At 56.9% G+C, this 106,613-nt stretch overlaps 4 protein-coding genes across 13 annotated transcripts; 2 read left to right on the top strand and 2 right to left on the bottom strand.

Moving 5' to 3' along the window:
- Positions 1-1,722: 1,722 nt before the first annotated feature.
- On the bottom strand, positions 1,723-18,085 carry SYT3 (synaptotagmin 3). Of its 6 annotated transcripts, none has more exons than XM_058708395.1 (11): positions 17,809-18,085; positions 16,902-17,032; positions 15,244-15,409; positions 11,648-12,173; positions 8,737-9,124; positions 8,290-8,508; positions 6,052-6,172; positions 5,168-5,339; positions 4,928-5,060; positions 2,449-2,517; positions 1,723-2,237 (listed from the first exon to the last, which is right to left on the bottom strand). In XM_058708395.1, exons 3-10 carry the CDS (start codon positions 15,392-15,394, stop codon positions 2,452-2,454), a joined length of 1,776 nt encoding a protein of 591 aa, XP_058564378.1. In that variant the 5' UTR covers positions 15,395-15,409; positions 16,902-17,032; positions 17,809-18,085; the 3' UTR covers positions 1,723-2,237; positions 2,449-2,451. The 6 variants fall into 6 exon arrangements, with proteins under 6 accessions (XP_058564378.1, XP_058564380.1, XP_058564381.1 ...); XM_058708397.1 differs by having other exon boundaries at positions 15,244-15,414; positions 17,809-17,974; XM_058708398.1 differs by lacking the exon at positions 17,809-18,085 and adding an exon at positions 17,676-17,762 and having other exon boundaries at positions 15,244-15,414.
- A 6,453-nt stretch (positions 18,086-24,538) lies between these two features.
- On the top strand, positions 24,539-32,989 carry C17H19orf81 (chromosome 17 C19orf81 homolog). Its single transcript, XM_058708439.1, has 5 exons — positions 24,539-25,030; positions 29,966-30,038; positions 30,144-30,264; positions 31,799-31,938; positions 32,794-32,989. Exons 1-5 carry the CDS (start codon positions 24,808-24,810, stop codon positions 32,987-32,989), a joined length of 753 nt encoding a protein of 250 aa, XP_058564422.1. The 5' UTR covers positions 24,539-24,807.
- On the bottom strand, positions 28,693-88,856 carry SHANK1 (SH3 and multiple ankyrin repeat domains 1). Of its 5 annotated transcripts, XM_058708293.1 has the most exons (26): positions 79,390-79,804; positions 76,511-76,808; positions 76,104-76,307; positions 75,505-75,576; positions 74,319-74,427; positions 74,076-74,227; positions 72,091-72,258; positions 71,543-71,659; positions 67,307-67,384; positions 67,010-67,076; positions 66,443-66,773; positions 65,347-65,540; positions 61,968-62,081; positions 61,713-61,788; positions 61,246-61,275; positions 53,461-53,543; positions 53,126-53,250; positions 52,421-52,556; positions 52,061-52,141; positions 51,487-51,510; positions 51,210-51,278; positions 50,661-50,779; positions 43,532-43,628; positions 38,510-41,636; positions 37,007-37,087; positions 36,437-36,599 (listed from the first exon to the last, which is right to left on the bottom strand). In XM_058708293.1, the coding sequence occupies exons 2-25, from the start codon at positions 76,763-76,765 to the stop codon at positions 37,042-37,044; spliced, it is 5,874 nt and encodes a 1,957-aa protein (XP_058564276.1). In that variant the 5' UTR covers positions 76,766-76,808; positions 79,390-79,804; the 3' UTR covers positions 36,437-36,599; positions 37,007-37,041. The 5 variants fall into 5 exon arrangements, with proteins under 5 accessions (XP_058564273.1, XP_058564272.1, XP_058564275.1 ...); XM_058708290.1 differs by lacking the exons at positions 37,007-37,087; positions 79,390-79,804 and adding an exon at positions 88,836-88,856 and having other exon boundaries at positions 28,693-36,599; XM_058708289.1 differs by lacking the exon at positions 37,007-37,087 and having other exon boundaries at positions 28,693-36,599; positions 79,390-79,803.
- On the top strand, positions 83,270-85,674 carry CLEC11A (C-type lectin domain containing 11A). The gene is made up of 4 exons (XM_058708459.1): positions 83,270-83,628; positions 83,858-84,047; positions 84,359-84,550; positions 84,988-85,674. The coding sequence occupies exons 1-4, from the start codon at positions 83,482-83,484 to the stop codon at positions 85,431-85,433; spliced, it is 975 nt and encodes a 324-aa protein (XP_058564442.1). The 5' UTR covers positions 83,270-83,481; the 3' UTR covers positions 85,434-85,674.
- Positions 88,857-106,613: the final 17,757 nt, after the last annotated feature.

Below are 106,613 nucleotides of genomic sequence, written 5' to 3'. Positions count from 1 at the left end.
CATTTATTAGGGTTTGAGAAGTGCTGCTCACTCCTTGAGAGAAGAGAGTAAAATGTAGCCCTAGCTGGAGTTCAATGAAAAAAAAAAAAAATCAGTGCTGTATGTTCTCTAAAAAGCGGAGAGAGGGGGGCACCTGGGTGGCTCTCTCGGTTAAGCGTCTGACTGTGGATCTCAGCTTGGATCATGATCTCACGGTTCATGAGTTCAAGCCCCAATGTCAGGCTCTGCACTGATGGTACAGAGCCTGCGTGGGACTCTCTCTCTCTCTCTCTCTCTGCCCCTCCCCTGCTCATGCTCAAGTGCTCTCGCTCTTTCTCAAAACCAGTGATTAAACTGGAAGAAGAAAAAAAAAAAAAAAAGAAACTTATGACTTCAGGGGATGAGTTCCCAGCTGGGCAGGAAGGGATGAGGTCCTGAGGGGGTCCTGAGCCAATCCCAGCAAGGTGGGGAGGGGAGGGGGCCTCAGTCATGGGAGAGGGTGCCAACAGGAAGCTTGCCAGCTGGATTCGTGACTGGTCTGAAGTGGCCATCCAAGGCCCTAACAGGACCAGTCAGAATACTGTTCCTCAATGGTACGGAAGCAGAGAGAGAGAGAGAGAGAGAGAGAGAGAGAGAGAGAGGGAAACCAATTTTGTCTCCTCTGAAATGATCTTCTGAGGGCGATTGCAGTAGGTCCCGTTAATTTCCTGCCCAACGATCACTCCCCTCTCCGTGCTGCCTTGCTGGCAAAACCCACACAGATGGGTTTCCCAGGCTGCTTTGCAACCCGGGGTGGCCACTGCTCCCGGTTCTGGCAAATGAAAAATAAGGAGAACCTGTCTAGGGACCAACACACAAGGGGAGGGCCCTGCCACACTTCCCGCTTTATTTATTTTTTATTTTTATTTTTTAAAGTTTATTTATTTTGAGAGAGACAGAGACAGCACAAGTGGGGGATGGGGCAGAGGGAGGGAGAGAAAAAGAATCCCAAGCAGACTCCGTGCTGCCAGCGCAGAGCCCAGTGTGGGGCTTGAACTCACGAACCATGAGATCACGACCTGAGCCGAAACCAGGAGTTGGATGCTTAACGGACTGAGCCACCCAGGCGCCCCCCCACATTTCCTGTTTTGGATGCCACCGTGTGAGAACGTAATGCAAGGTACTGCCGTGGTCTGTATTCACGAAGGGAAGGCAAAACGAATCTCAGAGATGTCAACCCTGTGCCTGACGTTGCTGAGCAGCTGAACTAACACCGGGCCTGCGTGTCTTTGAAAGGTTTGTTATGTGAGCAAAAGAAATTTCTATCTTTTCAGCTCTTTCTGGTGGAATTCTGTTTTATGCAGCTGAAGCCATCACAACAGATACAGCATTATAAGCTTGGAGCTCCAAATGGCTCCAAGCTTATTACTATTGCAAAGGCTTGCCTGAGAATGAGTTCATAAGGAGCAATGCAGAGTCACTTGAACACCTTGATCTGACCATGCCTGAAGTCCTTCTGTATGCTCAGACTCACCATGTACAAAGAGCTTTCAGTTCTGCCTGTGGCTTATGGTAGTTTGGGTTGCGTTTTGTGTCTTACAATCATAAGGGTCATGGCATACGTAACATTTACAAACTAAGGCTCCAAAGAGACCAATTTAGTTGCCATAGGTCACTCGGCCAGTGAATAAAACTTTGGTCTGAACCCAGAGCCAGGATGTTCCAACCCAGCTTCCCGGTCCCAGAGAGGACAGGAGCCCCAGGTGGAGTGAGACCCACGGTGTGTGTTTATTCCGGTGTTGGTAGCAGCAGCAGTGGGGGGATCGGCCAGACGCAGGGTGTGTTGAACAGAAAGGGTAGACACAGGTGTGTGTGTGTGTCTGGGGGAATACGGAGGATCGGTCTGTTGACATTCACAGCAAGAACAAGGGTCAGGACGCCAAGTCTTGGACAAACAGCAAAGAGACAGACAGAAAGACGAAGGGTTTGGGGGGCTGGGGTCCCCCAGACATGCATGGCCCCTTGCCTGGAAGAGGAGCCCTGGGGAAGGGAAGACAGACACAGTGGAGACTGAATGCCCCCCCCCCAACCCTGAAACAGGGAGCTGGGCCCGCCTGCCTCCCACCCTCGCGCCTCGCGGGGTAGAAGGATGGGTGGGCCCAGGCGGCCCCGCACCACGCAGCTCGGACGTTATGGCTTCGAGGAGATGAATTCACAGTCCGGGCAGGAAGGGATGGGGTCCTGAGGGGGCCTGGTCCGATCCTGGGCCTAGGCCAGACCTGCAGGACCGGACAGGGAGGAGATGTCAGTGACAGCAGAGAGCAGGCCCGTGACCTGCTGTAGCTCCATCAACACTCCCAGGGACTCAGGAATCCTGGCCCATTGTCCCTCCGTCATCTGGCCCAGGATTCCAGGTTCCCAGCCCCTCCTCCCTCGGACCCAGGAGTCCGGGACTCCAACCTCCGTCCTCCCCTGGTCTGGGTTCCTTACCCCTCACTCTGAGTTCTCTTTCTCTGACAATCCTTTGCTGCCTTTTGTGAAGCTGGACAAAGTCTTTTCCTGAAATGAGGAAATCCAGAAGGTTCAGATATGGGGGAGAGAGGCAAGACAATCACTAATAAGCAACACAATAAGACATCAAACCTCCCTTTTCACTCAACTCGCCTCAGAGAAGCTGAGACCCTGTCTTGGAGCCTCTGGGGAGCCAGGGAGGGCTGTGGGCCGAGAAGGGGCAGAGTCAGTGGGGGGGGGGGGGGGGGTAGAAAGACCCTCTGGGGCCAGGCACTATGGTGCGCCACTAGCTGAAAGTCGGGGTCAGGACCTCACTCAGCCCGGATTGCACCCCTCTCTGTGCTCCCAGCATTGCCCAGCATGAGCACAGCACACAGAAGCTTCTGGAGAAGTTGGTGAAACGAGCAAGTAAACTAGGGGAAGAGTGAGCGGTGGAAGGAGAAAGGAGCTACGATCTGTCCCTCTAAATAGAGCCATGGTCTTTTCAAAACTCAGGCTTGAGCCCTGGGCTCTGCTGCTTAAAATCCCTCCTCACCCCTCAAAGAAAAGTCCAAAGCTAGGCTACAGTCAGGCCCAGGAGGAGTCCGTCCACCCTGGGTGCAAACTTTCAGCCGTGCCCAAACTCAGCAATCAAGGGAACTACTCTTGCAATGCGATATTTTGAAAAATCAAGATTAACCCAAGAAAAAAAAAAAATCCACGATGTGCAAAATATCAAATTAAAAATTTTTTTTTAATGTTTATTTATTTTTGAGAGAGAGAGACAGAGACAGAGTGTGAGCGGGGGAAGGGCAGGGAGAGAAGGAGACAGAATCTGAAGCAGGCTCCAGGCTCTGGGCTGTCAGCACAGAGCCCGACGCAGGGCTCGAACCCACGAACCGTGAGATCATGACCTGAGCCGAAGTCGGACACTTAACCGACTGAGCCACCCAGATGCCCCCAAAATATCGTATTTAAAAAAATTTTTTTTCAACGTTTTTTATTTATTTTTGGGACAGAGAGAAACAGAGCATGAACGGGGGAGGGGCAGAGAGAGAGGGAGACACAGAATCGGAAACAGGCTCCAGGCTCCGAGCCATCAGCCCAGAGCCCGACGCGGGGCTCGAACTCACGGACCGTGAGATCGTGACCTGGCTGAAGTCGGAGGCTTAACCGACTGCGCCACCCAGGCGCCCCCAAAAAAATATCGTATTTTAAACAGAGGCCGGTCTTGTGTCATATTAGAGACTGAGACGAAAGGAAAAATAAGCAGCCTTCTTTTTACATCTTTTTTATGGTTAATTTTTTTCCCCAGAAAGTTAAAATAGTTTTTAGAATGTCGAAAACAATGAAGAGGAAGTATACTGCAATGCACATCGCTTTATTATTATTATTTTTTAGTTTATTTATTTTGGAGAGAGAGAAAGCGTGAGTGGGGGAGGGGAAGAGAAAGAGGGAAAGAGAGAGAATCCCAAGCAGGCTCCAGGCACAGGGCTTGAACCCGTGAACCGTGAGATCAAGACCTGAGCTGAAGTCAGATGCTTAACTGACTGAGCCACCCAGGCACCCCAAGACTTTATTTTCTTCTTAAGAAAAAATTTGTGGGGCATCTGGGTAGCTCAGTCGGTTAAGTCTGACTCTTGATTTCAGCTCAGGTCACTATCTCAGGGTCCTGAGATCGAGCCCTGTAGCTGGCTCCACGCTGCACATGAAGCCTGCCTAAGATTCTCTTTCTCCCCCGCCTCATCTCTCTCAAAAATAAATAAAATTAATTAAAGAAAAAAAAAAGAAAGAAAAAGTTGTTGATCCCCACCCAGCACACCACAATCCACTGACTTTCAACTACAGCCTGTTTAAAACAAACTGAACCAAAACCGAGCCCCCCAAAAACCCAACCCAGCTCCCTCACTCAGTTTTTCCCTTTTATTTTGGACTTAGTATCATGGGAAATAATAGTAACAGTAGCTGACCATTTGCTGAGCCCTCAAGGAGAGGCAGACACTGAATCCTGCATTAACTCACTGAATCCCCCTATCTGTCCTAACTTTAGATGCTATTAACAACCCCAGGGGTGCCTGGGTGGCTCAGTCAGTTAAGCATTCGACTCTCATTTTTGGCTGAGGTCATGATCTCCTGGTTAGTTGAGTTCGAGCCCCTCCTCCGGCTCTGTGCTCAGAGCTCAGAGCCTGCTTGGGATTCTCTCTCTCTCTCTCTCTCTGCCCCTCCCCTGCTCATGTTCACTCTTTCTCAAAAAGAAATAAATAAACTTAAAAAAATTTATAAACAATAACAACAACCTCATTTCTCAGTAGAATTACCTGAGACACAGAGAGGTCAAGTGACTTGCCCTAAATCACACAGCTAAAGTTGGTAGAGCAGGGATTCCAACCTAGGTGGTCTAGAGTCCAACCTAGGCCGGAATGACTAGATGAGTGCATGAATGGCGTCCCGAGTGTCACTGGGAGGCCGCCCAGCTCACCTCCACCAGCTGGTGCCAGTGTTCCACGGGCTTGCGGGGGTTGGCCAGCATCTCCGCCCAGTGCTCGCGGCCGTGGGGGTCGGCGGCGTCCGGGCCCACGCGGCACACACCGATCACCTCGTTGTGCCCGATGCTGGGGGAGGGGGGGCGGGGGGGGGCGTTGAGCACTTCGGGAGGGAGGGGGCGGGCTCGGTCCCATCCCCTGGCCTCCCGCCCCCCGGCCCGGGCCATGACCCTCACCAATCATAGTCTACCACCGCGATGCTGAGCCCCACGCTCTCCACGCTCTCCGGGGCCACATCGAACACGAGCGCCTCGTTGTACGTGGGGTTCAGCGTGTTTTTCTTGATAGAGGTTTTCCGCTTCTTCAGACGCCGCCCCTCGCTGATCAGAGAGGCCTTCACGTAGGGGTCTGGGGGTGGGCATGGAGAGCCCTGAACCGACTCGACCTCCTCCCTCAGACCCCAGTCCAACCCATGGGTCTGGGTCCCCATTGCCGTCCTCCCTCAGACACAGAAGTCTAGGCCCCCAGCCCCTCATCCCTCAGACCCAGGAGTCCTCACCCCCAGCCCTTCCTCCCTCAGACCCAGGAGTCCTGCCCCCAACCCCTCCTCCCTCAGACCCAGAAGTCTGGGCCCCCAGACCCCTCTTCCCTCAGACTCAGGAATCCTAGCCCCCAACCCCTCCTCCCTCAGACCCAGGAGTCCTGCCCCCAGCCCCTCCTTCCTCAAACCCAGAAGTCTGGGTCCCCAGACCCCTCCTCCCTCAGACCCAGAAATCTAGGCCCCCAGCCCCTCCTCCCTTAGACCTGGGAGTCCAGGCCACCAGCCCCTCCTCCCTCGGACCCAGGAGTCCTGTGCCCAACCCCTCCTCCCTCAGACCCAGAAGTCTGAGCCCCCAGCCCCTCCTCCCTCAGACCCAGGAGTCTAGGCCCCCAGCCCTTCATCCCTCAGACCCAGGAGTCCAGGCCCCCAGCCCCTCCTACCTCAGACCCAGGAATCCAGAACCCCGGCTCCTCCTCCCTCAGACCCAGGAGGCCTCACCCCCAGCCCCTCCTCCCTCAGACCCAGGAGCCCGGGCCCCCAGATGCTCCTCCATTAGGTCCCAGCACCTCACGAACCCACCTGAGAAGCCAGTGAGGTCCATCGCTTTGAGGTTAGAGGCTTTGATGATGGTCACGGTGAGGCGCCCGGCGGTGGGGAGGTAGCAGAGTGAGAAGTTGAGCTCCCCGAGATCTGCCTTTTCCTGCAGTTGGGGAAAGGGGTTCAGCCGTGCCCTGCCTCAGTCTCCCCTGTCTCTGCCTCACGTTCTCTCCCATCTGGAACCTCCAGCTCTCCTCCCTGACATCCAGGACTCAGGTTGCCCACCCACTTCACAATCTGACTCTGCGAAACCTGGTAACTCCTTGGTCGCAGCTGCCTGCCACCAGCGAAGCTGGTTTGTTCTGCAGGGAGGATGGGAAGAGGCACGAGTGCAGGGAGGGAGCAGGAGAGAGAGGGAGGGAGAGAGAGAGAGCACGCACGCACAGTGAAATGTAGGCTGTGACAAGGACCAAGGCACTGAGAGCTATAGCTTGAAAGGCAGACCCAAAGAGTCCTAAAGCAAGAAAACCCAGAGAGGGGGCATAGAGACTCAGAGAGAGAAAGAGAGAGAGACAGACAGACATACAGACAGACAACAAGCGAGACGTCAGAAAGAAGAATACAGAGACCGGGAGGAGAGGGAGACAGAGACCCAGAGGAGAGAGACAGAGTCCGGGTTGGTGGGGGGGGGGGGTGGTGCCAGAGCCCCCAAGGGGCAGGAGATCCCAAGAAATGGGTATAGAGACTTGGTGGAGGGTATGGAGAGCTGGACAGAGTGAAAGAGACCCAGAATGAGGTGGGGAGAAGGGCAAAGGCCCAGAGAGAGAGACAGAGAGGGAGAGAGAGAGACAGAAACCTACCCAGAATGAGGGACAGAGATCCAAACAGTGTGTCAGACACTGAGAAGTCAGTCTTAGGGAGGGCAGGGGACACACCAGCCCTAAGTGAGGCCACAGAGGAGACAGAGACTCGCACACCCCACACAGACCTGGAACGGGGGCTGAGTTGGCCCCAGGGCCCAGGACCCGCCCTGCCCTGTCCTTCGGCGTCATCTGGGCCCCTGGCCTCCCTACCACACTGATGAGGCCCAGGTCCCTGGACCCCCCACTCCCTGCCCTTGACAGCTAACTGTGACCACCTAGACCTGGAGCCCCCGAGGACTGTGTGGGGTCCCCGGGGCCTGATCCTGAAACGAAAAAAGCCAACTGTTTAAGGAATGAAGGCACAAATAAATGAATGAAGGCCTCTGGTGATAATGAGCGGGGAGGAAAGAAGAAATGACAGACACAAGGAGACAAGGTGGAGGCAGGAGGAAGGGGACTGTAGGAAGAGCTGCGGGCACCCAATTAACTGTGTCATCATGCAGATGGTGAAACTGAGGCTCAGAGGAGGGCAGGGCCTCGAGTGTGGCCATCATCTGGACAAAGCTAGGACAGGGCTCACACCCAGTGCACACACAGCTGCCCCACATCGGCAGACAGCTGGAACGTTGTAACATGCACAGATCAGACCCGAGAGGGCCTAGGAATTGGGGGTTTGAGGCTTGGGGGTGCAGAAGGGGTCAGGACACCCAACGAGCATGTTGGAGTGACTGGATGGACAGAGGAAGTCGGCCAGTAGCGGGGGGTCGGTGCTGGGCGTTGTGGACCCTACAATCTGGTTGCCGGAGGAACTGGGGGTGTGGGGATACTGGGGACCCAGGTATGTCTGAGGCCTGGGGGGATGAGGCTACCAGGATTCAGGCGGAGACCAGAGGATGAGTTTAGATCTGGAGGTCATGGGTTTGAAACATAAAATGTTCAGAGATCAGAGGGGCTGGGGTTTCAGGAAGCCTGGGAACTGGAAAGCCAGGAGGTTGGAAGGTGAAGGAAGTCAAAAAAATACAAGCTGGGAATTCCGGGGTCAGGACGGTGGAAGGTCAGGAATTTCGAGTCAGAGGGCAAACGTCGTAGGGATCACACCATGAAGTTATGAGGAGGTGGTTGGTGGGTGTCTGTTACAATTTTCCCAGTTGTTACCATCAGATGTCAAAGGGGGAGTCAGAAGTTGGGAGGTCTGGGGTCCAGGCATGACCTCAGCATTTGATGGGGGGGGGGAGGATGGGGGTCCATGATATCAACCTCTACACTTTGCTTGCATGCTTGCAATATTTCGCAATAAAATAAATTTCAAAAGAAAAGCCTGGGTCAAGAAGTTAGAGGGTTATGAAGTCCAAGGGCAGAGAGATTGAAAACTGAGGGGTCCTGGGTCCCCAGGAAGAGGGATGCAGGGGCCACTGACCGAGCCGCCCTCCACGATGTCCCTCCATAGTGGGCGGTCGGGGGGCTGCTCAGCCAGTTCCAGGAGGTTGTCCAGCACCACTTGGCCGATCAGGTCGTGCCGTGAGAAGCGGTCGAAGTCATAGACGCTGAAGTGCAGTTTGCGCTGGGCCAGCTCGGCCAGGGGCACCGAGAACTGGAATGTCTCATTGAATACAGGGTTCAGAGTCTTCCTGTGCACCTGCAGGGGGTGGGGGAGGGGGACACCACACCCATCAGCCACTTGCAAAGGACCCAGGAGTCCAGACCCCCAAACCCCTCCTCTCTCAGACCCAGGAGTCCAGCCCCCAGCCCCTCCTCCCTCGGACCCGGGAGTCCAGACCCCCAGCCCTTCTTCCCTCAACCTCAGGAGCCAGACCCCCTCCCCCTCCTCCGTGGGACCCGGATGTCCAGGCCCCTCGCTCCGGACCTTGGTCTGGAACTTTTTCTTGCGGTCCGGCAGCAGGTAGATCTTGACGTAGGGGTCTGAGAAGCCATTGGAGTCCTTGGCCGGGAGGTCCAAGGCCTGCAGGATCCGCACCACCAGCTGGTCGGAGCCATAGAGGTACCGCAGGGCAAAACTGATGCGGCCGCAGGGCGCCCCCCCTCCGGCCTCTCCCGAGCCCGCGGCCCCGCCACCGCGCCGGCCACCGGGTCCAGTCCCCTGGTACAGCTCAGGCTTGATCTGCCCGATGAGTTTGGCTTTTTCCTCACCGCCTGGCAAGGGTAAGGGTAGGGCAGGCGGCCGCTCCTCACTGCCAGGGTCCGGTTGAGGGGTCAGGGTCTGCTGGGTGAGGGGCCGGGGTAGGGCCGGGTACCTGTGGGGGGTGGGGAAGACCAAGGTGGGGCCACTGACAAAGGTGGGGATCTTTGACAGCATCTAAAGACCCGGGAGACTCCTCCCTGCCTCTTCCCCCAACACTGCATCTGGGTGGCCACAGATCCCACCCTGGTTCACTATGACCTCGAGCCAGCCACTTGTGCTCTTTGAGCCTCAGTTTCTCCACCTGTGTTGGGGGGGGGGTGCGGGGTATCCCGGTCTCTAAACTAGCTCCAGCTAACATCTGCTTATGCACCGGCTTCCAGAAGCCTTCCCCTGACCTCAAGTGCATGACCCAGAATAACCTCTCTGGACTCCAGAGGCCCCACACAGCCCAGACCTCCTGAACCTTCTTCAAGTCTCCCCAACCTGCCTTAGCCCCAGGATCACATTTCCCACCTGACCACCGCTCCACCTGGCCTGTCCTTTCTCTCTCAAGTCCCTTCTCCACCGTTCCTAGTGTCGATGGGAAATTCTGGAAGCCCAGAGCTCCCCTCTCGGGCCCCTCTGGGCCTCTTCTCCCCTTCACACACACACACACACACACACACACACACACACACACACGCTTTCCCTGGACAGGCTCATCTGCGTCCCAGGTTTTCACACCCATCAACAGCCTTTTGTCTGCTAAATGTGTCTCCTGGGCTCCAGCCCAGTCCCGCTCCAGCCTCGGCCTCCCACCAGACCCTGCACGCCCTTCCCTGCTGGGCTCAGCGCCTTCTCCCAGACCCGCTCCTCCTCCCGGGTCCCCGCTCCTCCTCCCGGGTCTCCGTGCTCCACTGAGATCTGTAGGCCAGACGCAGGAGCCATCCTCGCCTCCCCCCAACCCCCTAAAGCCCGCCCCTCCCCTCTCCCGAACTCCCCCGTCCCCGTCCCCGTGGCCCCGGCTCATCTGCGCTGTCCCGCGTGGACCATCACCCCCGAGGTGAAGTCCGCGTGACAGGGCCCCTAGCGACGGGCAGCCCCAGATGTGCTGAGAGGCAGGCCTGGGGTGGGGGGGAGCGGGAGGCTCCAGCCTTGGAAAGGGATGTGGGGGTGGGGGTGGGGGCTCCAGCTACAGATCCCCCGCCACTCCTTGCTCCCGGGGTGACTTTGAGCAGGTCACTGACACCCTCTGAGCCTCAGTGTCTCCATGTATGTAATGGGGGAGGGGCTTCCCCAGAGACCCCAAACTACATCTCCCATGAGCCCCTGGGCCCCTGGCCAGGTCCTGGGATTAGAACACCTTCTCCCATTACTGTCTGGGGCCAAAGATGATCCTTCTGAAGGCAGTTTCCCTGGACACTGCCCCAGAGGCCTTACACTCAACAAGATCCAGATGAGCTCAAGGTCTCCCTCACACCCACTCCTCTTCCTAGATCCTCTGATCTGACACCCACCCAATCACCAGGCCAGGATGGGTGCTGTTAGCACCTGTCCCCACCCCTCCTACCCCACAGCCATCCGCCCCGAGTCTCATCTCTCCTGCCCCCTGACCTTGCCCTTTCCTCCCCGTGCCCACAATCTCAGCTCAACCTCCTCCTCTCCTGCCTGGACTACTGGCCTCCAGTCTGTCCCTCTAGTCCACCCTTATGTGGCCCCAGAGAGGTCTTTCTACACCCCAACTGGCCCTGCCCCTCCTGCTCACAGGACAGAGTCCCCACCCCTCAGCCAGGCGTTCGAGGCCCCCCGAATGCCCTGTGTGGTCTGGCCCCACCCACAGCCACAGCCACATCTCCTCGGCTTCCTTTTCGCACATGTACTCGCAGGCCATAGTGACTGCTGGCAGTTCCCACAATGCACTGTGACCTCCTTCCTCTCTAGCCTTTGCACTGGCCGCTCTCTCCTCCTGGAATGCCCGGCTCACACCCCTACCTCTGGGTAGGTGCCTGGCTAACTCTTCCTCACTCTGTAGGTCTCAGCCATCTCTGGAAGGCCCCAGCCCCCTCCCAGACGGGATCAGCGACTCCTTGGACTCCCACAGCTAAAGTGGCCCCCTAAGCCACTTTCCTGCAGCACTGGCCCGGCTGGGCTGGGCTGGCCTCTCTGGGGACCCACTTGCCCCGGACTGTACGTGGCATGACGGCAGGGTCTGGCTGCCACGCTCACTTCTGTTTTTCCAACACCCAGCTCAGGTCTAGTTCATATTAGGTGCTCAGTGACATGCTCAGACGGATAGCGATCAGACGGATCCCAAGTCCCACCACCAATCCTGGCTTAGGGTGAAAGACACGAGTCGCTTTGTGTCTCAGGGCCTCGGGGGTCTAATCTTCATTCTGCAGTCCTGTGCTCGCTGAATCTGAGAGTCCAGGTCTCTAGGCTCCCCCTCCCTCAGACCCTGGAGTCGGGGCCCTAGCCTCTTCTCTCCCTGGGACCCAGGAGTCTACGCCCCCCAGCCCCTTCCTGCCCCAGGACTCAGGACTCTGGACCTCTAGGCCTCTGGGCCTCTTGCAGGGCTCAGGAGAACCGTATCTGGGGAAGAGACACAGAGGAGGAACAGAAGTTCCGAGTGGACCCCCAGCCCAGTAGCCTGTCTCACCTGGTGGTGGGTGCCAGGCTTGTGACCTGCTGATGCGACTGGGCACTGGGCAGGCCCCCACCACTGGGGGGCAGCAGGAGCAGCCCAGAGCCCGCACCTCCCTCAGAGGGCAGTTCAGGAGATGTCTGGCTCGGTTTGACCCCAGCGGCCACTGCAGCTGCCGCAGCCTCTGGATACGAGTCCATGTCCAAGTACGAGGGCTCAGGGGGGTCAGAGCCCCCTAGGCTGCCTGGCTCCAGCAGCTCAGCGAAGGGCGGATGGTGGGCGGTGTGGGCGTGGTGGTGTGGACCCCCCAGCAGAGGATGGCCACCCAGGCCGGCCCCCAGGTGGGGCCCGCCACCGCCCACCAGGCCTGCCAGCCCGACCCCAGGGCCTAGGTCTTTGCGCAGGGGGCCCCCGCCCACCGCTGAGCCTCCCTTGTCCCGCCAGGGCACCCAGCACAATTTCCAGGACACGAAGAGGGAGACGCCCAGAAGGACAATGCCACAGAATGTCACGATGACCGACAGCAGGCTCACGGAGATGTCTGGAGAGAGTGAGGACAAAGGTCAGGGGTCAGGGTGGGGTCAGAGCTTATCCTCCCACTGCTGTCCCCAAAGAGCTAACCTTTAGCATTCGCCATGCATTGTCCTAGGCACCTGACGTCCGTTTACTTCAACTCCCCGGCCCCACAGGCTGGGTATCTCTATATAACCGTTTTAAAGATGAGGAAACCGAGGCACAGAGAGGTGGAGCGACTTGAATAACGCTGCGCAAGCAGTCAAGGACAGATCTGGGATTTGAAAGCGCGGTCTGTCCTCGGAGCTGATTCTGAATCACTAGCCCGTGCTGCCTCTCCAGAAGAGGACACACCCAACGTCCCCCCAAATGCTCGGAGATGACCAAGGAGAGAGGAGCCGGCGTAACTCCTCCCACGACAAGAGTTCAAATCTGTGTTTGCCGCGTGGCCCCGGGAGCATATCTTAAGCACTCTGAGCCCCACGTTCCCCGTTTGCCAAATAGGAAGTCCTGCCTCTTACGGTGGAGGTAAAAGGGACCCATCGCTGAGATGTCTACTGAGTGGTTACTATGTCCCAGACGCCTAAGTGCTATATTGGCATTGGTTTACTCGTGCCTGACAGGCACCCTGGGAGCTTGGCAACCTTATTAACACCTGCTTTCCACAAAAGGAAACTGAGGTCAATGGACCCAAAGTCTCCTGTGCAGAGTCCCCACAGGTCAGCGCTGGAGTCAGACCTTGACCCCGGAGCGCCTGGCTCCAGAGCTGTCACGCTTCACTATTTCCCAAGAAATGGTATTTGGGACGCGGGTTATTATTCGACTGACAAATATTGTTACGTTTGGTGATACCGCTGCCGCCGTGTGTAAGCCAGCATCAGCAGCCGCCACGGCTAACGCCTTGCAAATGCTTCCTGTGTGCTGATGTGCCTTTCAGAGAAACCCAGGGAACAGCCTAGTTCTCGAGCCAGAGGTTCCTGGGTCATTCAGGAAGTGGTGCCAGGAGTAGGGCTCCTCCAGGGAACGTGAATCTGTTTTGGGATTGACTCCTGGGTCTCAGCGAGGGAGAACACAGGGGTATTTCGTGCACCGTGCGGACTCTAGATTATGGCGGGTGGGGAGAAGCTATTGGCTAAGCTATTGGCAGCGAGGACAGCTGAGTGGACTGGCTGTGTCCTGTCCCTGCAGGGGACGCCGGGTGGTGAGGGGATGCCCTCCCGTCCCGAACTGACCAGGGCATCTAAGTCAGCAGTCTGTGGTGTGAATCCGCACGGCGCTGCGATCGATCCCATTTTACAGACGAGGACGAGGAGGCTCTGAGAGACAGGAAGTGACCCTGTGGGGCCATACGACTGGCGATGGCCAAACTCTGAAATTCCTACTCCCCTCCGCCCTTTAGGGTGTTCCTTTCCAAGTGACCAACATCTGCTTAGAGTTCTGGGAACCTGCTAAAAACCAAAGCAAGGGCTTGCCAGCCTCCTGAGCCCGGGAAGAATGGAGGAAAGGGGGCCGTTTGGGAGGACAAGGTGGAGACGAGGAGAGAAGAAACGAAGAGCTGCTTGCCTCTACCATTAGCCTGACCCAGACCCTCTCCAAGTCAAAACATCGATCCTCTAAACTCTGACAGATTTCTCACTTCTGTCCGCCTGGTCTGGGGAGCCATTTGGGCTTGGCAAGGTGATGTACCTGTGCAGTAAAAGATCAACCTTGCCCAAGGAAATGTTTGGCCCTGGATCGGCTCCTGGGAAGGAACTGCTAAGTCCTTGAACTTCCTCCCTGAAAGTGTTTTTGTTTACCTGTGGAACCATGGGCCCTGCCACATGGTCCGCAGCGTGATTGACGCTGGGGGACTAGGACGTGCCGTATCAGCTCGGCCCCTGGAGGGGCCGGAGGTGAAGGTCAGCCACACGGGCGGTCAGCCACGTCTACGTGACCGAGACTGGAAGCTCACGCCTGGTCTCTCCTGGACCCTACTCTCTGTGTCTTTCCCTTCGCAGAATTTCATCCCTATCCTTTTGCCGGATAAAGCGTACCCAGGAGTAGAACAGCATTTCTGTGAGTCCTTCTAGGGAATCATAGAAACAGAGGGTGGGCTTGGGGACCCCCAAATTGCCACAGTGTACTAGACTTCCTGGGGTCAAATCTGGCTCTTCTGCTTACAGGCTGTGAGACTCTGAGCACAAACTGGCAGCTCTCTGGACCTCATTCCTCATCACTGTCCCTGGACATCTGGCGCGCGAGGCGTCGAGCTCCGCCCTGCACTCGGCAAGTGTGGCTCTAGGTATAACTTCTACACGCATGCTTCCTCAGGGTCCCTCAGGGCCACTCATGATATTTCCTGGTGTTCAGAACCCTGCCGCTTCCTAGCTGGGTGACCTTGGGCAAGTCACTTCACCCTTCTGAGTCTCCCCTCCGCCATCGAAAATGAGGATTCTGTGTACCGCAAAGGGGCGTTGTGGGTGGTTGATGAACAATGCAAAGGACCTTGCGTACTGCCTGGGACACGGTCGGTGCTCAGTAAGTACATCCCGGCATTTATTGAATGACCACTGTGTGCCCAGCTTGTTCTAAGCGCTTCACATGTGTTACATCACTTGAGTCACTCAGCCGCCCCATGAGGTAGTCACTTTTATTATCCCCATTTTCAGGAGGAAACGGAGGCACAGAAAAAGAGCTACTTGCCTAAAGCCATCCATTAGTAAGTAGCCGGGGGTGGGGCATGGGGGGGGGGGGTGGGGAGTGGGATTTGAATGCAGGCAAGTCAGACAGGCTGACTCAAAAGCCTGAGCTTTTAAGTACTATGCAAGATACACAACAGATATGTGAAAGGGACATGTATGTGGCTGGGGTGGGGGGCAGTGGGCAGGAGGCTCACAGGACCAAACACAAAAAGGTCAGGAATCAAATGGCCCACCTAGTTCCTTCTCCTTAGATCAAAGGTGTGGGGACCAGCAGCAAGCAGGATGGAGGCAAGACCCTAAGAGGGACTGGCCAGGGCCGCATAGAGAACAGAAAGCTGAACGAGTCTGCTCTGAATCTCTGAAAATATTGACTGTAGCAGAGACAGGGGGCTGGCCGAGACAGCTGGGGGTGCTGACCTGCATCTGGGCCCCGGGGATAGCCTCGAATTCGCAGGTCGTTGAACTCCTGGCACCTGTCACTGGTGTCGGCATCTCGGACCCGCGCACAGAGGTCCGAGACCAGGATGAGTGCCCGCCGGCAGAGGTCATCCTCGTAGTCTCCTGACATGGTGGCCGGTGGGTTCTGTGCTTGGAAGGGGCCGGACGAGGGTGCAGATGAGAGATGAGATTGAGAGAGGGATGGATAAAGGATAAAAAGGGAAAGAGAGAAAGGGAAGGACAGATGAGGGGACAGAGATTGGGGCCAGGTGGATCAGGGGAGGTGGATTGGGGAGGGATAGACGATGAGAAAGAAATCCGGGGCCGATAGACAGGACTGAAATTCGGGGTGCAGGCAAGAAGACAGTAACGGATTGGACAACCAAGGGGGCAGAGATCAGCGTGAATGGACAGGAGGAAAGAGAACAGGGACAAATGGACAAGGAGGAAGAGACTAGGGAGGCCAGTCAAGGGGCAGAGATTAAGGACAGATAAAGAGACAGAGATTAGGGGTGCCCAGACAAAGGGACAGAATTTAGGCGTGGGCAGACGAGGGGACAGCCATTCTTCGTTCATGCATTCGACGAATATTCATTGAGCACCAACTACATGCCAGGCACTGTGCCAGATGCTGCAGAGCCAGCAGAGCACGCGCCCCACACAGTCCCCGACTTCCTGGTGTTACAATCCAGTGAGAGGAGACAGGGAGTAAGCAAGTCAACAAACACCACATAAACAAACAAGACGTGCTCACACCGTGAGAAGTGCTCTAAAAGAAACAGAGGAAATATCACAAAGGGACTAGGAAGTGGGCAGCTGGGGGGTTCTCTGTGGCCACCGGCAGTGGGTGGTGGGGCTGGCGTGGGGTAAAGCATCCAGAGCAGCAGGAACAGCATGAGCAGGGGCCTGGCCGGTTCAAGGAACGAGAAACAGGCCAGGTCCAGGTAGAAAGGGACAAGACCGAGAGAAAGGGAGGGTTGGGGTTAGAGAGAGAAGAGATGGTTGTGTGCGGTGGCGGCTGGGGTGGGATGGGAGGTGCAGGATGCAGAGATAGGGACCAAGTTGAGGGAGGGAGAGAGAAGGGGAAGGGAGACAGAGATAATGGGAAGGGCAAACTGGGGCCCAGAACGGAGGGACAGATGCACAGACACAGGGAAAGTCAAGGACTGCGATTTGGGATGGACCAGCCATAAAGAATGGACTAGTGTGTAATTTATGGGAGTGCAAGAGATGGGCGGACAGAGGGACAGTTAGAAGCGCCAGGACAGAAATATCTTTGAAAGAGAAACAGTGGTTGGCAGAACGGATGGGGTGCAGGAATAAAGGACAGACTGACAGGCGATGGCCAGAGATCACAGATGGGCGAGGATACAAAGGAGGGCTGGGCAGACAGACATGGGTGCAGAAGGAAGGTTGGATGGGGGTGGGGGCATAAGAGACAGGGGACCGGGAGAAAGAGGTGCATGTGGGGCGAAGGGGAATTCGCCACACATGGTCTGGAGGCAGACATCAGAGATGGGCTGGAAGGAGAGTGCAGGGGGAAATTAGGGACGGGCAGACCAGAGCTCACGGATGGACAGGTGTCGTGGGGGTGTTGCAGAAGGCCAGGACTCCGAGACAGACATGGTCAGACTCACCTGCGCTTATCCCTGCCGTGTTCTGGGTGGCAGCCGAGGCGGCGGCTGGCGGCAGCCCATGGGGGTTGTAGGGCGGACAAGGGGCTGCGGACCCGTCCCCACGCGCCAGGTGGTGGGAGGAGGAGCCGGATCTGGGGGCCGTGGCCAGGAGAAAAAGCTCAGTTCGAGCCTCACGTCTCGTCCTCCTCGGACCGGCTGCTCGACCCCAGGCGACCCCCGGGAGGTCCAGCCACCCCCTCCCACCTCCGGGGCCCCAGCTCCCGTTGAGCTTAGAGACTACAATTCCCGACAGGCCTCGCGCTACCGCGGCTAAAGACTTCACAGACCCGGCGCTGTATGGGCTGCTGGGAATTGAAGTCCTTCATGCTTCTCCCGGCTGCAGAGAGGATGGGAATTTTTTTCGGAGGTGGGGGGGGGGGGGGTGGGTATGAGATGCCGGGGTCCCAAGGCGCTGCAGGGGGGAGGAATGATGTCCTGGACCCCGAGAGGCCGCGGAGTCCTAAGTCCTCAAGGGCCATGGAGTGGGTAAGCGATCCCCACCTCCGGAGGATCGGTGGGTGAGGTTGGGGTACACCTGGGTGTTTCGGGACCCCCCTTTCTAGGGCCACGTGCCCCTCCCCCGGGGCGGCCAGCAAGCGCTGCGGCACCCGCACTCGCGGGGAGGAGATCCGCGCGCCTCTGCACCTACCCCCGCCCCTACGCGCTGGGGCCTCCCCCCAGGATCGGCCTGGGGCGGGGGCTGGGGCAGGGGGGAGGGGGGAGGAGCGGACTCACCCGGAGCCGCCGCCGCCGCCGCCGCCGCCGCAGCCCCGCGCGCCCGCCGCGGTGCCCGCTCGACTCCTCCCCCCGCCCCTGGCGCAGGTCCGCGGCTCCTCCCCTTGCACCCCCTCCTTCCTCCCCTCCGAACCTGCGGCTTGAGAGCAGAAATCGCGCGGCCGCAGCGAGGAAGGAGGGAGGTTTCCCAGGACCGAGGCGTCCGAGACCCAGCTCTCTTACACAGCGGAAGATCCAGCTGTCTGGGATCGTGACCCTCTGCGCCCCAGGATCTAGGGGTCCAGGCCCCCCAGCCCCTCTTCTCTCAGCTGGAAAAATCTGGGACCCCAGTCACTTCTCCCAGAACCCAGGGTAATGACTTCCCACGCCCCCTCCATTCTCAGATCCAGGAATCCACTCCTCCCCTGGCCCTTCCTTCACAGGACCCGGGACTTGGAGTCCTCCCATCTGGGGAGTTCTGGAGGCTGGCGGTGGGAGGGGAGGCGGAGCCTCAGAGTTAGCGGGTGTGGAGAATCTCAGCCCGGTGTGAGGTCCTAGCAGGGACCTGGGTTTGGATCCCTGCCTGGGCCGGCTCCTGCCTTTGTGCCCTCGCGCTCTTTTCTCTGAGGTCGTTTCCTCATCACAAAAAAATACAGAGACAATAAAACTGTCCCCTAAGGGATCCAGACGTTTGAAAAAACCAGGCAACGTAGATAAAGCCTTGGCACCGAATAGGTGATGAATCTTGCTCAAAAGCACCAAGTAATTGTTACTGCCATATTAATAGCGGTTAATGATAATTGCCACTGCGACTGAGCTAAGTGCTTTGAAAGCGCTTCCTTGTTTAATCTTCACTGGCCCTGTTAGGTGGGTGCAATTATGCTATCCCCATTTCACAGAGGAGGAAACTGAGGTCCGTAGAGGTTTAAATCCCTTGGAGAAGGTCCAGAGCCACATAGTCACAGGCAGCAGCCGGCAGGGGTGGCTGGGATGAGCCACAGGCTTCCTTAGTGCTGCCTCCCCTACTCCCAGTGACACTCATAGAAATATAATCTCTTGGGTAAAAAAATATTTTGGGGGCTTCCAGGTGGCTCAGTCGTTGAGCGTCTGACTTGGGCTCAGGTTATGTTCTCAGAGTTTGTGGTTCCAGCTTTCACATTGTGGGCTGTGCTGACAGGGCGGAGCCTGCTTCTGATCCTGTCTCTCCCTCTCTCTGCCCCTCCTGCGAGCTCTCTCTCTGTCTCTGTCTCTCTCTCTGTGTCTCTCTCTCTCTCTCGTTCAAAAATAAATGAATTAACTTAAAAAAAGAGGGGCAAATTTTCCAATTCTGCTCAGCCTTGTTTAAAAAACATTTTTCTTCTTCTGCCAAGGCAACTCTAAGACAAGTTCCCTAGAGCCTTCCTTTAACTAGATCCCACCCCCTCCCCACCTATTGCTACCTATGTATACATTTGCAGTTACTGTCACCCTGTAGAATCCCCCAGGAGTGCCTCCCTGGTGCACCTTGAATCCTATCCTCGGTGCTTCTTCGTTCTCCCCGATAGACCTGCATTTGCACCCAGGGAAGCTGGCATAGGGGCGCATGCCCAGATGTGTGCACACAGACCCCACATGGCAGTCCATGAGCCCACTCACAACTAGACCTTCGCACCCAGCTGGCCTGCCCAGAGTCCACAGGCAGCCCTGTTCTGGAAGAGATACACAGAAGGAAGTGTGCAGCAATGCATACACCCAGAGATGTCTACACACGTGGGCTTGCCAGACTTCTGGGACACGTTTCCAGAGAGACATCGACTCATAGACTGGCAGCTGTGGTGTCCCGGTTGTGCCTGTGGTTTGGGACATGGCAGGGCCAGGGTTCAAATCCAAGTTCTGCTCTCAATATTGCCTGTGAATTGCTTATATTCTCAGTGCCTCAGTTTCCCCATCTGTAAACGAGGGTAGTTTTTAAAAAACCCAGATTCCACGTCATTAAGTTATTTTGAGGATTAAATTCAATTCACATGAGATGCTAAAAAAAAAAAAAAACGGGGGGCACCTGGGTGGCTCAGTCGGTTAAGCGTCCGACTTCTGCTCAGGTCATGATCTCGTGGTCCGTGAGTTTGAGCCCCGCATCGGGCTCTGTGCTGACAGCTCAGAGCCTGGAGCCTGTTTCGAATTCTGTGTCTCCCTCTCTCTCTGCCCCTCCCCTGTTCATGTTCTGTCTCTCTCTGTCTCAAAAATAAATAAATGTTAAAAAAAAATTAAAAAAAAACAAATAAAAAAAAGGTTCCTGTTTAGTATTGTCATAATTAATACTTATATGCATTTGCTCATATACTTTTTATTTCTTTATTTTTTACCTATTTATTTTATTTATTTATTTTTAATTATTTTTGTAAATATGAAACTTACTGTCAAATTGGTTTCCATACAACACCCAGTGCTCATCCCAACTTTTTTTTACCTTTTTAATGTTTATTTTTGAGAGGCAGAGAGTGAGTGGAGGAGGGGCAGAGAGAGAGGGAGACACAGAATCCAGAACAGGCTCCAGGCTCCGAGCTGTCAGCACAGAGCCCGACACGGGGCTTGAACTCACGGACCGTGAGATCATGACCCTGAGCTTAAGTTGGATGCTTACCCGACTGAGCCACCCAGGCGCTCCTCTTTAATTCTTTAAAGTAAACTCTACACCCAGCACGGGGCTTGCTACTCATGTGGCAGAGATCAAGAGTCACATGCTCTCCCAACTGAGCCACCCAGGCACCCCTTACATTCTTTATAACTGCATTTGACAAGCGAGGAAATTGAGGCTCAGAGAAGGGAAATGCCCTGCCTGAGGTCACACAGCTGGGAAGTGTCAGTATTGAGATTCAAAACCCACGTGGGTCTGAATCTAGACCCTCGCCCTCCACCATGACGCCACTACGATGTTTGCATCCAGGAAGTGTGAGGACCTTGCCTGTTGTAGCCCCTGGGAGTGTGGAATTGCACAGAGTGCTGGACAGGGAACCGGGAGACAGAGTCCTCCGTGTTCATTTAATCCCATCCACGCAGCCATTTGTGAAACACTTACTGTGCCAGACCCTGCTCTAGGCACCAGGGATCCAGCTAGGAGCAAAGCACACAAAACCCCCAGCCTTGGGAAGGCCCAGGGTCTAGTGGAGGAGACAGATAATCACCAGAGAACTATCTGTATGTATTCGAGTCAATGTGTGTCCAAGAAGGAGGTCATGGAAGGCCTCCCCGAGGAAGTGACCAAGTGACTTTTTTTTGTTTGTTTGTTTTTTAATATATGAAATTTACTGTCAAATTGGTTTTCATACAACACCCAGTGCTCATCCCAAAAGGTGCCCTCCTCAATACCCATCCCCCACCCTCCCCTCCCTCCCACCCCCATCAACCCTCAGTTCTCAGTTTTTAAGAGTCTCTTATGCTTTGGCTCTCTCCCACTCTAACCTCTTTTTTTTTTTTTCCTTCCCCTCCCCCATGGGTTTCTGTTAAGTTTCTCAGGATCCACATAAGAGTGAAACCATATGGTATCTGTCTTTCTCTGTATGCCTTATTTCACCAAGTGACGTTTGAACTGAGCTCTGAAGGGTGAGTAGGTATACACCGGGTGAAGATGGGGAAGAGATGGGGAAATACTCCAGTGGGCAGGACCGTCCCATGCAGGGTCCCGGGCAGGAGGGAGTTTGGCTCACGGAGGACTGCCAAACACCTAAGCTCTAGGAGGCGGGTAGCACTTTCTTTTGTTTATTGTCGCATCCCTCCTGCTTGACACGTTGTCTGGCACACCGTAAGCAGCCAATAAATATTGACTGTTTGAATGGAGGAGTGAACAAGTTCAAGAGCAAGTACAGGAATGTATGTGTGGACGGACGGACGGACGGACGGACAGACGGACGGATGGATGAGTGGTGGGCTGGAGGATGCATCTATGTGGGTGGGTGGATGAAATGATAGTTGGATGGGTGAATGAATGATTCAACGGATGGATGGATGGGTGGATGGATGAGTCAACGGATGAATTTGTATCAATCCCTACGGATTCACACACAAATGTTCCCAGAGACACGCACACATGTGTGTAAACAAAGGTTCACCTCTTCTCCTGGTGCTGACCCCGGAGAGGACAAACACGGAGAAGTTGGCCACGCTGGCCAGGGCCTGTATGGATGAGGACGCAGGGAGGCAAACCCTCTGACCAGGGCTACAGACGGGCCCCACCCCCACTGCGGCACTGACATAATTTCTGGAATAGGAAGAAAATGCCGATTCAGGGATTTTTGTCCCAGGCTGGGAGCCAGGCCAGGGAGTGGGACAGGAGTAGCCCAAGAAGGACGAGGTGAGTGGTAGAGGGAGGCATGTGCGGCTAAGACAGACAAAGGGGACAGAGAGATAGAGAGATAACAGAGAAGCAGAGATAGGGCAATGGAGACAGAGACAGAGACACTCAGAAAGCTGCAGAGACGCAGAGAATAAGAGATGAACGCAGAAAGAGACACACGACGTAGAAATTCAAATTCAGACACAGGGCGAGATGAGGCAGGGTTCCAGAGACAAAAGAGGGAGAGAGAGACAGAGAGAGACAGAGAAATGGAGACACAGGGAGACGGAAACATACAGACCCAGATGCTCGAGGGGAGAGAGACAGAAACAGAGACACAGACATGGAATGACACCCAAAGAGGGCAGAAAGAGAGCTTCAGAAGAGGCAGCTAAAACTAGGCTCAGAGAGGGCAAGGCATTTGCCCAAGGTTGCACAGTCTGGACGTAGCATTTGACGCTGGGTCTGTTTGACTCGAGTCCATTCCATGTTCTCTTCTTCACCCTATGTCGCCTCATGAGGACCAAAAGGCACACAGGCAAGTGGGGTTGAGACTGCTGAGCATGGGTCACAGCGATAGGAACAGTCATTCATTTACCCACTCAACGCATCCCAGCTGGGGTGACACTGGAGAGTCAGAGATAAATTAGGAGCTTCTGGTCTACCAGGATAGGTAGACCCCGCTCTGGAGTGACAGGGAAGAACATTCCAGGCAGAAGGCACGGGAGGTGGAGAGTGAAAACAGGACCAAGGCGGGAAGGATTGGAGAGTGTTTGGAGGGGTGAGGTGGGAGAGGAGGGTGGGACCAGACGGTGCAGATCTCACATGCTCATTGTCTGGGGGCACTGGGGAGCCATGGGAGGGCTGCAAGCTGGGGAGGGGCAGGTCAGCTCAGGGAGCAGAAAGACCCGTGTGGAACCCTTTGGGAAGGAATGAGGAGGGGGAGGGCAAGGGTCCAGGCAGGAGAAGACGAAGCCTGCGGGTCAGAACCGTGGGAATGGAGAGGAGAGGAAGCAAGAGAGAGAGTCCGCAGGCAGGAGAGCTAGAGCTCGAGGGGCTGTGGGGGATTTTGTGCCTGTTGTCATGGGAATGAAAGATGTCTCCTGTCCTATAGGGATGGGGCTGGCTGCCAGAAATGGAGAAAGACAGCCTGATGGGAGATAAAGACATCAGGGTGACTAAAGGGAGTCAGGGCCACAGAGGAACGGGAACTGAGTCTCTTTAAGCGAGGATTGTTTTCTTTTTTAATTTTTTAAAATGTTTATTCATTTTTTGAGAGAGAGAGAGAGAGAGAGAGAGAGCATGTGCGGGGGAGGGGAAGAGAGAGAGGGAGACACAGAATCTGAAGCAGGCTCCAGGCTCTGAGCTGTCAGCACAGAGCCTGACGCAGGGTTCGAACCCATGAAGTGTGAGATGATGATCTGACCCAAAGTTGAATGCTTCACCGACAGAGCCACCCAGGCGCCCCTAAGTGAGGAATGTTTTAACTGGCAATGACAGAGACTCAAAGGACTTCAGCATAACAGGGAATTAATTGAGTGGATGACAGCTTCAGCCATGGCTGGATCCAGGTTTCCCAATCACCATCATCAGGAATCTGTCTGCATCTTTGGTTTCTGCTTTCCTCGCCAGGCACGTTCTCTCCCCGTAAGGTGATGTGATAGCCCCCGGCAGCTCCAACCTCGACTCTGACCAGCCTGGCAACCGTGCTGGAAAAAGAAAGATCCTCTTGTATCCAGCAAAAGTCCAGGGGTTGACTCTGCATTCTAGATTGATTTTTAAGCTCGCCCCTGAAGAAATCACTGAGAAAATCAAGGTGCCACTAGGCTAGAAAGCAGAGAATCTATGCGTATCAGGCAGGAATAATGGGCATTCAAGGCAGAGACCATCTGGGAGTGGAGAGCAGAGGACTAGAGATACAGGTAACAGAGACAGAGATGGAAGGACAGACGGCATAACTAAGCAAGCCCAGTCTCTTCTCTCACAGTTCCTGCTGAGACCTCTGCAGACTGAGAAGAAAGAGTTGCCTTAGGGACACCTGCTTGGCACAGCCCTTTTACTCCTGCACTCAGGCGCAGGCGCCCCCCCCCCCAGACCGTTCTCCTCTGGATCCAGGAATCCAGGCTCTCTTTCCTTCCTCCCTTAGACCCAGAGGTCCAGGCCCCCCGACCCCCTGCTCCTTTTTCCCTCCCAGCCAGGAGATGGAACCTCCAGCCCCTCCCCCTCCCTCTGGAGGTACCATGGCAACCAGGTGCCCTGACCAGCTTTCCCCCCACCCCATATAGAATCCCATTTCTGTTTGAATCTGGCCTGTGTCTAACCAGTTCCTGCGTGAGACAGGGATGAGCGGAGGGCAAGTGGGACCAGAAAAGGGATGACAGAGGGCAGGGGAGCCAGTTATGAGAGAAGAGAGATGGATAAAGGAGGCTGGGGAGAGGTGGGGAGAGAGGTAGGGAAACAGAGAGGCAGGCTTGGGGAGAGGCAGACTCTGAAGAGGGCCGGAGGGCTGGGGAGATGGTGGGGAAACTAGCCGAGGAGTCCAGGGGGATGGAGGGAGAGAGGGGGAGAGAAGTGGGCGGGAAGAGGGCAGGGAAATCAAGGGAAAGAGTGGAGGAGAGGTGGGGAGAGATCAGGGGGAAGAGATGGGGAGAGAGTAAAAGCGGGAGGGTGGTGGAGACATGGGGAGAGAAAGAGGACCGGGGAGGGAGAGAGGCGGGGAGAGGCAGAGTCCCAAGGAGATCTGGAGAGACAGAGGAAGACACGGGAAAGTGGCAGAGAAGGAACTGGGGCACACAGCATTTGGAACTCGTTGGGTTCCCAGAGGTTAGGGGAATCCACATTCCTATGTGGTCTCAGCCTTCCAGTTCTTCCATGGTTTTCCCCCGGGGCTTCAAAGAGAAGAAGGAGGAGGCGGCCGTGGAGAGAAGGAGCTGGAGAGGGTGGGCGAGTCAGGGTTCTTCTCCCCATCCTCCTGAGACATCCCTCACCCGCCTTCCCAGGATGCTGCAAGAGGTGGAGACCCTGTGCTCCTCCACCACCGGCAACCCCAGCATGCACAGGGAGGCAGGTACTGAGCCTTGTGAGTGCGTGGGTGGGGGGGGGGGCGGGCAGGGTGGATTTCCTTCGTCCGTGCACTGTGTGGTAACATTGGCTTGCAGTGTGGCCTTAAGCGAATCACTGGCCTACCAGAGAGCCATCCCAGACTCCGATGTTGACCACATTCCTGGGTGGCACCCTTTGGCCCTTAGATCATATGTCTCATGAACCTTTGCGGTTCCCGGGCCGATGGTCTGGACCCAGAACTACATTTCCCATGAGCCTCTGGGGCCTTAACAACTCTTCTGAGGCTGTGGTCTCCCTAGGTGCTCTGCCCTGGTCCCTCACGCTCCCCTTTTCTCCCTCACTGAGCTCAGCAGCTAACCCCAAAGCCGCTCCTCCTCCGTCCTGCCCACCTTCAGTGGTCCCACTGCCAACATGGCCAGTGGGCTAGACCCCAGGTACTGCCCACCCCCACTTCCGCCCACAGCCTTTGGTCCCCAGCCCCATCTTCCTGCCCGCTCCCGTTGCCCTGTCTCCCTGCCTTTCCATCCCCACAGCCCCAACTCAGGTCTTGTCCTCTTCGTCTTTCCCTATCTAACTCCCGGTCTCCGGTTTCTCTCCTCAAGCCCATCCCCCATTTGGCTTCTGGGGGGTCATCTGACTGCCAGCACTGACCCTGTCCCTCCTCTGCTCACACCCCCCCTTCCTTCTCCAACACTTCTGGGATGGAGTCCCAGCCCTTCAGCCTCAGACCCTGGGTGGTGGGCCACAAGCTGACAACTTCAGGCTCGTGCTCCAGGGCTCCCTACTTGCCCCCTACACACGTCATTCACTCATTCATTCATTCATTCATTCATTCACTCAATCAATATGTATTGGGGATGCATTTGGCTAGCATGTAATAAAAATTGGACTTAGTGTAGAAGAAAGAATAGGAGAGCCACCATCACTCAAAAGGAAGCCTGGAAGTGGGGTGGGGTTTGGGTCTGGTAGAGTCAGCAGCTCAATGATGTCATTGAGAACCCAGCTTTTATTTCCCTATGTTTTAGTCCAGGATGTATCTCCCTTGCACACCAGCCTGCTTACCTCATGGCCACGAAATGGCTGCCACAGCTCCAGGCATCACTTGCAGAGGGTTGTTCGTCTTAAAAGCCCCCACATGATCCCTCCTCACGTCTTTTTGGTCAGCACTCAGTCACCCACTCACTTTGTCTCGACCCCTGGCAAAAAAATTATCATGATTATTTTAGTCAGCGGTCCTCAACTCTGGCCCTACATAAGGTGGGAGGATTTAAAACCAAAACATCTATACCCAAACCCGCGTCAGATCCAACTTAACCAGAATCTCTAGGACTTGGGTCCTTGCACCCATAGTTTTTGAATGCTTGCCAGGTGATTGCAACAAACAGTAAGAGTTGCAAGGCATTGGTTCAAACTGGATGGGATGCCTTCGGAGAAGGGAGAGTGGGGAGCCTCCCCTGAGCTGCATGGACGAGGGATGGACACTTCTCAAACGGGAGGGAAGAAGAATGGGAATGGCTGAGTGGGTGTCTTTTTAGTGTCTTTGAAGGCCTGTTTTCCTTTGGAGATCCCTGCCCCACATCATCTCTAATCGGGACTGAGGCATCGGCCTGACAAATATAATTTATGTTTGGCTCCAGAAAAGTTGAGTGGAACTGAGTTGACGAGTTGGCCAGTTTTGTAGATCAATATTTGTTCATTTCAGCTTTGTGGCTTTCTTGGTGGTACTTTGGGACGAGTGACACTTTTTAACTTACCAGGTTGGCATCAGCCGACAGAAAGCCGGTGGCAGGATGCCTGGGTGGTTCAGTCAGTGAAGCGTCTGACTCTTGATTTCAGCTCAGGTCATGATCTCACGGTTTGTGAGATGGAGTCCCACGTAGAGCTCTGTGCTGACACGTAGAGCCTGCTTGGGATTCTCTCTCTCTCTCTCTCTCTCTCTCTCTCTCTCTCTCTGGCTCTCTGCCCCTCCCCCACTCACACTCTCTCTGTCTCTCTCAAAATAAATAAATGAAAGAGAGAAAGAAAGAAAGAAAGCCAGCCCGTGGGTCCCAAGCGCTTTGCAATAAATGCTTCTTAGCTTGGGGCTGAAGAGAAGTCTGAGAAGTTCCTGCGGATGGCCATATTCTCTTGTGCTTAAAGACCTTAGTCCCTGGTGGTCCTCTGCATAGACATCTTTTTCCTGCCATTTCTTTATTTGGCAAGCTCCTCCTTATCCCCAGGTCTTACTGTAGACATTACCTCCTCCGGGAAGCCTCCCCTGATTGCCCCTAGACTGGGCTTCCCTTTCACCTTGTGACACCGCCGCTGTAGCTCGTATTGCCCTTTGCACTGACTGCTTCCTCCACCAGACTGGGACCTTTTGGAGGGTAGAGCACATTGTCTAGATGAGAGTGGAGGACAGACAGCAGACTGGGGAGACTGAGAACACAGGGTCTGGATCCAGACGCCTGGATTTTTATCCTGATTCTATCACTTACGGCTGCGTGACCTTGGGCAGGTCACGTAATCTTTCTACGCCTCCGTTTCATCAGAAAGTAGTCGTGAGGATGCAGCGGAAAACACTTTTGAAAGTGGTTGGCTTTTTATTTTAAAGTAAGCTCTACGCCCAATGTGGGGCTTGCACTCAAAACCCCGAGATCAAGAATTGCCATGCTTTCCCGACTGAACCAGCCAGGTGCCCTGAGTGCTTGGCTTTTTAAAAGGGATTGTAAACATATATGGGGCGCCTGGCTGGCTCAGTTGGTTAGGCGCCCGACTCTTGGTTGCGGCTCCGGTCATGATCTCACGGTTCACGAGTTCAAGCCCCACATCAGGCTCTGTGCTGACAGCGCAGAGCCTGCTTGGGATTCTCTTTCTCTCCCTGTCTCTCACTCTGCCCTTCCCCTGCTCTCTCTCTCTCTCTCTCTCTCTCTCTCTCTCTGTCTCTCAAAATAAATACATAAAATAAAAATAAATAAATAAAAAGGCCTGTAAACATAGAGCTATTATTGTTATTCCATGGATGGATCTGTAGGGATCGCGGTGTTGGAGGGGTGTAGGGGAGGCCAGTATAGCTTGGAGAAGGCAACAGGGGTTACCGCATGCAGGGCCCGCGCTTCTCAAAGGGGATCTTGCTAAAATGCAGATTCTGATCCCATAGGTCTGGGGTGGACCCCACAATGCTGCGTCTCAAACAAGGTGCGGCTCCCCAGATCACGCACTGAGGCGCAAGTCCCTGCCTCGGGGAGGACTTTATTCTGAAGGCGAGAGAAAGCCGCTGGTGGTTTGTGAGCGAGGGGCGCGGAGATGGAAAGATCGTCCCAGCTGCCCTGCGCAAACAGATGGGAAGGTGGAGGATGGGGACCAGAGAAGGGGATTTCCGATGGTACAAGCTGAGCTATGTCAACACCCCGAAAGGCAAAGACCGCCAGGAGCATAGCTGTGACATAGCCGTGTGCTGGAGACAGCCTGTCCCTGCTCGCAAGAGCCGATTGTTAAGGTTTGCAAGCTGGTTGTTAAAACCGCGGGGAGCATGAAATTGGTCATGGTGGGTATATTGACAGCGTGAAAACTGGCAAATGCTACAATCTGTGTGTGTGTGAGAGAGACAGAGAGACGACAGAGAGACAGAGAGACAGAGAGACAGGGAGCGTGACATTAATGAAACATTTGAGAGCGAGAAAGAGATTAATTAAACATTTACCAGCACACCACTGAGTTTATTGGCTTGTACCGAGGGAGTCCCTAACACACGGAATGCCCTAGGAGGGGCTGTTAGGTTAGGTGACTTTGGGAGCCCTCGGGGGAGCAGGCTTGGGATGCTGGCAGGAAGTGGAGGCAAGTCTGTGACGCAGGAGGAATGAACCGCGCTAACACCGTGGGCGGGAACGAAGCAGCATCAGCTCTAAACCAAGCGGAGGCACTTTGGTCATTTTGTGGTTCGGGCGGTGTTCATGTTCTGTCGTGTTGAGACGAGGCTCCGGAGTGGCCTTATTTTTATCTCGGCCCGCCCTGGTCACAGAGAGGCCTCGGCTGACGTTGGTGCTCCGTGAAATTGTTTATGGCCGGCAGGAGCGTGATCAGCGTCACGACCTGCTCTCTGTTCGGCTGCCCCAACAAAGAGACACCCCCAAACGCAATGGCGTTAAGACGAGAGCGCGACAGGGGATCAGGCGGTCCGGCTTGCTGGGACATCCCAGCCGCATGAGATGACGCGGGGACCCGGGTTCCCGCCGCATTGTTGCTCTAGCCTCGCGGAAGCTGGCTCGTCGCCACGGTCACGCTTCCGTCCGAGGGAAGGGGCAGCGAGTCCAACAAATGAGCCCAAAGTTGCACCCCTCCCTCCCCCAACACCGTCGGCGAGAACTCGCTCGCATGGCCACACGCGGCCGCAAGGGATGCTGGGAACTGATGTCTCTAGTTGGGCGGCTGTGTGCCGGGGAAAACCCGAAGACTGCAGAGGAAGGGGAAAACGGATTATGGGGGACAACTAGCGGTTGGCCACAAGAGAGACCAGTTAGTCGAGGGAGGGGTCGTCTAGAAGGGCCGATCGGCGGCTGTTGTCGGTCTGGTTGGCCTCAGGAGGCCGGTTCTGAGACGGTGAGAAAACCACACACGGGTTGAAATGGTGTTGGGGGTGCTGCGGAATGGGAAGCAAAACCGGGCGAGTCCCTCCCTCCCTCTTCCTCCTGCCTTGCAGCCCCTCTCTAGCGCCCCCTGTGGGCAGAGCCTAACGGGAACCCAGCAGTCGGAGCAGAGCAGGGGTTGGTAGAGTCCCCGCCCCGGGATCACGGACGGAGTGGATGCAGTGGGGCGTTGGGAGCTGAGAGTCAATAAATAGCCCGGTAACTGGCATAAGAGCCATTCGGGAATGGTACAGACAACACTCGGGGAAGCCCGCTGAAGCCGAATAACGTCTGAGGGGTGCGCAGGGCGGCTGACACCCGGTCTCCATCCCCAGGAGCCCTCCTTGTGGACATGGAGACCCTAGAGGAGACGCAGACTCGGAGCCTGGGCAGGCCTGTCAGATCCTCGTGAGTGGCCCCTGGTCTCATGACTTCTGATCTCAGCCCCCCTGGGGGGCGATGACAGCCCCCTCCCTGACCGCCGAGGTCCCTGCCCGCTCGCTCTCTCCCCAGGAAGCAGTACCTGCGTCAGGTCATTGCAGAATACGAGGCGCTGGACCGAGAGCTACCATGCCTCCGGAGGTTTCCCACACCGCCCGCTGCCCAGCCTCTCTGTCTGTGCATGGAGACCTCGGTGAGTGGCCCCCTGCCCCTGGGACCCCAGACCCCCAGTCTCTGCACAGCTTGGGTGGGACGATAGAAAGGGAGCAGGCTCAGAAATGAGGTGGGCAGGGCTTCAATCTAGGCTCTGCAGCTGGCCAGCTGTGGGCTCGGCACAGGACAGGTCGCTAAAAATTGGTTATGAATTTGTCAAAGGGTCAGACGTCACATTTGTCACTGATGACCTGGGAGGGGCAGAGAGAGCGGGAGAACAAGGGGCAGAGAAGGGCTGAGGCTGAAAGGCAGGTGTCCCAGGGGCACCTGGGTGACTCGGTTGGTTAAGTGTCCGACTTCTGCTCAGGTCACGATCTCACGGTTTGTGAGTTCGAGCCCCGCGTTGGGCTCTATGCTGACAGCTCAGAGCCTGGAGCCTGCTTCAGATTCTGTGTCTCCCTCTCTCTCTGCTTCTCCCCTGCTCACGCTCTGCCTCTCTCTCACTCTCTCAAAAATAAACATTAAAAATTTAAATTAAAAAAAAAAAAAACAAAAACAAAGGAAGGCCAGTGACCTGCTAATCGATCCTATGCAATTCTGTTAAGTTTGCAAATACAGCAGAGACTCAAGATGAAACCCATGTCTTGGGCAGATTCGGTGAACCGGTCATTCCTGGTACAAATCCTTTGGCAATCGCTGCCATCGGTCAGCAGAGGTATCTGTTAGGTTCTCGCTCAAAAGTTACCCGAGAAGAGCTGACCTTAATGGGACGCTTCCCGTGTTTCAGGCACTGGTCTCAGACGCACTCCCTCAGGTGATCTGTGTGACTTTACCCCAACACAGAGATTGTTGTCCTTGTTCTAGGAGCTCATTCCGAGCCCATCCCTCCTCTTCTTTGTGGCTTTGGACAGGGGACCCCGCCTCCTCCTCACATACATGGCACAGCTTGCCTTCCTGGAGGTGACCGATGTCATGATGTCACCCTATTTTCTCAGCAATTTTATATGTTCTGATGATGGGATATCACCTTCTGGATGGTAATCTCACGCTAAAAATGTGGTTAGTGATCAATACGTTTCCGAATGACAAGTCAAACCCCCTATGACCCTTACTGTTATTATTATTATTTTTTGCAACCGGACATTCCTTAAAATGCTGATAGGAACATAAACGGAAACGTGTACAACTTAAATCCTTGCGGGATCTTTAAGAGCCGCTAAAAGTCTGTCATCCAATGCAGGTTGCTGGAAAAGTTTTTGGTAGATTGGTAAAGTTGACCAAATTGGCGAATTATTTAAGCCAACTGCTCATTGACTACTGGCAAATCCGCCTGGTGAGAACTGATATTTTTGGAGAATGACCTAGAATGACAGTTGATGCTTTTCTACCTGAGAGATACCTGTTCTCCCGGGTCTGACTAGAGCGATAGGCTCCCGAGATAGAGTGTGAAGCTTGCCTCTCAAATGTCACCTGGGATTCTGGCAGCTTCTACAGGTGGGTCTAAGGTGGGGGCTTCCGGAACCTTGCTGCCCACGAGCGTCACATGCTGAGGCGCTCTCTCCTGACTCCTCCAGCCAGAGGAGGACTTTACCCATCTGGAGGTGCTGGAGGCTCTGGAGGCCGAGTTACCCGGAGCCATGGAGAGCGGGCGCGTGACCAGTATCCGTTTTGAAAATACGAACGTCATCTGTGGGACGGCGGGGTGCCGGGACAGGTGAGTTTGTGGCGGATCCCAGGCTGGGAGCGACCGGGAAGGGCCTGGCGGCGGGGAGCAGGTTGCGCCGCCTGGAGTGGAGGAGGTGAGGGGTGTGGCCTAGGGAGGTGGAGGGAGGGGCGGAGCCAGAGCCAAGGCGCCGAGTCCCACTCGGGGCCGGGAAGGGAAGGAGAGCCGGACTGAGTGTGGAAGCACCGGATTTGGGTCCGGCTGGTGGTGAAAGTGCGGGACGACGGGGCAGAGTGTGAGAACCGGGAAGGGGCGGAGCCGAGAGTGAGCGCAGGGCGGGGGCAGGGCCAGGTGAGATCAGAGAGCAGGCGGGATCTGGAGTGAGGAAATGGACTTCGAGGGACCCAGGTGGTGACCTGGACGGATAAAACCGAAGCGTGGGGTCGGAGCCTGGGAAGGCGGCTATGAGGGGGCGGAGCCTGGGCCGAGCACATTGGAAGAGTGGGGCCAGGAGGGATCGGGTGGGCAAGGGACCTGGAGGGTCGGGTTGGGGGCGGGACCGGGAGACACCTAAATCTGGGGACGCGCCTGAGACTCACTGAGGGGGCGGGACCGGACAAAGAAAGGGACGGGCCCTGGAGCGGCGGTTCGAAAAGACGGGGAGCCTCGACAGACGACGACCAGGGGACAGAATTAGATTGAGAGAAGACGGGACCTAGAACGACCCGTGCGAGGGTCGAAGTCCGGGTGGACCTCGGCGAGAGGTCAGGGCTGCCGAGGGGTTTCGGGACAGAGTGACGGGATGAGGAACCCGAGTGGGTAAACGAACAGGGACCAGGCAGGGACCACCAGCGATTCCCTTCGGTCTCCGCCCCGTCCCTGTCCTCTTGGCCCCACCCCTCGCAGGTGGCTCATCACGGTCGCGGACTTCCAGACTCGCTCGCGTCTGCTGCGCTGCGGCCTCCGCCTCCGCGGGCTCGGGCACCCGCTGGTGCGCCACGACGAGCTGCTGCTGGCCGATTACCGCCTGCACCTGCGCCGCTCCCTGGTCCGGCGGCGCATGCTCGAGGCCCTGGGGGCGGAGCCGACCGCGGAAGTCTAACGCTCGGGGGGCGGGCCCCGGCTGCGCTCGCACGCCGCCCGGCTGGCTCGGGCTACCCACCCGGAACCCTCGAGGGTAGGGGGCGTTGCCTCCCCAGGAAGGAGGCGGGGCCGGCTCGAGGGGGGTGGATACTGTGAGTTTAATTATAAAGAATGACCTGGTACAAAAGCCATTTCTCTCTGCAAAATCTTGGTGGGGAGTCAGGGCGAGGGAGGTGATGGGGGGGGGGGGTAGGGATGAACCCCCGTAGTATAATCCCGCCTCCCTCATCTTCCCCCAGTCCCTGCGAACGGACGCCTGGGTCCCGATCCCTTGAGGGATGAACTGAGAGGCTCGCGAGAGGGAAGACCCGGGTGGGCGCCGGGGGCTTTCAACCCATGCCAATCCCTGTCTCAGCGAGAACCTGACGTCCTCATCCTCCCCCCTCCTTTCTTCTTCTCCCACCCCCCTTGGAAGACAATTCTCGGGCTTTTATTTCAGGTTTTTTTTCTGGATTTTTGTTGTTGTTGTTGTTGTTGTGTGTGTGTGTTCTAGGGTTTTTTTTTTTTTTTTGTATTTTGTATTTTCATTATTGTTCCTCTTTTTGCTTTATCCTCTCCACCCCGCGCTGCCCCATCCAGTCCCTTCCCCACCCCCCACCCCGACCTCTCCTCCCCCCCTCCCCACCCCCTACACCCTCCCCAACCCCGCGGCACCCATCCAGAATGAACAAGCCCTTGATAGACGGGCGCCGCGCAGGCCCCCTGCGGACGGGGGGCATCCGACAAGGGGGAGGGGGCGGGTAGGGGTCCAGCGCGACCTCTGCCCCCCTCCTTGCCATCCCTCCCCCCTCCCACGACCCTCCCACATGGTTCCCCGCAGATCCCTGACGTGGTGAGGGGAGAGGGCTGCAAGCACCCTCCCCCCATGGACGGAGCGCCCCCCCCTGGGGGGGTAGGGGGCAGCAGAGGGGGAATGGGCTTGGGGAAAGGAGGGGGAGCTCCCTTCTTTGGCAGCTGAACATGGGGGGGGGGACCTGAGGGCGATGCCCTCCCCCCTTTACCCACAGTAGGAGAGGGGGCTTCTCAGGGGAAGGGGTGGCTTAAAGTTCCCAAGCCCCAGGAATAAAGGGAGTGGGGGTGGGGGAGCGTGCAGGAAGGAACAGCCATGCTGGAGGGAGAGGGAGTTTCTCTGAGAGAAAGAAAGGTTGGGGGGGGGGGGTCTTCGTGCAAAATGGATGGAGAGATGGTCCAGGAAGAACTAGGAAGAGCGAGACGAGAGAGGGTGTACAAGAAGTCACAGACTGGAGCAGGGAGAAGAGGAAGAATGGAGGCCACAGTGAGCAACAAGGGGGCTTGCCTAGGGTCTTCTCTGGCCAGAAGGAGAAAGGAGTGTGGAGAGGGAAGAAAACAGGCAGGGTCAGAAGGTCTGCACGAGCTGTTCCTCCACAGGAACAAGAAGTAAGGATGCTCGGAAAAGCGGGGATAGCTCAGCCCCAGAGTGTGTGGACGGAGACACGTGTGCAGAAGGAGAGAGGTGGTAGGGTTCCCCCGGGGAGATGGAAAAAGTCACCCAGGAGCCGGCGAGGACAAGCAGACATTCGAGAATGAGTGTGCAGCAAAGCCACGGCGTGCAGGAACATTGTCAGAGGAAGGACCCGGCTTCGCGAGAGCAGTGAGAGAGCTGCAGAGGCTGTGTGCAAGAGTGAGGGTGGGAGAAAGTGCACAAAAGAGAATGAAGCAGGACAGAGATCTGGAAAAGAAGGGTGCAAGGGAACGGGGCGGGGGGCGGGGGCTGGCTGGCGAAGAGGAAGGGAATGAGCATTTGAAAGACAAGCAGTTCGGGGGGGGGGGGGGGGGAGGTGTACGAGATGTGCAAGAAATGACAGTGTGAGAAGGGGGGGGGGCAGGGAGGTGCAGGGGAGTGTCCCTGCAACAGGGACAGGCAGGTGGAGTAGAAACGTGGGGGTTCAAGAAGGGGCTAATGCTTAAACAGAATGGATGGAAGCGTGTCAGGAAAAGTGCACGGGACAGCAAGTGTGCAAAAGCTGAACAAAGGCAGGTGTGCTCCGGAGAATAAGTATGCGTGCACAGAGTGTGGGAGGGGGTGGGGGAAGGGGTGTCCCAAGTGTGTCTGCAGCAAGGGTTTAGAGATTTTCAGAAGTGAGGTGTGCACGGGAGGGCACCAAGGACAAGAGTCTGAGAGAGTAAAGGTACGGAATGTGGCAGAAGAGAAGAAATGCAATGTGGGCTAGGGAAAGCGGGGGGGGGGAGGGGGGGGTCGGTGTTTGAGCGCTGAGAGGGCCTCGCGAGCCGGAAGCGAAGGCGGAGTGTGCAAGACAGCGAGAGGGCAAATTTGTGCAAAATTGTAGCCCGGGGAGAAGAGAGAGGCAAGCAGGCGTGCAAAGGGGCGTGCAAGAGGCCGGGGTGGGGGGCTGCTGTGTGTGTGTGCTGGGGAGGGGGGAGGGTGGGGAGAGCCCAGGGGCCTGGAGGGGGGGGGAAGGGTTGTTAGAGGAGCGGCAGGTGGTGGAATCTGAGGGCACCCCCTTCCCCTGCGGCCGGGGGACAAACCCCATCCAATCAGGCTCAGGGCTGACCCCCTATGGCTCTGTCTGTTCCCCCTCCCCAGAACCGACCCTTCCCTCCTTCTCCATCCCCCTCTGCGATTTCCTCCATCACCACCCCCCCTGCTCCCTGCTTCACACACAGTCTTGTGTCAGCTGCCCCCTCCTGTGAGGTGCAAATGTCTGGCCGGGGATCTGGCCAACCGGTGACCTCCGGCCTTGGGAGACGAGGGCAGGGCGCAGTTCTAGCAGAGTCCCTGGCCCAGGGGAGATAATGACGGTCAGGGGTCAGAGGTTAAGAGGCCAGTAGGCTCAAGGGTTCTGTGGACGGGCTGGTCCGTCCAGGCCAGCCATCACCTCTCCAGGAAAAATTTGAGAGCCCGGTCGATGTTCATGCGGTGGCCCACCCTGGTCACGCCCAGATCGACGTAATCTTCCTTGGTCAAGGCGGGCAGATGGGAGCCATCGATCTCGTGGTCCAGGAACTGTGCTCGGTGCTCAGCCAAGCCCAGCCACTCGAGCCAATCAGCCACGTCGAACTTGGTCCAGAACCCCAGAGGTTTAGCGCCGAAGGGCTTGTCCGGGGGCAGCGAAAGCAGGCGGGTTGGTGAGAGGGAGCGGGAGGCCCCTGACAAGGCTCCACCAAGCCCCCCGGACATCCCGGGGTGTGGTGGCACAAAGACGGGGGCGAAAGGGTCAGCGGAGCCTCCTGCCCCTCCGGTTGGGGAGCCACGGATGTCAAAGAGGCCCGGGTACAAGGGTCCAGAAGGCAGGATGGGCAGGGACGAGGGCCTGGGCGCAGGGCTGACCTTGTGCTCCGAGGCGGGCAGCAGTGAGGGGCTGGGGGCCCGGCGGAGCAGAGGCGGCCGCATCTCGAACTCCACGCCCTGGAGGTGGCGGGTGGACGTGGAGGAGGAGGCTGAGGGTGACGTGGCCCCCGGAGCTGCAGCGGCGGAAGGGGAGACCCCAGTTCCCGTGGGGAGTGGCGGCAGAGGTGGTTTGGGCCAGTTCTGAAACAGGCTGCTGACGGGTTTGGAGAGGAGCGAGGGCTGGGAGTCTTCGGAGAGTCTGGAATGTGACAAGGGGGCGGGGGGGGGGGGGAGGCAGGGGGTTTGGAGGGCAGTGGCGGGGTGAGAAAGAGGCAGGGGTCAAGACACAGGGGAGAGAAGAAGAGACACCGGAGCCAGGGCGGAGAGATGGGAAGAGATAGAAGGGGCGACGGGGGCAAGACAGATGGCAGGACAGAAGTGAAGGGAGAGAAGAACGAGAGGTCAGGGAGAGGGTGACAGTCAAGAGAGATGAAAGAAAAAGAGACATTAAGTGCTAATAATAATAATCGCCACCACTCACTGATGCTCACGTGTGCCAGGCATTGTTCCAAGTGCTTTACAGGTCGCATCTCAGTTTATTCCCCAGGACAACCCTGATGCATGTTACTATTATTATCAACAGCACAGAGAGGTTAAGCCACTTGCCTAAGGACACACAGCCAGGAAGTGGCAGAGCCCGGTTATATGGCACCAAAGTCTGAGCTCTTAACCACTACTCTATACTGCCTTTTGGGGGTATGGCCAGTCACAGCAGAGTGGAAGACAGGGAGACGGTGAGAGGGGAACAAAAAGAAGGTGAGCGTTCAGGGGAGAGAGATGGAAGGGGACAGGGGACAGAGAAAGGGGGGGAGAGATGAGGAGAGGGAGATGAAAGAGAGAAGAAACAAGGGGAGAAAAAGGTTCCCCTCATCCCTTTCGCTCCCTTCGGGGACAGTCCTGCCTCAGCGCCTTTGAACTGGCCTAGCTCACTTTCCCCCAGGTGGCCATGTGATCTGCTCCCTCCCGTCCTCTAGTTTCTGTTCTTCTAGCTGGTTATTTGAGAGGCCTTCTCTAACCATCCCCCATCCCTGCCTCCTGAAACTACAAGCTCCCTGAGGGCCGGGCTCCACCTGTCTTGTCCACTGTGGGGTCCCCGTCACCCAGAAGGGCACCCAGCACATAGCAGGTGATAGTCAGTGAGGCGCCTGTCGACTAAATAGAGCGTCCTCTCCTCTACCCGGAATACTTAAAAAGAATCAACAGGTTGCCTTGGGATCTCAAAGGCCTGGTAAAACCACATTCAACTATCGCCAAAAGGGCATCGGACCCTCCAAGTTCGAGTGAGCTTTGCAGATGGACAAGGGCAAGGGTTGGATTAAGAAACCTCTCGTCACTCTCTCCGTGGGCCCGGTTCAGGAATGTGACTCCACTTTCCCTAAGACTAGGAGCTCCTAGGGACGAACTGAGCTCATTAGTTCGAACGAGCTCGAACTCAGCGGTGATCCTAGCTAAGCTAGCTGCCTTGGGAAACTTGCGCACCATCCCGCAGTTGTCCAGTTTTACTCGCTGGGCTCTGGTGAGAGGCCCCTCCCCTCCCCCCTCTCGTGTTCTAACCACAGCCCACAAGCAATCGTCTCAAAAACCCTTTTAGGTGGGTACTCTCCCGTCCCCCTTCTACGGAGGGGTGGACGCCTTTGCCTAAGGTCACGCAGTTGGGAGTCGGGGGCTGAGACCCAAGCCCAAGAAGCCCGGCTCCAGGGCCACACTCCAAACACGCTGCCCCCTAAAAGCATCTCATCTTGAGCCGCGCCGGGTTCAAGGGACTCCAAGACTTCAGGGACTGTCAGAACTGACAACCCACCATGAAAACGAGACATCGGCAAGTCGTGCTCTGGTCTCTTTTGTCAGTAACTTTTTTTGTTCCTCATGGGACGTGGGTTGCCACGGTGATGGGAAGAGACCACAAAAGCTCCTGAGATAAAGTAGCTGTGAAAGCATGCTTCTCTGGGGACAGACTTCGACAAGCCAGCCTGGTTTCTGTGTTCTCTCTGCCACCTAGGACCCTCAAAGGACACAGCTAGGGGGAAGGGAGACCCTGCTGCCCACAGCATCGGCCCCTCTGGCCTCCGTCACCAACCAGCAGCCCCCCCCCCCCGCCCCCCTGCTCACCTCTGCCGCTGCAGGGAAGAGGTCCTCTCGGGGACGTAGCTGGCTCCCCCGTGGTGGCTGTCCCCGCTTCCCCCGCTGCCTCCCCGGGCCCAGGGCAGAGCGCCACCAGCTGCCGAGGAGCCCCCAAATTGCTGAAGCTTGGAGCTGAGTTCACTGATGATGCTGGCTTTTACTGTGGCCAAGGCTGAGGCCTGAGGCTGGGCCAAGGGCCCGGGCAGGGGTGGTGGCGGTGGGCCCGGGCCCTCCTCCCAGGGCAGCAGCTTCCGAGGCAGAGAGGAGGCTGATGGCAAGGGCACCGGTGGGCCTTCTGGCTCTATAGCCACCGGACCCCCGGCCATACCCGCCGATGAGGGTCCTGTGCAACCGCTCAGGGCCAGCAGCCCATCCGTTCCAGCCCCCGTCACGGAGACCGTGGGGCTGGTGGGAGTGACAGGGTCCCGGAGTCCCCCACTAGGGCCGGGCCGCAGGCCTCCGCTGGTCCCCAGAGCCCGGCCCCGGAGCTTGGAAGGAGTCATGAGCTGCGGGGGGTACGGTGGCCCGGGAGCACCACTCCCCCCGAAGGCCTGGCCGTCCAGGTAGGCCACATACGTGTCCAGGAGCTCCGGCCCACTGGCCACACCGGCCCCGCCGCCGCCGCCGCCGCCGCCTCCGGCGCTGCCACCGCCTTCGGCAGAAAGGCTGCTCAGTGTGGACGCGCTGCTGATGGTCTCCAGCGGGTGGTCACTGCTGCTCCGACTGTCCACCTCCTCGATACCAGAATCCGTGCCAGGCGGCGGGTCGGGGCCAGGCTGTGGGGCCGGGGGAGCAGGGGCGGCCGGGGCCGGCGGGCCTGGCGGAGGGGGGTCCCCGGGAGCCACGGGGGCCCCCTGGGTCAGTGTGGCCACCTCACTGTCATAGGAAGTCAGGCTGGACGCCGTGGAGTCCAGGGTGGGAGGCGCGGCGGCCACGGCGGGCGGCGGCACGGGGGGCAACGGGGTGGTTGGGGTGGGGGGGTCCGGCAGCGGGTGGGGAGGCCCGGGTGTGAGCGGCGACTCTGGCTTCTCGAAGCTGTTGGAGAACTCCAGAGGCGGGGGCAGCGGTTCCACAAAGAGGAATTCGCCGTCTTCCACGTCCACCGAGGGAGCGGGGGGCGGCAGGACCAGCAGGGGGAGCCCGTTCTCTTCGCCGCCCCGCGGGGAGGTGGGCGAGGGCGGTACGGACCGGCGCGGGCTGGGAGGCGGAACCCCCGGCCCGTCCTCCGAGGGGGGCCCCCTTCCGCCCGCGCCGCCGGCTCTGGGCTGGCAGTTCTCGAGGAACCGCACGTGGAGGGGCAGCCGTTCCGGCTCCTCGGGGGCCCCCGACCTCCACGCCTTGCTCACCCCGGGGTGCGGGGCCGGGGGCTCGGGCCCCAGCTGCAGGAGGAGGGGCCCGACCCCGGGAGCTGTGGGGGGCAAGCGGTGCAGCAAGGAGCGTCGGGCCGCTGGAGGGCTGGCCGGAAGGGACTTCTCCTGGCTGCCCAGCCCTGCCCGGTACCCCAGCTCCCGGCGGGCGGGGTCCGGCGGTGAGGCCCCCCAGAGACGCAGCACGGGCTCGTGGTGGGCGTGGGGCGAGTGGTGGTGCGGGGTGGGCGGCGGCGCCTCGTAGCGGGGCGATGGGGGCCTTGGAGGGGGCTGGGGGGGCCCGCCGCCCTCCGAGGACTCCTTCAGCGCCCGCTCCCGGGCGGCCAGGGCCAGCCCGAGCGGGGAGGCTGGGTCCAGGGCCTTGCCGGTCAGCGGGTGGACCAGGGGTCGGGGCGGCAGGAAGCTGGTGAAGGCGCTGCTGCCCCCGCTGCCCGCGTAGGCTCGGCCCCCGGCCCCGTAGCCCCCGTACCCGACGCCGCTCCCCGCGCCCGCGGACTCCAGCCGGAGGTAGGGCTCGGCCGAGAACATGCCCTCGTCGATGGATTTGGAGTGGCGCAGCCGGGGGCCCGGGGGCGCCCCGGGGCCCAGCCCGCCGTCGCCGCCGTCCTCGTCCCCCGCGTCGGTGGAGAGGAAGAGCGTGGACCGCCGGCGGGCTTCGTTCTGCCAGCCGCCTTCCCTCCGCGCCGCGCCCACCAGGGCCGCTCCGAACTGGCTGGTGAAGTCGAGGGTGGCCGGGCCGCTGGGCGAGCCGGGGGTGGGCACCGGCGAGGGCGACGGCGGCACCGGCGACATGGCCGGGGCGGGGCTGGGCGCCGAGGAGCCCCCGCCGCCGCCGCCGCCGCCGCCGCCGCCGCCCGCGGCCTCGGGCTGGGTCGGGGGCTCCGCCTCGGTGCTGCTGCCCTGGCTGCTTCGGCCGCTGCTACTGGTGGACGGAGCCTTGATGATGATGGTGGGGATGGGGATGGAGCTCTTCTCTGAGGGCGCGGCCGCGGCGGGCGGCGGCTGCGGGGACGCCGGGGACGTGGGCGAGGGGGCGGGCGGGAGGCCGCCGCCCTTCTGGGGCTCGCCTTCGACCTTGGTCTGCTTGACCAGGGGCCCCTTGCGCCCGCGGCCCGAGCGCGCTGGCACGTACATGGCCGCGCTGGCCGCCCGGGGGGCCAGCTGGAAGTAGCGCAGGGCCGGGGCCTGGGAGGAGCCGACGCCCCCGCCCCCGCCGCCGTGGTGCGACGGGGGCGGGGCCCCCGGGGTGGGGCCGGGCCCGCCACCCCGCCAGCCGCGCAGGCTGGGCCGGGGCCCCAGGGCCAGTCGGGGTGGGGGGTCGTCGGGAGAGCCGCCCGTCTCCATCTCCGGGGGATGAGGGGGGTGGGCGTGGTGGTGGTGAGGCGGGGGGGGCGGGGCGTGATGGTGGTGGTGGGGGGGGGGCGGGTGGTGGTGGGCGGGGGGCGGGGGCCCGCTGTGGTACAGGCTCTTCTCACGGCCCCCTACACGCGTGTCGGGGGGGGAGGGCCCATCGAAGGACGCGGGGGAAGAGGCGGGGAGGGGGCCACCCGAACTGGGGTTGAAGGGCCCTCCTCTGGGGGAGGGGGTGAGGCGGCCAGAGGAGGAGGGGGCCGGAGGTGTGCTGTAGGGGGGCTCCGGCGGGGACGTGGTGGGCGGCGGAGGGATGTCCTCCGAGCCGGGCACAGACAGGCTGCGGCTGAACTTCATGGCTGGGGGTGCCAGGTAGGGTCTGTCATCTTCTGCAGCCCCTGGGAAGACACAAGGGACCCAGGAGGGTGGGGGGAGGGGGTCACAGGGCTACCAAAACTGCAGTCGCAGTGTTAGCGAAACCATTAAGAAGGAGAAAAAGAATGATGATAAGTACGACGACCCTTAGCAAGCCTACGCTGAGGACCTCACGCAAGGATTAGTCCAGAGCTTCCCCAGGTGCGACAAACGCGCTCGACCACACAGGTTGCGCGCGCACGACAGCAACCGGCAGAGGGAGCGAGGGGGGCGGGGCGGGGCGAAATTCAGCCGAACTTCCGCCCCGTGCCAGGAGGGGGCGCCTTTTTCTAACGCGCACGGAGGCACGTCAAGCGCCAGGGGTGGCTGGGGGTGAGCAAAAGTGGCTGGAGGCGAGGGGGAGAGAGGTGCCATGTCCGCGCGCGTCGCCGGAGGTTTCTTTTCATGGAGACGCAGAAAGGAAATGCCATCAGCACATCAAACCCGCGATTTCACAGACGGAACGACTTAGGCTGAGGCTAACGTTTAGGAGGCAGAGCCGCCTTAGAGGTAAGCAGTGCTGGGTGGATTTAGAGGGAGTCGAGATTAGGTACATGATGGGACACAAACGCAAGACTCGCACGGGTGGACTGTGGACGCTGGAAGGAGGAGAAAAGCTAGACCCGGTTAGCAAAAGGCCTCAGAGTGGATGGGGAGAGCAAAGACTTTTGCCTACTCATCACTGCCAGGGCTCAGGCTTTGACCGTGTCCTCACCTCTGACTACTCTCTCTCCCTTGGGGTCACCTCGAGCCGCGTCCTGCATCACTCACTCCGTCTCTGCTGAAGACGCCTGTGTCTGTCCTGGGGCTCAGTCCTCTCCCCTGAGCTCCAGGCTCCTCTATCCAAATGCCACATCTACTCGGACGTCCCGCTGGCATCTGAGACTTAGCAGGCCCCCAACTGTACCCCTGATCTCTTCTGACCCCATAGTCTCCCCCATCGGAGCAAATGGTGGCTCAATCCTACCTCAGGACCTTTGTCCCGGCCCTTCCCACTACCTGGAATGCCCTACTGCCTTATACCCACATGGCTCTCCCCTTCATTTCCATGTCTTAAAGATTTTTTTAAATGTTTATTTAATTTAGAGGGAGGGAGTGAGGGGGGCAGAGAGAGGAGGAACGAGGATCCGAAGAAGGCTCCGCGCTGTCAGCACGGAGCCTGATGCGGGGCTCCAACTCACGAACCGTGAAATCGTGATGTGAGCTGAAGTCGGATGCTCAACCGACCGAGCCACCCAGGCGCCTTCATTTCCATGCTTTGGCTCAAACCTGCCTCCCAGAACTCCTGACTTCTCTTATTCTGCTGTTCCTCCCCGCCCCCCAGAGAACTTAACACTGTGAACATACTATATCATTGTCTTGTTTCTTAACCTTATAAGGCAATATCTGTCTTCCCCTGCTGGAAGGAAAACTCCACGAGGACGGGACCTTTTGGTCTGTTTTGTTCACTGCCATGTATCACCAGCAGTCTAGGACATATGGTAGGGGGTCAATAAATATTTGTAGAACGGATGGATGGATGGATGGATGAAGTCAGATATGAGAAGACACCAGGGTCTGTGGTGGGGGCTTCAACCCACTGCGTCCAGGCGGGAACAATAAGGTGCCCATTTTCTAGAGGAAGAACCCAAGGCCCAGAGAGGTGAAGCCCCCTGCCCCAGGTCACACAGCTAGGAGGGACAAAAGCCAGGATCCAAACGCAGATTTGCGCAAACAACAAAGCCTGAGCTCTTTGCCCAACTCAACGGAACTGCGGTCACGTGCGGAAGTAGGAAAGAACATTTCAAAGCCCCATTCATTTCTCCCGTAAACTGTCACCCTCCCCAGCCTCCCCCTCCCCTGCTGGCATCCAGTATACCCCCGCTTCTGCGTGACATACCGATAGATTTTTGCCGGAGCATAAGCCCGGGTCCTGGAGGCAGGTAAGAAGGACGTTCATAACTTGGCTGGGAGCGGTGGTGCGGATCGAAGCTTGACTTCGGGGTCGCGGTCGGGGAGGAAAGACAACAGAGAAGGATGAGTCTGGGTGTGAAGTCTCATGGCTTCACCGCACAGCCAGCCCCCATACCTTCTCCAGGCCTCTGCAGGAAGGGTGAGAGGCGTCGAGGAGGCAAAAGGGAATTCTGGCGAAGGGAAGGGTTTCTGAGTTTGGGCAGCGGGGACAAAGAAAGGAAAAGAAAGCAGATTCTCAGTCCACCCAGATCACCAGTCTGGGTCTTTTCTCCATTCCTGCTGTCAGCCCCTCCCCAAGTCCAAGTCCCCACCGTTCCTTGCCTACATGGGCCGCAGTAGCTTCTTTTGTCATCCTGCTGCCACCCGTGTCCCCACCGCCTCTTTCTGTTCTGCTTTCCATGCAAGAGGCAGAGGGATCTTTCAAAAAGAAATCCAGGTCATGTCATCGCCTTGCTTAAAATCCTACAGCAGCCCCCCGCCCCACCATCAGTTAGGAGGGGATCGGAATCCCCCACTCTGGTCTACAGGGCCGTCTGTGGTAGACGCTGTTGGTGTGCACCCAGATCCTCCTGGCTGAGGTGCCGTGACCATCCCCGGCTGCTGTGTCACCTGCCTGGGCTCTCAGCTGCTGCCCCTCGCTCTGAAATATGGCCCTCCTCCAAAGGAGCTGGTGAGCCCAAGTAGTCACGTCCCCCTAGCTCTGGGAGCGGCCTGCAGCCAAGGACTGGCTGACATGGAGGTCCAAGGTAGGCCTGACTCCCTGTGCCATGCACGCTCCAAAGCTCTGGTAGAAGTCGGGCTGAAGGGGACTCCAGCGGGGACCGGGTTTGCTGACCTCCACAGCCCATCCTGCCTCCCTCACTCCCTCGCAATTTTCCCCTTAGGATGCTGGAGGTGCAGAAATCCCTATGTCAGGCTTCGACTGTGGGAGACCCAGGTACCCAGGACACTCTGGCCCCACCTGCATCTCCTGCCTCCTTAACTCCGGTCCCACCGTGGCCACCCGGCCTGCCCCTCCAATGGCCCAAAGCCCATCCCCGCTTTAGAACCCTTGCAAGACCTGGGTTTTTGTCTCTGCCACGGTTTCCTCCTCATCGCCACACGTTCCTTTCCATCTTCACGTTCTCCACTCAAACGTCCCTCCCAGTCCCTGTCCACTGCGTCTCCCTGTCCTGTTGTCCTTCTGGCGCTTATCCTCGTCTGAAAGGATTTGTTTACTTGCTTACTTTCCGTCTCCCTGCCTAGAATGTCAGCTCCCAGAAGGACCACAGGTACAGAAGCCGGGGCCCAGGATACCTTCAGGGAAAATAGTTCAATTTCCTTTAAAATCAGAGGTTGGAGAGGGGATGAATAGAATCCAGCCTGGATGATAATATTCATCTTTGCACCAAGACAACCAGACAATACAGATTTTAAGGCTTTTTGTTGGAGGGGGAGGAGCTCGTGAAGGCAAAAATGCCCAAGACCCATGGAAGTCCTAACAGCCTGTTAGGGTAGCAACTTTGTTGGTCTTGTTCACTTTTGGGTCCCCAGTCCCAAACAGGACCTGATGTTCTACAAGCCTGTGTCACATGAAGAGTAACTAAATGACAATGAGCCAGCATCAAGCGCTGACTCCCTTCCTTCCGCCGGGTGACCCCATATGTCTCTCTTCTCTGGCTTTGAGACCAGAAGTGCAGAAAAAGGAAACCCTTTTTGGATGAAGTCCCTACCCTCACCTCCCATCGCACTCCCTCCAGCCCCCTTCCTCTAAGTACTCCCCCCCCTACCTTTCCTGTGCCTCCGCATATGCTGTTCCCTCTGCCTGAAACATCCTTTCCCCCTGCTCCGCTTGGGGAAACTTGTCATCCTCGTCCCCACCCTGGCCTGGCCTCTCCCTTCCTCTAAACCTACATTGCCCAATACAGTAGCCACCGCCCTTTTGGATGTAAATTTTAATTAATTAAAATAACTTATAATTAAACAGTCCTTTCTTCCATTCATGCTGGTCATTTCAAAGGATCCATCGTCACACATGGCTGATGGCTGCCATATGGGACAGCACAGAGGTAGGACAGTTCCTTCAACACAGAAAGCTCTAGACCTTAATAGGGTGTGCCTAAGCTACCCTCTCACTGTGCTCACCACTCCGGATTGAAACTATCTACCTCTGTGTTTCATTCATTCATTCATTCATTCATTCCAGAGGTATTTATTGAGCACCTGATCCATGCCAGGGGGGAGGTGTGCCATGGAGGAGAGGGGGACTGTAATTTAAAACAGGGCAGGGGTGCCTCGGTTAAGCGTCCGACTCTTGATTTTGGATCAGGTCATGATCTCGTGGTTCGTGGGTTCAAGCCCTGCATCGGGCTCTGCGCTGACAGCACGGAGCCTGCTTGGGATTCTTTCTCTCCCTCTCTCTCTGCCCCTTCCCCCCCCTCTCTCTCTTTCTCTCTCTCAAAATAAACAAACTTAAAAAAAATGAGATAAAGTACTGCAGTCAAGGAAGGACTTTCTGTGAAGATGTAATTTGAGTAAACCCTAGAGGAAGGGAGCCATGCATACAGCCAGGGGAAGAGTATTGCGGGCAGAGGGAACAGGAAGTGCAAATGTCCTGAGGTAGGAGTGAGTGTGATGTGCTCAAGGAACCGGCAGGAGGCCGACATGTATGGACTGGGTGAGCAGGGGTGTTGAGGGGTGGGAGAAGAGGTCGGCCAGGTTGTAGAAGGGCGATAATGGACGGCATCTATTAATTTCAGATGTCTCCCTGGAGAGGATTCCTTTTACTACTCTGCACCCACTTATCCCTGCTTGGGGAAACTTGCCAATTATACTCTGGTATTAATAACGAGAGTTATTATAATTATTTGCTTTTTTGTTTATTGTCTGTCTCCCAGGGCAAGGAGCCTACCCAATTCCCATTCTACTCTTCTTCCTTGATAAGAAAACCCCAGGGGCGCCTGGGCGGCTCAGTCAGTTAAGCATCCAACTGCCACAGTTCGTGGGTTCAAGCCCCACGTCGCGCTCTGTGCTGACAGCTCAGAGCCTGAAGCCTACTTCAGATTCTCTCCTTCTTTCTCGGCCTGACCCCCCCCCCCCCGCCCCGACTTGCACTCTTTCTCTCTCAAAAGTAAATAAAACATTAAAAAAATTTTTTTAAATCTCCCTTAGCACCTATTGAGACTATATTTCCCAGACTCCCTTGCAGCTGTGAGGCCTGCACAGATGCACGAGTGGAAGTGTTGCGTGTTTCTTTGGGGAGGTCTCTTCAGAGGTGACCCCAGAAGCAACAATGCGCCCTCTTTAGCCTTTCTGCCTTTCCGTTCTTCCTTGTTCCTGACATCTGGAAGGCTGGTGCCACAGCTAGCCCGCCAGCCATCTTGGACCGTGAGGTGACCTCATGGTTGGCAAGAAAGCCAGGATGGTGCAGCGGAAAGTGGGAAGGATCCTGGGTCTTCGTGACCATGGCGCCTGCCCCTGGGACTCCCTACTCCAGCCTTCGTCAATATCACAGAGACGGGACTTGCCTTGTCAGCCCCCGCTGTTCCGGGGTTTCTCTTACACGTAGCGGACCCCAATTGTGCCAAATCCACCCCCTGCCCCCAAATGTAAATTCTCTAATAGAAGTGGCCTGGATTGGCTTACTCCCGCATCCCCAGGGCTGAGCAGTGGGTCCAGCGTATACCGGGTGCTCAGTAAATGTGTGCAAAATGATGGGGGGGGGGGGGGGAGCACCCAGTCAGAAAGGATGCAGGGACCACGGGGGGCAGAAGCAGTCCTGGACAGGACACTGAATACAGAGTCCAGGCTGGGGAGGGCAAGCAAGGGATAATGGGGAGGTGGCAAGGAAGGTGAGGGAAGCATCTGGCAGGAAGCATGGGAGTCGGGAGGGGTGGGGGGCAGAGTGACAAAAGGGGGTTCACAATGAGAGGGGAGGGGTGCCTTTGTCTGAAGAGAGTGCAGAGTGCAGGGAGAGGCGCCAGATTGGCACACGAACAGAAGACACTTCTAAGTGGAAGAGGAGGGATCAAATAATGGGTTAGCTTGACACAAAAGGGGTCAGCGTGGCAGAGGAGACGCCAGACTGATGGAGAAATCATAATAGGGTCTGAGGAGGCGGTTGGACTGACTGCCTGAGGGGCACACTGACTCAAGGTGGGACAGGCTGACCTCCGACGATGAACGCCGGAGCGTCCCCTCCCGCGCAGCGGGGGCAGCCAATCAGAGTGCCCGGGTGCGCGTGACGTCACCGGCTGCGGGCAGACTCCTCCCCAGCGACTCAGCCAGAGGTCCAGCCCTCCTCCTGTGCCACCTCGTGGGCCGGTGGTGGGTCTGGGGCCTCAAGGGCAGAGTGCGTGCCCAGGCTGGAGGCTGAAGATGGGCTGAGAAACGAGTGCCACGGAGACAGCCCCTGAAAGGGGTGACGGGGGAGAGAGCTGAGGGGGTGACGGGGGAGAGAGCGGAGGGAGAGACAGACGGTGAGACAGAGACAGGCAAAGGCAGACAGATGGGGAGAAAGAGACAGAGATGGGGATTCAGAGCCGGGGGTTGGGGGAGGGCAGGAGGGGAAATGAGACAGCGATGGCAAGAGAGAGCGCCCCAACAAAGCAGGAAGAGAGGCAGTCCTGAGAGGCCCTGAGACGGGGAGGGCCAGGCAGGCCCCAGGAGGCAAAGAGTCAGAGAATGGGACCAAAAGGGTACGGTCACAATAATCAGGGGGAAAACTGAGTCCAGAGAAAGGCTGAAACTGGCACCCAGACAGAGACTGGGCAGAAGGGGGGGACAGTAGTGGGATGACCCCTTGGAGTCAGTGACCAGGCAAGAGAGAGAGCAGCTGAGATAGCCAAAGCCTCACAGAGGGGAGGACAGATGGATGGGCAGCAGAACCCTAGGAGGAGACAGCCCAAGAGGCACCTCGACCGACCTACGGTGGACCTGCCTGGGGTCTGCACCCCCACTGTTGCCATCGGGAGGTCCCTCAGTACCGCCCCCTCCCCACCTTATTGGCCCACGTCTGGGCCCACCTGGGGGATGTCTCTGGAGCTCAGATGGTGAATTCTGTGAGGGCTGGGATCTTGTCTGGCCGTAAGCACGGTTCACACGGGGAGGGGCTGGCATGCTGGCTGGCTGGCACTTGGTGGATAAGCCACGCGTTTGTTGTGTAAACGAAAACGGGACTCGCCCTCTGTGTATTTTGGAGACTCTGCACCTGAGATGCCGTTGTAGGATCTCTGGGGGGCACGTACAAGGCTCACTGGTAAGTCGTTGTGGGGTCTCCAGTTTATTTTATGGCCTAAGAGGGCTCAGCGTCTATTGAGAGCCTGCTGTGCTAGGAGCTGATCTCATTCAATCCTCAGAAAGACCCGCAAGATTGGCTTTAGCCCCACTGTACGGAGCGGGAAACTGAGATGCAGAGAAATGGAGTAGTGTGGTCCAAGTAACACAGGAAGTCAGAGGAGGTCAGGATTGGAAGGCAGGTCTGCCTGGCTTGACTGCTTGTGCACTTCTGTGCTGACCTTCGGGGGAGGGATGGAGGCAACAAACGGAGCTGGTCTTGGCCAGACCCGTGACTGTATCCCCAATAGAAATCACAGATATTTCCATATCCCATCACATGGTTGCAGATTTCTTGAAATAGTGTTTATGCTCCTCATGACTTTTACGTTAGAGGAGTTAAGATCCATCACGAGGTCTTGGTGGCTAATGTGTTGACAAAAAGGCACCAATATTACTGTATCACAAGTTTTGCTTTTACTGTGTGTGTGTGTGTGTGTGTGTGTGTGTGTGTGTGTGTTTAAGTAAGCTCTAGGCCCAACGTGGGGCTTGAACTCGTGACCCTGAAATCAAGAATTGCACGCTCGACTGACTGAGCCAGCCAGGCGCCCCACGAATTTTGCTTTTCAAAATATTTTGAGGGGCGCTCGGGTGGCTCAGTCGGTTAAGCGTCCAACTCTTGGTTTCGGCTCAGGTCATGATCTCACGGTTCGTAAGTTCAAGCCCCGCGTTGGGCTCTGCGCGGACAGTGCGGAGCCTGCTTGGGATCCTCTCTCTCTGTCCCTCCTTCTGCCCCTCTCCCGCCTCTCAAAATAAATAAACGAACTTAAAAAAAATATTTTGATAACTGTAGTATCAGTGTAATTGGCTTCTTTTGTTTCCTTATGTATTTTATGTTTATAAGCATTATTCTGAGGACTATCCCAGCCTTCCAAGGGGGATCCATGGTCCCCCAAAAGCCAGAGAATCTGGTTTTAGAGTAAATAGCCCCTTGGCCACCGAGTGGTGGGTGCAGTCTATTGGAAGAGGGGTTCAGAGGTCAGGGTCAGAGGGCAGGGCCTGAGCACAGAAAAGTAGGAAGCGCTAAGAGAGAGGAAGGGTGGTGTGTGACCTTTGGAGGAGAGGCTGGAGGGTGGGAAGAGGCACCAGCGGGGCTGGTGGCCCCATGAAGGGGCCCGGCCCAATGACAAGCCTGCCACGGAGGGACCAGCAGGCCCACCAGAAGAGTCAGGGCCATGGATCCAGTTGAAATACTGCCTCCCTCTCTGAGCCTCAGTTTCCCCTCTGGAAATGAGCTAATAACCGATCCTACAAATGAATGAGATAACCCATGTGAAATGTAGTGTCCAAAATATGATCAGCGCCCACGACACTCTGTCACAGGGAAAAGCAGAGCGGAGACAGAGCTAATAATTAATATTTGAATAACCCCCACTTGTTGAGCACCTATTATCGTGTGCTGGGCCTCTGCCAGGGACTGCCATCCAGGACATCGTTTTGCCTTCCCTGAGACTCTTGAAGTGGGACAGAGATGGAGGAGAGAGTGTGAGGAGCAGGGGGTGAGGGAACAGGAAGCAAGATTTAGGAGGAGAATCAGGAAAAGGATGGGCAGGGAGGAAAGGAAGCCCCCAGAATGGGGAGAAAGGAAGGGACCCAGGAAGCGCGGTGCCCCTCCTGGATCGACGGTAAACACAGTGGGGTCAGGAAGGGTTTGCAAGGAACAGGACAGAGGTGCCAGGTTGGCGTGTGCACCCCCAGCCTCTTCACCACTACGCCCCCGTCCCCCAGTGCAGGCAGCTCACCTCGGTGGCAAAGAAGCCTTTGGGCCGGTGTTTGCCCAGCGACGCGAGGCCGCCAGGTCCAGGACTCTCGCTTGCACTGATGGTCTGCTGAGCTGCCGCCAAAATTTCATCCAGTTTGTCTAAGGGGAGGCGGAAGAGGCAGTGCAATGAAGCTTGCTTTGGCCTCACCAGAGACGGAGCTGCCGGGAGCCCAGACAACGTTTTGTGTGGACCAGAAAAGGGCACCCATCCCCATGGACACAGTCTCCAGCCCAGAAGGCAGGGCCCAGCGGTGGGAAGAGGTGAGGGCAGCAAATAGGACAATCGTCCTAGGAGGGAAGGTGGAGGGGTGGGGGTGGGGCAAGAAGAAGTTGAGGGAGAGGCTGCGGACAGAAGTGGGAGCTCATACTTGATGGCTGGGGCAAGGCTGGGGTGTGAGGTGATCGGCTCAGCTCGGAGATGGCCAGAGGGTGCACAGGCGGGAGCAGGGTCGGAGTGGCTCCTGCACCCCAGGGGGCGTGGGGTCAGGGGTCCTGGGCAGCCCGGGGAGCCCGGGGTGGGCCATCTTACTGAGAGCCATCTGATACACGGTCCGCTTTTTCTCCATGCTGGGCACCGGCGGAGGCTGCTGCTCGTACTCTGTGGGCAAAGGATGCGGATGAAGTCCAGGGGCGCCCCGAGGGACGGGGCGGAGCGGGCTCGGCCAGTGGGCGTGGCCAGCGGGTGCGACCAGCGGGCGTGCGCAAGCGCGAGTGGGGCAGTGAAGGGCCCGGGTCGGGGAGGGGCGAGTCCGCCGGCGGGATGGGGACGGGGGGGGGCCCCCCCCGCCAGTCCTGTGCCCACTCACCACTCTTCTTCTTCCAGGGGGAGACTAGCCCGGGGGAGAGGCAGTAGAGGAGCCAAGAGTTAGGACTTCAGGGGGGAGGCGAGGGGCCCCCTCTCTGGAACACCCTCCTCCCTCAGGGTAGGGGTGGTCAGCTGCCCCATCTGCCCCCTGTCAGGGGAAACGGGACCCCCCAGGTCCACTCGGCCCTGTCTGGGGAGGGGCTGGCCTTCCTTTCTGTCAGGGGAGGGTGGGGAAGCTGGTGGAGGAAGAGATAGAGAATGGGGGTGGGCGTGAGGTGGGGCAGGTGGAGAGAAGCCAGAAAGGAAATAGGGACCCGTAGGGAGGGACGTGCAGACCCAGAGAGAGACTCGACAGAGAAACAGATATAAGAGGACAGAGGAAAGTCGACTCTCAGACGCCCCTTCCCAGCGACACACACGCAGGCCACAGAGAGTCTGACCCATGGACTGGGGGACAGGTTGAGGACGAGGACCCCTGGTCACTAACAACACTAACAAACTCAAGGTCTGGTTCAGCCCCCCTTCTGCCCCTCTCCCTCCCCAGCGCCTGGACCCCAGCAGCCCCACAGGCTCACCCATCTCCTCCAGCTCTGAGGTCATGGACTTGGAACGAAGAGAGATGGCTGGGGGCGGGAGCCGCTTAGCCTGCTGGGGTGCTGGAAGGTGATGGCGGGGGCGAGGCATCAGTACCATGGACAGAAGGCCCGTGACCCCTACCACCACCACCAGTGCTCCCGGATACCAGAGACAGCTGCCACCAGCATGCTGAGCCCTCCTCCCCGTATCAGTTTCTCCCCAGAAGGGTCACAAACAAGCAGCCCTGGGGAAGGGAAGGCCAGTGGTGGGGACCATTAAGCCATTAGGGCTTCTGAAGACCTTAGTCTGGTGGCAGTGGGGTGCCCAGGTCTGGCCACGCAAATGAGGAGGAGAAGCACCTTTCTTATGGACAGCCTCATCCATGTCCGGGTGCCTGGTGACCATCACCACCTTGACCATCAGCGTGTTGCCCCCTTGGCGGATCATGTTCACCACCTGTCGGTGGCCGACCTTCACCACATTCTGCCCGTTCACCTGTGGCACAGATGCCCCCAAACCACACAGAGTAGGTGAGGCGAGGGATGCTTTCAGCTTCAGAGTCCCCAGCTGAGTGACCTCCTGCTTTGCCCGCTTTACAGCACTGTTGGTCATTCCTCCCTCCCCTTGACCCTCCCCCCCCACCCTTCCCCTTACAAGACCCTAATTTTCCTGGCCCCAGGGTTAAGGGGCTGGGCTCACCCGATTCACCTTTCTCTCCCTCCTTGTCCCCCCCCTTGCAATGTGTGTGTGTGTGTGTGTGTGTGTGTGTGTGCGCGCGCGCGTGCACCGGGGGACAGCTCTGTTTTCTTTTGAGATGCTTCAGAGAGGCCTTCAGAAGGAACCCCTGGAGAAGGAGGAGGCTGGCTGGGGTGCGGGCTGGGGGGCTGGGAGGCCTGGTGCAAAAAGAGTCTACATGTGGGCAGCCAGATCCTGGTGTGAATCAGGAGGGGCCTGGGGATTCGTCGCCAGGGTTCCTGGCGTGGGGGAGGGGGAAGCAGTATCTGTGCAAGGTATGCTGAGGCTGGCACTTGGGAAGGCCCCTGGGGCCGGGGGTCAGGACTCACCTCGATGAGGAAGTCTCCCATCCGCAGTCCAGCTCGCCATGCCACGCCACCCTCATCCACGGACTCCAGATACTGCAGCGCCGGGAAGGCCGGGGTGGGGGTGAACTCCTCGATGGGGGTCTGCGCTGCAGATGGGGAGGAGCCGGCGGGGTCGGAGGGGAGGGGGTGGAGAGGCCGAGCAGGGGATGGGGCTCAGACCCAAGTCACAGAGGCCTCATCGTAGCTGAAGGACCGGCACCCTGGGGTGGGGTGGTGGGTGGGCTGGGGTCCCTTCCCCTGTCCATCCCCCTGGGTCAGAGAGCCCTTCTCCCATCTCCTCCCCGGCCGGCACTCACCCTTGGCCCCCCGGAGCACGAACCCAAAGCCCTCACTGTCCTTCTTCTGCAGCAAGACTGTCTTCTCCTTAATGATGTAATCGCTGGCGAGGGGGGTGGGGTGGAGAAGGGATTATGAGACACGGAGTCTGTGCTCCATCAGCAACCCGGCGACCTGAGCCCCTGCTCCAGAACCATTCATCCCCCACCCCCCCCCCCCCGAGGATCTTCCTCACCCACTCCGCTAGTGTTTGCTTGCAGCAGCCCTGACAGGCCTCCCCCTCAGAGCCCGGGCTGCTTGCTCTCCCACTCAGCCTTTCCTCATTCATCCATCCATGCCTCCATCCACCCATCCATTCAGCAAGCGGCTACCAAGCCCACTGTGTGCCGGCACAGCGTGAGGGACAGGGAGGTAAGCCGCCAGATCACCAGACAGCCCGCTTTGAGCTCCTGCTAGCCACTTCCTGTCGGTGACCTTGAGCCCAAGACTTTAACCTTTTGGGCCTCAGTTTCCTTGTCTACCATGTGAGACAATAAAAGGCCCTACCAGACGAGGTCGCTATGGGGGTTCCGTACCAAAATAGTTAAGAAGCACAGTGCCGGGCACATAGTCATCATGCTGGGTAGGATTCTTTCAATGCCTTTGGTCGAGTTACTAGGTCCAGAGGACACGTGTACTTCCATAATACCCCTCCCAACTCCTTGACTATATATATCCTACAGTAACACCTCCCCAGGTACCCAGGCACATTGTATTATCGCTTAGTCAGCATGGCACAATATGGTGGCTGCTACATGTATGTGGCTATTTATACGCAAAGTGATTAAAAATTAAATTGAGAGGGGACCTGGGTGGTTCAGGAGGTTAAGCGTCTGACTCTCGATTTCGGCTCAGGTCACGATCTCACGGTCCGGGAGATCGAGCCCCCACGTTAGGCTCCGCACTGACCGTGTGGAGCCTGCCTGGTATTCTCTCTCCCTCTCTGCCCCTACCCCCCGCTCGCGCCCTCCCTCTCTCCAAATAAATAAAAAAACACTTAAACAAATTTAAAAATAGATAAAGATCAAACAGGGAAATTCAGTTCCTCAGTCTCACTGGCCACGTTTCAAAGTGCCCAGTAGCCACATGTGGCCAGTGGTTACCATGCGGGACAGTGCAGATACAGAACATTTCTATCATTGGAGAAAGTTCTAGCGCACAGCAGTGACTTCTCTGTTCCCTGGTCTACCTCAAATGCATCTCCTTCACGCGCTGGATAGATTCCAGTAAAATGCAAATGCAAACGACCCGTGAATACGCAGATAGTCCCCTACCGCCACCAAAGCCTGTCAGCACATTTAGGTAATGGTCACGTACCCAGGAGAGTTCAATGAAACCCAAACATATTCCACGAATCTCAACCCCTGCCTGGGCTCGCTCAGATAACAGCCCCAAAGCCTTGACATCACCACTGTGCGCCTCAAGATGACATATCCATTCCGTTCCAGGAACCCCAGTATACAGCGGAAATACCCAAGCACCCTGATCCAGCCCCACTCCCCTCGGCAGCCCCAGGAACACCCTCAGTCCCCCAGAACGCACGCCCCGCTGCACCCCGGGCGGCCTGTGGTCACGTCTGAGACCCTTCCAGCACAGACGCAGACCCCTCAGTATATCCCAATAATATCCACCAGCCCTAACACACTCCAGCAACAAGCGTGCTCCCCGCGCACTTTAATCACCGAGTCTCACGGATTCGGCAAAACAGCCCTCCACGCATACTCCAGTAGGTTTCGGTAACACCCCCACACATCCCAGTATGCTCCAATAATAACTCCCCCTCACTTGGATCTCAGTATATTCCCATAACCCGCCCCCTGAACACATCCCAGCACACGCCAATAATACCCACTGTGCTCCTACTGTATTTCGGCACCATCCCCCGCCACACCGGCAGCCCTGTGCGCTCTCATGACCCCACGACCTCCACTGTCGCTGTCACATCCATACATCTGGACCACAGAGACAGCGTTCTGCACCTGCGTGTGCACACGCAGACACGCCTAGCAACCGCTCTCGCTCCAAGTTCACCACGGTCCATTAAACGCGCCACACCCTACCTATCAGGTCTTCTTGATCTTCTCCTCAAGCCAGGGATAGGTCGCCCTTGTAGCAGGGTGGAAGGGGTGTGGGAAGAGCGGAGGGACGAGGTTTCGGAGGAGTGAGGGAGGAGAGGGGAAGAGACGGGAGGCAGAAGGAAGGGGCCGAGGCCAAGGCCCACAGAAATTGGTTCAGAGGTCGGGGCTCCCTTGCTCCCGCCCATGCACTCTGGGATGCCCACCGCCGTCCCGGCCCGACAAATTCCACGGAGCCCTTCTGCCCTTGCTACGTCCATATCCGCTCTGGATCTCCAGGTCCCCAGCAGCCACCAGTGCCCATCCTTCATCCCTCGCTGGCAGCCGTTTCTCCTTCCGTTCCTGCTACCAACCCCTACATTCTCCCACACCTCTCCCCGGCCCCTGGCATCCCTCTTTTACCCCCACGTTATCCTCCCACTCCAGACATAAGCCTTCCTCAAACCCCCCAGCCCCCAATGTGATTCAATAAAACTCCCATATCCATCATATCCCAGGAAGAAACACTGGCCATGTGCAAGTCAGTATCTGAAACCCTTCACAGCTAAATAACTCAAGTGTCTCTCACAGCCAGCCTCTGAGGTAGGCATAAGTGCTATTTCCACTTTATGGGTAAGGAAAGAGCGGCACAGAAAGGTCAAGTAACTTGCCTAAGGTCACGCGGTGAGTAATCTTCAAAAACACAGAAGGAAACACCTGGGTAAATGCAGGTATAACATCCCCCACTTGACTGCACTCAGATACCTCCACACACATACATCTGCCCCAAATTGGCCATGAGCTTCCCCCCCCCACCGCCCCCATTCAGTGCCTGAAACGTATCCCAGGCTATGCCAGTAGCACGGCAATGAGTGACATCCAGTGACCCATTGCTGAATGCCAGATGCCGTTGCGTGCATTTTACATTTATTTATTCACATTGCCTCACAACACCCCTGGATGGGGGTGGCTGTTACTGTTCCCATTTTATCAACGAGGAAACTGAGGCACAGGGAAGTACATGCTCGAGACCACGCCAGCTGGAAAAGGGTCAGAGCCAAGATCTGAATTCCTCACAGGCAACCCATACACCCCAGCGATGTCCAAACCCCCTCAGATCGTCACAATGCCACCTCTGTCCCTCCCTCTCAAGCGTCCCCATCCGGATGTGCTCCTTTCTGTCCCCACTCCCGTGACTTTCTCACCCAGTCTCCGGCCACCGTGATGTTTCCCCCATGCCACCGCGTCCTCCTCCAGCCTTCCAACTGTCCTGTTGCCCCGACAGTTTCCCTCAGCTCAATGTCCCCCATCCTCGGCTCCTGTGGATGCCCCTTCACCCCTCTGCACCTCGCCCCCTGCTCCTCCACGCCATCTGAAAGCTCCACGTTGTCCCGGCCCCCCCTCATTAGCTCTCGCTTCTGTCAGCCCTCATCACACGCCACGGGGCCACCCCTCCACCTCCGACTTGGCCTCTGCACACCCGCCAGCCCCTTCCCCAAAGGGTCCTCCGCAGACCTCCGGGACCTCCCTCCCCCTCCGTTGGCCTCACCCTTCCCAGGTCTTCTCACGCTTCAGTAGGCAACCCCACTGTGTCCCCTACAGCACCCCAGGTCCCTCCCATACTCCCGAGTCCCCCGCATTCTCATCCGTGGAAGCCTCTTCCCACTTCTGCACCCTCAACTCACTTCCTCACACACCCTTCCGCCTCCTGATACTTGCAGCTGCATTTCATTTATATTCCCTGCATCCTCTCCGTGCTCTCCCTGTGCCGCCTTGGATCCCCACCCCCAAACCCTCCTCACAGATCCTGCCTTTCCCTCTTCACCCCATTTCCCCACACACCCCACGCACCCTCTCTGCTCCAGCACCCCTGTTCCCCCCAACTTCAGGGTCCCCCACTCTCCCCTGTTCCATTCTCCTCGGCCACCTTCCGACGGAGACCCCCTGCCCCCACCCCTGCCCCAGTACTCGCTACCCACGCGAAGCCCCATCCGCGCTCCTACTGCTGACTGACTACCTGCCCTGCAGGAGCACGCACAATGCTCCCCCCCAGGCCATCCCTCGGCCACCCCAGAGTGGCCTCTGGAGCCCAGCGGCCAGCTCTTGTTCTCCGGATCCCACACACAGAGACCGCAGCAGCATCCACTCCCCCCACCCCCACCCCAGAGGTGCCTCTCACACACCCAGGATCCCACAGCCCAGAGCTTGCTGCCGTACAAGGCACCCCCTCGGGTACTGGGTCCCTCCCTATGTCCCCGGCTCCAAGCGTCTCTCCATGGCCTGCACAGAGGCCCCCCGCGCGGGGAAGCAGCCCCTTCCCGTGCTGAGAAGTAGCACACACAAGCAGATGCAGCTCCCTGGTGCAGAAGCCCGGCCGGGGCTCAGCACACCTGCCCCACACAGGCACAGACCCCCTGGAAGCAGGGAGAGGGGCACATGGGGACAGAGACACATGGAGAGTGTAGAAAAGGGGGGCCTGTGGGGGAGGGGACAGGCCTGGCATGGGAGGGGAGGTATTGGGAAACACAGCCGCAGTCCCTGGGACAGGCCCACTCCATCACACACACACACACACACACACACACACAGTCCCCAGACAGCCTCTTTATCGCTCCAAATTGCACACAGAGACAGACACCGTCAAGCAGGGACACACAGATGGACACAGCTGTGGTGGGGGGCTGGGAGCCCACCATCTCTCCATCTCTCTCTCTCACTCTCTCTTTCTCTCTCACACACACACATACACACACGCGTGCGCACACAGCTGCAGGCAGTCACACACGCACGCACATCGACACAGCCACACTGACACATGCACAGTCGCACAGTGACACGCAGCGGAAAAAGAGGAGGGGAGGGGAGGGGAGGCCGGGGGTGGGATGTGTGTGTGATGGGGGGGATGACTGTGAATGGGAGAGAGGGGTATGAATGGGGGGACTTGCCAACTCTGCAAAGGGGTGTGGGGAGATGGGGATCAGAGGAATAGGGGCCTGGAATGTAGGTGCCTGAGGGGGAGCGCTCCACAGAATGGGGGCGGTGAGGGGGGCAGGAAGAGGTAGTGGGTTCGAAATCCCCGAGTGGGGTCCGTTTGGAGGGTCTGACTGGGGGCAAGGCTGTGGAGGAAGAGACAAGGGGGCCTGGAAGGGCCTGGAAGGGGGCTGAGGAATGTATGCGTGTGTGTGGTGGGGGGGCTCGGAGAGAGAGGCCCAGGGACGGGGATGGGAGAAGGATTGAGAAGAGGGGTCCAAAACGGTTTACCACTGAGAGAAGGTGAGGGGAGAGGGGCTGGAAGAGGGGCGGCTTGGGGGGGGCGGGGAGGAGTCCCAAGGCTGGAGGATTAGCGGCGGGGGGGAGGGTCGTCACAGCGGGCCGGGCCGGGGCCTCCCAGCCTGCCGGGGAGAAAAGGGGCGGCGCGCTTCGTTACCTGTAGATGTACCAGACGCTGCGCCGCCGGGGCCCCAGGGCCGGCCAGCTGGAGGAGAGCGCGGGGGGCGGCTGCGGCAGGGAGCCCCCACCGGGGCCGCCCCCGAGACCCCCGCCGCCGCCGACCGCAGACAAAGCCATCGCCGCCGCGGCCCCGGCCCCGGCCCCGGTCCCGGTGCCGGCCGCCCCCGCCGCCGCCGCCGCCGCCGCGTCCCCGTCCCCGCTCGGCCGAACCCCCGTGTCCGGGCCCCCAGGCCCCGCCTCATGCTGACCCGCGCCGGGAGGGGGGAGGGGGAGGGGGCGCGCACCCTCCCGCGGGAGGGAGGGCAGGGCCGGGGGCTCACATGCCGGGGGGCGCGGGGGCGCGGGGCGCGGGGTCGGGCCGCGGCGGGAGCGCGAGGACCGCGGACGGCGCCGGCTTCAGCACCGCGGACAGCTCCGGAGGCGGGCGCCGGGCGCGAGGCTTTAACCCCTTGGCGTCCTGCGCCGGGCGGCGGAGGGGGCCGGGCAGGGGGGGGAGGGGGCCGGGAGGGGAACGCGGGGGCCCCCTTGGCGGGAGAAGGGGGAGGGGCGAGGCGCGGGGGGGGGGGAGGAGAAGGGGGAGGCACTTCCGGTCTGGGCCCCCCCCTTAACCCCCTCCCCCCTCCAGGGCCCTCCCGCGCAGGTGCAGAGCGAGGGAGAGCGGAGAGAGACGCACAACACCATACAAGATGCCTCGCAACCGCGTGCGGGGACGCGCGAACAGAGCCCCACTTCCCAGGCAGGGATACCACGGTGAGCGAGGCCCCGGGAGGGGACGCACAGCCCCCTCCCCCGCCCCCCATCGCAGACCGACGCATAACGCACCCCAACACAGTGTGGAAGGGCCAGGAAGGGAAGGCTAGAAACATTGAGACTGGGCCCCAGAGCGGTGAGAGACACCCCTCCCCCAAAGAAGCTCAGGAGAGGGACATACACACACCAGAGCTCACTCAAGAGAGGAGAGACCGTAGGCTCCCAAGGAGAGGAGAGAGGGTGGCACAGGCCAGGACCTTACAGTTCCAGCAGGGATGCAGGGCACACAACACAGGCAGGGCCACCTCAGACAGGGTCAGGGAGAGCAGCGGGGAGGCCGAAGGGGAAGAGCCTCAGACACACCACACAGAGCAGCACATGCCAGTGGGCACAAAGAGGAGAGAAGGGGAGGGAATGAAGTTGACAGGACAGAGCTAGGGAAAGGAGAAGGAAGAAGCTGAGGGTAAGAGGGGCCACCCCCCCCCCTCCAGCTGGTAGAGCAAGCGACTCCCAGACCGAGGCCAAGGAGAGACCCAGAGAGACACTGTCAGAGACAGGAGGCAGAGGCTGATAGGGAGATTTGGGGTGGGGGGACCTCGATACTCACCCGGTGCCCAGAGCCAGAGACGTGCCAGGTGAACACACACAATGGTCAAGCGCCTCAGACACTCCGGGCGCAGGGTGGCACCCCAGCCCCACCCTCTCTCCCCATCTTGTCCCCCCCTTCCCCCCCTGCCCGTCCCCACTGGCCAGAACACAGACACATAGGTTTGGACACATTTAATGGAAGGATGCTACAAACAAGGAGACCCTTCCCTGGATGGGGGGAGTGGTGGGGGAGGGTGTCATCTTTCAGACACCCAATTATGACCTCCCTCTCCCACAGTCTTGCCCTCCTGGAAGCCCAAGGCCTGGAATCCTCCCCTCTTCTGCCCTCCCCTCCCCCAATGCCCCAGGTCCTCAATTCCAGATCAATCGGACAGATGCAAATGCATGCACACGATTTTATGGGCTGACACGCACGCACAGTGACATGCAGAGAAAGAGACAGAGACGTGTGCAGAAACCCACCTGTCCATACAAGGTAAGCAGACACACTGACATCCCCGGAAACACTTGCCTCGTTCTCAGACACACAGATTCAGGGAAACACAGATGTGCAGAGGCAGCCGCACGATTAGCCTCAATCGTGTGCCCGTAAATGAAAGCCACAGAGCACCCATCTACACAGACTGGGACAGATCCTTTCACCGTCATGGGCATGTATATACACAGGGCTATACGTCTAGGGGCCTCTTGAGCCACCCATGCACACAGACACGTGTCATGCGCACCTACAGAGACACATGGGCAAGAACACACTCGGAGAATCCGTACAAGGACGCTCGCCTGTGTAAGATGTTCACGCACAGGGAAACCAACTCTGGTCGTGCACACACAAGTCCATACATCCCCAGGCACCCTTTCTTCCCATTCCTGACCCCGTGCCCCCCCCTTCCCCTCCCCTCTCACCTCCCTGGGCCAATCCCATCCATCAAGCTTCTGAAGCAAGTCAGCCAGCAGCCAGGGAGGGGAAAGGTGTCAGTGTGCCCGTCTCTCCACCCCCACCCCTCCTGGCCCAGCTCTGCCCGCCCCCCTCCCCACGCCGGTGCGAGGCATGGGATGTACACACCTGTGCTGCACATAAAGATGGGGCACATGAAGGAGACAAAGGCCTCCAGCCAGCCACACACACGAGCTTCCCCATCCTCAGCTGTCCACCCCACTGGTCTCAGGCTACCCCAAAACTGGGCAGTCTCAGTGGCTGCCCAGGATGGTTTGGGACTGGGCTTGTGGTCTCAAGCTACCTCTGCCTTCTCCCACCTCTGGATCAAACTTTGGAGGGAGCAGGAAGGAGGCTTAGAGGTGGTGGAAATATTTAAAGGTGGAATATGAAGGGAGCTTGGGGTGAGGGGCACCCGAGGGTGTAGGACATTTACCTTGGGGCATCAAAGCTGTCGTAGGAGCCCACGGTATAATGCCGGAAGAGTCTCTTTGCCTTGTCACTGCGGCTTTCTGCAGGGGGACAAGGGACGGCCTTGGACCCTCGCTCTGGAAACCATGAGCCCACCCCTGGGGGTCCTGGCCCAAGCTGTCCCATCTACCTCCCAGTGCCCCACCCCCATCGGGAGGGGGAAAGGAAGGGACATGAGAACCCTAGGATGCATTGGGGACAACTGGCAAGTCTTCATTACCTTGCTTTCCCTCCTGGGAGCGGTTTGCCACCTCTTCCAGGCAGTCAGAGGGGAACCAGCCAATGCGACCTTTGACTTGGCCTTCCCAGAAGCCTCCTTCCCCGATGCTAAGCACTGGATGGGGAGCAGGGACACAGAAACATTTCCACGTTTCCATGTTGCCCCCCACCCCCAACGTACTCGATGCACAGCCTTTCCACAGTGCCCGGCGCCTAGCACAGGGCCTGGCCCAAGAGCATCTTTAAAAAATGCCCAAGGAAGGGATGAGGGAGTTGGCGGGGGGAACCAAACCATATCGCTCCTGCTTTCTAGCTTCTGAATCCAATGGGAACATGAGGATGCCCTGGAAAAAGGGCTGGGTCTGGTGACACGGTCCTCAGGGGTTATGGACACATTCACAAAGAGCCCTCATCTCCCCTGGTAGCCAGGGACAGCTTGATTGTTCTGTAATTTTCCTAAACCCTCCTAGACTCCCTAAACCCTTTGACATTCTTATCAGTGCCCTCTGCCACTGGCCGCCGTCTCCTTGCCACTCAAACCTCTGTCATTTGCTCCCAGACCCTTCCCTCTGCCTCTCTTTGCTTCCCCTGGCTCCGGAAGGAAGGGAGGAGAGATTGGAATCCCCTCTTTCTCTCCGCCACCTGTACCTGACAGCCCTTTCCTGCCGGCCTCATCTCTTAGCCATAGAACACGTGTCCTGACTACCTGCTCGGCGTCTGGTGTGGCCGTGCCGGGTGCTGAAATGCAAAGCTGGGCATCAGGGACAGCTAATGATTATCGAATTCTCACTCGTGGCCAGAGCCCTAAGAAGGGACACTTTTACTATCCCCATTTTACCGATGGGGAATCTGAGGCTCAGGGAGCCCAGGTCATTTGCTCTGTCTCCACTCCGTCCCTTCACATACTTCCCTCACTCACTCCTTGCACCTACCTGGGGAGGCAACAACTGATTTCCCATTTTACAGACACGAACGCAGAAGAGCCCCCTGCCCAGAGATGGCGTAAGCCACACTAGGATTTGGGCTGGGGCCATCTGATGCTTTCCCCCGGCTTAAACACTGCCACCCTCGGGGGGGGGGGCGGAATCTGGGGAAACCAAATCGAGGAGACACTCAAGGTCATGGAAGAGAGTGGGAGATGGGGTGACGAGGGGTCTGGGTTCTTGGCTAGCTCTCCAGTGACCGGCTGGGTGGTCGTGGAATCAATTGTTTGGTCACTGAACAAATATTTTATTTAGTGCTGGTCGTGAGTCAGGCCCCAGGCTAGACGCCGGGTAGAGGGCTCATGGACACAACAAATGTGATTCTTGCCTTCATGGATCTTCCCTGCTGGCAGCTGTTAGAGGCGTAGCTCCGTAAGCGACTGCATGATTGAAAATTAAGGTCAGCACTTTAGGGGAAAAGGACAGGGTTTCCGAAGAAAGGCCACATGGGGGTATATAAAGTCGAGGTGCAAAGGGCAAAGAGGTGCCAGGATGATGTCCCAGGGGACATGCGATGCAGACTGAGACCGGAAGGATCCTAGGAGGAGAAGAAGCAAAGAGAGGAAGGGGAGGTTTTCCTGGCAGAAGGAATGGGTGTGTGCAAAGAGCCTGGTGTGGAAAGGGGCTTGGGCATTCGAGGAATGGAGAGAACAATGAAGTCTCTGGTGCCCTGTGGGTGGAGGAAAGAGACCGGATGGGGGGGAGGTGCTTGCAGGCCGGGCTAAGGCACTGAGGGCCAAGGGAGCCTGCTACCTCATCAGGCTGTGGAGGACCTCAGGGGCACTGTGGATTTGGCCCCCTGTGAAGCAATTCAGTGTCTTCAAGGAAGTGGAAGGATACAAAAACAGGGCCGTGTACAGAAGTACTGGGCTCGAATTTCAGAAAGAAACGCGGAAGATACAGCGCATAGAAGGCATGGAAGTTGTCTCCCCTCTGACCTTAGCTTCCCTTTCTTCTTTCAAACTCTGTCTCAAAGCACAGACCTGACCCTCTGCGCATGAGTATGCGTGCGCGCGCGCACACACACACACACACACACACACACACTTCCAGGCACCTGCTTCTGGAGGCACTGCCCCCACAGTTAGCCCCTGCATCTGGCCATCCATTCATGCACTCATTCACTCACTCAGCGCATGTGCACTGAGGCCTCCTGTGTGCTGGGTCATCCAACTGGGTCCTGGCAACTCAAAGCTCAGTGACACGTGACCTTGCCTTCAGGCAAGGCAAGAGATGCTGCAAAACAGATACCGATACACAATCGACCTGATGCTCCGATCCCTGCACACCTTTCAAGTCCCCACTCAAACCCTGTCTCCCATGGGAGGACCCCTCCCGCCCCAGCTTTCATGGGCAGCCGGGGTCTGTCTGTCTGTCTGTCTGTCTGTCTCTCTCCTCTCTAAGCTCCTGCAGTGGGGACCCACTTAGCATAATGACAACTGGTGCTGACTATGTGCGAATCAGTGTCCTGGGTGCCTTAAGGGAACTGACTTTTTAAAATCCTCCCCAGGGTCCCCTTGCACGGATGAAGAAACTGAGGCCCAGAGCAGGCACTTGTCTGAGGGCGCCCAGCTGGAAAGTGGTGGTGGAGCCAAGATTCGAACTCAGGCAGCTTGGCCCTCCACCCGCTACACTACTCAGTTCCTCTGTAGCCTGGAGTCGGCAAAGGATCGCTCCCCCGCCTTGCATTAACCGCCGCGTCTGCTTGCTTCCTGTTTCCAAGCTTCATTCTATCCAAGAACACACGTCAACAGCCCTGAGAAGTCTGCATGTGAGGGCTGCTGGCACCATTTTCCAGAAGAAGACAGGAAAACCAAAGAGAGGCAAACCCCAGTAACCGCAGCCGCCGCTCAGGGAGCACCGGCCCCCCGCATGGGCCAGGCTTCGAACACCTGTCTCATTAGAGCCCCTTGAAGCGGGTCCCACCCTGGTTCTCGGAGGAGAGCACCTGGTGGGGGCAGGAGGTGTGGCCAAGGTGGCTTGGCCTCCACGCTTCACACCGGGTGGCAGGGAAGACCGTGGGCTCAGACCCCGGGGCAAGTCGCTGCCCCTGTGTGAGGCTCTGTCCCTTCAACTAGAAGATGGGCTCCTGACACGCTTCCAAAAGGCTGCTCCTGCGAGGGGAGCACTCCCACAGGGCCTGGCGTGGCGTCAGTGTCCCCCAAATGCTAGTTTCCACTCTTTTGCCTCGACACCTCCTCCCGAGGGACAGGATCGCCGCAGCTACCCATCATGCTCCTCCAGAGTGTAAGGGGTGTCTAGGGGCTCTCTGAGGTCTCCAGAGCATTGGAAATTCTAGGCCCTGGAGAACTGTTCGTGCTCGGCCTTCCCGTCCTTGAGGGGTTAGCTCACCTGCCGCCCCCCGCCCCCCAGCCTGGCCCGGCCCTGCCCTGTTACCTTTGATCTTCTCGCCCTTGCTCAGGGAGATCTCCCCCTCCGCTTGGGCCTGGTAGGACTTCACGGCCATGAAGGAGCGTCCGGGTACCGCCGAGTAGAGCTTCCTGCGCCTCCCGCGGCTGCCCAGGGAGCCCCCAGGGCCCCCTGAGCCCCCTGTGCCCCCTGCCGGCCCTTCCCTGGGCGTCCCGCTGGAGCTGCATACACAGAGGGTGTGAGAGGCAGGGGAGAGTGGAGGGAGGGGGAGCCTCTGGGAGAACAGGGGTCCATGGGGGTGGAGGATGGAGCATAGAGTGGGGGCGTGGGTTTCCCAGCTCTGGCATCCTTGGGGGAAGAGGGCATTTGGGGGCTCCCTCTGCCTGCCCACTGCTGCCCCCTGGGCCCCTCCTCTGCCTCCTCCTGGCTTCCGGCTCTGCCCCTCCCACGGTCCTGCACAACGTGCCTGATTCAGCTTCCTGAAGCGGGGCTCTGAATGTGTCATCCCTCAGCTCGCTCACGAGCCTTCAGCGACTCCCAGCTTCCTCCTGGTGCGGGTCCAACTCTCTGCCCGCTGTGCGCAGCCCGCCATGATTTTTCGCTCTCCTGTGTCCTTGGGACACACTGGCCGGCCACATCCCCCTTGTCACCCTCCTCCAGCCAGCCTGGCCTCTCTACCCCGGAAAGTCCCCTGGCATCCTCCCCTCTACCCCGAGTGGCTCCTCTGCCCCCCCCCCTCCTCTGGCCCATCTCCAAGCTCAGACACCTTCCCCCAAGCCCCTTGCCCACCCCCACCCTGTGTGGCTTCTTCTCACCTTGCCCTGTCTGTCTGTCTGTCTGTCTGTCTTCAGGGGCTGGAACCAACATTCTATTGGGTTCCCTTCCCCCAGCCCCTGGCATTGAGCAGGTGCTTGGCTAAACTGTTCCATTTGGGGACAGGTGCAAGATTGTGGTTTCCTCCCCCTCCCTTCCTCAGGGGTCCGGAGAGGGATTTGGAGGCCTGAGGGCAGGACCGGGGACTTGGGAGGTTGGGGGGGCCAGCCTGGGTGAGGGGAAGTGTGGCTCCAAGGATGGGATCCGGTTGGGCTGGGGTCAGTGGGACCAGGGCTGAGCCTTCCCCTACCTGGGCCGTCCACGGGGCTGCCTCTTGGCCTCTTCAGGGTGCCTCCCGCGGGATGGGGAGCGGGCCCGGGCACCCCGGGGGCTGCTGGCACTTCGGAGGGTCCCACTGCTGAGCTTGGTGCTGGGGGCCGAGGGCTGCGACTGGCCCTGGGGCCCTGAGGTAGGGCCGGGGGCCCCAGAGGACGAGGTCCCCGGGGCGGCAAACACCATCCAGTCAGGCAGGGCCATGCTGGTATCACTGTTGGCCCGAAGCAGTGCCGGGGGCACTGTCAGCCCTGCGCCTGGGGGTCCCCGTCGCCGGGCTGCGTACTTGGGGGACTCCTGGAAGGGCACTGAGAGGGCACAGTGGCAGGGGGCAGAAGGGGCAGGGGAGACAGGCAGGCGGAGGGGGTGTGCAGGCAAGGGATGATGGGGGAGAGGCATGAAGGGAGAAAGATGTAAGACTGAAGGTCTGGAATCGCCCCTCTCACTACTACTCAGACGCTCACAGTCTGCTGACCCCCCAGTCCCCCCATGCACCCCCAAGTACGCTAGGTTCTCCCCTCAGCCCCACCTCCCTCTCGCTCACCCACATCCTGTTCTCGATGGTTTCGGATCAGCTCCCCCAGTTCAAAATTCCCAGCGATCACAGCCACCTGGAGGGAGGTGGGGTGGCCCAGGCAGAGGGCGGGAAGCACTGTGAGGTCCCCGGCCAGCTGCACACACATCCCCTCACCCCGCCCCTGCCCCTCTCAAACCTGGACCCCCGCAACTGCGCCCTCCGTCCTCTCCCGGACCGCCAGCCTCTCGGCCAGCACTCCTACCTGCCTGCCTTCCTCACCCCCTGTCTCCTCTGTGCCCCCCACCAGCCCTGACAGCTCCAGACCTGGAAGGGGGTCTGTCCATTGTTATTCTTCACATCCTTGTTAGCTCCTCGATAGAGGAGGATCCTAGCACAGGTCTCCTGTGGGCGACGGCCGGCCGGTGGCACGGGGTGGGGGGGAGAAAAAAAGAAAGAAAACCATTAAAGTCACCAGGAGCAGACGCAGGCACTGTGCTGAGAACTTCAGGAACAGCCTGATCTAAACCTGCCTTGCCCGGGACAGCAGTCACTTACTACCGGTGGCTCAAGAGCCCTTTAAATGTGTCCCGTCCAAACTGAGATGAGCTGTGTCTGTAAAATACAACCCACACTGCAAGAACATAGCACGGGAAAAAAAATCCAAATGTCTCTAATACTTTTTCTATTGATTCCAAGTTGACACGGTAATATTTTGGACACCATGGGCCGAGTAAAATGGGCCACAAAAATCCACGTTACCTGTTGCCTTCCTGTCTTTTTTTTTTTTTAATTTTTTTTTCAACATTTTAAATTTATTTTTGGGACAGAGAGAGACAGAGCATGAACGGGGGAGGGTCAGAGAGAGAGGGAGACACAGAATCGGAAACAGGCTCCAGGCTCCGAGCCATCAGCCCAGAGCCTGACGCGGGGCTCGAACTCACGGACCGCGAGATCGTGACCTGGCTGAAGTCGGACGCTTAACCGACTGCGCCACCCAGGCGCCCCCTTCCTGTCTTTTTTTAATGCAGCTCCTGGGATACTTAAAATCACACACACACACACACACACATACACACACACACACACACACACACACACACACACGACCCGTGTTGTTTTCTACCGGGTGGCACTAATCTAAAGCCGGGTTTCTGGGCCTCAGCGCTACTGACATTTAGGGCCAAAAAAAGAATCTTCGTAGTGGCGGCTGTCCTGTGCATCGTAGGACGTCTAGCGGCATCTCTGGGCTCTGTCGCTAGATGCCAGTAGCACTCTCCTCTCCGGCTGTGAAAACCAAGGAAGGCTGCACACGTTGCTAAGTGACCCCTGGGGGCCCGGGCTGTTCCAGTTGAGAGCCACCAATGTAAACCTCACAGAGGGCTTACTGTGCTGCGTGCCAGGTGCTCAGCACTTCCCCATTTTACAGACGAGGAAACTAAGGCATCAAAAGGAGCACAAGGTCACACAGCGGTTGACCATCAGTGGTTGGATCTGAACGAAGGTTTGACTCTGGAGTCTCTGCTCTTCTCACACACTCTGCTGGACTCAGAAGAAAGGGGACAACGGGGGCCGGGGCTGGGCAGTGGGGGTAGGAATGCCATCCACATACAGACCAATTCCCTACTGATGCTGACCATATCACACCCTGTCGCGCTTCAGATCAGACCCAGTGCTCTGGGCATGGCCTAGAGGCTCCCCCTCCACCCGATCTGCCTGCCCTGGCACCCCCTGCCTCGCCCACTTCATCTGCTACCACCTTTCTTCGCTCCCTATACTGGCCTCCTTCTTCCTCTGACAGGCATGCTCCTGCCCCAGGGCCTTGGCACCTGCCGCTCTCACTGCTTGGAATTCTCTGCCCCTAGATTTCCACATGGCTCACTTTCTCGCTTCATTCAGGTTTTTGCTCAAATGCCACCTCTTCGGAGAGGGCTTCTCCTTCTACCTCGTCAAAAATAGCTGCCGATCACATTCCCTGTTTTATTTTGATTTATTCGTTTTTACTTACGTGATGCCCACTATACGCCAGTATTAGCTCATTTTCTTCCTAACCCGGTCTCCTTGAAATTACGTTTCTCTTTTACCTGTCTCCTTAGCATCTCTCCCCCACCATATGGTAAGTTCTATAGGTGCATGATTTTGTCCGTGGCACCCACCAGCTGGATTAGTGCCCGGCCCGCTGGAGCTGTTCAATCAACGACGGCTAAAGTCCTTCACCCTCTGTCTCGGCCTGAATGAACCCAACCTGGCCCCCAGCTCGACTCCTCTCTCCAGCTCCCCCAGATGCAACTCAACCAGCAAAGTTAGCTCAGGTAGTTTTCTGTGTGTGTGTGTGTGTGTGTGTGTGTGTGTCCAAGTGTGGACATGCCGGTCCCAACTAGACTGTTAATTTCCGCCACTGACATGTGTTTTCGCGTGTCTGTCCGCCTCCACTGCCCCCTTGCCTAGCACGGGGCCACAGCATGCCCAGCAGCCCAACCAGCAATCCACCCTGCTCCTCGACGACCTCGATTTACTGGTGTCCTGGCGCTTATCTTACAGTCCCTCTGTCCCCTGCAATACTTACAGTATTGCCCTTCCTCCTTTACACATCTGCCTCTTTGCCACACACGAAGTCCCCCGATCCGCCCCAGCCCGGGAGCCATGCCGTGTCTGATTCATCCCACGTCCGGACGCACAGTAGGGACTCAAGAGACGTGCACGGGACGTATGAGGATGAAGGGAGCCGAGTCATTCCAAATTCCTTTGTTCAAGTCATTCGTTCATTCACTGAATCATTCAGTCTATCTCAGAGCCAACACCTGTTGAATATTCTGAGGGGGGCAGGGTGCTGTCTTGGGGCAGACTCAAGGTGGCCGGTTCACAATTCATTCATTCACTCACTCACTCATCCAACAAAGTCCCTACTATGTCCCGGAGCCTTGGGACACAGTGACTGATCAGACTTAGCCCCTACCCTTGAGGAGCTTCCAGCCTAAACATGGACCTGACCTTCACCACCAGGGGACGGGGGACGGGCATGTCAGGAGGCCGGGGGAGGAGGGAGGGAGGAAATCTGTCAGACCCAGCTCTGGCCCTGGTGAAGCTTAAAGTCTGAGAGGGAAGACAAGGGGAGAAAAGCAGACGAAGAACTCTGTCAAGCGCCGATTCATTAGGCATCTAGCCAAGAGCAAGCACAACATTCACCCACGTGATCCTTTGTACAGTAGGTGTTACCGACCCATTTCACAGGGAGGGAAACCTCAAGGAGGGAAAATTACTGGCTCATCAGACCCCCTGAGAGTAATTGTTCCCGCCCTATAATTCTTTACACTGAATCTTCCCCGTTCAAATGAATGGTACGGTTTGTGTCTCCTGACTGGATCCTGACTGAGAGAGGTAATGACAATGGCGTTGCCTTCTGGGGACGAGCGCTTAACGTCCATGATGTCTCATCGCCTTCAATCAGCCGCCCTACCCCCATTTCAGGGAGAGGACGGAGCCTTGGAGAGGGCACGGCGCTTGTCAGGAGGACCCCGGTCTGCCCATGGGACATGCACATAAGCCGTGCCATCAGGGAATCTGGGCTCAAGGCCGGTGTCAGGGAGCAGGAGAGACGGAACCACCAGGGAGGGGCAGTGACAGCACCGCGTTGGTCGGGTTTGACAAACACTGAGTTCTCTCCCGGCAGAGCAGACTGCTTGCTGCCACAAGGCGGCACGTGGCTACCTGCCACGTCCCCGGCACTGCAAGTTCTGATGCGGCAGAAGGGGCTGGCGCTGTCTTGGAAGGCTTCCTGGAGGAGGGGAAGAAGGGCTTGACAGACCAGCACCTGTGCGCCAAGCCCCGTCTTCCCAAGTCCCCGAGGCAACCCTCCGAGGGCAGGAAGCCCCTACAACAGGTGGAAAGACTGAGGGGGCTGACCCAGGATCACCGAGGGCGGGGGTCACAGCCGCAAGGGGGCAGGTACACGAGGCCCCTCCCGGCCCTTTACTGCTCACCTCCACTCGTGGCTCCTGAGGTGGGGACTGTCCACCCGGCCCCGAATTGCTACAACCCGCAACATGCTCTCGTCCCCCTCAGAGCTGTGGTCTGGCCCTTCCTCTGTCCCCTGCGGTGGCCCCCGCACGCACTGCACACAGTAGGTGCCTCCTGATGCTCTCTCCCCTCCACCTGTGCCCACCGCCGAGAATACCTTTTCTCGCCTTCCTACTTGGCTCACTCCCGCTTCTCTTAGCACAGGTGGCACATTTTCCAGAGAGCCACCTCCACCCCAGGCCCAAGGCCGAGCCCAGATCTGGCCTCCCCCGGGGACCTGCATTCCCTGGGACCTCCCTCTGAACACTCTGGATTGTGACAGGAACGTCTGTCTCACTCACTGCTTGGTCCTCAGCATCCCGCTCTGGGCCTAACATGGGGAAGGTGCTCAGCAAGTATCTGCTGAGCGAATGAACGAATGGATGAGTGAATGAATGGATGAATGGATAGATGGACGGATGGATGAATTAATGAAATAGTGAAGGGACAGAGGGCAGGGAGGCTAGAGTCAGGAGGAGGGCCTGGGCGGGCTCTGCCAGAGCAGACCTTATTGTAGAGGGCGCAGATGTGCAAGGCCGTGTTCCCCGAGGCATTCTGGGCTCCCGGCTCAGCCCCATAGAAGAGCAGGTGTTCCAGGTGCTGAGAGTGGCCTCGCTGGCAGGCCTGGGGAGGACAGGAAACCCAGGAGGCCGGATCAGACTCTCCCAACCATGGCCTTTGTCTAGATCCTGAGTCCAGGAAACCCCTCTCCTTTCCTCCTCTGTTTCCGCCCAGGGACCCTGGCCATCAACTTCATGAGTCATTCCAAGACCCAGGCGTCTGGATAGGCTCCTTGAGAGGCTCAAGAGACCACCCCCCACCCATGCCAGAGATCGAGATGTCCAATCCTGAGCCCATGCCCTCTTAGGGCCCTGGTGCTGACTCCCTCACCTTTTTCTCTTTGGGGCCCATGCTACTCCCACCCCCACACTCTATGAGGACCCCAGCATCTAGATCCCCAGCATCTGGATCCCCTTTGCACCAGACCCGATCAGGGCCCAGGTGCCCCCCCCCATGCACACACCGCGAACCCCTCCTGGCCGAGTCTGGAGCACCTGGTGAATCTCCTGCCAGCCGTTCTCATCAGCTATGCCCAGCTGGGCCCTGTTGTACAGGAGCAGCTCGCAGCAGCGGGGGTCGCCCCCCACCATAGCCGTATGGAACAGAGGGGTCAGGCCTCGGCGGTCCTTGTAGTTGGGGGAGCCCCCAAGGTCCAGGAGTGCCTGAAGAGAGAGACCAGACAGAAAATGGTCACATTAGCAGTACTGGTTTGTTCTGAAGGGCCAGTCGGGCAGGGAGTCACGGGTGACCCACACTGGCCAAGGTGGTTTGGGAGTCTGCACGAATGCCCTTGTCTGACCTTGAGCCTGGCCCTTCCCCTCTCAGGGCCTCTCCCACGAAGGGAACAATGAAGGGGCTGGGAAGATGCCTCCTCCAGAGGACCTTCCCACTCTGACGTCCTGCCCAACCCTCCCCCCCCACTCCCCCCCCCGCCGAGGCTGGCTTTGGATGAGCCACTGAAGGAGTCTGGTGCCTCAGTGCATCACAGCAGCCGGATGGTTGGGGGGCCACCTGAGAGAACAGAGTCTGGACGCAGGAGGACCCCTGGCTAAGCAGGAGGTGTTGTTAGGATCAGGATCCCCGAGAGCGGGACGCAGAGGGAGACCTGGGAGAAAGGGTTAGCTGGGACCAAGGTGAGCCGCGCCAGCCATGCTGGGGCGGCAGCGGGGGCGGGGGGGGGGGGTGTCTCACTTGAGTAACAGCTCCGGGCACAGCGGCCGGTGGAGCTGAGCATCTTTAGAGGGAGGTGTTGGCAGCAGCCCTGTGAAGAGCCCACAGCCGCGCTGTCCACCAGAACCTCTGCGGTGACGGAAGCGATCTACGGCCCCATGTGGGCTCCCGAGCGCTCGAGCGTGCTACGGCGCCCGGGGAACAGACACGTTCGCCCTAGCTCATTGTAGGTCATTGAAATCCGAACGGCCCCCGTGTGGCTAGTGGCTACTGGGTTGGACAGCACGGGTCTGGAGGCCGGGGGTGCGGGGTGAGAGCAGGAGCTGTCTTGGGGGGAAGGGAGTGCACTGGGGGTACATATAGAGGGTTTGTCAATTCCAGGGGCATAAAGCCAGATCTTTGTGGCTGGTGTCCGCATTTAGGGGCTTCAAGAAAGAGCTGGAAAAGGGAAGGGAGGGTCCATTAAACTGGAGCATCTGTGAGTTAGGGTGTTTCTCAACAGTGATGTGTCTTTGCGGGGGGCGGTCTATCCTGGCCTGTGTATGAAGAGGGAATCACGTGCCATCGGGTGGCGGTGGGGTGGGGGAGGAGAGAGGGAGAGGAGCTTAAAATAAGACCATGTAAGCCCCCTCCATGTATGTATCTTGCGGGTATACGGTGCGTCTGGGAAAACAGGGCGAGAGGCTGTGTTTGCAGGGTGTGTGTTGAGGGTTCTGTGTCTGGAGCTCACTCTGTATTTTAAGGAGCAGAGGAGGGTCTACACTTTGGGGAGACTGAGGCAGGGCTGGTGGTGAGCTGGATCAGAGGGTACAAGAAGGTCTGGGTGTCGGGAGAGTATAGGTATTATGATCTACTGGGGCCCTTCCAGGGGAAAGGTCCGTGTGACAAGCAGCTGTAGGGTGGGCATCCCCGGGGGTCACCAGAGGGTCTCGGGTTCCACTGGAGGAGTGACAACGGGTGGGGGCGGGGGGGGGAACTGTGTGTCAGTCTGTGGAAAGGGGCTTTGTATTTGAAACACGAAGAGAGACTATTTTTAACAAACCTAAAGACCTGAGGTTCGAGAAAGAACAAATGGAAAAGGGAGAGGAGTCTGAGGAAAGAGCAGAAGTGGCATCCCCACGGGGACGGGGACGCGGCAGGGGACATCCAGGAGGCGGGATGAGAAGCAAAGTGGAGGTCAGGTGGCTTCGTGGGGTCAAGGCAGATGAAGGGGAGGAAGGGGCGGGTCTGGGGCAATTAGCTCACTGGCTTCAGCGTACTGGGGGAGACACCGAGTCTGGGGGCGGGTCCCCGGGGTCTGGCACCTCACCGTGAGAGCCAGGCAGTGACGGGCACACGCGGCCTTGTGCAGCGCGGTCATGCCATCCCGGGCCCGGAAGTCGATGTGGGCCCCTCCCAGGCACAGGGTTCGAATCACCTCTACGGAGCCTTCGGTCTGGGCTGCCAGCGTCAGGGGGGTCTCTGAGGGGCAGAAAAGGCCAGTCACGCGCAGCCCTTATGCCTCGTTTCTCGGCTCCCCACCTCTTCCAAAGCCCCTGGTTCTCCTCCTTACCTCCCGAATCCGAGTCGTGATAATTGGGGTCCAGCCCCTTGTCCAGCAGCCTTGCCACCTTGTCAGACGTCCCGAGCTGCACGTATTCCAGGAACTTCTTCAACCCCGTCTGAGCCATGGACAAGAGAGAGAAGACAGGCCAGTCAGGGAGCAAGGGGAGAAAAGCTGGGGTCTTGAGCAGCGCTGTCCAGTGGAAATACACAGCGAGCCGCGTGTGGCACTGAAAAGTCTCTAGTAGCCACCTTTAAAAAAAAAAAAAAAAGCAAGGGGCACCGTTGGTCGCACGGAAATTCGTTTTGACGACGTATGTCTTTAACCTAACACATCCGCAATAGTACCGTATCGACAGGTAATCCATAGGCAGTGTTTTAACGAGACGTTTTACGTTTTTGGGGGGGAACTGAGTCTTCGAAATCCGGTGTGCATTTCACACTCGCAGCGAGGCTCAGTTTGGGCCTGCGACACCGCGTGTGTTCGGGAGCCGTGTATGGCCGGTGGCTCCGGGAGTGGATGGCGCAGGTCTGGAGGGATGGAATATTTGGGGGGCGACAGAGACAAATGCGTGGTGGGGGAGGGGTGGGGGGGGAGGAGGGGACAGGGAGGCTTTTTTCCCAAGCATCAAGAATCCTTCACTTCACCTCGGACTAAAGCAGCTCCCCCCGCCCCGCTTCCTCCCAGTTCTTAGGGGACCGGGGGAGGCACAGGGGACATGTGGTCAGAGTCCTGGAGGGCAAGATAGCCAGATGTGGCTGGGGGCGGGGGACATCCCCGGATCTGGGAGAGGTTTAGGCTACGGAATTGGGGGAGCCGTGGGCTGTGTATGAAACAGCACTGAGGCACAGGGACCCTGGGTGTCAGGGTTCAGGCCAGAGGGTGGGGGGCAGGCAGGCGCCCTGCGTGCGTGGATACGGGGGACCCAGAAGACGAGAAGGGAGCATCTCAGGATGAAGGAAGCGGGAGCCAGGGGCCTGGGCGGGGGGAATGCAGGCCAGAGAGGGGATAACACGGTTGGCATCTGGGGCCGTCCCCAACGCCACACGGCATCTCAAGTTACTGGGGGACCCTGGCAGAGGAACAGAAGGGGATCAGGGAGTGTTGGAGGGCTGTTGGACAGAGGTGAGAGAGACAGCGGGAAAGGCTCCAGGTCTCTGCGGGGGGGCGCTGCTGTGGGGTAGGGTTCTCTCACCTTCGTGTGCAATTTAGCCAGCTGCTTCTCATCCAGGTTGGTCTGTTTGTAAACCCGGGTCTTGTATCGGAACTGTGGCCAGGGGTGTATGGGGGGAGAGACACAGAGACTCAGAATCAGGGGCCTGGGGAGGAGGCTGGGCTCCTTCTGAGCCGGGGCCGGCGGGCGGGGGGGGGGGGGGCGGGGGACGGAGGGGGAGGTGGTCAGCTCAGGGTCAAGGTGGAAAAGGCCCTGGAGCCTTGGCTGGGCAGGCAGAGGAGTGCGGGGCTGCTGTGGAGTATGTGGACCGCAACCCCTAACGTGAAGGAGTAGGGAGCCTGGACCCCACACAGAATGTTCTAGAACACCTACTGTAACTGTGAATCCTTTCCCACTTTGAAAGGCGAGGAGGAGTCTGGGGCAGGCAAGTGACTTGCCCAAGGCCACTCTGTTGGTCAGAGGCAGAACGGATCGTCATTTGAACCCAGGCCTCTCTGACTCTAATGCTTAAGGGATCTGGAAGAGCCCACCGGGTTTCCCCTTGCCAGGGCCTGACTGGGAGAAAAACGGGGCATGCCTTCTCTCCCCTGTGGCCAGGCTGGTAAGGCTGTGGGCCTCACCTCCAGGTAGGGCACCCCCTTCTCAAAAGACTGGGGGTACTCTCGAAGCAGCCGCTCCTCCTCCAGAAAGTTGGCATCGCGGCCGGAGGTGGCCGGCTGGAACAGACCGTAGTTGAGCACATCCTGCAGGCTCTCGCTCAGGGCGCAGAGCACCTGTTGCTTGGCTGTCCAGATGGTGGCATCAGGGTTGAAGCGGAGACATTTCTGGTTGAGGAGGTGACAGGGAAGAGCCTGAGGTGGCTTGGAAAGGGCCTGGGGGTGATTCTGGGGACAGGAGGGGCAGCTGGGGGAAGCATGTCGGGGACCTGGAGATGGGGCCCAAGTGGGAGGACACCCAGCACCGGCAGCCTCGTCGTGTGGGCTTGGGGCCCTGTCCCCCGCCGGCCAGCAGGCAGTCAGTCACTCACTGTCTGGTGCAGGTCCGGGATGCCAATCCTGAAGACCATCATGCTGAAGTGGGCGTCGTCCGGGACAGACATGGAGCGGCCCTGGAGGCCTCGGGTGGAGGCCAGACTACCAGGTGCCCCGCTGCCCTGGCCCCGGGTCCCCCGGGGGCCTCTGCTGGGCCCGTCTGGGGAGCTGTCGGACTCTGAGCCCCCCTCGGGACACTCGCTGGCACTGTGGCGTTCCTCGTCCTCGCTTGACGCGGGGCTGTGGGTCATCGTGGGGCCACGGGGCGACAGGGGACAGCAGCATCACAGGCGGCTGCCGGGGCCAAGGGTGGCTGTCAGATGAGGGACCCGGGACCCCTCGGAGGCCACAGGCACCCTCACGGACAAGTGGTCTAGGGCAGCCGCCCCACATGCCCCAGGTCGGCAGGAAGGAGGCTGGACACACCCCCAGATACTCCAGCTGCCTCTCCTCACACACACGCCCATCGCTGCCATGCTTCAAGCGCGTCTCCTTCCCTGCCCTTGGCCCTGCTCGCAGCCCCCCACCCCTCCTGCGCCCCACTTTGCCGCTGACCCAGCATGGCAGTGTCCCAGAAACCGCAGAATCACCGCGGGAGCTACTGGCCCACTTTGGCAGGCCACGGAAAATGCAGCTAAAATTAGCTGAGGACAGACAGGTGGACGACCCACCGGCATCCTACCCTCCTGGCCCCAGCCTGGCCCCTCACCCGAGGCCCTCCCGTCCTCCTCCTCCTCCTGGCCAGCTGGCGGAGGGGGCTGGGGAGAGGCTGAGATGTAGTAATGGGGGGACGGAGGTGCCGAGAGCCTGGGGCGGCAGAAGTGGGAGCCGCGTGTTGCTTGGGAGTGGTGCCCGGCAGCGGGTGGAACCGGTGACTTCACCGAAGTGTGGCTGACAGCGTGTGCAGGGGACTGCTGGGAATCGGTGTCCCAGGGGAGCAGGGGTGCTAAGATGGGGGTGTCATGGGGCAGAGTATCATTCGTGGCGTGCCCCCAAGGGAGCCACGAGGGGTGGCCTAGGCAGGTTGTTGGGGGCATCTCGAGACGGGGGTGGGTGGGTGCGGAGACTGGCCTGGGAGGGCTGTCTGGAGACCGTAGTGCGGTGGCCTGGGTCAGCCTAGGGTGGCTGCGGATAACCTGTGGGCATATTTGAGGACTGGCACTACAGGACAGGTGGCTGGACATTGCCCAGTACAGGTGGATCCACTCTGAGGGAGACTGGAGGGGGGGGGGGCTGGGAGGGAGGCTAAGAAGTGGGGTGCCGGTCTGGGGGACTGGGGTGGGAGGTCATCTCCAGATCCCCACTGTTCTCTCCTGAGGTGGCCTTAGAAGCCTGGGTTCCAAATGGGGTCCGCCTCCCTCATCTCCCTGTCTCCCACCCCAGCACCGGAAACCAGAATGTCTGGTCTGGTCCCTCCCCCCCACACCAGGCCCAGCTCCTGCACCGTTGCCATGGAGATGGGAAGCAGTGGAGGGTACTGCTGACTTTGGGGGAGTGGGGATGGGCTGGGGGGGCTGGGGGCGGGAAGACAAAATGAGTGTTCGGGGAGGACAGTTCCAAGAGCTGTGGGTGAGCGAGCAGCCTAACCACCAGCCGGCCGACCCCTCCCCCATGCGTGGCCCGGCTGCGAAGCCCCCTCCCTCTCCAGGTACCCAGCGGAACTGCCCCACCTTGGCCTTGCGGAGCCCCCCCTCCCTGCCTGGTCTCCTACCCGCCGGACTCCACCTCCCACCTCCGGGCCTGGAGCCCAATGCCACTCCCCCTCGGCTGACCCTGGCTGACCCCGGCTTCAACCGGGCACTAATGGGGTGGCCAGTGGGATGAAAGCAAAGCTGGCCCCGGCCAACCCCCCCCCCCACCCCCGCCGTGCGGCTGCCCCCAACCCCCCAGACCGGCTCTGGCCCCTCCCCCTCAGGCCCGAGGGAGGGAGCGGGCACACTCCGCCGGGGCGGCATGAATCAAACGCTCCGCGGCTAAGAATAGCTGGCACGCAGCTGGTACTGAGACGGGCTGAGGAATCGGCGGGGGGGGTGGGGTGGGGGGGTGGGGGGGGTGGAGAAGGGGAGAGAGGGGGTGCCCTGGAGGGTGCGGGGGGACAGAGGGCGGCTGGCGTGGCCGAGAGCGGGGCCCGGGAGAATGAATGGAGGCGGAGAGAGGCGGGGAAAGGCGGGGAACGGAGCCGGGGCTGGGGCCGAGAAACTGGTGGGGGAGAGCCCTGGGCCGGGGAGAGGGGGCGGGGGCACCCGGGCGCGGGACTCGGAGGCGGGAGCCGAGGGGGCGCGCCGGCCGGTGGAGAAGGGAGCGGAGACGGGTGGGGATGGGGGGGGGGGGAGCTTGCGAAGGGGGTGGGAAGGGATCGGAGGAGCCTAGAAGGTGAAGCCCGAGCTAGAGGGGGTCGAAGGGGGCGGAGGAGGCCAAGGCCCAGACCCTCGACGGAGGGGCGGGGGACCAGGGTGACCTGGGGGAGGGGCCTCGTGCGGTGGGTCTACGGAAGGGGTCTAGGGGCCCCGGTAGGCCGGGGTGGGCGAGGCGGGGGAGTGGCCGGGCAGGGCCAGGAGGTGGCCGAGCCCTTGGCCTGGGAGCGCGGGGAAGCGGGTTTGGGCTGGGGCTGGGGGGGGGGGGGGGTCTGCTGGCGGGGGCTGGGGGGCGCATCCTCCTAAGTCTGCTATCTGGGACGGGGCACCGGGGACCTGGGCGTAACCCAATTTGGCGTCTCCCGGGGCAACGCTCCCCACCTTACCCCCACCCCTCACCGCACACCCCGGCCCGGAGCCCGGCGCCCGGCCAAGGACGTCCGGGGCGCCCCCGCCCCCTTCCGCAGCCCCGGCCCCGGCCCCGCAGCTCCCCCCAAACCCCGGGTTCTCGACCCCCTTACCTGCCTGGCGGGGCTGCTGAGTCCCGGTCGGCGGCGCCCGCGGCCCCTCCCCCCTCCCCCCACCCCCCCACCCCCCCGGAGACGGGGGACCCTCAGGCCATGCCCCACCGCCCCGGAGGGCGAGCGGGCCGGGGAGGGGGCGGGCGGGGGCCGGGGGGGAGGGCGGGGGGGCCGAGGACCTCACCCCCCCCGCGGGCCGGGCCTGGCCATCCGCAGAGCGCCCCCCCTTCTGCCGCGGCCGCCGCGCCCCTCGGAGCTAGCCCGCCCCCGGCTCGGTCCGGCCGGCTCCGGGCGCCGCGTCTCCTCCTGTTCTTCCTCCTCCTCTTCCTCAGGCCGCCGCCGCCGCCGCCCGCTCCGCGCCTCCTCTGCCTCCCTTCTCGCTCTCTCGCTCTCACCGTCTCTCCCTCACCCTGTCTCTCTCTCTCCCTCCCTCTCTCCTTCCCTCCCCTCCCTCCGCCCTCTCCCCTCCCTCCGGAGCCGGTGGAGGAGACATCGCCCCTCCCCGCGCCCCCAAACCTCGCCCATCCCCCCCCCCTCGCCGGCTCCACCCCCTCCCCCTGCCCTCCCCCACCACTCCCCGTCGCCACCAGCTAGCCCAAGCCGGCTCTACCCCTGCTTGCCCCCCTACCCGGACCTTGCGGCCCCGCCCCCCTAAGGGTTCGCTTCACACACACACCCCAGGACCGCCCCTTCCCAGAGCGTCTCCCACCCCCTCTACACACAGTAGGACGCGATAAATATTTGTTGCTAGACTCTGCTCCTCCAAATTGGATGGTGAGAGCTATAGACTGCCGTCCTGTCCCTCCAAACACACACACACACACACACACACACGCACACACGCACACACACAAACATCTTCCCCCAAGGCACAGGTGCATAGAGTCACTAGCTGGCCCTGCACGTGCAGACGTTACCCATGCACACACTGTCCCGGGCGTGCATGACCTAACCTCCCTGTGGGTACATCACCACAAACACACTGCACTACAACACGTACGTGTCACACGCGCATGCCAGAGCATACGTGCTGCACAGCATTTACCCACCCCTCCCCCAACAAGGGCACGCACCCGGGTGTGCATGCTCAGATCTCCAGCTCACACGAAACCCAGAAACGGAGACGCACAACCACGTGTGCCTGCGGCTCCACCACACCCACCCACCTCCGAATTCATCACACAGGTGTGCACACACCCATTTGGATGCACAACACCGGGCCCTGCCTCCCCTCCATAGTTATTGCTGACGTTTCTTGAGCACTTCCTGTGTGCTAGTCTCTGCTCTGGATTTACTCATCCACTTCTCACACCAATCCTATGGGCTATGCACTTGGACCATCCCCGTTCTCAGAGGGGGAAACTGGGGCACAGAGAGGCAAAGTCGCTTGGCGCCCAAGGTCACCCAGCTACAAAGAGGTGGCAGCAAGGATCAGGGACAGGTAGGCTGGTTCGGTCTTTATGCCACTGTTGTTCACCACTAGGCACGCCACGGTTGTGTATTCGCCTTCATTATACACAGACATGCCCAAAGTCTCCTTGCCGCTCAGGTCTCTGGTGCCTGGGACATACCACAGACACAGGGCAGGTCCCTTAGGGTGAGAGTGTCCCCATAGCCCAGGCTCCCACCCTTCTTCCAGCTCCGCCAGGGCTGCCAGCTGGGGCTCAGACACCTGCAGAGGGTGGTTCTAAGAAGCCTCTGGATGCACCTCCAGCTGTGGGCTCCAGGGTACCAGGGTAGGAGCCAGCCCAGCCCCAGGAGGCCCCGCTCTGGATGCATACCCACCAGCCCAGGTGGTGAGCATCTGGGCCCAGGGAGAGAACAGCTGCCCATGTTGGCAGCAGCAGCGAGAGAGGCTGTGTACCCCTCTACGGTTTACAAGGCCTTTCCTGGCTCGTGCATTATCTCTCGAGGCCTTTAGCTGCTAGTGAGGGTTCCCCAGGCCCCTAATGGGCACCCGAGAGGCCCAGGCTCTGAGGTGGTGAGCAGCCTGCCCGATGTCACATTGCCCTCTGCTTTCTTGGATTTCTTGGATTTCCCAGGCCCCTCCTGGGGCTCCCAGCAGCTGAGGGCAGATGCCCGGCCCTGGCGTAGAGCCAGAAGCCTTAGCTAGCAGCTGCCATGCTGGTGACCTCCAGCAGGTTGCCCCATCCCTTCTCGGAGACTCAGTTTCCTCCCTTGAAGAGCGGGCCCTGCCATCCCTGGCTGGTGAGCTCCACATTCTCGCTGGCACAACAAGCCAGGCCCAGGCTGGGAAAGCCCTGAATGACTCACTGGTCTGGCACAGAGTGGGCACGGCATGGCCTCCTGTTTCCCGTGCCTCTCCAGCTTCTCTCCCACTGCCCTCATCACCACCCTGGCTATCACCCCTCAGTGCCCCCGTGCACCTGCCTCAGGGAACTCGGGGTGCCCCCAAAACACAGTGGTCAAGCCTTCAGTCTTCTGGCTAACCCGCTACCCTGCCAGGAATGGCTGTTTCTGTCCTCGCTAAGCAGACTGATTGAGCACCTACTATGTGCTATCTCCAGGGATACAGCAATGAATACGTACCTACACTGCCTTTGTTGGCAGGAGACAGGCAACAGACAAGAAAACAAACAACAGGAGATGGTCTTGATTATACCAAGAAGATAAAAAATGGGGTGTTAATTTGTGGAAGTGCAGCTTCTTTAGATAGGATAGTCAGGGAAGGCCTCAGATGAGCTGAGACCTCAGCAGGGAGAAGGAGCTGGGAGAGAACATGAGAGCGTCTAGAAGGAAAAGGCCAGTGTAAAAGCTCTGAGGGAGGAAGGAGCTTGGCATTCAGGAGATAGTGAAGAGGCCAGTGTGGCTGGATCCCCTAGGGGGTCCAGGGGGAGTGGCGGTGATGAGCTTACAGAGGTGTAAAGGGCCCATCCTTCCCAGCACCCCCCCCCCCCACACACACACACACACAAGGCTGGGCAGGCCAGGCTCTTGCTGAGGACCGGGTTTGGCTTCCCTCCTGCATATGATGGGAAGCTGGGGGAGCAGGGGAGTGGGGAGTGACGTGATCTGATTTACGGTTTGGAAGCATGGCTCTGGCTGCGGCAAGCGGCGTGGATTGGAGGGGCTCGGGAAAAGGGAGGTGGAGAGTCAGGAGGAGGCCACTGCAGTGGTCCAGGCGGGAGAAGAGGCACTGGGCTGAATGCTCAGAGCTCCAGCGCCCAGCCTGCGTCTGTCTACTCCACCTCCTGGAGAAAGCTTCCTTCACCACCCCCACCCCCACCCTTCCGCCTCCCTTCTGCGCCAACCCCCCACCTTGTGGGAAGGTCTGGGAGCAGCTGGAGTCCCCAGCATCGCCCCACCCCGGGCCTGGCCTGCAGGACGCTTCCAGGAAAGTACAGCAAACGAATCCCAAAGCCCCACCCACTAGAGTTGCATACACAGCCTACATGCACGCTCTTCACCTGTGTCCCCGCAGACAGGCACACACACTCATTTTCAGGTTGGGGCAAGGGCTCCCGGCCAGAATGGGAGATCTGAGGGCAGGAGGCGCCCTAGAGCCTGAGAACTGTGGGAAAGCCTCCTCTGGCAGAGTGTGTGGGCAATGGTGGCCACAGAGTAATAAAAACCTTATGGAGACCCTGCAGTCTCCTTGCTCCCAAGGAGTGGCCAGGGGGAGGAGTGGGGAGCAGGGCCAAGCCCCAACAACCCCCTGAGGGAGTTCCTCGGCAGAGGCTGTGTCCCCAGGATCCCTTGGAGAGCCGGCTCTATTCTCTTCTGGCCATCTGAGCTTTTGGCCATGGTGGAAGGAAAGAGCAGGGCGGAAGTGAGCTCTGGAAAGTGGGAAGAGGGGGGTATGTGGAGAGACCCAAGGCGGGATCCAGGCTTTGGAACGTTGGAGGTTTCCGGCCACAGAGGCAGGGCCTCGGGGGAGCCAAGAGAGGCGGGGAGAGACACACACAGAGGAGCAGAGACCAACGGACAGAAGAACAGACGGGCGGGCTGACAGAGACAAGAGCTGGGAGAGGGACCAGGGACTAGTGATCTGCACACACTCCAGTCCCAAGAGACATCCCCCCTCCCCAGAGACAACCCTTTGCGGCCTTGGGTGCTGCGGAGCCCAGCCTGATGCAGGCAGCCTGGCTGCTCGGGGCCCTGGTGGTCCCTCAGCTCCTGGGCATCAGCCATGGGGCTCGGGGAGCAGACAGGGAGTGGGAGGGGGGCTGGGGAGGCGCCCAGGAGGAGGAGCGGGAGAGGGAGGCCCTGATGCTGAAGGTGAGTTGCTTAGGACTCTGCTGGGGAACTGTGGGTGTGGGAGGGAGTGTATTCCAGGGTTAGGGAAATGGGCCAGGGAGAGAGATGGGGCAGGCTCAAAGGATGGGGATGATGGGTTCAGACAAGGGACTCAGGGGCAGAGAGCCAGTTTACTGCTGCAAAGGGGTGGCTGGAGTGTGTGGGCAGTGAGAATAGAGCTGGGCTGGTAACCATCCCTCCCCTGCCTCAGCATTTGCAGGAGGCCCTGGGGCTGCCCGCTGGGAGGGGGGACGAAAATCCTGAGGGAACCCCAGAAGGCAAAGGGACCTGGGGCACCGAGGAGGACGGTCAGGGGGAGGAGGAGGAGGAGGAAACAACGACAAACCCCACCACAGGCCCTAGCCCCTCTCCCACCCCTGAGGACACCGTCACGTATATCCGTGAGTAATCATTAGCTCCATCCTGCCCCCAGGCCTCCGTGGTCATTTTCTCAAAAATGAACGGTCCTTTCAAGGCCCGGCACCTTTCAATTGCCCACCACCCCGCCGGTGCCCGTCCCCCCACGTCCCTGGGAGTTCCGGGTGTCCAGCCTTGCCTCCCAAGAGCCCAGGCCCACCGGCCCCTACATTCCAGGAATCCCGAGTACCCCCTACCCCAACTCTGTCCCCTGAAGCCCTAGTTCCCCCTGGTCCTTTGGTCCCTCAGCTCCGCCCCTCGGGCCCCGCCCAGCGTGTGCCCTGTCTGTCCGCAGTGGGCCGCCTGGCCGGCCTGGACGCAGGCCTGCACCAGCTGCACGTCCGTCTGCACGCGTTGGACACCCGCATGGTCGAGTTGACTAGGGGGCTGCGGCAGCTGCGGGAGGCGGCGGGCGACACCCGCGACGCCGTGCAAGCCCTGCAGGAGGCGCAGAGCCGCGCGGAGCGCGAGCATGGCCGCTTAGAGGGTGAGTCCGCACCGTGCGGGGCGGGGAAAGTGGGACGATGCGGGTCAAGTGGAGGACTGGTGGGAGGAGGGGGCCCGGAAACGTCTGAGGAGACGTGAGGACCTAAGGTATCCGGGGCGAGCGGGTTCCTAGAGACTTGGAGGTCACTTGTTGGCTTCTGCGGAGCTTAGAGTAGCGGGGAGAGCGAATGCGGAGAGCTGGCGCGCAGAGGGGGAGGTACGCTCCTTACCGCGCGGTGAAGCGTACCCGTCTCGGGCCGCGCCACGCCCCCTACAGACAGATTCCAAGAGTCTGGCCCCACCCCGAGCCGTCCTAACTCTCCGCCTCCTTACTCCCCGCGGTTCTGACCCCGCCTCCTCCCGGCCCGGCCCCCGAGGCTCTAACCCCGCCTTCTCCCCGCCTCCGGAGCCCCTGACCCCGCCCCGTTCCCCCCTCAGGCTGCCTAAAGGGGCTGCGCCTCGGCCACAAGTGCTTCCTGCTCTCGCGCGACTTCGAGGCGCAGGCGGCGGCGCAGGCGCGCTGCGCGGCGCGGGGCGGGAGCCTAGCACAGCCGGCAGATCGCCAGCAGATGGAAGCGCTCACCCGCTACTTGCGCGCGACGCTTGCTCCCTACAACTGGCCGGTGTGGCTGGGCGTGCACGACCGGCGCGCCGAGGGACTCTACCTCTTCGAGAACGGCCAGCGCGTGTCCTTCTTCGCCTGGCACCGCGCGCCCAGTCCGGAGCCCGGCGCCGGGCCCAGCACCGCGCCGCACCCGCTCAGCCCCAACCAGCCCAACGGCGGCACGCTCGAGAACTGCGTGGCGCAGGCCTCGGATGACGGCTCCTGGTGGGACCACGACTGCGAACGCCGCCTCTACTACGTCTGCGAGTACCCCTTCTAGCGGGGCCGGTCCTCGCCTCTCCGGTCCATCCCACCACTCGCCCTTTGGCTGGGCCGTTCATCCTTCTAGAACGCCCTTCCCTCCCTCTCTCCCTGCCCGTGGATGGAAGCGTGTTCCCCCTGGCTGGGCGATCCCGGGGGGGCCTTCCGCGGGGCCGAGAGCCCTGACTTTCCTGTGTCTTTTTGGGGGAGCGGCGGGCACCAGGCTAAGTCCGGCGCCAATAAAAACGTGTGGAATCTGACTTGAGCGGGCAGTGGAGGCACTTTTGGTCTTTAGCTCGTCGAGGGGCAAGCTTGGCAGGGCAAGACCCTGGCCTTTGGATGCCTGTCCCGTTCTGTTTTTACAGGTATTATTTGATCCCCAGAACCAGAATGATGGAGAACACATGTACATATGTGCTCACATCATCCGCTTCTGCACACGGAGCTGATGCCTCCACCCCCATCGGGTCCCACTCACAGCCTTTGGGACAACAGGGCCTGTCAATCATTGTCCAGGCCTTGGCCTTGGCCGTGGTCAAAGAGAGCTGGGAAATACAAAGGAGCTAAAGGTTCTGATGAGTCCTGCAGGAAAGAGCCCATTTAATTTTGTTTCAATAGTGTATCTCAAACTTGTTCCACCAGATGGAAGGTTCCTTAGCATCCTGTACTGTCAGGCCCTGCCCCACTCCCTGCCCCTTCCCCCAGCCCCAGGGGCAAGTGTTTAGAGGCAAACTTAGGAACCTATGCAGCCTGGAAACTGAGGCTCCCTCCCAATTTTTCCTTGCCTACTCCCTGCCTATGTGGCCATAAGCCAGTCTCTTCTCTCTGAGCCTCAGTTTCCTCACCCATTGAACATGGGTACAATCATCTCTACCTTGTATTAGCCCTTGGGAAGTTCAGGTGAGCCCAGGAAAGTGAGCATTTGAAAAATGGTTGAATGTGCATCACGTGGTCCCTTTGCGCCCCCCTCCCCCCCCTTTTCATACCTTTGTTCCGGGAGTCAGAACACTCGGGAGTGGGCCAGCTTGGGCATTGGCATTGAGGACAGCACTCTTTGAAGGCAGAGCCCTTGTTTTGGAGCCCCCCAGTGTCTTTCCCCCAACACTGGCAACATGGTCCTGACCCCAACGTCATCATGGAGCCCAGGAACTGAACTGTGATGCTGTTTGTCCTTCTGCCCTTCCCTCTCCTTCAGCCGTGGTACCACCAGCCTAAAATGTCACCATTGGATCCACCAGTGGGAGGAATGAGCCACCCCGGTCATTTCTCAGCCCCACAGCCCCTGTAGGAGTAACAGAATGGAGGGTGGTAGCAAGCTTGGGGGAAGGAGGCCCTGGTCAGGAAGGCTTCCATCAGAGGACCAAAAACGTTGCTCAGGATTCTTACCCCGGTGAACTTGTTTACTGGGGTCGGGGAGGGGTGGCAGGATGTCTTATAGGCAACCAGAGGGCACATTAGGCAGACATTGATGAGTATCTGCTGTTGCCTGGAAGGGGGCCAGTATTACAGACCTCATAACATTCTGGAAAGTAAGTGGGTGGGACAGATCAATGGTTACCTGTCTGGATTCTGGAACCATATATCTCAGGTTCTAATCCTATTTGGGTACTTACCTACCAGGCAACTAAAGGGAGACACAACCTCGCTGTGCCTCGGTGTCCCCATCTGTACTTGGGGGGGGGGGGTAATAATATCTACCTCCTAAAATAGTGCTGAACACAAAGGCGTCCTTGTAACATCAGATCTGACTCTCACATGGCAATTTGAACCTCACCTTCACCTCTGCATCCTCTCTCTGGACACTGTTTTTGCATATGTACAGGTTCTTTGAAGAACTGGCTAATGTATCACCCTGAACAACCTGCTTCCCCCTTCCCCCAGGGTTAGGTGCCCCTTGTGATTTTCCGTAACCGCTGAGTTCTCTTCTGACCCAAGCCCTGATCGGCCAGACCGGGGAGTCTTGCTGGTCAGAGCTGGGTGTGACCAACTCTGTGCCCCCAGCATCCCCTGGCACAGGGAAGCCCTTTGCAGGAAGGGAAATGTCTCTGTGGAGCCATGTTGGGGACCCTGAGAGGAATCCAATCTCCGCTTCTCTTCCCGGCCTTCCCCAGGCCAGGTCAGGAGCCTCCCCTGGGCTCCCACAGAGTCTGGGGCTTTCCTCATCACACCGTGCATTACTCTCTGTGCCACTGTCTCGTCGCTGTCATACTAAGCCCAGGGACGTAGTCTTTTGCGCCCACACAGAGGTCAAAGGTGGAGGGCATTTTGCAAGGACTGTTTAAGCATCAGATCAGCTCGCCTGTACGCTGCATTCTGGGCTGATTCCTGACTCAGGTCTGTTTATGGGAACCTTGCCCTCCCCGCCCACCTCTGCGGAGAAGCCCTCCCAGGCCTGCCAAGGGGCCAGCGTTTGCCAGTGCCCCGTCCCTGGCTCTCTGCGGAGCACCTGCGGTTTGAGAGCTCAGAGCCGCGGAGTAGAGAAGGCCTCAGCAGCTGCCTGGGATCGATGCGTGAAGAGATTCCGGGGAAGTGGCGGAGGAAGGGCTCACGGCCCGGGATGACCCAACCGGTGGAAGAAGAAGCGGGTCGGTCACCGGTTTGCCAAGACTACAAATCCCAGGAGGCCGAGCGGCAGGCCCTCTGCCTTCTCCTCAGAACCACGTTTCCCAGCAGCCACCGGGAACCCCATGCCATCCTCTCGAAAGCCCCGCCCTTTCCTCCCACGTGAGGCTCGCTTATATTTCCCAGAAAGCAGGACGACCACGCCCTTCGCAAGAAGGTCAGAGCTTGGCAGTCTCGGATCAGAGCCGACACCCCCTTCTCCCCACCCGCCGGGCCTCGCCCCAAGGTGTTTTGGGAAATGTAGTCCCACATCAAAAGGAAGAAAAACCCGAAGCCACCGTCTGACATTCACTGAGGCTTAGACTGTAACCAGTGCTCAGATCGGTCCAAGAGTTTTTAAAAATACCGCTGAATCTCCACGGATAATTGGAAATTGATAAGAAGCATTTTTTTTTAAACATAAGTGCATAGAAAGTATCAGAATGCATAGAAAATGGTAAGAAATATTTCTCAAAATTTGAGTGTCTTGACTATGTACTACTGAATTACAATATAAAATACAATATAAAAATCCTTCCTTGGTCTGGAAAATAATTGCTAAATACTGGTCCATACTAATTTAGTTTCTCCAAAAACAGGAAGGAAAAAAAACAACAACACCCTTTTTATTAGGAAGTAATCTCTAGCTTACAGATAACCTGCACAAATACAAATAGTATTTACCCAGATTTCTCTATTGTTAACAGTTTCCTCCATTGCTTTGGCTTTATCAGTATTTATCTATGTATCCATCCATGCATTCATCACCCACCCATCCTAACCCAATTACCAGGAACAAATCAAAGTCAGGGTTACTGACCTATTGCAGGGAAGGCCACATCCCACAGGAGAAGCTCTGATCAACTTATTGGATCCGGGGGAAGAGAAGAATTCGGGTGAAATTTAAGTGGAACTGTGTTTGCTTCAGAGCAAAGCAGGGATGTGTATAAATGAGTCAACAGTTATGGACTGCAAAGTGGACTAAGGATCTTGTTTCCTTGGAAACTACAAAGTTATATACGTGGCATGCTATGTCCAGAAACTCTATATAAAGCTCTACATCAGGGCTGGAAATTGGGGCTTCTTGTCTCTGTCAAAGTGACTTAGATCTTCCAGGAAGAATAAGATAAGTTTCATCTTTCTGGATATGCTTTCTAATTTTTTTAAATGTTTATTTAATTTTGAGAGACGGGGGCGGGGAGGGGGAGGAGCAGAGAGAGAGGGAGACACAGCATCTGAAGCAGGCTCCAGTCTCTGAGCTGTCAGCAGAGCCTGACATGGGCCTCGAACTCACGAACTATGAGATCATGACCTGACCTGAGGTCAGATGCTTAACCGACTGAGTCACCCAGTCGCCCCAATCCTTCTGGATATACTTTCAAACAGCAAAGTTACTAAAAGCCTATGATTTTAAAGAACAAACTTTCTCAGGGAGTAAGACAGCAGAGTCGCTCACAAAGGGGGTGGTTAGGACACTTTACAGCTGCAGCATATCTCTGGGAGAAATGCTTCCTGTTAACTTTGCAGCTGGCCTTATCTGTATGCACAGATAGATGGTGGACAGAGTTCTACAGTCCTCACTAGTTTTTGTTCTGAAGCATTTAAGTGTTAGTTACGCACATTGTTGCCCTTTACCCCTGATTACTTTGATGTGTATGTCCTTAGAGATGCTCTCTTACTTATCCACAGTAATCAACCTCAAGAGATGTAACATTTACTTAATACTTTTAATCTAATCTCCTTGTGATATTTCCATTTCATCAGTTGGTCCAAATGCTGACTTTCATAGCACTTTCCCCTTATGGTTCAGGATCCAGTCTGGGGTCAGGTACTGCATTTTGTTGTCATGTATCCTTGAATCTGGAACATTTCCATATTTATGATATTGACATTTTGGAAAAACAACGCCCGCCATTTTTTTTTTTTTTTTTTTTAAACAGAAGTTCCTCGCTTGAGTTTGCCTGATGTTCCCTTATGATGATTAGATTCAGGTCTGGGGCGCCTGGCTGGCTCAGTCAGTGGACTGTGCAGCTCTTGATCTTGGGGTTGTGAATGTGAGCCCCACATTCGGTGTAGAGATTACTTAAAATTAAAGGAAAAAATCTTAAAAAATATTCAGGTTATACATTCTCCACCAGAATATATGAGGTGAGGTGTGTCCCTGTTCAGGTCCATTGCAGAAAGCATGAAGAGCATAGAATAACTTATTTTATTATTATTATTATTATTTTGTAATGTTTATTTATTTTTGAGAGAATGAGAGAGAGAGAGAGACAGAGACAGAGAGAGAGACAGAGCTCGAACAGGGAGGGGCAGAGAGAGAGGGAGACCCAGAATCCAAAATATGCTCCAGGCTCTGAGCTGTCAGCAGAGAGCCCATTGCAGGGCTCAAGCTCATGAAAACCATGAGACCATGACCTGGGCTGAAACCAAGAGTCAGACGCTTATCCCACTGAACCAACCAGGTGCCCCTAGATTTTTTTTAAATTTTTTTAAATGTTTATTTATTTTTGAAAGATAGAGACACAGAGCACAAGTGGGGGAGGGGCAGAGAGAGAGGGAGACAGAGTGTGAGTGGAGGAGGGGCAGAGAGAGAAGGGGAGACACAGAATCCAAGCAGGCTCCAGGCTCTGAGCCATCAGCACAGAGCCCCATGCAGGGCTCGAATTCACAAAACGTGAGATCATGACCTGAGCTGAATTCGGATGCTTATCAGACTGAGCCATCCAGAAGCCCTAGAATGACTTCTTCTAAGTCATGTTTCTGGCCTCAGTGGTTCACTTGGAATACGACTGCCTCCTGGCTTCTACAGTCTTTTCTGTGGTAGCCCCATGTCTTCTTTCATTCCTTTGAACAACCTCTCCTCTCTTCCCGCCCCAGGCTACCACCTCTTCCTAAAATGCAGCAAAGTGCTTCTTTTCAAAGCATAGGGGATTATCCGAGCCAGGCCAGTTGGCTGTGTGAGCTCGGGTTTTGGAAATTCCTGCAGGAGGCAAGTAACCTTGCCTTCTCCTTGTCTGTTAACACCGATTCCAAACACAACTGGACCTGGGGGTCTGACCCTGAGCAGTGATAGCTCCTGGCAGCCTTCCGGGCAGGAAGCCTTAACTGGGGTGGTTTTGGAAGATAGAGGTGGCAGGAAGTGGAACACCAGCTCTGCCTTAAAAATAATCTTTTGGGGGCATCTGGGTGGCTCAGTCGGTTGGGCGTCCGACTTCGGCTCAGGTCACGATCTTGCGGTCCATGAGTTCGAGCCCCGCGTCGGGCTCTGGGCTGACTGCTCAGAGCCTGGAGCCTGTTTGAGATTCTGTGTCTCCCTCTCTCTCTCTGACCCTCCCCCGTTCATGCTCTGTCTCTCTCTGTCTCAAAAATAAATAAACGTTAAAATAATAATAATAATAATAATCTTTTGGGGGGGGGTTGGTGGCCTGGATGGCTCAGTCAGTTGAGCATCCGACTCTTGATTTCTGCTCAGGTCATGATCTCATGTTGGTAGGATCGAGCCCGGAGTCAGGCTCCGAGCTGAGCATGGAGCCTGCTTAGGATTCTCTCTCTCCCTCTCCCTTTGCCCCTCTCCCCCACTTTCTCTCCCTCTCTCTCTAAAATAAAATAAATAAAATAAAATAAAATAAAATAAATTAGGGATTCCTGGGTGACTCAGTCAGTTAGGTGGCCGACTTCAGTTCAGGTCACGATCTCATGGCTCTTGAGCTCAAGCCCCACCTTGAGCCCTGGCCTGACAGCCTGGAATCTACTTGGGATTCTGTCTCTCTCTGTCTCTGTCTTTCTCTGCCCCTCCCCACTTATGCTTCTTTCTCTCAAAATGAATAAACATTTTTTTAAAAAGCCTTTCTTTTTCTAAGAGCAATTTTAGGCTGACAGGAAGTTGAGAGGAAGGTACAGAGATTTCCCATATGCCCCCCCCCACCGTAGTCTCCTCCATCATCACCACCCTCACTAAGTAGTATATTTGCTATAGTTGATGAACCTACATTGACACATCATTACCCCTCAAAGTTTTCCCTAAGGTTCATTCTTGGTATTGTACATTCTATGGGTTTGGACAAATGTATAAGGACATATCTTCACCATCATAGTATCATACAGTACTTTTGGGGAGTCACTTAAGAAATCCTTCCCTGCCCCCAGAGGTGAAGGACATTCTCTTGCATTCTTAACATTTTCTCTCCCACATTAAAGTCTCCAATTCATCTGAAGTTGAGTTTTGTGAGGTGTGATGTAGAGATCCAATTTCAATGTTTCCCCCTAAGGATAACCAATGATTTCAACAGCATTTGTTGAATAGTTACCCTTTCCCGATTCTCTGTGGTCCCTGCCCCATTATATTTTAGAATTTCGGGGTCTTTTATGGGGTTCTCTGTTCTGCCCATTGATTAATTTGCTTAAGCTTGCATCAAACCCATCCTGTCTTGGGGCACTTGATTGGTTCCCTCAGAGGAGCATGGGACTCTTGATCTTGGGGTTGAGAGTTCGAGGCCCATATCAGGTGTAGAGATTACAACAAAAAACAAATAAACTTTAAAAAAAGACCATCCTGTCTCAGTAACCATGGCTTTGTATAACATTTATAACAGTTCAAGGAACGGATCATTACAATTTTGTATAAACCCACCCAGAAATTAGAAAAAGAAGTCATGCTCCCTAACTCATTTTATGAGGTAACACTGTAGAATGTGAACACAAAAAATAGTCAAGAACAGCATAAAGAAGGGAAATCACCATTTATTTCTCTCATTAATCAAAAAATCCTATGTAGAATACCACCATAGGATATAATCAATATATAAAAAACAATGACACTTGATGTATTTATGCCAGATATGCAGGGTTACTTAGCATTAGAAAAATGTATTAATTCTCCACATTAACCGATTAATGGAGGAAAACCAGGTGATGATTTCTACAGATGGAGAAAAAAGCATTTGATAAAAAACTTGACCCACGAAATAATTTTTTCTACAATGAGCAAGCAATTTAATGCAAACTGTGGGAAAATACGCCATAAAGCAAATCCACAGAAGCCAGAGCAAAAGAAATGATTAAAGGGGGAGGGGCAGAAATCAATGGAATGAAAGGGGGGAGGAAAGTCTAACAAAACAAGAAGTTATTTTATTTAATTGATTTTTTTAATTGACATCCAAGTTAGTTAGCATATAGTACAACAATGATTTCAGGAGTAGGTTCCTTAATGCCCCTTCCCCATTTAGCCCATCCCCCTCCCACAACCCCTCCAGTGACCCTCTGTTTGTTCTTCATATTTATGAGTCTTTTATGTTTTGCCCCCCCTCCCTGTTTTTATATTATTTTTGCTTCCCTTCCCTTACGTTCATCTGTTTTGTCTCTTAAAGTCCTCATATGAGTGAAGTCATATGATTTTTCTTTCTCTAATTTCACTTAACATAATACCCTCTAGTTCTGTCCACGTAGTTGCAAATAGCAAGATTTCATTCTTTTTGATTGCCAAGTAATACTCCATTGTGTGTGTGTGTGTGTGTGTGTGTGTGTGTGTGTGTGTGTATACCACATCTATATCCATTCATCCATCGAAGGACATTTGGGCTCTTTCCATACTTTGGCTATTGCTGATAGTGCTGCTATAAACATGGGGATGCCTGTGTCCCTTCGAAACAGCTCACCTGTGTCCCTTGGATAAATACCTAGCAGTGCAATTGCTGGGTCATAGGGTAGTTCTATTTTTAGTTTTTCAAGGAACCTCCATACTGTTTTCCAAAGTGGCTGCACCAGCTTGCATTGCCACCAACAATGCAAAAGAGATCCTCTTTCTCTGCATCCTCGCCAACATCTGTTGTTGCCTGAGTTGTTAACGTGAGCCATTCTGACAGGTGTGAGGTGGTATCTCATTGTGGTTCTGATTTGTATTTCCCTGATGATGAGTGACAAGAAGTTATCTTAATTTTTGAAAAAGTTACTAAGATCGGTTGACGTTTGGCAAAACTGAAAAAGAAAAAAAAAAGACGTAGGCTACAAATACAATACAAATTGTGAGCGCAAGTAATTATATCCAGGACTGAAATACAAGAGGTAATTAGGGGTGCCTGTTTGGCTGTCAGAAGAGTGTGTGACTCTTGATCTCAGGGTCATGAGTTTGAAACCCACTTTGGGGGTAGAGTTTACATAGAAATAAATAAATAAGCTTAAAAAGAGTAATTAACAATACTATGACTAACTATGGGCTAACATTAAAAAACAATAAATAATAAAATAAATAAAGAAGTGAAAATGGGGCGCCTGGGTGGCTCAGTCAGTTAAGCATCTGACTCCCGATCTCACTTCAGGTCATGATCCCAGGGTCATGGTACCGAGCCCTGCATCGGTCTCTGAGCTGAGTGTGGAGCCTGCTTAATATTCTCTATCTCTCTGTCTCTCTGTCTCTCTCTCTCTCCCTCCCTTGCCCCCTCCCCCGCCCCTTCCACACTCTTTCTCTCTCTCTCTCTCTCTCAAAAAAATAATAATAATAAAGGGGCACCTGGGAGGTTCAGTCAGTTAATTGTCTGACTTCAGGTCAAGTCATGATCTCCCACTTTGCCAGTTTGAGCCCCACATCAGGCTCTCTGCTGTCACTTCGGGGCCACTTCAGATCCCTCTCTTTCTGCCCCTCCCCGACTTGCACGTTCTTGCTGTCTCTCTCAAAAATAAACATTAAGGGGCGCCTGGGTGGCGCAGTCGGTTAAGCGTCCGACTTCAGCCAGGTCACGATCTCGCGGTCCGTGAGTTCGAGCCCCGCGTCGGGCTCTGGGCTGATGGCTCGGAGCCTGGAGCCTGTTTCCGATTCTGTGTCTCCCTCTCTCTCTGCCCCTCCCCCGTTCATTCTCTGTCTCTCTCTGTCCCAAAAATAAATTAAAAAAACGTTGAAAAAAAATTAAAAAAAAAAAATAAACATTAAATAATAATAATAAACAACTTAGATTAAATCGTTAAATTAGTAAAAAAAAAATGTAAAGTGCCAAAAGTTACCCAAATATCAAGAACTCAGTAAACCAATAAGTAATGAAATATATGAACTTATAGTCAAGGATTTCCATTCTCTCTCTCTCTCTCTCTCTCAAAAAAAAAATCCCCACAGACACAGATGGTCTTCTAGGCGGCTGATATCAAACATTCAAGAAATGCTTAATCCTTATCCTATACACATTATTCTGGAAAATAGAAATCATGTAGAATCTGACTAGTTCATTTTTGGAAGCTAATGCAATGCTGATTCCAAACCGGTTAAAGAAACTGTACAAGAAAAGAAAATTATAAGTCCATTTCACTTGGGAATTTGAGTGCAAAAATTCGGCATCGCTTAATAGTCTACTAAATCCAATACTGTATCATAATTCATCATGATCAGGTGGGATTTGTCTCATTAACTAGCAAGGGTGGTTCAAAATTAAAAAGAAAACAATTATTTCAGGGGCGCCTGGGCAGCTCAGTCGGTTAAGTGTCTGACTTTGGCTCAGGTCATGATCTCACGGTTTGTGGGTTCAAGCCCTGCATCGGGCTCTGCGCTGACAGCTCAGAGCCTGGAGCCTGCTTCAGATTCTCTTTCTCTCTCTCTCTCTCTCTCTTTCTCTCTCTCAAAAATAAATAAACTTAAAAAAAATTAAAAAAATCATTTCACTGTGATTCACTAACAGACCAGGGAGGAAAATGTAATGACTTCAGTCAACGTGGAAGAATAATTTTATAAGGGTTTACATCTATTTAGGGTTAAAAATTAAACTTAGTAAACTAGGGGGCGGGGAGAAGGATATGTTCTTAACTTTATAAAGGTTCCAGCAAACACCATAAAAATTTTGGATGCCTTCCTTTTAAGAACAAGAATAACATCAGAATATCTTCATCATGGCTATTGCTTAACATAGTACTGTATATAAATCCTGATTAATGGTTTACTCAAAAAACTATTAGAACAAGTAAGAAATATCAGCAAAGTCCCGAGTTACAAGATTAACCTACAGAGGGCGCCTGGCTGGCTCAGTCAGTGGGGCACGTGACTCCTGACCTCAGAGTTGTGAGCTTGACCCCACATTGGGTGTGGAGATTACTTAAAACACACACACACACACACACACACACACACACACACACCAAGTTTAGCCTACAAAAATCAATTCCATTTCTTTACATCAAAAATAAACAAATGTAAAATGTAATTAAAAATACTATTCACCATCTCTCCAAACTATTTAGAAATCATCTAGGAACTAACGAATAAAAAAAAAAATTGAGATTCCGTGGAGAATAATAAGGGTCCCTAATAAGGGACCCAAAAGATGGTCTGAATAAAAGTAAAGACACTCTATGCTCTTGGTTAAGTGATTGAATATTATACAGATGCTAATGCCTCACAAAGAATTGATGGATGTAATACAGGTGTAAGCAAATTTCTACTTGGGTTATTTTAACAGTTTTATTGAGATTCACATACCATACAATTCCTACAGCTTAAGTGTATAATTCAGTGGCTCTTGGTACATTCGGACATGTGCAGCCATCACCACGGTCAATGTTAAAGCATTTTGGCCATCTTAAAACAACCAAAAACAATCAAAACAAAAACAAAAAACCCTGTATATTTTAGCTATTACCTCCCTATTTCTCCATCCACTCCCAGCCTTAAGAAACCACAAACCTATGGGGCCCTTGGGTGGCTCAGTCGGTTGAGGGTCTGACTTTGGCTCGGGTCATGATCTCATGGTTCATGAATTTGAGCCCTGCATCAGGCTCTCTGCTGTCAGCACAGAGCCCACTTCTTCTTCTTCTTCTTCTTTTTTTTTTATTTATGTTTATTTATTTTTGAGAGAGAGACAGAGACAGAGTGTGAGCAGAGGGGAGAGGAGCAGAGAGAAAAGGAGACACAGAATCCGAAGCAGGCTCCAGGCTCTGAGCTGTCAGCACAGAGCCCGATACGGGGCTTGAACCCAGGAACCGCGAGATCATGACCCAAGCCGAAGCCGGACGCCCAACCAACTGAGCCACCCAGGTGCCCCTCAGCTAGCCAGGTGTCCCAGCACAGAGCCCACTTTGAATTCTCTGTCTCGCTCTCTCTCTGCCCCTCCCCTGCTCTCTCGCTCTCTCAAAAATAAGTAAACATTAAAAAAAAAAAGAAAAAACAAGAAACCAAGAATCTATTTTTGGACTTTGTAGATTTTCCTGTTAGGGATATTTTGGACAAATGGAATCATGTAAAGGTGTGATCTTTTGTGACTGGCTCCTTTGACTTACTGTGATGTTCTCAAATTTCATGGAGGTCGTACCGTGGATTAGCACCTCATTCCCTCTATGGCTGAATAACATTTCGTTTACAAGGATATGTCACATTTTGTTTATCATAATGCTCCGTGAATAAGTTGACACATCTTTCTGTGGACATTCGTGCCTCTTGGATATATATACCCAGGAAGGGGATTTGCTGGATCACACGGCAACCCTATGTCTATCTAACTTTCTGAGCAGCTACCAGACTGTTCCCCAGAGCGGCTGCACCATTTCACATTCCCACCAGCGGTGTGTGAGGTTTCCAATTTCTCCACATCCTCACTCTGACTTTTTAATTTTAACCATCCTAGTGGATGTGATTTTGATTTGCGTGTCTCTGATGACCAGTGATGTCAATATTTTCATGTGCTTTTTGGCCTTTTGTATATCTCCTTTGGGCAATGTCTATTCGGATCTCTTGCCCATTTAAAAATTGGGTTATTTGTGTTTTTGATATTGAGTTGTAAGAGTTCTTTACATATTCCATTATTTCTTTGGTTGTTGCTTTGGGGCTTACCATATACATTTTAATTGATCAGAATCAGGTTCCAATTTATACGAACCTAATTCCAATAAGATAGAGAATCACTACTCCTCTAGAGCTCTATTCCCTTTTCTCTCTTTCTGTCGTATTATAGTCATACATATCAATATTACAAACCCGACAATAATAATTATTATTACGTTACCATCCATAGTCATTTCCTTCGCTCAACAGAACTTTCCTCCCACCCACCTCCTTTGTGCTGTTAATGACAAGTATAGTACAAATACATTACATCTCGGCGCGCCTGGGTGGCTCAGTCGGTTGGGCGTCCGACTTCGGCTCAGGTCATGATCTCACGGTCCATGAGTTCGAGCCCCGCGTCGGGCTCTGTGCTGACAGCTCAGAGCCTGGAGCTTGTTTCAGATTCTGTGTCTCCCTCTCTCTGACCCTCCCCTGTTCACGCTCTGTCTCTCTCTGTCTCAAAAATAAATAAAAGTTGAAAAAAATTAAAAAAAACCCAAATACATTACATCTCTATGTGTTATAGGCCAATAATATATACATACCATTTTCTACAATCGATTTTAAAATCAGTTAAGAGAATAATGGAGAAAAATGATGCCTGAATACTGTCTTCTAAGGGGAGCCTGGGTGTCTCAGTCAGTTAAGCATCCGACTTCGGCTCAGGTCATGATCTCGCGGTCCGTGAGTTTGAGCCCCACATGGGGCTCTGTGCTGACAGCTCAGAGCCTGGAGCCTGCTTCGGATTCTGTGTCTCCCTCTCCTTCTGCCCCTCTCCCGCTTGCATTCTGTCTGTCTGTGTGTCTCTCTCTCAAAAATAAACATTTAAAAATTTTAAAAATTAAAAAAAAAATTAAAAGTACATAATTACCGGGGCTCCTGACTGGCTTGGTTGGTGGAGCGTGTGACTAACAATCTCTGGGTTGTGAGTTCAAGCCCCACTTTGGGTGTAGAGATTACTTAAAAATAAAATCTTCAGAAAATAAAAGAAAATGACATAATTACCATAACTAGTTTTTCCTGTGGATTTGCATTCTCATCTGCAATTACTTTGCTTTGAGCTCAAAGAATTTCCTTTAGTATTTCTTCCAAGGCAGATCTGCCGGCAACAAATTCTGTCAGTTTTTGTTTATCTAGGAATGTCTTTACGTTGTCTTCGCTTTTTAAAAAAATGTTTTTTTATTTTATTTTTTAATTAATATTTTTTATTTATTCTTGAGAGAGAGAGAGACAGAGACACAGAGAGCAAGTGGGAAAGGGTAGAGAGAGAGGGAGACACAGGATCTGAAACAGGCTTCAGGCTCTTAGCTGTCAGCACAGAGCCCGACGTAGGGCTTGAACCCAGGGACTGTGAGATCATGACCTGAGCCGAAGTCGGATGCTTAACCAACTGAGCCACCCAGGGGCCCAAAATGTTTATTTTTCAGAGAGAGAAAGTGTGAGCGGGGGAGGGGCAGAGAGAGAGGGGGAACAGAGGATCCGAAGTGGGCTCCAGGCTGACATCATCAAGATGGACACAGGGCTTGAACTCACAAATTGTGAGAGCAGGACCTGAGTTGAAGTCAGACGTTCAAGCAACTGAGTCACCAGGCGGCCCTGCCTTCACTTTTGAAAGATTACTTTGCTAGGTAGAAGATTCTTGGTGGTGGGGTGCCTGGGGGCTCAGTCGGTTGAGCGTCTGACTTCAGCTCTGGTCATGATCTCGCGGTTGGTGGGTTCGAGCCCCGTGTCCCCCTGTGTCAGTTGTGCTGACAACTCGGAGCCTGGAGCCTGTTTCCATTCTGTGTCTCCCTCTCTCTGCCCCTAACCTACTTGCATTCTGTCTCGTCTCTCTCTAAAAAAAAAAAAAAAAAAAAAAAAAAAAAAAAAAAAAAAACATTTTAAGAAAATGAAAGATTCTTGGTTGATATTTTCATCCTTTGCGCACTTTGAGGGATGCCTGGCTGGCTCAGTCGGTAGAGCGTTCAACTCTTGATCACAAGGTTGTGAGTTTGAACCACACACTGGGTGTAGAGATTTCTTAAAAAAAAAAAAAAAAGAAAGGTTTTTCTCCTTGTCTTTATTCCTCTTAGGGGACTGGCAGGGCTGGAGGGTGCCACAAGGTGCCTCACCAGCATAACCACTACCTTCCACGCACCCCCTCCTGGAGAACAGTGGGATTCCAATGAAGTTTTAAATTTGTATTGATTTTCTAATGAATGTGGTTAAATAGCCTTTCAGGAGTCTCTGTGGTTTTAAGAGCGCTTGAGGGCTGGCCCCTGGGAAATGGTGGTCTTTGGTTGGTTTGGGAAAGCCCGCAAGGTTGGTAAGGTGGGTTTGAGACCCAGAGGGGGTGCAGTTTCTTGGCAAGGCCAAAGGAGGGAATCAGCATTTCCTTGGGCAACCTTCTCAAGAGAAGGTTGTGGAGGGTGGCCTGAGCCTCAGATGTTGGGGACTGAAAATCCCTCTTTGATAAGATTTCTATGAGGACCCAAGAAGGCGATTCACACCTTCATTCATCAGTTCACAGGCTTTGATCGTGTCCTGTGCACCAGGTCCTGTCCGGAGCTTTACAAACACGTGGACTCCAGAAATCGGCATCTCGACCCGACCAGGGTGGTTTTAAGATTATGCCCATTGTACAGAGGAGGAAGCTGGGGGCTCAGAGAGGTAAAATCAGTCACCAAAGGTCACACAGCGAGTAAATGGTAGTCAGCACTTGGAAAGACTGACCCCACTAATCCATTCAGTCGTGATTATCGAATGCCTGTGAGCTGAACAGCACGGTTCTAGGCACTGGAGATAGAGCAGTGACGGAGACAAAGATCCCTATTTTGGGGAGACCGACATTCAAGGGAGAGGGGCTGACATTTGAGAGGGAGGGGTGAACCTTCCGGAGGCAGGAACTGAAGTCCCAGGAGGGGGAACTGACACCCCAGGGGAGGGGCTGACATCGCAGGGGCGGGGTTGACTTTCTGGGGGAGGGGGACAGCATTCTGAAGGAGGGGCTAACATCCAGGAAAGGGGTTGACATTCTGGGGGAGGGGCTGACACCCACAGGAGGAGGGGCTGACATCCCAGGGGGAGGAGCTAACATCCCAGCGGGGAGGGGCCGACATCCCAGGGGGAGGGGTCAACGTCCCATATTATTCAGAGCCTACTCTGTCCCTTCAAGTGCTGACTGAGCCCACGGTACAAATCTCTGCCACCCTCTGGATCCTTGTGCCTGAACCAGAACAGGGCCTCTGCCTCCACGGAGCCCGCAGCCTAGGGGAAGACGGTCCTGAAGGAAAAGATCCTGCAGAAGGATATTTACCTCCCAGGCAGGAGGGAGGCAATTACTCGTTCTTAATCACTACCTCTGTTTCTCTCGGCACGGAGAGAGGGGAGGCGGCACCCTCAATCTGGCCTGGTTTGAGATGTTCTCAGCCGTGGGAGACAGACAGACTGTCATCAAATGTCGGGAAATAGCTGTCATGAGACTCCTCACCCCCTGACACACCACACGACACCTCTCCCTTCCCGGCGCCAGAAGCCCTCCTTCTGTGGCTGCAAAGTCATAGGTTCTATTCTTTTTTTTTTTTTTTAAGTTTATTTATTTTTGAGAGAGAGAGAGAAACAGAGCATGAGCGGGGGAGGGACAGAGAGAGACACAGAATCCGAAGCAGACTCCAGGCTCCGAGCTGTCAGCAGAGACGCTGCGCTGTGGGGCTCGAACTCACAAACCATGAGATCATTATCTGAGCCGGAGCCGGACTCCCCCACCGACTGAGCCACCCAGGCGCCCCTCGTAGGTTCTGTTCTTGTTGACTGAGTGCCCAAATGCTTCCTAGCCCTCGTGCATCCCTGCTGGGGTACAGACCCACTTTGCCTGGGGCTCCCAGTGCAGGGCAGGATGCCCAGAGTCCAGAGCCCGAGTCCCCCCGGAAGACACACCCCCAGCTGTGCCCCAGGTCTGTGCCCCGGGTCTCCTGGTTCCCATTCTTGTCCATGTGGAATCAGACGGAGAGGGGTCCCTGTGACAGTCTTCCTTCCACCCTTGTCGGTTTCATTTGCTTGTGTCTCTGGCTCCTGAGACGGTGCCTGTCATGAATGAGATGCCGCCCCGCCCCTTGGGTCGCCTGCTGCCCGAGGCCAGGGTTTATGCAGTGTTCATGATGCACTTCTTTGAAAATGGGGGCCTCCCGCGTGCTCCCGCTGTGGCGGGTGATGCTGGGGACCCCAGAGGAGTCAGACCAGGACACTGATCTCAAAGAGGTGGCAGGCTGGCCACAGAGACAGGACGGACACAGTCAGTGAGCAATCGAGGCTGTTACGTCACGTCAGTGAGCAACCGAGCAGGGACCGGGTGTAAGAGGGAGGCTGTAGAGATGGGGTGGAGGGCTTTGATGGGGCCTGGAGGGGACGAGTGGGGGCGGGGGGGAAGGCCAGGCTGAGGGGCACTGGGGAGCCATGGGAGGTGTGTGAGCAGGGGAAGTTGTGGGATCAACACTGAGTGTACAGAGGTCCCTCTGGGGTTCCATTGGTGGGGGGGATGCAGAGAGGCCAGGACAAGCTGGAGGTGGGGGTCCTGGGGGAGAGGAGAGAGCCTGGGTAGGAGCCAGGCCACGGATAGAGAAGACAAGAGTGAAGGGCTCATGTGGACTCTCATCCAGGAAACCCCTTCTCCCCACCTCCTCACAGGCTGATGGGGCGTGGCTCCCGCTTGCTCCTCTGGTCCCCAAGGCTAACCCCCCACCCTGTCTCCCACAGCCTGGCCACGCCCTGCAGGCCTCTCCTGCCCATCCTGGGTCCAGACTCCTCTCGACTCCCGACCCCCCTTGCCCTTCCAGATGCAAACTCACCGAGTGACTGCGCGGCCTTCAGAGCCCCTCCATTTGCCGGTCTATAAAATAAGTGTGTTAGCTTCTAATGGCTGCTGCAAGTTTCTAATGTTGCGGCGAGTCAAAGGGGAGGAGAAGGGTGCGGGCAGACAAACAATCAGAAATTAAAACAACACGCGAGCATCGGTGTTACGAGGGTCCCGCTCTTTCAGACTCGGAAGAGGCAACCCTGAGTAGAGACCCGGCCTAGAGGTGGGGGTAGCTAGGAGGTTAAGCAACCGTGGGGACGGTCTTGAGGAGGCCCCAATATGGCCACGTTGGTGGTGCGCCCTATCGTTCCCCACTGAATTGTTGATGGGACACCGCGTCCTCCAGCCAGACAAATGGGGCTCTGAGATGCGCAAGGGATCGCCACTCAAGGAGGGGAAGCGGGGTGAGGGCGAGAAGGTGGGTCATCTCTGGACTCCTCGTATAGTGCTCTTTCAGCCTGCCCCGTGCCCTGCAGACCTGGCCACCTCATTCCTGGAGAACCAGCTGGAGGGGTTGGTGTCTTTCTCCTTGTTGGCTTCTAGCTCCTTCTTCCTCGTTTGTCTCCAGGCCATTAGCTTCCCTGGGGGGAAATATGTCCTGAGGCCTCCTGTGGGCCTGGTCCTAAACTGGGTGATTTTGGGGACAAAGATAAGAATCAGCCCTTTGGGAAGGGGGTGACAGGTTTTCCAGCCTGGTGCTGGAGATAGTTCTAGCCTGAGGGTTTTAAGGGAATCAGAGGGAGGGAGAGGGGCTGTAGGGGGACTCTGGAAAAAGTCAGGGAGGGTTTCCCAGAGGAGGGGGCATTCACATTAGGAATTGAGATATGAGTAGGAGTTTGCCAGGGGGGAGATGGGCTTGGCACATTCATTTACATACATGTCCCGAGTTCTCCGCTGGAGTTGTTGTTGGTTGTTTGGTTGTTCAAAGATGACATTCATTCATTCATTCATTCATTCATTATGTATTTGAGCAAGACACAACAGGTGGGCGCCTGGGTGGCTCAGTTGGTTAAGCATCTGACCTCAGCTCAGATCTTGATCTCAGGCTTGTGAGTTCGAGCCCCACGTTGGGCTCCATGCCGGGCCTGGAGCCTACTTAAAATGGACAACAACAAAAAGATAATCCAATGGGTGAGACTTCAGATCCTGGAGTCAGTCAACCTGGACTTCTTTCTGAGGTGTTTTATTTACTGGATGGCCAAGTAACTTAACCGTGCTCTATGCCTCAGGTTTTCCCCTGGATAAAACGAGGACAGTAACGGCATTGTCCTCACAGGGTTCTTAGAATAAATTAAAAGGGTGCATGTGAAGGGCATAGCACACTGCTCCGTACATTGTTGACGCTTAGTTCCTGCCCTTGACTTAGCTTGAACTCCATCTCAGAGACCCTGCATACAAGGAAAGTGATGCCTGATCCAGTCTGGCAGGGTGAGCAGAAGTCAGAGAAGGGTTTCTGGAGACGGTGGCTCTCGTTTGGGTTTTGAAGGATGAGTAGGAGTTGGCCAGCTGAAGTGACAAGGTGAAGTAAAGTGCTCCAGGATGAGGAGATGAGAACGAAGGCTGGGTGTGTCCATGTGGGCATGAAAGCACGTAGGTTGTTCTAGGGACTCCAGAGGAGAAGGAAGCGGTGAGGTACCCGGCTGGCCGTGTGGGTGGGGCCACGACAGGCAGGGATGCAAATGCTAGGCTGAGGGCTCAGACCTGGTCCTGGGGGCGGGGGAGGGGGGGGGTTGGCGTAGGAAGGCAGTGCCCAGGCTAACAAGCTAATCCTTCAGTTCACAGACGGGGAAACTGAGGCCCATACTCAGACGCTGCTTGGAAGCCCCTCCGATTTCCTGCCAGGCCCAGGATTCCACTTCCTTTCCTAGCCACTTGTGAGTGCCCACATACCCCATTTTGAGTCCTCGGGAGCAGACCAGGCTACGAGTTCCTGAAAGACACCTGCCCCCGAGCTGCTGGTGAGCTCAGGACGATGAAGGAACAGAGTGGGTCAGCAAGCCTGTGAATGGACCAGGGCCTCAATGTGGATTTCCTTAGTTCACTAGGTCTCTGCTTGGTCTTTGATTTTGAGCAAGTGAATCACCCCCTCTGAGTCTCAGTTTCCCCACCTGAAAGGTTGACCTGTTAATAGCACCTCCCCCTCCCCATAGGGGGAACCTGGGGGGCTCAGCCGGTTAAGCGTCTGACTCTCCGTGTTAGCCAGGTCATGATCTCACAGTTTGTGAGTTGGAGCCTCCAATCGGGCTCTGTGCTGACAGCTTGGAGCCTGCTTGGGATCCTCTCCATCTGTCTCTCTGTCTCTCTCTGCCTCTCCATTGCTTGAGCACTCCTCTCTCTCTCTCTCTCTCAAAATAAATAAATAAACTTAAAAATAACATAGGAGCTGCCCCATAGGGTTTGCACAGCAACGGTCCCCCAGTCCGGGAGGGAGAGAGGGAGAGAGTCCTCTTGGGGTCTCCGTGGAAGGTGGGCCCCAAGTTCACTTGGGGTCTGGGTGGAAGGCGGGTCCCGCCCTGAGATGAAGGTCGTGGGGAAGCTGGGGGGGGGGGGGGGGCGACAGGGACGGGACTTGCTAACATGGAGGTTTGTGGGTCCCAACAGCACCATCCAGTTCACGGAGGACCCCTCGGGGAGTTGGTGGCTGGCACTGGCCGGAGCCCTGGGCCTGCTGGGGCTGCCCTCTTCCTCCTCTACTCCCTGGCAACCCTCACCTCCTGCCTCCTGGAGGCGGCCGGCGGCTGCCTGCCTCCGGGTCTGACGGCTGCCTCTCCTCTCTGACTTTCTACTCCAGTGGCTGCCAGCTGTCCCACGAGGCTGCCCCTGGCTACCCTCAGTGCTCGCCCCCGCTGGGTGGGGCAGTCTTCTGGGCCGGCGGGTTCTGGCTCCTTCTGCTGGTCCTGGACGGCCCTGCGACCTCCCTCGGGTGCCACGGACCGGGCAGACCCTGGTAACAGGACCCCCGCTGGGGCCCGGCCCCGCCCCGCCCTCCAGCCCCGCTCCGAAGCAGCCTCCGCTTGGCTTTGGGATGCCGCGGGGGGTGCCGAGCCCCTTTCACAGTCTCACGAGGACCAGGCTGCGGCTGGCAAGACTGGGGGTGCTGTGGGCCCCCGGAGGAGGGCAATGCTGTTTGTCTGCTGGCTCCCCTTCCAACTGCTGCTACTGCTGAGTCTGGGGGGGCTGGGGGAGCCCAGGCTGGACGTGGTGGGGGTGGCGGCTGCCTCAACCCTCTGCCTTGCGCAAGCGGGGACCAGGCCTTCTTGTTCTGCCAAGGGGGAGAGTCTGAGAAGGACACGGGTGAGGGGTCCAGCCATCCTGGGAGCACCCGGAGGGAAATTCCTGGGGGTTGGAGACAGTATGGGGGAGGGTGGAGGATGGGGGGGGGGTCCTGTCTCCTCAGACTCTGGAGAATACGAGACGTCGTCGTGGCGATTCGGTACAATGAGGAGGCGGAGAGAGAGAGAGAGAGGTGTAGAGAGAGGGACAGAGACACAGCGAGAGGGACAGGGATGGGAGCGGACAGAGATCAGGGCGGAGACACAGAGACCCTGAGAGACACAGGAGCACGGAGAGCTCTAGGGCGGGGAGACAGAGAGACAGGGGGACAGACATGGAGAGAGGGCCATGGGCTGCATGTAAAGGCAGGACTGTGGACATGGCGTAGGAATGCGGAATGAGGGTGACCAGACGTCCCCATTATCCCCGGACTGAGCGATTCCTGGGATACGGGGCTCTGGGGGCTAAAACTGGGAAGTCCCACGCGAAGCAGGACGCCTTGGTCCCCTAGGTGGATCGGAGCACCGCAGGGCAGCACTGAGCCACCAGATTTTCTGGCTCACTGGGGCGCTGGCTCTTCTCTTGCTGCCCTGGGAAATGTGCCTCCCAGCAGATGGGATTTGGGGGTGATGGTGGGGTTCGGAGCTGAAGGCCAAGAAAGAATTCTTGAAGACGTCGTTGGTGCAAAAAGGTGATTTTAT

This window comes from Neofelis nebulosa, chromosome 17, assembly GCF_028018385.1.
Source record: "Neofelis nebulosa isolate mNeoNeb1 chromosome 17, mNeoNeb1.pri, whole genome shotgun sequence".
NCBI lineage: Eukaryota > Metazoa > Chordata > Mammalia > Carnivora > Felidae > Neofelis > Neofelis nebulosa.
This window is presented reverse-complemented; position numbering and strand designations above follow the sequence as displayed.

Bases quoted from the DNA above. Each gene is read 5' to 3' on its own strand.
- SYT3 (XM_058708395.1), bottom strand. From the start codon at position 15,394: ATGTCAGGAGACTACGAGGATGACCTCTGCCGGCGGGCACTCATCCTG. The intron at 12,174-15,243 runs GTCAGCACCCCC...CACTCTCTCCAG, and splicing joins TCCCCGGGGCCCAGATGCAG to ACATCTCCGTGAGCCTGCTG. The intron at 2,518-4,927 runs GTGAGCTGGGCG...TCCTCATTTCAG, and splicing joins ACTGGCACCAGCTGGTGGAG to GAAAAGACTTTGTCCAGCTT.
- C17H19orf81 (XM_058708439.1), top strand. From the start codon at position 24,808: ATGTGGTCTCAGCCTTCCAGTTCTTCCATGGTTTTCCCCCGGGGCTTC. The intron at 30,039-30,143 runs GTGAGTGGCCCC...CTCTCTCCCCAG, and splicing joins GGCAGGCCTGTCAGATCCTC to GAAGCAGTACCTGCGTCAGG. The intron at 30,265-31,798 runs GTGAGTGGCCCC...TGACTCCTCCAG, and splicing joins GTCTGTGCATGGAGACCTCG to CCAGAGGAGGACTTTACCCA.
- SHANK1 (XM_058708290.1), bottom strand. From the start codon at position 76,765: ATGACCCACAGCCCCGCGTCAAGCGAGGACGAGGAACGCCACAGTGCC. The intron at 74,428-75,504 runs GTGAGAGAACCC...TCCATGGCTCAG, and splicing joins TGGCTAAATTGCACACGAAG to ACGGGGTTGAAGAAGTTCCT. The intron at 52,557-53,125 runs GTGAGTCCTGAC...TCTGTGCCACAG, and splicing joins TGGGAGACTTCCTCATCGAG to GTGAACGGGCAGAATGTGGT.
- CLEC11A (XM_058708459.1), top strand. From the start codon at position 83,482: ATGCAGGCAGCCTGGCTGCTCGGGGCCCTGGTGGTCCCTCAGCTCCTG. The intron at 83,629-83,857 runs GTGAGTTGCTTA...CCCCTGCCTCAG, and splicing joins GGGAGGCCCTGATGCTGAAG to CATTTGCAGGAGGCCCTGGG. The intron at 84,048-84,358 runs GTGAGTAATCAT...GTCTGTCCGCAG, and splicing joins GGACACCGTCACGTATATCC to TGGGCCGCCTGGCCGGCCTG.